At 42.0% G+C, this 144179-nt stretch overlaps 6 protein-coding genes and 1 pseudogene across 15 annotated transcripts; 3 read left to right on the top strand and 4 right to left on the bottom strand.

Moving 5' to 3' along the window:
• Positions 1–6688, bottom strand: part of LOC112224998 — a 20148-nt pseudogene extending 13460 nt beyond the window's left edge.
• Positions 6689–15447: 8759 nt separating this feature from the next.
• On the top strand, positions 15448–34152 carry LOC112225233 (calcium-binding mitochondrial carrier protein Aralar1). 2 transcript variants are annotated; one of them, XM_024388979.2, is made up of 18 exons: positions 15448–15547; positions 16099–16152; positions 18281–18423; positions 20607–20722; positions 21425–21564; positions 23081–23227; positions 23330–23468; positions 24161–24254; positions 24806–24890; positions 26013–26097; positions 27367–27525; positions 28414–28466; positions 28682–28762; positions 31357–31497; positions 32582–32720; positions 33006–33164; positions 33297–33387; positions 33490–34152. In XM_024388979.2, the coding sequence occupies exons 1-18, from the start codon at positions 15536–15538 to the stop codon at positions 33701–33703; spliced, it is 2052 nt and encodes a 683-aa protein (XP_024244747.1). In that variant the 5' UTR covers positions 15448–15535; the 3' UTR covers positions 33704–34152. The 2 variants fall into 2 exon arrangements, with proteins under 2 accessions (XP_024244747.1, XP_042162847.1); XM_042306913.1 differs by lacking the exons at positions 15448–15547; positions 16099–16152; positions 20607–20722 and having other exon boundaries at positions 18287–18423.
• On the bottom strand, positions 34094–56248 carry LOC112225234 (dynein, cytoplasmic 1, intermediate chain 2a). Of its 5 annotated transcripts, none has more exons than XM_024388980.2 (17): positions 56125–56248; positions 54329–54446; positions 53535–53649; positions 52593–52683; positions 51403–51462; positions 50905–51020; positions 44905–45006; positions 44532–44694; positions 44295–44394; positions 43078–43203; positions 41841–41987; positions 41559–41672; positions 41116–41249; positions 39580–39724; positions 36026–36166; positions 35677–35802; positions 34094–35109 (listed from the first exon to the last, which is right to left on the bottom strand). In XM_024388980.2, the coding sequence occupies exons 2-17, from the start codon at positions 54434–54436 to the stop codon at positions 34996–34998; spliced, it is 1902 nt and encodes a 633-aa protein (XP_024244748.2). In that variant the 5' UTR covers positions 54437–54446; positions 56125–56248; the 3' UTR covers positions 34094–34995. The 5 variants fall into 5 exon arrangements, with proteins under 5 accessions (XP_024244748.2, XP_024244750.2, XP_024244749.2 ...); XM_024388982.2 differs by having other exon boundaries at positions 44532–44696; positions 44910–45006; XM_024388981.2 differs by having other exon boundaries at positions 56093–56235.
• Positions 56249–63321: 7073 nt separating this feature from the next.
• LOC112225232 (plasma membrane ascorbate-dependent reductase CYBRD1) lies at positions 63322–66876 on the bottom strand. Its single transcript, XM_024388978.2, has 4 exons — positions 66628–66876; positions 65640–65848; positions 65213–65367; positions 63322–65102 (listed from the first exon to the last, which is right to left on the bottom strand). The coding sequence occupies exons 1-4, from the start codon at positions 66851–66853 to the stop codon at positions 64829–64831; spliced, it is 864 nt and encodes a 287-aa protein (XP_024244746.1). The 5' UTR covers positions 66854–66876; the 3' UTR covers positions 63322–64828.
• Positions 66877–78494: 11618 nt separating this feature from the next.
• On the top strand, positions 78495–90922 carry mettl8 (methyltransferase 8, methylcytidine). Of its 3 annotated transcripts, none has more exons than XM_024388975.2 (11): positions 78495–78697; positions 82009–82165; positions 82310–82401; positions 82500–82861; positions 83013–83062; positions 83266–83349; positions 84759–84819; positions 87993–88132; positions 89800–89906; positions 90114–90179; positions 90311–90922. In XM_024388975.2, exons 2-11 carry the CDS (start codon positions 82014–82016, stop codon positions 90466–90468), a joined length of 1272 nt encoding a protein of 423 aa, XP_024244743.1. In that variant the 5' UTR covers positions 78495–78697; positions 82009–82013; the 3' UTR covers positions 90469–90922. The 3 variants fall into 3 exon arrangements, with proteins under 3 accessions (XP_024244743.1, XP_024244745.1, XP_024244744.1); XM_024388976.1 differs by lacking the exon at positions 78495–78697 and adding an exon at positions 78704–78794; XM_024388977.2 differs by lacking the exon at positions 83266–83349 and having other exon boundaries at positions 78502–78697.
• A 5806-nt stretch (positions 90923–96728) lies between these two features.
• Positions 96729–125686, top strand: LOC112225228 (serine/threonine-protein kinase tousled-like 1-B). Of its 3 annotated transcripts, none has more exons than XM_024388973.2 (22): positions 96729–97051; positions 115337–115458; positions 116618–116689; positions 118145–118183; positions 118466–118541; positions 118628–118671; positions 118945–119040; positions 119256–119342; positions 119440–119532; positions 119828–119938; positions 120072–120208; positions 120451–120639; positions 120759–120825; positions 121199–121296; positions 121578–121659; positions 121753–121844; positions 122121–122210; positions 122306–122475; positions 122575–122710; positions 122820–122931; positions 123021–123128; positions 124660–125686. In XM_024388973.2, the coding sequence occupies exons 2-22, from the start codon at positions 115342–115344 to the stop codon at positions 124828–124830; spliced, it is 2187 nt and encodes a 728-aa protein (XP_024244741.1). In that variant the 5' UTR covers positions 96729–97051; positions 115337–115341; the 3' UTR covers positions 124831–125686. The 3 variants fall into 3 exon arrangements, with proteins under 3 accessions (XP_024244741.1, XP_024244740.1, XP_042162345.1); XM_024388972.2 differs by having other exon boundaries at positions 96729–97055; XM_042306411.1 differs by lacking the exons at positions 96729–97051; positions 115337–115458; positions 116618–116689; positions 118145–118183 and having other exon boundaries at positions 118838–119040.
• Positions 125687–126215: 529 nt separating this feature from the next.
• On the bottom strand, positions 126216–131311 carry LOC112225230 (Golgi reassembly-stacking protein 2). The gene is made up of 10 exons (XM_024388974.2): positions 131114–131311; positions 130609–130689; positions 130045–130248; positions 129803–129889; positions 129574–129704; positions 129351–129483; positions 129100–129223; positions 127467–127580; positions 127249–127365; positions 126216–127166 (listed from the first exon to the last, which is right to left on the bottom strand). The coding sequence occupies exons 1-10, from the start codon at positions 131174–131176 to the stop codon at positions 126898–126900; spliced, it is 1323 nt and encodes a 440-aa protein (XP_024244742.1). The 5' UTR covers positions 131177–131311; the 3' UTR covers positions 126216–126897.
• Positions 131312–144179: the final 12868 nt, after the last annotated feature.

Here is a 144179-nt window from a genome sequence, read left to right as displayed (position 1 = left end):
TAGAGTCACAAGCTTGATGTAGTCATTGCGTGCTATGAATATGGGACCAAATACTTCACTTTTAACTACTTTAGGTGAATTTGTCCCAATAGTTTTGGTCCACTAAAATGGGGGGGACTATGTACAAAAGTGCTGTAATTTCTAAACGGTTCACTCGATATGGATGAAAATGCCCTGAAATTAAAGCTGACAGTCTGCACTTTAACCTCATAGTCATTGTATAATTTCCAAAAATGTGTCACTGCCCCAATAGTTTTGGAGCTCACTGCAGGTGAGTTAGCGTTCACATAATTCAGTTCTCAACAGTTCACCGTCGTGCAACCAGCACACAGATTTAGGCCGCTTTCCAGAGTTTTGATTAGAGATCGACCGATTATGATTTTTCAAAGCCGATACCGATTATTGTAGGACCAAAAAAAGGCAGATACTGATTAATCGGCTGATTGTTTTATTTTAATTTGTAATAATGACAATTACAACAATACTGAATGAACACTTATTTTAACTTAATATAATACATCAATAAAATCAATTTAGCCTCAAATAAATAATGAAACATGTTCAATTTGGTTTAAATAATGCAAAAACAAAGTGTTGGAGAAGAAAGTAAAAGTGCAATATGTGTCATGTAAAAAAGCTAACGTTTAAGTTCCTTGCTCAGAACATGAGAACATATGAAAGCTGGTGGTTCCTTTTAACATGAGTCTTCAATATTCCCAGGTAAGAAGTTTTAGGTTGTAGTTATTATAGGACTATTTCTCTCTATACCATTTGGAATTCATATACCTTTGACTATTGGCTTGATTACCAACAACGACGAGACGGCCTACAGGGAGGAGGTGAGGGCCCTCGGAGTGTGGTGTCAGGAAAATAACCTCACACTCAACGTCAACAAAACTAAGGAGATGATTGTGGACTTCAGGAAACAGCAGAGGGAACACCCCCCCATCCACATCGATGGAACAGTAGTGGAGAGGGTAGCAAGTTTTAAGTTCCTCGGCATACACATCACAGACAAACTGAATTGGTCCACTCACACAGACAGCATCGTGAGGAAGGCGCAGCAGCGCCTCTTCAACCTCAGGAGGCTGAAGAAATTTGGCTTGTCACCAAAAGCACTCACAAACTTCTACAGATGCACAATCGAGAGCATCCTGGCGGGCTGTATCACCGCCTGGTATGGCAACTGCACCGCCCTCAACCGTAAGGCTCTCCAGAGGGTAGTGAGGTCTGCACAACGCATCACCGGGGGCAAACTACCTGCCCTCCAGGACACCTACACCACCCGATGCTACAGGAAGGCCATAAAGATCATCAAGGACATCAACCACCCGAGCCACTGCCTGTTCACCCCGCTGCCATCCAGAAGGCGAGGTCAGTACAGGTGCATCAAAGCTGGGACCGAGAGACTGAAAAACAGCTTCTATCTCAAGGCCATCAGACTGTTAAACAGCCACCACTAACATTGAGTGGCTACTGCCAACACACTGTCGATGACACTGACTCTACTCCAGCCACTTTAATCATGGGAATCGATGGGAAATGATGTAAATATATCACTAGCCACTTTAAACAATGCTACCTTATATAATGTTACTTACCCTACATTGTTCATCTCATATGCATACGTTGATACTGTACTCTATATCATCGACTGCATCCTTATGTAATACATGTATCACTAGCCACTTTAACTATGCCACTTGGTTTACATACTTATCTCATATGTATATACTGTACTCGATATCATCTACTGTATCTTGCCTATGCTGCTCTGTACCATCACTCATTCATATATCCTTATGTACATATTCTTTATCCCCTTACACTGTGTATGACAGTAGTTTTTTTTTGGAATTGTTAGTTAGATTACTTGCTCGTTATTACTGCATTGTCGGAACTAGAAGCACAAGCATTTCGCTACACTCGCATTAACATCTGCTAACCATGTGTATGTGACAATTTTTTTTTTTGATTTGATTTGATTTGATTTCTTATAGGCACTTTAGTATTGCCAGTGTAACAGTATAGCTTCCGTCCCTCTCCTCGCCCCTACCTGGCCTTGAAGCAGCGTTACCCATGCAGAGCAAGGGGAATAATTCCTCTCAGAGCGAGTGACGCTTGAAACGCTATTAGCGCACACCCCGCTAACTAGCTAGCCATTTCACATCGGTTACAACAACCTCATCTCGGGAGTTGATGGGCTTGAAGTCATAAACAGGGCTGTGCTTGAAGCACAGGGAAGAGCTGCTGGCTAAATGCACGAAAGTGCTGTTTGAATGACTGTTTACTGGTGCCTACCATCGCTCAGTCAGACTGCTCTATCAAATCATAGACTTAATTATAACATAATAACACACAGAAATACGAGCCTTAGGTCATTAATATGGTCGAATCCGGAAACTAATCATCTCGAAAACAAGACGTTTATTCTTTCAGTGAAATACGGAACTGTTCCATATTTTATCTAACGGGTGGCATCCATAAGTCTAAATATTCCTGTTACATTGCACAACCTTCAATGTTATGTCATAATTACGTAAAATTCTGGCAAATTAGGCGGGCCAAACTGTCGCATATACCCTGACTCTGCGTGCAATGAACGCAAGAGAAGTGACACAATTTCACCTGGTTAATATTGCCTGCTAACCTGGATTTCCTTTAGCTAAATATGCAGGTTTAAAAATATATACTTCTGTGTATTGATTTTAAGAAAGGCATTGATGTTTATGGTTAGGTACACATTGGAGCAAGGACAGTCCTTTTTCGCAAATATGCACCACATCGATTATATGCAACGCAGGACACGCTAGATAAACTAGTAATATCATCAACCATGTGTAGTTAACTAGTGATTATGATTGATTGTTTTTTATAAGATAAGTTTAATGCTAGCTAGCAACTTACCTTGGCTTACTGCATTCGAGTAACAGGCAGGCTCCTCGTGGAGTGCAATGAGAGGCAGGTGGTTAGCGCGTTGGTCTAGTTAGCATTCGGAATTTTGGATGAAAAGCATGCCCAAATTAAACGGCCTGCTACTCGGGCCCAGAAGATATGATATGGATATAACTGGTAGATGTGGATAGAAAACACAAAAGTTTCCAAAACTGTTAAAATAGTGTCTGTGAGTATAACAGAACGGATTTGGCAGGCGAAAACCTGAGAAAAACCCATTCAGGAAGTAGTTTTTTTTGTTGGTTTTATAGTTTTCTATTCAATGCCATTACAGTATCCATTGACTTAGGACTCAAATTGCAGTTCCTATACCTTCCACTAGATGTCAACAGTCTTTAGAAATTGTTTCAGGCTTGTATTCTGATAAATGAGGGAGTAAGACCAGTCTGAATGAGTGGACCCTACCGTGTCACAGAGCTTTTTCATGCGCAATCCCGAGAGAGTACCTTTCTTTGTTACCTTTTATATTGACGACGTTATTGTCCGGTTGAAATATTATAGATCATTTAGGCTAAAAACAACCTGAGGATTGAATATAAACATTGTTTGACATGTTTCTATGAACTTTACGGATACAATTTGGATTTTTTTTGTCTGCCTGTTTTGACTGCGTTTGAGCCTGTGGATTACTGAAGAAAATGCGAACAAAACTAAAGTTTTTGGATATAAAGAGACTTTATCGAACAAAAGGAACATTTATTGAGTAAATTAATGTCTTCTGAGTGCCACCATATGAAGATCATCAAAGGTAAGGGATTAATTTTAGCTCTATTTCTGACATGTGTACCCCCTCTACTTGGCTGGTTACTGTTTGCAATGATTTGTCTGCTGAGCTACATTCTCAAATAATCACAAGGTATGCTTTCGCCGTAAAGCATTTTAAAAAATCTGACACCGTGGTTGGATTCACAAGAAGTTCATCTTTGAACCTATGTTAAAAATAAAAAGTTTTCAGAATTTTTATAATGAGTATTTCTGTATTTCAATTCGGCACTCCGCAATCTCACTGGATATTGGCCAAATGGGAGGCTAGCGTCCCACATATCCTAGAGAGGTTTAATCGGCCATTCCGATTAATCGGTCGACCACTATTTTTGAAGTTGCTGACGCCTGACAGATCTTACAACGCCTGGATAGGTATTTTAAGTATTAGCTAACCATATATTGTACGTTACATCTATTTGTCAGTCAATGACGTGGCACACAACCATTGGTTGTTGCGTCGCCTCAGCTATGGAACGCGGCGGTAGAGTTCACATGGAGTTACTGTAATGAGATGCACAGATCTTACTGGCTGAATTAGGTTTGATACTCACTCATCACCATAAAGCTGGTGGCTGTACTCTGGATGGAATGTCGTGCTTTCATTATCCACCTCCTCTGCGAAACGGACTGAGAGAAATAATTGTATTTCATTATTTGAGTAAGAGGGTGTGGCAAATACTCAGTCAACATATCAAATATTGCACTATGTATATGAAACACTTAAAGCACCATTTACCAAACAACAAAATGCAGTGCAAGTAGCTACTATCTCCACATCCTAAAACAAAAGAGTTTACACACAAAGCTAAATAAGAAGATGCATGAGACAAACCTAGTTTTAAACAGATTGCTTCGTTGGTGTCACACTTATACTCTGCCAACTTCTTCTCCATTTCGTTCATCCCTGTGGAGCAAAACAAACAGCATTTCTAGCTTAATTGTTTGTTTATTTATTTGGATCCCCGTTCGTTTTTGCAGAAGCAGCCTCTGCTCTTCCTGTGGTCCACAAAAAAAAACATGACAAGTAACAAAACACTGATACACTAGGAAAAGTCACATTCAAAATACAAAAAAAAAAAATTGTACAAAAAAAAAAAGTTTAAATGTGTCTGTGTGCCCTCCTCACAGTACACATCATTCCATGAGTTGTTTTAAAGGTCATTTTCCTTTTAACTTGAGTAATGGGAGATGAAAGGGAGTTCCATGCTATAAAAACTAGAAGAGAAGCAGTTCAAATCTCTCAACAACCCTCAACTATGAAAGACTGGCAAGCATTTTGATGTTAGTTCTGTATGTGCAGTGAAGGGCAATGCATGCTGCTGTTTTGAGCCAGCTGCAGCTTTTCTAGGTCTTTCTTTGCTGCACTTGACCATATTACCGGACAGTAATCAAAATGGGACAAGACCAGAGCCTGACCATCTAGCAGTTGATTGTGCCCAAAAAAACACTGAACATATTTTTATAACAGACATACCCCATCTTACCAAAAACTCTGTCAAAATGACTTGACCATGATAATTGATCATCCAATGTTATACCTTAAGCTTCCTCAACTTGCCTAAACCTCCAGTTGAGGTTTTGGTCTTAGAGAAGGTTTTGAAAATGCTTTTAGTTTAAGATGTACTTAAGAGCAGTTTATTATTAAATCACCCATTCTGATACAGACTTACTCCTTATTTAGAATTTCAGTGAGCTCACTGGCTTTGGGTGATGACATGTAGAGTGTGGAATCAAAATAAAATAGTTACATGCGCCGATCACAACTGGTGCAGACTTTATAGTGAAATGCTGGCTTTACGACCCCTTCCCAATGATGCAAAATAAAATATTAACACAAGAGGAATAAAATACACAAGAATGGAGCTGTATACCAGTACCAGATCAATGTGCAGAGGTACCAGGACTTGAGGTACCAGTACATGAAGGCAGGGTAAAGTGACTAGGCATCCGGATAGATAACAATACGAGTAAAATAAAGAACAGTAGCAGCAGCAAATGTGTAACAGTTTGTGTGTGTGTGAGTGCATATGTATGTGTGTTTGTGTTGTCGGTATGCGTGTGTGTGTATTGTATGTGAATACGTGTGGGTTTTGTGAGTGTCAATGTAGTGTGTGTGAGTGTATATATGGTCTAGTGAGTGTGCGTAGGGTCAGTGCAACATAAGAGTCAGTGCAGATAGTTTGGGACAATAAATTGACAAGAAAAAGAAACAAATGATTTTTTTATGATATCCAATTGGTAGTCAGTCTTCTCCCAAGCCAGCCGGACCAATGTGTCGGAGGAAACACTGTACAGCTGGCGACCGAAGTCAACGTGCATGTACCTCAAGCACTGCCTTAGACCGCTGCGCCACTCGGGAGGCCACTATCTGGCAGTCTTATGACTTGGGGGTAGAAACTGTCTCAGTGCCCATTGGTCCAATAGCCGATGCTCTGGTACCGTTTGCCGGACGGTTGAAGAGTGAACAGTCTATGGCTTGCGTGGCTGGAGTTTGGCAATTTTTCAGGCCTTCCTCGGACTGCCTGATATAGAAGACCTGGATGGCAAGGAGTTTGGCCTCAGTGATGTACTGGGCTGTCCGCACCACCCTGTCTAGCGCTTTGCGGTCAAGGGCGGTGCATTTCCATACCAAGTGGTTACGCAGCCAGTCAAGATGCTCTCGATAGCACATGCCAAATCTTTTCAGCCTCCTGAGGGGGAAGAGTTGCTGCCGTGCCCTCTTCACAGCTGAAGGTGTGTGTGTGGACCATGTTAAGTACTTAGTGATGTGGTCCTTAGTGATGAAGGAACTTGAAGCTCTCAACCTGCTCAACAACAGCCATGTTGTTCACTTCTTTCACCTATAGTCCACGATATAAGCTCCTTGGTCTTACTGACGTTGAGATTGTTGTCCTGGCACCACACTGCAGTCTCTGACCTCCCTGTAGACTGACTCATCACCGTTGGTGATCAGGCCTAGCACCGTCATGTCGTCAACAAACTTGATGATGGTTTTGGAGTCGTGCGTGGCCACGCAGTCGTGGGTGAACAGGAAGTAAAGGAGGGGATTAAGAACACACCACTGAGGGTCCATCGTATTGAGGGTCAGTGATAGCATTGGAGGTGATGTTGCCTACCCTCACTACCCTGGGGGAAGCCTGTCAGGAAGGCTAGGATCCAGTTGCAGAGGGAGGGGTTCAGTCACAGGGTCCCTATCTTGGAAGGGACTATGGTGTTGAATGCTGAGCTGTAATCTATGAACAGCATTCTGAAATTGTTATTTTCCCTCTTGTCCAGGTGGGAGAAGGCAGTGTGAAGTGCAATTGAGATTGGATCATCTGTAGATCATCTGTGGATCTGTTGGGGCGGTATGCGAATTGGAGTGGGTCTGGGATGATGGTGTTGATGTGTGTCATGACCAGCCTTTCAAAGCACTTCATAATTACAGATGTGAGTGCTACAGGGCGATAGTAATTTAGATAGGTTACCTTGTTGCTCTTGGGAACAGGGACAATAGATTGGGATTATAGACTGGGACAAGTAAAGATTTAAAATGTCTGTGAAGACACTTGCCAGCCGGTCTGCACATGCTTTGAGAACGCGTCCTGGTATTCCGTCTGGCCTGGCAGCCTTGTGATTGTTAACCTGTTTAAACGTTTAGCTCAAAATCTGCCATGGAGAGCGAGATCATCCACATAGATAGTCGTTCTAGCTTTGTTTAAGACCATTGGCAAATAATATATAAAAACAGAGAAGACTTAACAGCCCAAGGCAACTGCCGAGGGACACCGCACTGTACATCTGATATTCGAGAGGCTTCTATTGAAGAACACTCTCTGGGTTCTATTGGATAAATAACTCTCCAACCATGGGATGGCAAGTTTTTTCAATAAAAATGTATGATAATAAGATCAAAGGCTCCAACTATGTTCTTATTATCCATTTATTTTAAGCAATCATTATTCATTGGCGTCAGTGCAGTACAAGTTGAGTGCCCTTCTCGATACGCATGCTGAAAGTCAGTAGTTAACTTGTTCTCTGAAAAATAGCATTGTATTTGGTCAAACACAATCCTCTCCATTAGTTAACTAAGAACAGGCGGAAAACCGATTGGGCGGATGTTAGAGCTAGCAAAGGGTGCTTTGCTAATTTTAGGTAGTGGAATTACTTTAGCTTCCTTCCACGCACACATTCCTTTAAAGTTTGGTTAAAGAAATGGCAAATTGGTTGCAGACTGTACTGCCGCTCCTTTCTCAATAGTTTATCAAGGTTGTCTATACCTGGACGCTTATCATTTTTTTATGGATAACAATTGTTTTCTACCTCTCCCATACTAACTTGAACAAATTCACAAACACAATCATTTTCTTTCATTATGAAATCCTCTATTAAAAAATATGACGGTTCACTGTTCAATGTTTTCATTTCAGTTTTTCCACTTCACTAATGAAATAGTCATTGAAATGACTGGCAATAACTAAAGGTTTTATTATAAATCGTACTCTACTTTATCTTTGTTTGGTAATATATTTGATTCTTGTTAAGTTTAGTCACAACATTTCTCAATTTAGAGTATAACAACTAATCAGCTGAGCAGACAACTTTTGCATCATTTCTTTCTTTGAACCATCATCAATCATGGGGTACATTGTCAACAGTTGGCATGACATTTTTTACAAATACTTCCAGTGCTGCACCTGAATTCACTTCCTCATAAACATCAGAACAACATACATTTTCAACAAAAGAATCGAGGAAACATTTTGTATGACCTCTTATAAATTACTTTAGGCCCAACCTTTGGCACTTACGCTTTCCTTGTTAATGCCACAATGTTATAATCACTACAGCCAATGGAAGCTGGTATTGCTTTGGAGCAAAGCTTTGCAGTATTAGTGAAGATATGATCAATACAAGTAGATGTAACAGAACCAACACTATTGGTATGCACTCTAGTTGGCTGAGTGAACCTGGATCATATTACAGGCATTAGTCAGAATGGAGAGCTAGTTGCTAACTAGTCAATCGTCAGGTCACCCAGAAAATAGACCTCTTAACAAAATCAATCAATATATGTGCATGTGATGTTGTGCTGAAGCTACTGACCCTGAGGCATGGCTATCTCATTCCTCACAAGGCTTTTGGGAGGGAGGGTGGACAATGAGCCTGTCGTAGTGGATGTAAGCAATGCTCCCATGCTCTCTGGCAGTTTTCATAGCTGGGATAAGTTCTTTCCGCCTCTGGCCGACAGCTTCTGTGAAGTCCTCGTTGAGGAAGATGTTGATTCCTCTCAAGTTCTTGGCTCTCTCCAGAACAGCCATCTTGTCCTTAAACCTCTAGAACTTGACCAGGAACTGTCACCTAGGCTGGTTACATGTTTTCCAGACCTGTGGGACGCTCCATCTCAATCTTCCATCTGCAGATTTTCAGTAGGGCTGTCCCAAACTAAAACAAATTTTGGTCAATAGAGAGTTGTCTTTTCTTCAAACAATCGATTGGTCGAAATGTTAAAACTTGTATTTTTCCACATATAGTTTTATTTATTTTTTTATTTTACCTTTATTTAACTAGGCAAGTCAGTTAAGAACTAATTCTTATTTTCAATGACGGCCTGTGTTACTGTATATGGAAAAATACAAGTTGTGTTTTAATAAAAATCAACTATATGTACTGAGATTGTCTGATGCTTCAAGCGTGCCATTTGATTAAATAATGAAGACATACAAATGACTCAAGAAGAAGCAGGAGATCAAGATATCCTAACCAGAGAAACTTAATATTTTATATTTAAAAAAAATATATGTTTATCTCATGCTAGCAAACTTGCAACATTGTATGAAATATTCTGGGCCCTCAGAGTTTCCTGCACCAGTGAGCTCAGGACAGACACAGCTGTAGGCTGTTTGTGCAAGGGATAATAAGTAATTAGGTATTTTATTTTAAAAAAACCGTAACCAACCGTAACCAACCAAACATTGTAGATCAGAAATTAGGGGAATTAACGGTAAATGTAGGCTACTACTGGTGGTATATGTAATGGGGAATTGATAGACGATAACAATCAAAGGGAAAACAATTCACACAATGAAGTTAAGAAACACTGAATGCACATGGCATGGTGGGAGAGAGCGCATTCTGGAGAGACACGTGCCTTGTGCATTTTACACACACTCCCCTTCTTGGACCATGGCATCCTCAATAGATTAGTCCACTGAACAGTGGTGTAAATTAGGGATGCACGATATATCGGTGAACATTTCGGAATCGGACGATATTAGCTAAAAATGCCAACATCGGTATCAGCCCGATGTCTAGTTTAACGCGTATGTGAAAAAACGATGTCAAAACTGACGTGCATACCTATATAACGTAGGTACATGACGTAATGACGGCACGTAAAGTTTTGCGCTACACGTGCATCACAGCATTCCTAACCTAGCCCACAATGTCTGCTGTGTGGATCGAGCAGTCAACAAGTCAAGCAGTCATTTGAAAGAGTAAGAACATTTCAGCGAGTCAACTCAAAGGCAAAATCCATTAAAAACGCCCAGATAATGGAATTCATTACCCTTGACAATCAACCGTTCTGTCGTGGGTGACGTTGGCTTTCGCGACTGTTCGAGCACCGGTACACACGAACGTTAACAAGGGCGCTACTGTTCAGATGCTGCCCTACCGGAGTTACACAGTAATAGCGTCACTGCTATTAGCTTCATGACATACTATGGAATGCCATTTGGGTCTTTGCGTGTCAAAAAAAGATACACCTCAAACAACACTATTCTACAATAACACTATTTGATGCGTTAAATACGCTTTTAATTTGACACATCAAATAACACAGTTCTATTATAGAATGTTGTGTGTTCTGAACTTGCACGTGCAAGCCAAGCGACACCACTACTATCAGTAGCACTGTCAAAGCTGTACTAAAAAAAAGTCTGCAAACAAGCAAACACTGGTCACGAACGATGTGTTTACAATACCGCGTTGGTAAAAAAGCATTATTTGTTTGGCCGCAACTTCTGGGGTAGCTAGCTAGCTTAAGCTTGGTACCTAAATAGCACCAATACAACCAGCCTGAAAACAATTACCTGTAGAAACTGCAGTCATTTTCACTATTCTTAGCAATGATTTAGGAAACCTTGTGAGTAAGTATTAGCAAGGTAGCCACTTGTTGTTCGCCTATTGAAATTGAACTTCAGTTCATGAAAATAAATAGGTAGCCAGCTACTTAACCCTGTTGCCCAAAGCTAGCGTTATAAGCAGCCTGCTGGCTTCATCTGGCTAGTGAGGCTCGACCTGACTGGGTTGTGTTGTGAAGCTGGCCACAATAAGGATTAGGCACAATAGTGGAATTTGCAGTTTGCCTTCAAAATAAAAGTACCTCTGAAAGTGATGCAGAAAGTTGATAGAATCATGCCATATTTAGACTAGATAATGTCAAACAAGGTTGGAATGTGAAGCAATTAAATGGGGTATCAGTCTACTCTGTGACACCCACAGAACACAACTGTGAAGAGTTTATGCAAATATTAGCGTTGTTGCTCTTATCACGGGACTGTGACTGTGTGAAATCACCTCCCCAGTCAGCCTATTGTGTGTATTGACATTCATATTGCACTGTACAGCTTTACCTAAGGATTGGGGATCAATGAAATGGGAAATGGGGTAACAGTCTACTCAATAACCAATATATTTTTTCCCAACGTCCTCCTCAGAGTTCAGACTCCAAAACATCCACGCAGTATTGTTTTTCCTCGGGAAAAGGGTGTTCTATACATAGGTTGACAATAAATGTGGCTCAATTCACAGTAGTTTCAGAGTCCTGCAATAAGAGCTACGATACTAATGTTCTCTGGGTGTCACTGAGTAGACTGATACCCCATGTCATTGATCCACAATTAATCCACAGTGAAATAAGTATGCCCCAATGCAATTCTAAAGTATAACACATCTGGTGTGATTTCAACAGATTGTCAAATTAACAAATTGTCTTTTGTTGATTTTATATAACATTCCAACATCGTTTAGCATGCTCTATTAAATTATACTATTTGTATTCATTTGCATCACTGTCAATGACATACTTTTATTTTGAAGGCTAACCGCAAAGTCCACCATTGTGGCTAATCCTTATTGTGGCTAGCTTCACATAGATGGGTCTGACCACCATTAAACAAATAAGAACTTTCTTATATTTTGGGGTTATTTTAGATGATGACACCTAGCAAATATAGTTAGCTAGCTAACTGAAACCGATTGGCATTTTGCTATGTTTTTGGGGAAGAACATTGTTTGCATCCATGAGCTGGCTATCTTTTTTTATGACCAGCAATGTAGATGCGCAAGACAACTTCACCAGCATCACAGCATACGTATCTATGAATCATTGTGACATCTGAAATACGAGTGATAGTGTAATGAATGTGTAATTACGTAAAATGTTTATGAACGCGTTCAATTATTATGTAACATGCAGTCATATTCAGGTCCTGACTGGTCAACAAGCTTATTTGACACGTCAAACAGTGCTATTTGACGTGTATCTTGTTTGACATGCAAAGACCCAAACGCTGTTCTACTTTGAAAGTCCTGCTTGAGAATGAAACGACTGAACAACAGCACAGCAAGTAAGTGAAAGAAATTGGTTTTGATAATGTTTTACTGGTAATGGGGACATACGTAAATGCCAACAAAATAACTTGTTGGTCAGTGTGGTGTGTGTTTGTAAACTTTATTTAACTAGGCAAGTCAGTTAAGAACAAATTCTTATTTACAATGACGGCCTACCCTGGCCAAACTCGGACGGCGCTAGGCCAATTGTGCTGCGCCCTATGGGAATCCCAATCACGACAGGATTCGAACCAGGGACTGAAGTGACACCTCTTGCACGAAGACGCAGTACCTTAGACCGCTGCGTCTGTGTGTGTGTTTTAACTATTTAACTGTACTAGAATCATTAAAAGGCCGCTTAAATTTTACATATCGATTACCGGTATAGTTTTTTTTTGGCAAGGAAAATAATTGGATATCGGTATTGGTCGAAAATTTAATATCAGTGAATCACTAGTGTAAAGTACTTAAGTAAAAATATTTTAAAGTAATACTTAAGTAATTTTTGTGTGTATCTGTACTTTACCATATTTATTTTTACAACTTTTACTCCACTACATTCCTAAAGAAAATAATGTAATTTTTACGCGATACAAAAGTACTCGTTACATTTTGAGTGCTTAGCATGATTCACAGAAAGTGCTGGTGTCATCTCGAGATTTGCAGTTTGTCGTCATCTTGCTGCAAGTTTCTTTCGGGACATCTGGAGAACTGCAAACTGTTCTAACGGTCCTGGGCCCGGTTGTATAAAACATTACCCCCTTATTTTCCTTACCTTTAAGTAAGTTTCACAAAACATTTTACGGTAAATTTTTTGGTGAAGCCAGCTATATTGTGGTATGGTTACCTTCCTTCGCCAACCACAAGAACGATGCACAACCAATACTCTGGCTCCCCATGTGTCCCAAAGCTAGTGGTCGCCTCGTCTTCCATCAACAACTCCTGTAACATGGAGATATGGCCTGTGTGGGAACACGAACCTTAATACTACCGCAAGCGATGCGTGTTAACTTTCAGATCGAGCGTCCGGCTCTTAAAAAAAAGAAAAAAGTAAAGAAGATACTATCGTCAATAGGCGCTAAAGCAGTTCGTGTCTATAAATGGGGTAGCTTGTCCCTAGCCACAACATCATCACTGATTCCCGATAACGTTATCAAGCTAGCTAGGGCTAGCTAGTGGGTTAGCAAGCTTGATGACAGCTCGATTGCCTGTGACAGTAACATACATACATCGCCCTCGAACACTCAAATAGGTGAGCACATCTATCATACAAATTGCAATACAAACCATAATACGGGGTTTGTGCACTTAAATATTGTATATATTCATGTGTTACTTACCCGTCATTTCTGTACACTGCTGCATCTCTGTTGTTGTCAAAAGCCCAAGGAAAATACGCACCGAAGACTTCCTGTTTGTCCACGTGTTTCCGCCGCATCTGATGTATGCGGAAGAAATCCATAACTTTTCTCATCGCTCGCTCGCTCTCCATCGATTTGTTTTGTCACCCTTCCAGTGTGTGCTACAGTTTAACCACGTACTATTGCGCATCACCAATCGATGGAAGAAAAAAAACTATTTTCCGCGCAAGTGTATCTCGTTATTTTTATACTGATGAGATGATTTGGTGCTGTGTCTGTGCTGATGTTTTATTATATTGTATTCTGAATTGTATTCTTATTATTTTTCTTTTCTGACATAGTCTACTGGAAGCCTAAAAATGGGAGTCCTTTGAAAATATAAAAACTAGATTTTTCCCCCACAATTTAACACTAACTATTAACTATTGTTATGTATTTGATTTCCACACAACCAACCTCATCACACGCACTCAAAGTTTAAATAAGATTAAACATTCCTCGCGTGAGTTGTTCTTCCCATAGTAATACCATAAAGAGAAAAAAACACAAAGTTACCGTCAAAAAATATAAAACTTACCTAAGCACTCTGTTGTAGTAAACAAAACGCACCCTTTAATTGTCTAATCACGACAGACCATGCTACCAATTAAGAATTTGAACCTTGAAAATTGTCTTTCAAAAAGTGGATTACAGTACAGTGATAGCTCGATAAAATAAATGGTCTCTCTGGGGGAGAGTGCAATGGCTGAACATTGAACTGTGGTAATGCTGTGCTATCATCCCTGGCATGGCAATTCTGTCCTCCAGAAGCACCAATGACTGACCCACACAGTCATGTTTAAGCCACTATTATTTTACCCCTACCTACTACTCTGACAGCACTAGATTATAACCCTTTCATGCATAGGCTACAACGCATTTTACTCTCTTGCTATGTGCTATGGTATAACAGTATGGAGGCAATACATGCAGCTTGATCTCTAACCTTTATGAAATATTTCTGTTGAAAGCAGAATTGTCTTTTCTAAACGTCTGTCAAGAATTTGTGCAATATGTCTGTGTCTGTTTTTGTATTTTATTGCCATTTGTGGTTTGACTGTGTCCCTCTCTTTAACCTTCGTACATGTTGTCTCCTTGTGGGAACATAACGCTATTATACAAAGGTTCTGCACACAGCAGATAATAAAGTATATTATTATGCAATATTTTTTTAAAGCACTGTTTGGTTTTATGAGAAAGAAAATAATGAAACCAAAGAGAAAACAAGCCCGACAGTTGCCTTTTCAATTTGATTTATTCATGACATTTCAGATTCCAAGTGCACAAAGTCCTTCATTAAAAAAAAAAAATGTATCCCCTTAGGTCGTGAATACTGGATGGACATGAATAGTAATGCAACATTTGACCTTCAGTGCACCTCACTCGAGCTCACATTTCATTAAGATGATGAAAAATGTATAATCATTTTGGACAGCATAATTTGTAAATAGGTTTTTACACAAAAGTCGCTTTACACTTTGCACAGCTAGCATAGCTTAGTCCTCTGATGATTTGTTTAAGTTGAGCATGCATGCTATAAAATATCTGCAGGTACATATAGACCACACAGCAGTGCATCATGTCCTTATATGAGCCACGTGCGCAGGAATTGTGCTAGACTCTGCTGACAGCTGGCAACACTCCCATTGCACTGTATCTCTTCAACAGGCAAACCACGACGCTACAGTACGGGGCTACAGTATTGCCTAAAATACATTGTCATTAGGGTCTTCCTCAATATTGTCATGCTGTCATATCCCAATCATAGGCTACAGTAGCCAAGCGCCTGCACCGCTAGTCAACGTGACGTCACACTCAGCATGGCGGTCAAGGTGACTCCGTCAATATTTCTTATCAGAAATGAATATTACCTGTATTTAAACTGTTTATTTCTATTGGATATGGACGCTATCTTACCGATGCGGACGCATATATTCTTTTTTCTTTTTTAAAGGAACAGAATGGTCATTTTTCAGCATGTTTTTGTGTGCACGTCGGCCTTGGAGAGAGAATTGAGTAATGTTTACCTTGTTACAGTTTATTTTGTATTGATCTAATGGAAGTTATTCCGCTACTTTTATTGTATAGCACGTGTATTGTGGCGAAGGTCGAGTAGGCGGTTCAGTAATTATATTGGCAAGGGCGACTATGTTGCTGGTGGCAGGGCTGATATTCAAATGTAGACTACGAGTCCTGTAGCCTACTACTGCTTTTTCAAACATCGAAACTTCAAAGACAAGCAACCGATTGCTGTCACCGCCGTAATTCTTTTATTCTATTATAGCCTATTCAGTGTCGTTGCGTCCTATGGAATTCTCATACTGTCACTGTATTACCACAATCATCAAGGTTTGGATGGAATGTCTCTAACTGTATGTTTTAGGTGGAAACAACCGCAAGAGGCGATTCCAATGAACTGAGGACTATATTTCTGAAGGTAAGACTGTCATTCAGAGGACCCAATATTTTTATGGCACTTAAATAGTCATTATTTATATTCTTGGATTCTTTAACTGCAGCCGTTCTTGGATGAATTAAAATAGCATGTATCTTTTAATGTATTGTCTTTAATAATATAAGGTTATAACCTTGATTGTATGACAAAGCTAGAGTATGGAAAAGCTACAGTTGAAAAAGTTTTACATTATATTATTGCCATCATTTAACTCTCTCTACCTCACACACACACACACACACACACACACACACACACACACACACACACACACACACACACACACACACACACACACACACACACACACACACACACACACACACACAGAGGAGAGAGATACACTGAGTGTGCTGCCTTTACTGTTCAATACTACAAGGAAAGGTCACACAAATACTTGGACTAATTCTGGATGCCCTTCACCAAGGAATTTCTCCTTGCTTAACTTATTTTAGGGTGTGACATATGCTTGGATCTTCAGATGTCTGGAAGATTCAAACATACGTTCTTGTGCTTTACAAAGCCACACATAGTAACAAGCAGAAGGCTGTTATGCCATTGTTTGGAGGGTAAACATGCTTCTTGCAACAGACAGCACCAGGGAGGGACTCCTTATTTGACCTAGTACTATTTTAGGACCTCCTTCTTTCTTCATACAAGACTGCACTGATTAATTCTGAAAGCACCACAATTAATATTAGGCATAGCTTTTTTAATATGCACCTCTAATTAATATTAGGCATAGCTGTTTTAATACACACCTGTAGTTAGTAATACACATATCACAGTAAAATAGCTGGTTAATTAATGGATGAAAGGGGGCCATTTTGTCCAACCTGCCTAATCTGATCAAGAAGCACTTGAGGCTTACTGTGAAGGCAAATTGATAGCAAATTATGTAGTGAATAAATGGGTTAATAAATTGGTTGGAATTAATACTTTCACTTAAAACATTAACTCAAGAGTGTGCAGTGAGATGTGGTCTCATGCATTCCTCGTAAAGGTCGCTTTCTCTCTCTTTCACTTTCTCACTCTTTCTTCCTTTCTTTTTCACTCTCGCTCTCTTTCACTACCCCCCTCCCTCCCTCCCTCCCTCCCTCCCTCTGTGCTTGGCTGTATACCCAGAGCCTGGCCTTTATGTTGCAAGTTCATGCAGTGCTTGTGTTTCCTGAGCTATCTCTGTTCCAGCTTGTAACCCAAACCTGACTCTAAAACTGACCTTTCATTTTTTAAGGCTAGAATAGAGGTCAGTTTTAGCACCACCAGTGCATGGGGTGCATGTTCTGCAGCAGCCGCAGCGTAGCAGCAACAAAACAAATGCTGTTGCTTTTTTCTTTCCAAGCAGTGTTCATGCATTCATTGCACGTTATGTGTAAAGTTATACATGGATTTGATTATCACTGTCTGTGTCTTAATTTAGAAATATATATTTCAGATGACTTGGCAGTCCCTTGCAATGCCACAGCTGAAGCCCTAATGTCACACATATCATTATACGCTGCTCCAGTACTTATCTGTTACATTGTACTTACAACATCCCATATTGTGTATGAAATATAGTGTACTGCATTGCACTTGTCTCCATACATGATTGTGACACTTAACATGGTAGTGGTTTGTGAAGCTTTGTTGCCTTTGATGACTTGATACGCTCCATCTTGTGCAGTGTCGTTGTGGGTAAAAAAATAAAAATAACGATTTCTATCTATGAAGGTAATAATACAGATTGATACTTTATTGAAGTGTTTTGATAGCAAGTAGCTGAAGTTCTCTATCTGTTTATTCACTGAACAACTCAAATACATTACTGGAACACAATGAATTGCAAGAAGTAGATTGTTTGGAACTAGGGTCTTTTTGCCTAGAAGCACATAATATGAATCAAAGTATAACCATGGAGACAAAATCAAGATAGAAACACAGACACGGTGCATCAGGCTGTCTGAACACATCATTATTGTCAGAAGTAAAGTTACTGTAAGTGTTGTCAGATACAGTAGGTGTTGAGGGAACAGTGATACAACACAAAGATAAAGTGAGTATGAATTTTATATTGATTTTTCTGAGCATTTGAGTTTTACACTCATCTGGGTCTTTTGTCTCCCTTCAGCATGCCAGTGTGGTTGAGGACGGGGAGCATTACATGTCCCCCAGGGACTTTGTGCAAAACTTCCTGGGTCTGCACAACCAGCCCGACCACAACCGCAAGACTGTACAGCTGATCGCTGGAGTAGCCGACACCAGCAAGGATGGGTAAGTCGACTTCCACGACGTCTGAGGTAGATCATTTTCATCATTAGTGACCCTGATATAGAATGGGTTAAGAGTTTCTACAAGACATCATACAGCGGAAATGGAATTGAGACTAACACTAGCATTTTTTGATGACAGTTTCACTATCTACAAGAATCCAATGTAACCCTGTGATACACACTGTGGTTCAAAATGTCATATGTACAGATATAGGATCTTAATTTGATCACCCTGTTGCAGGAGAACTTTCCTGCAATTCAGGAAGTGTAGTGTAGTTGAGGTTTAAAAAACCTTTTGAAGTTAATAACTTCCACTTTGAAATTTCAGACCTGATTTTCCCTTATCAAAAATGTATCAACAAAAATGTCCATGAATTATAATCCACTAGAGATGAAACTGTATGAAAATGTCATATCACAATTATAGTGACCAAATGATCACGGTTATTTTTACAACCAAGTCGATGTTGTTGTTGAAATGTTACCCCTTTTTCTCCCCAATTTCATGGTATCCAATTGTTTTTAGTAGCTACTATCTTGTCTCATCGCTACAACTCCCGTATGGGCTCGGGAGAGACGAAGGTTGAAAGTCATGCGTCCTCCAATACACAACCCAACCAAGCCGCACTGCTTCTCAACACAGCGCGCATCCAACCCGGAAGTCAGCCGCACCAATGTGTCGGAGGAAACACTGTGTACCTGGCAACCTTGGTTAGCGTGCACTGCGCCCGGCCCGCCACAGGAGTCGCTGGTGCGCGATGAGACAAGGATATCCCTACCGGCCAAGCCCTCCCTAACCCGGACGACGCTAGGCCAATTGTGCATCGCCCCACGGACCTCCCGGTCGCGGCCGGTTACGACAGAGCGCGAACCCAGAGTCTCTGATGGCACAGCTGGCACTGCAGTACAGCGCCCTTAAACACTGCGCCACCCGGGAGGCTTCTGCCGGATTTTAAATGAACAAAATATGTTGTTTGGGTAACTAAACTACATAACGTGTTATTGTGTGCAATGGGTGAATAGAGTCTGCAGACACACGACGCATACAGCAGCAGAACAACGTGTAGTTGTTTTACAAGAGTAGGTAACACTGAAAGCTTCAGTTTACGTTATTGACAAGCTATTAGCAAGTTAGACAGACTAACCATGACATTTTTCCCCAATCCGAAGTCCCCACATCATGCATTGAGCTAAAAGTTAACTTACCTTGCATTCGTTATAAAGTAGTGGGTGGTCGTCACGAAGATGACTCAAGAGATTTGAAGTGCTGCCCCCTTTCGCAGCAATTTATTTTTGCATGTTCTGCAGACCGGGTGACCATCTTCGATTAAGTTTCCCTCAGCACTCTTGTAAAACCCAGGATACGACCACACTTCAGATTTGGTCCTTTTCGAAGGCTGACAAACCTCCCGAGCCGATGTCACTGCCTTCCGCCATGTTTTCACACAAAACAAGACCCACATTGCACGCTGCGCCTGCGTCAGACTGTTGCTAACTTTGGTTGATGCTGGACAATATTTACCGTGCGCTTTTCAAACCCGTGGTAACCAAACACGGTGTTAATGATAATTCAAATTTGAAACGGTAATACTAATCGTCGTGAATTTCACCATTTCATCCCTATAATCCACATAATAATTCCCATTTCCTGTTACTGCAGGATTATCCTGCTGTAGCAAACTGTCTCAAATGATGATCCTACATCTGTATTGGCATAGACAAGGCCTGGTGAAGAGAAGTCAGTCACAAGGAGAAAGTGGTTAATGACTCATCACAAGGTTGTTCACATGGATAACATGTTTAGCACCCCTGTTTGTTTTATTGAATATCCACCTGATAAGATAAGTGGACATATTATTTGCATAATGTCAAAGACTGGAGATAGCATCTCGTTTAAATACCACTAAACAGCAAGTTCCTATCTACACCATAGACTGTAGAGCATGTAATAATCATGGGTGAAATACATTGTTATACAGCGCTTGAACTTTTCTTGAAAAGAAAATGCGCCAAAATCTAAAAGTGGTTGTTTTATCGACTGTTACTTTTGCTCTCGTGTATGTAAATGATACAGGTAGGCTGCAGTTATTTGTGTGCTCAAATTAAGGGTTCCCGGTGTACCTTTGGATTTGCAGAGAAATGTATTTTTTTTGAGATAGGACTCTTTCTTTCTTGTCCAAACAGACTGATCTCTTTCCAGGAGTTTCTGGCCTTTGAATCGGTTCTGTGTGTCCCGGATGCCCTTTTCATAGTTGCCTTTCAGTTGTTTGACAAGACTGGCACAGGGGACATCTCATTTGGTAGGTACACGGGGTTGTCCGGTGACCTGGTATGTGGGGATGTCCGTCCTGTTGCATCCCGTCTGTTTCATGTCATAACTAATGGGCACACTTTCCCATTGTGCAAGACCCATTTCTATGCAAGTAGTGGATCACATAAGAGTCATATATCTCATGTATAACTTAGGACCTTGTGCAAAAAAAAAGTAGCTGTTTAGCTGTTTTCAGTGTAGAAAATAAATCTAGGTCTCTCGTGTGTGCCTAGTGTGTATTCAGTTCGTGCGCTAATGTGTCTCTCTATACTGGGCTTCTGGAGACTGCGGCTTCTATTCTAGAGGTGTCTTCTAAGAGAAGAATAGTGTCAGCTCTGAGCGAGCTGTGGGTAATACCACCTCATAATAAGTCACATTTTACAGGGGGAGAAATCAATCCAGTGTGTCACAAAAACAGGGACAAAAGATTGGTTACAATGCTCATTGTGCAGCACGGGCCCCCATGAAGGCGATAGAAAATGAAGGCAGTGCTCAGAAACAGTGTCCTAGATATGCTTAGAACTCACACAATATGAAGGCGATGGGATTGTCAGCAAGGCCATATTCCCCCTCTGTGCATATTGATTGGATTTGTGGGTTCCCAGAAATGAGATGAGGACATAACACTGTATTTTTGTTGTTGTTTTTCGTTCAATCTCTTGATGTTACTCATCAGTCTTTCATTTGGCAGCCAATGTGCGGGACATCTTCAGCCAGACCACAGTGCACCACCACATCCCCTTCAACTGGGACTGTGAGTTCATCAGGCTCCACTTTGGCAGTGACAGAAAGAAGAATCTCAGCTACTTGGAGTTCACCCAGTTTCTGCAGGTACAGTATAGGCATGGACATTACCAGCCACCAACAGTACAAATACATGTTTTTTGTTGTTGTTGATAAGATACATGTTGGAGACAATTCTTCTATCACGGTTTAGGTAGAAACACACCATTATGTAACGTATTGAAGTTGTAACAAGTATATGTAATCCCCAAAACAGGGTGGGGTATGTATGTGAGTATTATATGAGCCATATAACCAGTAGTATGGCTGTGGACGTAGCTGGTTTGGAGGGAAGGTGTTTGTGGGCTCAGATGAAGCTGGGTGGTCTGGGAGTTGGAATGACTTGGCTGTGGTTCCACTACTCTACTGTGTGTAAAGCCTCATAGCAGTTTGCGGTGGATCATGGTTGACTAAGGGTTCCCACCAACCAATCAAGGACTATTGTTTGGGACCCTTTTCCTTCGAATCAACATTTGGTTTAGCTGTTATTTCGCTGCTAATGTTTTGCAACGTTGTTTCCAGCTTACACATTCTTGAATGTGATTCAGCTCAATCTAACGGAGTCATAAACAATACAACATTTTTCTTTAAACAGAATATGTCCTGCCATCTTGTGGAGGTTACATTGTTCCAGTCTAACTGCAATAAAACAAAAAGTAACTGTTTGTGTACATGGGAAATAAACGGTGCCTGCAATGTGGGTCTTATGTGCTACAGTATCCATCTGTAGTGCAGCATCTTAGTACTGTACAGATGTAGGATCTTAATGTGATCACTCTGTTGTTGCTGAGAATTTTCCTGCACAGCAGGAAATGCAAACCTGTAGTATACTTGAGGTTTAAAACGGCTTTCTAAAGTTTGTTATTTCCACTTTAAAGTGTCAGACTTGATTTGCCCTAACGAAAAGTGTATCAGCGCCTACAAAAAAAATGTCAATTTAGTATAATCCACATAATAATTCATATTTCCTGTTGCTGCAGGACTATTTTCCTGCGATAGCAAACTGTCTTGAATTAAGATCCTACATCTGTACTTGCATTTGGTTATTAAAGTAATCCCCAACTCTTACAAGATATGGAGTAAAAGTGTATGGTATAGAAAAAAAGTTAGCATTATGCACTGTATTCAGTTATGGCACAATTAGTTATGTATATAGATGAGAGGTATCCGCTACGAGTATGTGATCAGCTTTGACAGCAGTACTGACCCTGGGGCAGTGGCCCCCCTGCTTCCCCTCTGATTGCATGGCTGTCCTATTGAATCATCCCCGTGCTCCTCCTGACACACCTGCCTGCTCTCCTGCACAGGCCTGGGATCAGACTCCGGGGGGGACATGGTTTTTATTAGACTCCTGAGAGACAGCGATGATTACAAGAGCCAGGGTCTAACACTGTCACATCTAATGCTTCCACATGCTCCAAAACAGCACCCGACATCATCCAACATAATGTTGTGTTTTTTTCCCAATGTTCCATTTCATCCCAGGTAATCTGATGCGTCTTTGTCACAGGAGCCTGCTCTTTGGATATTTTGTTCAAACGTACACCCTTTCCTCTCATTGTAGGAGCTGCAGTTGGAGCATGCCCGCCAGGCCTTCGCCCAGAAGGATAAGAGCAAGAGCGGTACCATCTCTGCCATGGACTTCAGCGACATCATGGCCACCATCCGCCACCATATGCTCACCCCGTTTGTGGAGGAGAACCTGGTCTCAGTGAGTTAGAGACCGCTGTGGTCTCCCAGTTTCAACATGAGATGATTGTATGGGCACAGCATGCATGAGGAGACCTCACAGTGTCTGTTCCTCTCGCCATAGGCGGCTGGAGGCAGCACTTCCCACATGGTGAGCTTCTCCTACTTCAATGCCTTCAACGCCCTCCTTAACAACATGGAGCTGATCCGCAAGATCTACAGCACACTAGCTGGCACATACAAGGATACCCTCGTCACCAAAGGTACACATGTAGGATCTAAATTTGAGCAAGTTTGCTACTGCAGGAAATAATCCTGCAGCAACAGGAAATAATTGCGAATAATTGTGTGACTTGTAATTCATGGACATTTTTATAGGGGTTGGTAAATTGAAAGACAAATAAGTCTTACATTTGTAAGTGGAAATGTCAAACTTCAGAAGCCTTTTTAAACCTCAAAAACACTACAAGTTTTAAGTGTTCTGCTTTGCAGGGAGGTTCCCCTGCGACAGGTTTGATCGAGTTAAGATTCTACGTCTGTAGCCTACTCCTGCTCATGCCTAATTTGAGGAAATGTGATTTCTGACATGAACTGAGGCTGTGCAGTACAGTACCATCATGGGTGTTTCACCTCTCTTGACAGAATGGTGTCGGGAAACACAAGATCATTTCCCCCTTAGCTCTTAAGTAAATAAGGTAAATGAACACTGTAATATGATGTGTCATGAGTTTAGTCTGTTCCCTTAGATCTGTGGTATTGATAGTTGACCCTGTTCTGATAGTTATCTATGTTATATTTTGCCTTTCACCTTTGTCGTGTACTGCTGATGTGGTTGGATACCCTTGCAGCAGGTCTACCCACCCACTGTATCTCTACATCCCTGGTCTTAACAAGTGACCCCTTGCCTGGTTTCTCTTACATAACATGCCTTCCTCTGTTCCGTATTGTTCCACAGAAGAGTTTGTTAGTGCTGCCAACAAGTTTGGTCAGATCAATCCAATGGAGATTGACATCCTGTACCAACTCTCTGGCCTCCACGCTCATTCTGGGTAAGGCTTAAAACTCTCTCCAGTCTCAGTTACACATCACAGCTGCTTGGTACTTTTTACTCACACGCATACAACATGGCCTTTGCGCTGCCAAATATTGAATTACTGTCCTCCACATGAATTCAATATATTTATCACATTTATTTTTAAATAGCTTTTTTTCTGATGAATCTGTGAATGGAAAAAAAAGTTACATCTATATTTATTGGATGTAAATGTGTAAGTTATTGCCATTCAGTTTTACAACTGTGGCTCCACCAGTTGATTTACAAGAGAAACGTAAGCTTGGATACAGACTTTACGATGCGTTGGGCCAGTGGGGAATATCTGTGTATCGCTGGCATTAAGACAGCTTTATTTACTGCTTAAGTTGTGGGCATATATCCAGCTTTGTTTGTCTGTTGTGTATACAAACGCATATTAAAGCTGCAATAACCTCAAGTTATGAGGCCGTAAAATGTCTGTGGAAAATCTTGCATCACCTCCGGGTGAGGGACGCTGTGTTTTGTTTTCCTGGCGTAACGTTGTGATTCTCCCCTGCTGTTTTGAAGAAAGCTCAACTTGGCCGACATCGAGAGGATAGCACCGTTGGAGGAGGGCGCACTCCCATACCACCTGGCTGAGATCCAAAGACAGGTACCCTGCCCGACTGATTGTCCACACGGAGTCTACTTGCTTCCTTTTATCTACTGCATACCTTCTCCTCCCACTTCTCATTAGGGAGCAACGAAAGGGAGTGTTTGATGATGGAATTAGCTGAGTGCTGATGTTTTCTCTTTCTTTGTGAAGCCTGTTCCATTTTATTCCGTGTGGACATATACATCAGACGCTATCACATATCTGGGAAGCTTTTATCAGGATGGCTTTCCAGGGATTTGCTGGTGTATGAAGCCTCTGGCTAAGTCGGTTAAGAGTAGGAGGCTAGGAGCACAGTGAGAGTGCTGGAGAGATGTGGCTCCTGGAGGCGGGGAAAGTTCCTATCTTTCCGGACGACACAGTTCTGTAAATCAGACTGTGGTCAGGCCTTTGGTCCACTCACGCTCCGGGACTTCTGCTCAGAGGTCTGGAATGTGTTTTTTTTGGGGGGGGAAGGAAAAGACAAGAACATGTTGGCGTTCTCAGGTCTTGGCCCTTTGTGGAAGTAGGGTAGTTGCTTAAACCCTTTGATCAAGGCCTCGGTCTCATTAGCATGCGACCTTCAGTGAAAGCAGCTGGGGAGGTGGATGGTCCTGATCTGGGAGATGTTGCTCACTGCCCCAAGGAGGGCAGACACACTCCAACTGTTACTTAAAACGGTGTAATAATGAATGTAGATACGTATCTTTACACGGGAAGGGCTTGCGAGATTAACCCGTTACATGGCACCACAGAGAAAATAAGGGGGCTCCACTTTCAACATCAAGGACAAAACCAGAGGTCAGGCAGATAACGCAAAATCATGCTTAGTTGGAAAAAAAATCAACTGAGCATGAAGCATCCAACCTCTCACTAGATTCACCGTAATCAATGGCTAGTTCTGGAAAGTTCTCCTACACAGCCATGTACTGTATCCGTAGCCAGAGTGTCTATGCAGTGACATACAATACTGGCTTATGAATAAGACTTATACCACGACGAGATGTCTACATTCCATAGCTTCCCTCCTCTGTTGAGTGGTCCATAACATTTCGCCTTCCACATTGTATCTGGTTCACTACAGTTTAATAGAAGTCGATTCATTCCTGGTGTCCTGATCCCCCGTCTTTTCTCCCTCCACAGCAAGCTCACGGGGATCCACATCGGTCTGTCTTGCTCCAGGCTGCAGAGTCTGCTTACAGGTTCGGTCTGGGCGCACTCGCTGGAGGTGAGTGACATGTCTGCGGAAGAGCCCCCGGCCCACTGAGGGGTAACCCAAGCCGGTCAGACTGGCGCACTGAGTCCCTGGGGCCGGGTCAGCCCATTGTGCTGCAGGGAGAGGTGCTCTGATCTGAGGCTCCCGCATTGTGCTGCTGTGCCACTGGCGGCTCCAGGCTGTCTTTGGAGCCGGAGCTTTGGAATGACACAAATCTTCCGGAACCGCTCTGGAATCTCTGTCTAATTACACTGGGAGGAACTGATACAAGGAACCTCTGACATGACAGCCATTGAGATAGAGAGAGAGAGAGAGAGAGAGAGAGAGAGAGAGTGTGTGTGTGTGTGTGCAACCAACATGCAACTTCCTAAGACTCTATGTCTGTGTGGGCTGTGGGTCTCTGAACCAGCAGCCGAAGAAGGTGATCAGCTCTGAATGATCAATGGGCAGTTGAGGGAAAATGGTGCATCTCCATGGCGATGATGAGACCTTTCTCAACCTCTCCTGCTGACGAAGGGTGTCAGCTCTCTGCATGCTTGAGAGCCCGAGTCATTACAAGGCCTTTGATGTCAGAGACAAGACATGACAAGCCGCTGTGGCTAAGAGCTGCATTTAGGGCAACCTGCTGCATGGCTTCCTCCTCAGACAGTAGACACAATTTACACAACGGCTCTCCCACAGACTCCATAGTAAATACTCTGTCTGGGCCTAATGACTGTTTTTCTTGTTTATATGCCCACAGCAAAACAATAAAACACCAATCTTTAGCCATACTATACTAACCAATCTTTAGTACATAAAAACTGTCTGCTAAATAGTTAAAATAATGATACAGATATTTGCTGTGAATATATGAACATCATAGAACATTATCACCAATAAGAGTATGTTAATGGTGTGAATAGAGTATGTTGATGGTGTGAATATAGTATGTTAATGGTGTGAATACAGTATGTTGATGGTGTGAATACAGTATGTTGATGGTGTGAATACAGTATGTTGATGGTGTGAATACAGTATGTTGATGGTGTGAATACAGTTTGTTGATGGTGTGAATACAGTATGTTGATGGTGTGAATACAGTTTGTTGATGGTGTGAGTACAGTATGTTAATGGTGTGAATACAGTTTGTTGATGGTGTGAATACAGTATGTTGATGGTGTGAATATAGTATCTTGATGGTGTGAATACAATTTGTTGATGGTGTGAATACAGTTTGTTGGTGTGAATACAGTATGTTGATGGTGTGTATACAGTTTGTTGATGGTGTGTGATTTGCAGCCACGGGTGCGACGGCTGTGTACCCCATTGACCTGGTGAAGACCCGTATGCAGAACCAGCGCTCCACCAGCTCCTTCGTGGGAGAGCTCATGTACAAGAACAGCTTCGACTGTGCCAAGAAAGTGCTCCGATATGAGGGATTCTTTGGATTCTACAGAGGTATAAACTGAAGCCTGGTGAATGTGTTTCTATGATGTAATTCTAGATATAGTTATCGGGTCCTCCAAAACAAGTTATGTTGTTCTGCCAGTATCATCATCATCCGCATGGTTTGCATAACAGCAGAAACATTTGCCTTCATGTTCTAAATTCACCAATTCCAAAGACGGCCACATTGTCATTACCTAGCTAGCTGAAAATGTCCCAGAGGAAAAACGCAAACAGAATTCATGTAGTACTGTCAGATCCATGTTTTCCAGTGTAGTGATAACGGTGCTGAAGGTTTGTGAAATGTAACACTCCCACTGTGAGAGGGCTCTCAGACGAAGGAAGTCAAGACTGCCATCTACTGCTGCCTCCACCACTGCAGCTCTTTGTTCGTCCTCGCTGCTCTGTCCTCCTTCCTCCCTCTTTATCTTTCCACACTGATGAGAGGAGGATTGACCGAGAGACAGACACGCTTGACGGTTTTCTGGCTGCGTACCATGAGCAGTCACTCACTAGCTCCTTCAGAAGTTTTATCTGGCTCACTGAAGGACGGACGGTGAAACAGTATGGTGGTTATCAAGCGCCCCCCACCAACACCACCACCAGGGCCACACAGCTCTCTCTGTTCCATACCACACTGGGATCAGGCCACAACAATGCTTATCCCATACAACTGCCAGTGTCATATTTGATATTTTTGTCCATTTGAATGGGAGGCATTATCGTTTGCTGCATCAGATGCATCAGCCGTACCTGGAGATATTGATTGTTTATTTTACCCAGACAAGAACCATGCTGATGTCATTGTAGGGACTGCCAATGGAATTATTCATTTCCAGTCAGTGTCTTCCTCTGTCAGGTAATCTAAACGGACTCCATCCATGAATACTGTTTTTGCAGGTCTCGTACCACAGCTTATCGGTGTTGCCCCGGAGAAAGCGATCAAACTCACGGCAAGTCATTACAATCATTTCCCTTAGAGTGCCTTCACTTTCATTGCACAGTAAGGAAACGGGTGTCAATCATGAATACCATCGCACAAAAAATACCATACGTCTTGCAAAATCCAAGAGGTGACCAGATGTACTCATTGTCATTCTCCTTGTGGAGAATTTGTTTCTTCGTAAGTGCGCCTTGTGCTTTGTCTGATTCTCTTCTCGTCTTACAGATGAATGACTTTGTAAGAGACAAATTCACCACAGAGGATAACACCATTCCCCTGTTTGCAGAAGTCCTGGCTGGTGCCACTGTAAGTATTGGCGCGAGGATGTCTTCCTATAGACAGTCTGTCCATACAGAGTGAGGGCTGAAAATACTCTCGTGCTTCATGCAAAAGCGAAGGGAAAGCCTTGGCAGCGGCTTCATTGACTCGCATAAATCTAATTGACCTTGAATGTGGGGTAAGTGGAACAAGATTTTTGTTGAAACTCAAACATTCTGTAAGATGTTCTCTTTCAGTTTTATGAACATTTGCATCTCATGGGTGTACATTTTGAATTCCAGACATTGAGCCAAGAACAGGGGGAAATTGTTGTGGTTTTCAAACTCCCTTCAACTTCAAGGTTTAGCTTAATTCTTTCTGACTGATCTGAAGCTACAATTATAAGCTTTTCCTTCTCAATTTGAATGATGGATATTGAGTTATTGTATATAAATGTAATCTCTAATTCAAGCTTCCCGCCAGTGTATTGACATCCTAAATAAGCAGGGGGGACTGAATAGAAAGGTGCTCTTTGGTCTCTGAACCCTATAATTGGGCACAATTTGAGAAATGATGCCTGTGAATGGACTATTTTTACCTCAGCGTGCTAATTAGGCACACTAACGTTTGGTGAGCGCATTGGTTAAGAAGCGCGCAATTCCCTCGGCCTACCTCTCTGCTAAATGAGTCCAAGTGAAACGAAACAGACAGGGCGGGTAGGAGAGCCCGCAGGTTGCCTACGGAGGGCAGGGTCTGTGGGGTTATGACCCCTGTCAGCCTGTAATTGGAGGAAGAAGGGCTGGAGGGCCATGGGATGGAGCTGGTTCTACCTCACTGTGATTGAGTTTGACAGGACTGCACATACCTGAGGCCTGATCTGCCATGGACCCATAGGTCCACACACCATACAAGTACAACAACTAGCATAGCATGCACCCTATAGCTTTTTTTTGTCACAGGACTCCACCCTGCAATATTGTCTTCCCTAATGTATTATATAAGCATTGATATTCATGTTTGTGAGCTTTTCCCCATAGTATTAATCTCTTCGTCTGATGAACCTGGTCTTTATGTAAAGTGGTTTTGCGTTGTAGAGCTGGGGTCTTCAACCTTTTCTTGCCCTGGGACCCCACCATATGTTACCAAAAAAAGTAATCACATAGCTTGTCTTATCATTAGGTGAGTGATATTGGCAAGGAGAAGAATCAACATTTTAAAATGAATAGATTTGGTAGACAGTTTCATTATTTTGACCTCCCCACATTATAATTGGAAGAGGAAGTGTAAACTCTAACTCTAACATACTAGCTAGAAAGGTAACTCCAAATATATTTTTGGTAAAAGAGCATCTGTTTAGCTGGTTAGCCATGTGTTGGCAAAAAAATGAATGGCCAAGTCAAGAAAGCTTAGCAGTAGCCAGCAGCCAGCAACACTTGCCACACTAGTAGCCTATTTGTGAGTGCTTTTTCAAAGCCAATGTCAAATACTCCGGTGAGTGTAATTTGCTGAATATTAGGAGTAGAGAAAAAGTTCACATCATTACAAAGAATATCCTGCATTCTTCTCTTTTTTACTGTAGGCATGTAAAAAGAGAAAAAAATGTGTTCTGTTGTTGCTAGCGATATTCATAAATACATTCACTGACCCCCTGCAGTACTTAGTGGTCCCCGGACCCCTGGTTGAATAAACCTGTTGTAAAGGGGCAAATGTTCTGCTAGTTTTTTGAGATGGACTGTAATGTTATCCTGACTGACTGAAATAATAAGTGTAGAATATAAGGGAGATAGCGACAGAGGGATGAATGCATAAATCTTCAGAGTAGCGGATATTCCCCTTCCACTTTGAAAATGACTAAACGTGCCTGAGCGTTTTTTTTAGGACAGTGTTCGGATGTTTACAGATAGGAGCCCTGCCCTCTGTGTCACCAGGCTTCCAGGGGCCTGATTAGATTTGGAGAAGGTGATAAATGTGCTTGAGTCAGAGGGGCTGTGCCCTGGGGCGTCCCTGTCTTGGCCCTGAGCAGAGCAGGGTGAGTCAGCGCTCTCCCCTGGGAGTGGGGGTGAATTGGGGAAGTGTGCGGGGCGAGGCCCTCTACAGGAGGTGCCTGGGGGAAGAGGGAAGGGGCAGAGGGCTGGTGCCGGGGTCAGGGCCTTCCAGCCTTGAGCCGGGCGTCTCCTCACACCACGCCTGTCTTTCCCTTACCCCACCGTTTCCTCGCTCAATGCCTGCTTGTTTCCCCTGCTCCCATCAAGGCCACTTTCTGACAGCGCGACATTGGCTTTAGAAAAGAGTGTCTTTTGTGTTTAAGTTTACGAAGCTAATTTGAAAATGCTTACTGGGGTGAAATACTAAGGCACCATAACTCATTATCATCCTCACCATGGGCTGACCCCTTAATCATAGGACACAAGTAAAAAATAAATAAAAGGGTTGAATTACTATAAGTGAGTACTTTCATTTGACAATTTAAGTTTAGCATTGTAAATCTAGATTTATTTGTGAGATGGAAAGTGAGTAAGACGGAAATAGTGTATTCAAGTGGTTCGACGGATTAAGACCTAAGATCTTATAACATTGCTGTTATTGGTGCTCTGTGACATGTACTGTTGCTTCTCACCCTTAACCTGGGTTGTGTCCTGCAGGCCGGAGGCTCCCAGGTGATCTTCACCAACCCTCTGGAGATAGTCAAGATCCGTCTCCAGGTGGCCGGAGAGATCACCACATCCCGCAGGGTCGGTGCCCTGACCGTGGTCAGGGACCTGGGCCTCTTTGGCCTTTACAAGGTGGGTAAACACCTCTACATCGCAGCACCACTCACACGTCACCTCTTAAAACCTCTGTTACAGCCTAACTCAACCACCTCTGCATGATGTCACCCCAAAGGGCAGCTTATGCTGCTGGGATGTCGAACAATACAAACTGTATGACTGTGTAACCAATGCAGATATTGCATATTACACAAGTTATATGAGAGTTCTGGTGAGCAGGCACAGTATGCAGTAGGATGACTAGCTAGATTCCCTACTGACTATTACAATCATATTATGTCTTTCCAAAACAGTGTTTAACATGCAGAGACCACGGCTGCCAACAACCAACAGAAAATTAGGGGGGTTTATGCTTTGCCACTGTTCCTTTCCAAGTTCTTGTGGTTTTACTTACATCTCCAGTAATGTGTTCATGGTCCATATTTTAATGAGAAGCAGACAATATGGAGCTTGTTAAAAAGAGACCGACTTCCTCCCTGTGGATGGGCCCAGTAGACCACGGGTCCATGTTAATGCTGTCTCGGTGTGTGTCTGAGAGACTGTGTGCTGGGCCTGGGAGGGAGCTCCCTGGGGGGCCCCGGGGGAAACCACGGGGGAGCAGCGCTGCCTGGGGGCTTTCTGGCTTCTTCTGTGACCCACCGCACCGCCAGGCTCCTCTGTGGGTCGGCTGAGGCTCACAGCCAGCCAACAATAATCCACTGGAGCTCCCAGGCCAGATGATCCCGTAGCCACAGCGGCTGCCTCAACCACTGCAATTACCCTCGACACCACCAGGGTCAAACATGGGTCAAACATATTGGAAAATATGAATTACAGTAGAATATTCAGTACAGTAGTCTGAACCTGGACTAAAGAGACCAGATGTCGACACTACTTAACTCATTTGATGTTGATGATTCCACATTAACAGTGTGCAATATACTGTACTGTATTTTCAGTATAGAATCTCTTTCTAGAGCACTCAAAGCGTTATCGTGGGAAAATATCTTATAGAGATCCAGGCAGGTCTAAATGCATTTTACATTTCATGTAACATGAAAATGCGATGTTAGTTATTTTGGGATACAGGTAATAAATCCTTTGCGTTTGTGTGTCCTAGGGAGCAAAAGCCTGTTTTCTGCGTGACATCCCATTCTCTGCCATCTACTTCCCGGTGTACGCCCACACCAAGGCTGAGTTTGCAGACGAACAGGGCAGAATTGGGCCTTTGCAGCTGCTCACTGCTGGTGCCATAGCAGGTAGCTAGCGCTAACAGCCACAGCTACAAACCTCACCATCTCAACCTATAGACATAGCATCAACACTAGCCCCAAAGAAATGCTTCAAATCAATTAAGAATTTGTAATCATATACCGTATATTCAAAATGATTGTAATCTACTTTCTAGAACAGTAAATGACTGGGTATTCTGTTCCTTTTCTATTTTAAACCTGCCAATGTACTGCACTGCTTGCCGTCAGTGGTGATACTATTCCTGCATAGGGAGAGTGCCTCATTATGTGGGTTGTGCAACACCTCCTAAGGTATACCTGCTGCCTCCCTGGTGACCCCTGCCGATGTCGTCAAGACCAGGCTTCAGGTGGCAGCCCGCGCAGGCCAGACCACATACAACGGAGTCATAGACTGCTTTGGGAAGATCATTGCTGAGGAGGGCTTCAGGGCCCTGTGGAAGGGAGCAGGAGGTAGGGACAGACTCCTCAAATGAGCGGTTTTATGACTGGGAAATTAGGCACTCTGTGGCTCCCATAATTGCTCTCTTGAAGACAGAGAAAATGGGAAATCACACATTGTAATTTGAACCTCTCTCCCACCAGCCCGTGTCTGCAGGTCCTCGCCACAGTTTGGTGTAACCTTGGTGACTTATGAACTCTTGCAGAGATGGTTCTACATTGACTTCGGAGGACAGTGAGTATTTCTGCTTGGTTCACCTTTAGTGAAGTGAAGTACACATACAAGGATGTCTGGCATTGTATGTGAATTATCCTTCCCAAATCTTCTCCCCCCCAGTCGCCCCACCGGCTCTGAGCCAACTCCTAAGTCGAGGATCTCCGACCTTCCCCCTGTAAGTGCCGACCACGTAGGAGGCTACCGTCTGGCTGCTGCCACGTTCGCTGGCGTGGAGAATAAGTTTGGTCTACACCTGCCCAAGTTCAAGTCTTCTGGTGCGTTGTCTGTTAGCCAAGCCCCAGCAGTGCCCAAAAAGGAGCCTACAGCTTCGTAGGCTGTCTTTCCCTCTCAACACTTTACTGCTAAATGGCTGCAACTCTGAGTAGGGCGTCTTACATTTCTTTGTCCCATCATCCCTTCCGAAATGGTATGGTTAAAAAAAAATGTGGCACCTCTTCTTCATTCATGGGCATCTGAAACGCTCTCTTTGAATGCTGCATGAACAGTGCTTCCTTGGTTTGTCTTTGAATAGCTGTTCCTGTACATATTGTACATCTCAGCGGAGAGACATTATAGCATTGAAAAGGAGTGATGTTACCATGTTTCTTGAAGCGAGGCTTTGGTGAGGATGTCTCTGAAATGTGATTGACGAGACTTGAAAGGACATAGAAGTTTTTTTTCTCAAAAGTATTTATTTTAAAATCATGACCAGGGTCTTGGGAAATAATTGCAATGTATTTATTTTATTTTTGTTGAAATAAATCATCAACGGATTCATTTTAATTGTGTGAAAAGTACATTCTGAGATTCATGACACGATATGTGGAAGATGCTCTCTGGGTCACACAAAGGGAAGCCTTTCTTCGACACTACATACAGGCAGTATGGATACTGAATCCATACCGCAGATATCAAGCAAATTTCTAATACAGCATTATATCCTGAGGTATTCTACAGATTCTGGTTCTGATATCTTAAGTGTCACATTTTGTTGAAGACCAATAGTCATGTACAAAGACATTCAGAAGAAAGGTGGTAACATTTTGGGATATATTACAAAACAAGTGGACATTTGGCGCATCTAGGTTAAAGGAACATAGAAAAACACTGGCTAACAGTATAATGAAACCACTACATTCCTGTGAGCAGTCATGATGTGATAGATCTAGTCTACTACAGTTGAAGTGGATATGGGCATTGAAGCACAGAGTGAACAACAAATATCAGTCATGATGACAGCAACCATACTCAGGGTTGTGTAACCACAAACCACGAGTGGGCCAGTGAAACTGAACCTGCAGCTAAACCCACAACACTACCATATGAAGTTGACACGGTGCCTTTAAGGCATGATGGATCTAGAGTTCAACTGATTTGTATTGCAGAGTAAGACGATGGCTTTGTTTCTCGTCGTGTCTGAGGTTGATAGATAGCCCTGTTAGTTATCCCATCAGACTGGTGTGCTTAACCAGCCAAAAGTATGTGTATTAAATCGAAGTACATTTCCAAAGAAAGGATGTCCACATGCCTAAACACTGTTGATATTTGCGCCTTTTCCTCCAATCAACACGAGGCTGACATTATGAAGCCTGCCGCTGGTCCCTAGACTGGCGTTTTCATGGTCGATCAAGCAGAGAGGCGCTGAGCGGCAAGCTCCTCGGCGTCATCCCGGTTCTCGTTGATCTCCGCCAGGGTTCGGACAAAACGGGTCCACTCGTCGTTGCGTGGAACAGCGATTTGCTGGGGGGGATAAAAATATTGATATGGGTGAAAATACTAACACATATTGTTGACGCTGGGACACTCAGAGGGAAGGGGATCACTGGCAATCTTCCAACTGTCACAGAGACTTGACCAGTCAGTGGCAGAAATCAGGAGGGGGGCTGCTCTCTGTATCTGCAGCTCACCACTCACTGACCTGACTGACACAGAAACTCAGACCCTCAGGAGACGTCTCCGTTCAGATAGCTAGCCTCTGACAAGACAATGGCTTAATTGTTGTCCGAAGAAATGGAGCATAAAGTATTACCAGAACCCCTTCACCTCCACTAGAGAAAAAACAGGAATAACCCTGTTGAACCTCTCAAAGAAGTGCCTTTCTTTTTTCAATACTTTATTAATATTAAGTACTTATTTGTATTATTCTGCCTGAAATGGAGTACCTTTACAAACCTTTTTAGATTTAGCCTATATCTCAATTCTGGGTAAAATGTCTGAATGCAACACACCTAGAGCTTACCCTTACCAAAACATATGAAGAATGCCATGTATTTTAAATGGCACAGTAAAGGCTTTTAACCCACTCACCTCTCCAACATCATAGACCAGGATCTGTCCATCAGAGTCTCCCACGGCTATCTCTTTGCCAGAGTGGGCCCAGCGCACACGGTTCAGGGCTGGGTTCCCCTCCACTGTGGTACTGGCTGTAGGAACCTGCAAAACGAAAAAAAAACAACGTATTTGTCAACACCAATACTGATTCACTGACATCTGTGACGCTATGGGCCGGTTTACCAGACAAAGATCAAGCCTAGTCCTAGACTAAAAAACATTCTCAATGAAGAATCTGTGTCCGGGAACCCCCCTCTACAGATGCTGCAACACTTGTAAAAAAAAGAAGGGGGGTGGCATGTGAAAGAGTGCCAGGTAACGTTACCTCAGTGTCGTTGTTGAGGTTCCACAGATCAAGATGGCCCACTCCATCCACACACGCAAACAGAGCCGGGTGAGTGGGGGACCACATGACGTCATAGACGTAATCCGAGTTGTCCTCGAACGAGTACAGTGGCTTGTTGTTCTGGAAGAGAGAAAACGGAGGCGGCGCGTGAAAACACACATCCACTCTGACCTGACCCGGGCGCAATACGAATATCTGGATTAAAGCTAAAACAGAGACGCACACGGATCTTTGTGGGGCTAATGGAGTCCGAATTCAACCACATATGTACTGAGTGTACAAACAAAAATTAAGAACACCTTCCTAATATTGAGTTGCGCACCCCCCCCCCCTTTGCCTTCAGAACAGCCTCAATTCGTCAGGGAATGGACTCTACAAGGTGTCGAAAGCGTTCCACAGGGATGCTGGCCCATGTTGACTCCAATGCTTCCCACGGTTGTGGCGAATGTCTATTTCACCAGTCATGTTGGCTATAGTAAAATAAATGCTGCAGTAGCTGGTTCCAAGTATTTCTGCAGTTTTGTTTCAAAGCTGGTAAATTAATCGCACAAAGTCAAAGAACTACAAATCCTATATAGTCTATCACACCTCACCCTGCAACACTGCCTAGCTGGGGGGGCTGTGCTCACATGAAAGATTCATTTTTCGAAGGGTCGCGCACAGGCATAAAAGTTGGCCTAATTTAGTTGAAATGAAAGTCTACTGAAGTGAGACTGTCCTTGTGTTTATTGGCTATTTACATTGTTTTGTTCACAAGCTGGGTTGTTTTTCTATGTTTGAGTTTCAACTGCTAGGGAAGAGAACACAACGCTGCTACTAAGTCAGACTCAATCTTACAGGCACAAACATGACTAGAGTCGCATTACCACATAACCTCCCGCCCTTAAAGGGGCAGGTTTTTTGTCTGATCTTTGATATTTTGGTTAACTCCGGTCACAAAAAATGAAATGAAACAATATACCACATTACTTCTTACCAGAGTTGTAGACTCGAGTAAAAAATGTGATGACTTGAGACTCGACTTGATTGAAAAGCAAAATAACTTGACACTTGACTTGGACCCTCAAGACTTGGGCCTAGACTTTGACTTGAGACTGATGTCTGGCCAGGTTCAGTAATGTTTTGTCACTCATTTTGTGGAGTTACTCTACACGCAGCCCGAGACAGTATAACCGCAGCATTGACTGTGCAAAAAAAATAAAAAGCTGTAACAGATTGGCTAGTGAAAAGCACATGAGACACTCCGATTGGACCAGCAAACTGTCAATCAACACAGGTCGGTGAGCTAGCGAACAGATTGCTGATTTTCTGTACAGCTATAGGATCGGGTGCAGTGCAAACATCAAATTTTAGGGAGAGAATTGCCATATTAAATAAATGTGGAGCTCAAAAATATTAACTGTTTACTTTGCAAGCTCACCAGCAATAGGGCAACAATTACTAGCATCGGCCTGCTGTTTTAATGGTATGTAACAACTGCTTGAAATGCATCATTTAATTATAAAGCTTGCATTTGGAATGTTGTTGTTAAAATTAAGTATTACTGTGGCAAAGACACAACATATGAGTGGAGAGTGCTTTTTTTCTCCACTTGTTGAATTGTTTGTTGTTGCTTTCACACGTTTAAATGCAGGCCCTATGTGGCAAATCTATTCCATCTAATACAATAATTACTAGTGTTTCATCATTCCATCCCCATACCGTTTATTGCAACATGTAGACATTTCTGTTTCATGTTTGATAGGCCATCGATACATTTTCATTTTATAGCCAACCATTTCTTACTTCGCTCTGAGTGGGCGCAAAGTTTATAGTGCACATGAACGTTCGCAAGACTCATGAGGTAGAAGTTCTGTTTATTTAATTCAATGTCTGGTTTCCTTTGTTCATATTTGTCTTTCCTGAGTTCCGTGCGTCTGTTGCCGCATTCAAAACATCTGGGAACTTGGGGGGAAAAAACTAAATCGATTTGAACGGTCATCCAACTTGGAATTCCAAATCTGGAACTCGGAAAGTCTGAGCTCTGGAAAGGCCCAACCTGAAGATCACTGACGTGATGATTTGACCTTGTATATTTTCCTGAGTTCACAGTTTTTTGTTTTTTTTTTGAACGCGGCATAAGTCCTATGTCTCTGTCATTTTTGTTGTGCCTCACCTCAGTGAGCATTGAAATAGGCTACGTGGCCTGCGCTCCACGCTTCGGAGTCAGAACGTTGAATAAGAGAAAACGATTGTTCCAAGTTAAGCACGGTGTTGAAATATCATTAACAAATCATTAAAACGAATGTCCCAATGTAACAATAGATGTGGAAATTGCTTTTTACATTGTAGAACCAGTTTTATTGGTTGTAATTGCCAAAATTGGGTAATTGTATGGTCCTGGGGGCAGGCCTACCTGTTGAAGCTCCTGTTAGACAGTCCTTTTTGGTTTCTCAGGGGGAGGCTGTACAGTCTTGCCCTCTACCTGTGTCCATTCAGATAGGACAGGTCAAGCCTCATACAGAGGCTATTTCTTTTGGGCTGTTGTCTGTGTATATTTGGTCAATCTACTACGTATGTTTTGTATTATATGGCTCTTTCACCATTGGATCACCAAAACCTGTAAATATACTGTATGTACACTCTGGTCAAGTCAACCTGCCTTGCCTTCTGCTGCTTTCATGCCCTTATTTATGACTGCTACATGTCCCTATTTTACAATTGCATAGGCTACTAAAGATATGTTGTAGACAAAATAATGAAAAGGGCTGTCTGGTCGCGTCAATAAATAGACAAAGATTTGTCATCGAACAAGTAGTTGCATATATAGATCTTGTTTTTACTTGACTTGCTCTTAGAATGTATGACTTGGACTGGACTCAAGTCTTCTCCCGTTCTATTTGGGACTCCACTTGACCTTGGACCCTGTGACTCAAATAATAGTTACTTGATCCCACCTTTGCAGGGGACAAATATTTTGGCATGTAGAATTTTTTTTTTTTTTTTTTTAAATCTACCTGTCATAGTCGCTGATGGACCAAAAAGTACATTTTAGACCCTGGTGGTGAACAATTCATGATACACACGGGAAACTGTTGAGTGTGAAACACCCAGCAGCGTTGCAGTTCTTGACACACTCAAACCAGTGCGCCTGGCACCTACTACCATACCCCGTTCAAAGGCAATTAACCCTTTTGTCTTGCTCATTCAGAGGGTGAATGGGCAAGACAAAAGATTTCAGGGCCTTTGAATCCATGTCTCACGGCTTAAAAATCCTTCTTTAACCCGTCTCCTCCCCTTCATTGACACTCATTGAAGTGGATTTAACAAGTGACATCAATAAGGGATCATCGCTCTCCACTGGATTCACCTGGCCAGTCTGTCATGGAAAGAGCAAGGTGTTCTTAATGTTTTGTACACTCACCGTACATGTTCCTTCCTAAAGGGCACCCATAGGGCACTGGTCAAAAGTAGTGCACTACGTAGGGAATAGGGTGCCATGTGGGACGCACCACAGTAACCGCAGGTTTTCTAGTGGCGAGACGGTACAGTACCTTGGTGCTCCACAGCTTGACGGTCCAGTCAAAGGAGGAGGTGACAAACAGGTGGGAGAAGTCGACGGGCCCGGTCGCTGTGTGACAGTCTATCCCTGTGATAGGCCCGTGGTGGCCCTCAAACATCTCACTGATCCCTGCTTTACTGTGGACCAAACATACAACACATAGGGGATAAGAAAACAACAGAGCCGACACCAACACTGAGCCGACACCAACACTGAGCCGACACCAACACTGAGCCGACACCAACACTGAGCCGACACCAACACTGAGCCGACACCAACACTGAGCCGACACCAACACTGAGCCGACACAACACTGAGCCGACACCAACACTGAGCCGACACCAACACTGAGCCGACACCAACACTGAGCCGACACCAACACTGAGCCGACACCACGTTGCATTAATTTCCCCCTGATGAAACATTAGCATATATAATGTGATATCATTACCAAAATAATACACGAAATAGTCGAGCATATATTTCTGACTTTCATAGCAACACAAGGTTTGGTCAAGACCCCCCTTTTTGCCTCAATTTACGTCGGGAATAACATTTAAGTTGAAAGGACTCCCCTTTTAAATGTGCCACGGATGTAGATTCCCAGCTCAGTGGTGAGAGAGGGGCAGTCTTCATCTTAAGAGCCACATGTTGCAGAGCTGTTACTAGGCTGTGGCTCTGATAATTACCTCGAGAGATAAATACCCAGCATGAGAGATGCTTATGCGTTATTAACTGGGATGAGAGTATCATACCATTAGAGAATTAGGTGGAAAATTAGTCCCTCAATTACAGAGGTGATCGTGCAACGCAGAACCTAGCAACGGTCCCCCTCTCGGTGATCTCCGGGCATAACGCGGGACATAAGCGATAGCACCGTAGCGCAGAGATTTGCCTCTCCATCGCAGGCAGGAAGCACTCGAGTCAAGCCATGCTGCTCTGTCGCCTCACAAGTGGACACACTGACTGTTTGTTTGGGCCACCCTCTGTCTTCCTCGCTCTCAAACGAGAGCGTTGTGTAACGATCCTCAGATTTGAGTCTCTTTGGGACATCCGGCTTTAAACAAACTCCCTCACTCTGAAGGAGGACTCCTCCAGAAGAAATGATATCTTTCCTCTCTTTACAAACATTACTGACAGAAGCTAAGCAACACAGGATGACTGGGGTAGGAGTGAAAACCTCAAAACAGCAAGAGATCAAGTGTTGGATTCATGTTGCTTGGGGAAGTGAGGGGGGGGGGGTATTTATTTGACATATCAAATCAAAAGTATTTATAAAGCCTTTTTTGCCTCAGCAGATGTCACAAAGTGCTTATACAGAAACCCAGCCTAAAACCCCAGAGAGCAAGCAATGTAGAAGCACGGTGGCTAGGAAAAACTCCCTAGAAAGGCAGGAACCTATGACGAAACACTGTTTCAAACCGGGGACTAACAAGCCTCCTCACTTTCCTGGAGGTGTCTGCCTAGACGGAGGCAATGGGGACGCAGGTGGCTGGGTGGGTGGGGGTTCTGGTTAATATCGTTGTACCTTCCATGGCGACACGCCATGTAGACGGACCCGTCCTCGCTCCCCACCGCAAAGTTGTTGACATCTCCGAGGGGGAAAGACATGGAGGTGACAGCGACGGCCTTCGACTGCTTGAACACCAGCTCCAGGCTGTCCTGTAGAGTAGCGGGGGGGGTGTGTGTTAACACACACTGCATAATCGAAATTCATCTAGCAATTTAAATAAATGATTAACATTTGACGTGTGGGTTCGGCAGTGCTGTTGGATTGACAGCTAGCAGAGTTCATTTCCTTGATTTAAAAAGAAGAACAAAATTGAGCGCAAAAATACGTTTAGAGAGTGCTACCCCCCCCCAAAAAAAGTAGCGGCTGAAACAAATGGGTTTAGTGAGGTCCCGGTGTTATAAAAATGGACCGACGTGACGTGTGTGGAGAATAGGCGGAGCATGATGGGCGGTACCTACCTGCGGTTGAGACAGCATGTCCAGGCTCCAGGAACACATCTTGCCATCGGTAGAGATGCTAATGAGGTTGTGGGCATTCTGGGTGCCCACCACGTTCACACAGTACACTGGGTGCTGCACAGAGGGGGAGACAGGGGAACAAAGCCCCCCCGCGATCAGTCTCTTTACAACACACCGGCGTCACCATTGTTTCTGCACGTCTGACCGTGTGTTCAATGTAACTGTTGAGATAAAAATCATTTTGGTGATGGTTGATTGGCAGATGAGTGTGTCGTGTTATACCGTGTGAGCTGCTGCTGACAGAGGGGTCCTCTGCACGGGGGTCCTCTTGTTGCTCCTGTTGTCCCACAGAACGATCTGCCCCGAGTAGGTGCCCCCCACCACCAGGTTAGGGTGGAACCTGGCAAAGGCGGCCGACATCACTGCAGACTGGCGCGCACACAGAGAGAGAGAGAGAGTGTGCGTAAGAGACAGGGCCATGTCAACGTCTGCTGAGACCAACGAGCGCACGGTGAAACGTCGACAGCTCTCTGGTGATGTGCATCTATGTCACCTCCAATCAACCCCCCTCTCTATTTCAGACCCGCTCAAAATAATATACAGACCTGGGCCATTCAGGGTAGCGCAGCAGGATGCCAGTGTGCTGTACAGCCAGATGCTCATTTTCATTTACACTTCAACTATCCTGTGTTTTCCATGACTCCCACTTCACCCCTCATGGCAGAGCATCCTGCTGGAGGCTGCTCACGACAGGATATATCATGTATGTCTACATTATTCATGCTAGTATATTATGTGTGGTCTCTCTACTTGGTCTTTGGCTGCCTGGTCTGAGCCCTACCTTCCCTGTAGCCTGAAACACATCACCCGTAAACCCAACGCATCTAGCCATATGTAATCATTCATTCATTCATCCAAGTAGATTTTTTGTTTTCCAAAAAGGTAAGAGAAAAATGAGTTCACACTTCTGCTCAGTTTTATTTCGTCGAAGCAATGTGCCTGGGACGACATCCACTCTGGCGGCAGCAACATGTGGTTCTACTCAACCCGTCTTGGTCTGGGAACCTCAGGGCACGCAGGATAATAAGGAGTGGAGGAGCTGCTCTCTCTCTCTGCTGAACACAGGGCCCTTGTTTAGGTACACATGATAACCACTCCAGCCCTGCGCAGCACAGCACACGCAACACTACTGCTGCAGCCCCTTACACCCTGGCCAGCTATTGCACCACTGCTCTTCTCCGGCGCCTCACTAACATGTGAAGGAGGTCAACGCCAGCCCAGTGAAATCACAATGTGGATGAGAGAGAGAGAGAGGCAGAGAGAGAGGCAGAGAGAGAGAGGCAGAGAGAGAGAGAGGCAGAGAGAGAGAGAGAGAGAGAGGCATAGAGAGGCAGAGAGAGGTGGGAGGGATGGTTGGCGGTGTGCCACATCCGTCAGGGAGAGAGCCACCCATGAGGCAGAAGGAAGCGGAGGGAGTGGGCAGAGAGAGAGAGAGAGGGGCCCTGGGTGGCTTTAGTACCTGGCAGTGGAAGACGTATTCCGGCGTGTTCTTCTTGTACTTCATGTTCCAGACCAGGGCCACCCCGTCCGGCTCGTGGGGGGCTTCCTCGTTGTTGTTGTATGAGGCAACCAGCAGCTCAGGATACTGGTGACAGACAAATCAGCCCAAATTAATGTCAAGAGGAAGTAGACATGGCCTCCAGGCTTGGCTCCATGTGAACAAGCCTCCCCTGCCCTCAGCAGTGCCGGTGAATGCCGAGCAGAATGCGTAACCACCCCCTTCTCCAACAAGATTTATGGCCGGGAAACTTTTTACCCCAACAGCGCAGTCTGGTAAATAACATTCGGATGCTACGGCTTGGCATAATGTGAAAGGACTACGGGACTAGACTTCTGAGAGAGATGAGTGAACCACGGCAGTAAAGTTGGCCACTGCAAGTCGTTGGAGACCTTTGAAACACAAACCCCAGCGCACACTAAAACAAAAACGCAGGGAGAAACGGCCGAGGAAAGAAAGGCTCGAAAGACCTGCCCTCAAACACTTACCAGATGTAAACAAACCATTTAACCTCTGCCGCTTCTCATATTGGAACAACTGAAGTTTACAGTCGGCGAATACACAATTTAGCACAAGGGAATGGATATCCCTCTGAGCAAGCAACGCGGTGGCGAACAATCACTGTCAGAAGACATTGTAGAACTAGGATCAAATGAAGAGAGACATAAGGGGAAACAATTGATTACGGGCTCATACTAAGTGACAATTTGTGAACGACACGCTCCCGGGCTCCCGGGGGAACGTGGCTAAATGTCTAATATGAAAAACGAGTGCTGTGTTTATGGTACAGATTTAGGGCAGTGGTGAGGTAGCTAAAGACTGTCAACAATGTGTTAACGTACTTCATTCTTACAGCAAACCACTTGTGGTTGAATTCTGACACGCAACGACGCAGTGTGACATGATTCACAAAGACACAGGGGCCAGTGAAACCATGAACAACTACTGCTGGCGTTTTGACTCAGTGACTAAGTCAGTGAAAAGGTCGCGTCATGACGATGAGCCAATGGTGACTGATGGTGTTGTGTTTTACTGGTGTAGGGTGAAGTTCCACCCTAGATGCTGATCTTGGGTTAGTTTAGCATTTTCCCCATCAATGGTTAAGGTTAGGATTGGGTCAGGAGAAGCTGAGCCTAGATCTGCACTACGGACAAACTTCACCCGGGAGCGTGTTTTACCTGAGGGGACCAGTCCAGACAGGTGACCACGCGATGCTTAGACCAGCGCTCGTCCACAAACTGTCTGTTCAGAAACAGCTTGGCCCCAGCTTGGATCTCACTAGGGAACAGCATAGTCACAGTCATAATCATAACACCGCACTCCTTCCTATGACTAAAACAGTGACTGTATTCTGCCTTTACTATTCAAGTGATGCCAAAGGGAGAGAAGGGGAAAAAAAGGTCTTCTTTCTCTACCCTTCCTTCTCCTCCATCTCCCGGCCACTGTAGTCGAAGAAGACGTCCACGTGTTGGGACAGGGCCCTCTCCACGATGCGGGTGCTGTGGTCAAAGAAGGTTATGAACTCTGAGGAGTGGAGGATCTGCAGCTTCTCCTCCTCAGTCAGCTCTTGTGGAGGTGCTAGACAGGGACAGTAAAAGTTATGGACAAACAATACAGAACCATCTAACAGATTGGGGTCGTCTTATTCAAATTATATTTGAGAGAGAGAAAAAAAAAAAAAGGGCCATCATGGAAGTCAAAATCCCGGCAAAATGGTTGGTAGGACTCTTCAATGAAGATGACATCAAAGAAGTTCAATCGTTACTAGTTTCGCACCACAACTCCTACCTTCCTCCTCCTCCTCCTCTTTCTGGTCTGGTTTCTCCATTTGGATCTCAAGCACTGGTTGTGGTGGAGTGATCTCCTCCTCCTCCTCCTCCTCGTCTTCCTCTGTTGGGTAAAAAGGTGGATGATTTCAATTCAACACTACATAAGACAAAAATAGGAAAAAAGAAAAAAAACTAGCACCGCTTTACATTTCATGGTTTATACAAGATGCCAAATGCGACAGTGACTAATGAGAAACGTTAGAAACCGCGGACGATTTCAATGACAATGGTTTTAAAGTGACAATTGATCCTGCAATTCTGCGTCAATGTTTGGTTCATTCCTAATGTCTACAACTAGTCTCCATCTGCAACATAAGTTTCTCTTCAACAAGCACACTGAATGGTAAGCAGGCTAGCATGGGTATGGGAATGGAATCATTATGTGCCTCTGCCTCTCATTTGTTTGGTTTGCCAACTCAAATGTCACCTCTCTGAAAGGACCTGTGCCTCTAAAGCACTGGAGGTTGTCATTTGTGTGAAGGGGGGGGCCCTAGGACCAAACCCCCGCTGTGTCGCCCCCCTCGCTGATAATGAGACCCAGCTATTCAACAAGGGTTCTTTTTGCACTTCTCAGTGTAGCTATCTCCTCCATGTCCCAGTAACAAGTTGCCCCCTTCCATCCAGGCCAGGGTCCGGGGTCAGCGGGACAGAGGACGAGGAGCAGCTGCCCAGGCCCACTCCCATTGGTCCGACCAGCTGACAGGACGGGTGCTAGCCAGATGGCGCTGCTTTGATTGTCTTGTTGGCCTCAGAAAGGTGGCATGAGGATGGCACAGAGGTTTTCCGCCTGGCCGCCCCTAGACAAGTCTCTCTGAACGGCAAGTCCGTGCAATTACCGCCCCACCAGGGGGTCCACAGGCGTCTATTCAACCTCGGAGAACGTACGACAAAAATACAGCTCGTAGGCCGGGCCAGCTGGCAAAGCACACACTGGCTCAGACTTTCACACGCTAACTCTCCGATCTCAAACAAGCACCTCGCCGTCTCCTCTCCATACACGCCCATTCAACGCAGGAATAGATTGTTTAAAACAAACACATTCATGTGGATGAGAAAATGTACAGTCGTCTACCTTTTAGAGCTCTAGGTACAGTTAATATATGACGGCAGCAGTGTTGCACACAACTGTTCCATTTCCACTGAGATCATCTAAAATCAGGGGTGCCAAACACATTTTGCCCCGGGAGCCGCAGTCGGCCTTCAACAAGGTCTCAAGGGCCCCATTGAAAACTGGTTATATTTCCTCACCGTCAAATTTAGCTAAACATTTTTTTTTAAATGTCCTAAATCCATAATTTGGGGAATGTTCTATGCTCCCTGGCTGTCAATAGCTTTGATTTGGGTGATAATTAGTGATCTGGGCACAGTCAAGAAACGGTATGAATTGTCCATTATAATTTATACACAGTTTTGATCTGGTAAAATAACATTTTAAAAACTGTTGTTTTTTCAAACCACCCACAGGCTGGATGTTTGACACCTAACGACATCTGCCTATATAAAGTTATTCTCTTTCCCGTCTCCCATGGAGGTTGGGGGTGGGCATTGGGTGTTCTGATGAGTTTACAGAACTGGGTTGATGACAAGCCATTTCAATGGACGGCCATACCCTGGAACCCAAAGGAGAAGGTTAAAATCCTTCCTTTCAAGGGCCTCAATCAGGCTTAAAGGAAAACAGTAATCACTGTCTTTCAGCTGGGCCCGGCCGCGCTCGTCAGCCCTTTCCCCCGGCGAGGCAGGCAGAGCAATCAACCTGCCAGGCATTAGGAGAGGAAGGACAATCTGAAAATAAAGGGTATAATGCACCTGCCAGCCAAAACGGCCATTTGGAGAAAATCTAGTGATCCTGGTGACCCTGCTGGAGGGAGTGGGGTGGGGGGCAGAACCAGGGGAGGGGGCATTTAACAGAATTCACCCGGATCAACCATGTACTGCACACCGACACCTCCCCTCAAAGCAGGCTCAATTATGGCTTTTGTACCACTTTAAAAAAAGAAACACTTTTTTTTTGGGGGGGGGGTGTAATCACAGGTCTTTGTCAAGACACTATATTAATGCAAAAGCAAAGTGGGCCCAGTGTGTTGTTCAAGTACAAAACTAATGACACTCCCCACTGCAGGTGTGTTCGTCTCATCCACAGAACGGACAACACAAATCGGACTTCCACATGCCGGTTTACTAAAGGCTGTTGCACCAAAACCAGCATCCACTGTTGGTCTTTTCTAGCTACAGTAGAGGAGTGTGGAGAGTAGACCGCACACGGTCTGTCAGTACAGAGAGACCCTACTTAGTGTTAAACACAGAGGACACCATGGCTTCATTCGATTCACGGTTCGTTTTCAATCCGTAAATGAAAATGTACTTCCCTTCGAGTCTAAAGTGAACAGCATTACTCATAACTGCTCACAAATCGCATACGAGAACATTCCCTTTAATCATTTGCCAGCTAAAAAGAAAATAGCACACAAAAAAAGGCTAAAATAATAATACTCACAATGCTGCAAATGTATACGTATTTTGCAAGTACCATCAGAGTATCTTTACGTGCATAGCACAGGCCTACGTCACATTTTCACTAGTGTCAGACAGGGATTTACTGAAGGGACAACGACCCGTTGGCATAAAGGCCATGGTATGTTTTCTTTCTGTGTGAGGTAGCAGATGAAAATACATCAAGCCACCGCGACCCAACACAACCCGGGAGATTTCAGCAGTCGGTTCTGACGAGCAGGTTAATCAGGGTTCAGTCAGCTGTGAAATGGGAGGCTTTTGTTGAGTTTACACACTTGGAGCACTGGTTACCTCTCTCGCTCTCTCTGTGTATCTACCCCTCTCTCTCTCCCTCTCAACAGACAGAGGATTGAGACAAAAAGGGGAAAAAAATACCTTTCTATGGAGATGTGATAGGGATTCAGCAAATGTTTTTTACCCTATAAAATCTCTGGTTATTTTCTCACATTCGCATCTTTGAATAAACTCTACTATAATTGATAGGAGCATGCTGAAACTGTGGTTAAAATGGTAGCCTAGGCCTACATTTAATTCAACAAATACAGTCAGTTAAGGGGGACTAATCGACAAGTGCCAAGAGTACGAAAGGTGACTATGTTCAAAAAGAGTGCCACTTCAAACAAGAGGCTGTTGAGTTGAGTTCCTTTAGTGATTAAAAGTTATGACCTTCCCCCGAATCCAAGTGATTCAAACAAATCACATTTAATTACATTTCAAATTTACTCAAACGCTCTACTCTCTCTTGTATTGCCTGAAGCCTTTTTAAAACAGAGCTTCAGGCAGAACACTCGATGAATTCCCCCATATATTTTTTTCCATAATTACATCTAGCTAAGCAGCACTTACTGACGTCGCATAAAGTCCACTGCTGTAGCGTGAACACAGTGTTCTATATATAGGCTACCGCTAGATTTGATTTCTACACACTATCCTGATTCACTGCCTTTCCTTGCATGACCTGGAGTGGGAATTACAACCATCGAAGCAAAACAGCGAGTATTGCTTTTATAAATATTGGTGGAATTTACAATTTATGGGTAAACGTCTGCAACTAATAGATTCTTTCCCACCAGGTCACAAAATGTGCGTCTATACTGGACTCCTAGAAACCTAGTACAGGGTTCCTCAAACTTGGTCCTAGGGCCCTCCCTGGGTGCACGTTTTGGTTTTTGCCCTAGCACTACACAGCTGATTCAAATAACCAACTAAACATCAAGCTTTGATTATTTGAATTGGCTGTGTAGTGCTGGGGATAAAACCACACCGACCCTGTTCTCCAGGACTAGGGTTGGAGAGCTCTGTTCTCCATGACGGTAGTTCTCCAGGACCAGGGTTGGAGAGCCCTGTTCTACAGGACGGTAGCTCTCCAGGACCAGGGTTGGAGAGCCCTGTTCTACAGGACGGTAGCTCTCCAGGACCAGGGTTGGAGAGCCCTGTTCTAGAGGTACGGTAGCTCTCCAGGACCAGGGTTGGAGAGCCCTGTTCTAGAGGACGGTAGCTCTCCAGGACCAGGGTTGGAGAGCCCTGTTCTAGCTCTCCAGGACCAGGACGGTAGGGCTCTCCAGGACCAGGGTTGGAGAGCCCTGGACTCTCCAGGACCAGGGTTGGAGAGCCCTGTTCTAGAGGACCAGACCCTGGTAGCTCTCCAGGACCAGGGTTGGAGAGCCCTGTTCTAGAGGACGGTAGCTCTCCAGGACCAGGGTTGGAGAGCCCTATTCTAGAGGACGGTAGCTCTCCAGGACCAGGGTTGGAGAGCCCTATTCTAGAGGATGGTAGCTCTCCAGGACCAGGGTTGGAGAGCCCTGTTCTCCAGGACGGTAGCTGGAAGGACCAGGGTTGGAGAGCCCTGTTCTAGAGGATGGGAACTGGAAGGACCAGTCCCCCCCTACCCAAAATAAAAGAACACTAATCAGCTTGTAGTGCTTTTTTTTGGAGATGGTGAGTCATCTCTCTTCTTCGCTCTCTGTCAAGCTTGGCACGGCAGCACCTTCCTCCAATGCCACCGCCCGTTGACCTTGAGTTTACAGTGCCGTCGCCTCCTCTTGACAACATGATGAATCGCTCAATCAGTGCACGCGAGCAACACCACACCGAACATCAAATATGCGCAGATGGGTGTGAGCAGGCGAGGGGACGCCGCCTCACCAAGTGCCAGTAGTGATGACGCGAAAGCGCACAATGTCACTGAGTGTGTTTTGTTATGTGCCTATTGGGTGAAGGGAGAAGACAGGAAAGCGAGAGAGTTGATGAAATGATTACAGTGGCAGAGAGAGCGGAGGGTGGGGTGGGGGGGTCTAGTGTTGAACAGCCAACAGAAACCATCCTTGTTTAACACAGTGTTACAATGCCCTAAAGACATAGAGACTATGTCTCCCTCCACAGAACAGAACGAGCTTTGCTATTTATCCTTTACTCATTGGGTATGGGTATCCCAATTTGTTCACAGCCAGACCGCTTGCATTTCACATTCCTCAATGACAAATCACCAAGTCCTCTGGCTAGTTTCCACTGGAGATTGATCTGACTGGGATCTAACTGGGTTCTATGCTGTCTGAAGTGTGAAGGGGGAACTTAGAAGAGACAAGTAACCCGTGCAGGGAATTAATCTTTGTTCATCACCCCAAACCTCCGAACACAAACCATCAAGCATAACTAATGAATATCTTTAAACTCCCACACAGTGTAAATAACAAAACGACTAGACTACATAGCACTCTATAGCAGTCGCTGATATGTTTTGCTGATAAAGCAGTGTAAACAACAGATTTCAGCCTATGAGACACTCTGAACTACATCTTAGAAGGGGGGGAAAAAACTAGGGGTGTAATCACAATATTGCATATTGTGGCACATGTGCTCAACATGTGGACGTTATGGGTAAACATGCTTTTTTTGAAGATACGCATAGACGACCACATGAAAGCTGCTGTGCAGCAATTACATACATATTGACATGGTTCAGATGCATTAGCCGGGCATGAACGAGGTGCTTCATATTCAGCCCCAATCTACTGCCTTTCTTCCCAATTCACCCTGGCCCTCTCATCCTGCACATGCATTGTAGCAGGGCCCTATTGGTTTGAGGATGGGGGGTTTTGAGAGGAGTGAGTCTACGTGTGCGAATTTAATCTTTCCTTTGGCTTCTTATGTTTCCCGGGCCCCTGCAATTTCCCCCGGCTTTCATCTCAGTGCTCCGTAAGGTCGGATCAGTTCCACTTTGTGTTCACTTCCTGCTCCCACTCGTATGATCAGACAACCCAGCCAGCCGGCCGGACACAACACACATCAAAAAAAAAAAAAAAAAAAAAAAAAAAAGAGTAGCCTTCGGAAACCTTGATAGATCGACTGCACTGTTCTCTGACCTTGCAGTCAACGAGCCAGGCAGCTTTAGTTGTGCCGAAAATACAGAATCCTAAAAGTAACTATGTACTCGGTTCAGAGTTCTCACCTTCTTTCTGCTGGGTCGTCACAGGCGTCTGGGTCTCCTTGGTGTACGACACCGTCTCTTTTGGAGGGAAGTCAACATGGGTGATCTTGGCCATGCCCAGCTTCAGAGGTCCACGCCTAAAAGCAGAGCACACCTTCAGACTCACGGCAGGGCCACAGAGAGCTGAAACAATAACAAGAACCCGGGCGACCCAGGCACAACACGCAAGAGTACTACTATCACATTCCAGCCTTTTCATTGGCCCCTCAAAAGCCGAAGACGCCTTTAAGGCAGATGTGCGATTTTGTCTTCTGATAATCACTTATTTATGGAGAAGGAAAGGAAGGATAACAACGCGTCTGTAGGTCAAAGAAAGACGGCACCAAGAGACACATGGCCGGCATGACTTTTTTTCCTCCCCTGATCTAAAACCATGGCTTTCGAGAGGGTCAAGAGGAGCAACGAGGCTAGAGGTTGAGGGAGGGATGAAGTGAAAGGAGGAAGGTAGAGTTCCAGTACCCCAGCTCGGAGTCAGAGTGAAGCTGAAGAGTAGACGGGTCAGAGTCCCAGTGTAGAGTCCTGGTTAGTTGTCACAGCAACAAGGCAGCATTAGTGCAACAAAGCAGAGGCATAAACCAAGAGGGGAAACCAGTTAGAACGTAGAACATGCCCATACTGACAAATGCAGGTGACAAAACAAACTTGTATTCAATTCAGGACATTTCAGAAACACAGACGTTTTCGCAGAGGGTGGTAAAAACACAGTTACCACGAGAACCCTCTATTAGGCACTTGCATATAGAATCTAAAAATACATATTTTTTAAAACAAGGACAGTATCTGTTTAAAAATGCTTTGACACAGGTCCTGAGAGTGCGAAGACACTGGGTCTAATGAGGCAGCCTGAGGGGCTGGTCAGGCCTGAACTGTGTCACGCCAACGGCTCGGAATCCCATGTGAGGGAGCGCCCTGCGGGGGGGAAACATGACCTCCCATGTGTGGAGGAAATGGCCACGCTGCGGAGGGAAACGAGGCAACACGTAGAGCCTTGGGGGTGGAGGAAGAGCTCCCTGGCTCTGATGGGACACTGGGGGAGCTAGAGTTTCAGCAGGGGGACCGGGGCTCTAATTAGGGGTCCCCCAGGCCTCTCCACAGCCCTCTTGTTTTATAGCTCATTTAGGACCATCCTAATGCAACAGCACACAAACAAAATAAGCATGCACACCCCCGGCATAAGCCAGTCATCGTGATCTTCAAATGGTATTGTTGGTGGGCATTTGTGTGTTATCTGGAGAAGAACACTGGTACTGTGTTCTCAAAACTGGACATGTTTATAGGCATAGTTTATAAGGCAAATGGTTACATAAGCACCTGTGTGCGTCTAGTAAAACACATGCAAAGGTAGTTTAAATTTCATTGTAAGAACACTGGCAATATCTTATTAAAAACCTAGATATGGGATTGACTGTTCCAGATGTGACATGGATTTATAGAGAAGAAACCTGTTCAAACCTGTGAAACACAAATCCTTTAAAATGACACAGATATTAGGAGAGACAGTTCCCCATTCATTCCTGCAATAAAAGCCCCGGCATGCATCGCAACCTAAATTACAGCGGCGCTGCACTGTGCTTAGAGGATGAAGGCTTTTTGCAGAGAGATTTTAACGCATTTTGACATTAAAACGTTAGATTGGGGGGTGTTTGTACCTGGATCCCACGGCGCCGTCGCCCGAGTCTTGGCTCCCTGCCTCGCTTGGTGTGCCCACAGATTTGGAGGTCGGCGACATGGGAGGAGGGACTAGATAGTGAAACAGATAGTCTAGTGGTTAGAGTGTTGGACTAGTAACCGAAAGGTTGCAAGATCAAATCCACGAGCTGACAAGGTAAAAATCTGTCGTTCGGCCCCTGAGTAAGGCAGTTAACCCACTGTTCCTAGGCCGTCATTGAAAATAAGAATTTGTTCTTAACTGACTTGCCTATTTAAATAAAGGTAAAAAAAAAAAAAAAAGACAGGTATCCCCTGTTACTATGCGAAGAGGCTGGCATGTTCACAATAGTGCAAAGGTAGGTCAGTTTTGGGGTGCCAGAAGTGGTATAAAAAAACACAAATGCGGCATGCCAAAAATGTCTAAAATGGAGTGGATATGAACAGCAAAAAGGAGAAAAGACAAAGACAAATATTTTATATTTCACCCCATATACGATGAAAACACAAGTGAAAATTCAGTAAGACAAATACCAATAGTATTAGAAATAGCTAGTCACACATCAACATACCAAAAGTAAGTGGATGAGACATGTGGAGTGTGTCGTCAAATTCAAAAATACAAACAAGTAAATAATCATGTCAATGTCATTTAAATAATATGACCTTTTCTGATTCATAACATCAGTTCCCTACTTTTCTTTATCACACTGACAGACCAAGCCAGCCATAAGGCAATATAAATGAATCTACTATGGACCACTTCTGCCCCCTTCTGTTAGCTTGGTGACAATATCCTCACATAAATCTTGGTTTAGAAAAATGTACAGTCAATAGTAAGATGGCCTACACGACACTACACTAGAGAGACTCAATACTTGTAAAAAAGCTCATGTACAGAGATTTGTTAAAAAATCTAATACTGCTGGTAGATAGTTTCTTACCAACAGGGACATCAGCTGATGTGATGCCCATGCTCTGCAGAAGGGCATCTGTCTCACGTCTCTTTTTCTCCAAATCCGAGTCATCCAGTGGGGCGGCATCTTTCTTCAGGTCAGCCTGGAAGATAACCAGAGCCGGTACACTGGTTAGTATCCTGGCTGTAAGCATGATGAATAGAGGGTTTGATGGAGAGTTGTCTGAATTTGGTTAGTTTATAGTGCTGGGCGATTAACTGAAATGTTGGTTATTTTTGTTTTTTAAACAACTAATTGACCGATGTCTGTTCAATTACTTTAATTTTATTTGGTTTTTTTCCCTTCTTCTTCTTCTTCTGTGAGCTCAATACGCAGTAAATCAGATCAAGCCCGAATTAAGTCATCAAATAAAAAAATATACACAAGAACTGAAATATTTTATTAAAGTAAAGTAATCTGAATAAATAAAGGTTAATAAGAGATAAGCAGTAATGGGCAGTCACTACCATCACTACCAACTTGTGTTAATTGTTTATTCTGTGGTGCTACAGCATTCAACCACATAATGCATAACCTTTTTTGTAATTATTTTTTAATACTTGAACCAAAACCACCTCAAAAAGCAAGTCGCTCAGCACTTCTAGTTTAATAAAACAATTAACCTAGCCTTAGAATCTGTGCATGTTCCATGCAAATCGAAGCTACTGCTTCCTCTTTCCACTGATGTGAAATAGGCCTACTCAGATACTTTGAGCAGAATGCACATTGCCATTTTGTTCAGTCTAGTTCTGGCAGTATTTCAAGTCCCTATAAGCATGTACCTCTTTCTTTTTGCGCTCATCTTCCTTCCTTTTTTTCTCCTCCCTGATCTGGGCCAGGCGTTGCTTCTTCCGTTCAAGCTCCGCTTTCAGCTCGCTTTTGTCTGACATAATGCCAACACTGTAGGACACAAACACATTTCTGAACAAGATAGGTGACCTACAGCATTTTACAGCAGTCGGCAAATCTGAAAACTCCATCCTTTGTACAGGTGTTACTTTTGACTCAGAAAATAGCCCCAAGTAAGGCTACACATTGGAATATAGACTTGGGTATGGTCAGAAGCAATTTCGCCGACTGCATTTCATGAGCTGCTCTGAAAGTGTAATAAGATCACTCCTTTTTAACCTTTCAGATCAACGAGAATAGCACCTGCTCCTTTGCTCTGATCTGCCAGGTCAAACCATTTAACTAACAGGCCCACTGCTAGTTTTTGATCATGAATGTTCAGCAGGGCACAGATAAGGCTCAAGAGCACACTCTACTGTCCAGACAGAGAAAGGTTGGATGCTCTGCCATTAGCAGGGTCCTGACCACCTGGCCTGTAAAATCCTTTTCTGGTCCAAAGCCCCATTCAATGCGCTTTTGTCTACTCAACTCTAACCAACATCAGAGTGCGCTCTTAGAGAGATTAGGTTGATCATTTCAAGAGAGGCTTTACCATTCTGTATACAGCATTGATCAGCTTTCATATGATTCACAGCACCTGACCCTTTCAACACCCAACGGGGACCACTTTAAGACGTTTGACTTAATTGCACAACTTAAGACAATGAATGGAGGTCTCTGAGCTTTATAATGAATTAGGTTTCTAAGCCTTCCTTTTCAGATGGCCTAAAGCACATTACATGAAGTACATTAAATTTGATCAACCACCTTGAGATAACAATGTGGTTGATGCAACTTTTTTAAACGCATACATTGTCATTTTCATACAAAAACACCCAATAAATGAAGCTTGTCAAGTAGTGTTCATGTAAATGCAGACTTCTGCAACAGGAAATGTAAGCTAACACAAGGACTGTAGCTAGCTACCTCAAACATACAAAAAGGTATTTTATTGGTAAAAATATAAAATAAGAAAATAACGATTTTAAAAACAGAAGTAAAGAGGACATCATGAGCTCCAACATAAGTGATGCTGGCAAGAATCAAGCCGCGAAGTACAGTAACTGGTCTACTGTGCTGTGGCAAGCCATGAATGATAGCATTGAGCAGCATCATCAGCATCTTCTTGCCTCGCTATCACTTGAACCAGTGCGCTAGATAAATTACATAGCTAGTACGGTTTGTAGAGAGCCGGTAGAGAATGTTATCTTAACATTCAACACATCCGAAAAACACCATTGTTTTAGTAACTAACGATAGAAGACTGTCAGGTCTGTCGTTTATCGAACATAACTTTAGCAAGTTAGCTGCGGCCCCACCCAGCAACTGTGGGACTGACTAACCAAAATTGCTAGCCAGCGAACGTTGGCTAGAAGAATTGACTTTGTCTTGGCATCCGGACTGACCTCTTCAAGTTGAAAACATTGATTCGCTACCTGACTCTTACAACAACAAAAAATCGAACTACCAATCTTTAAACTATGTTACATGCAAGCCTAGTTGCAAAGTTTAGATTAGCTAGCTATCACAATTGGCCTGCAACAGGCTAACGTTAGCTGTTACTTAGTTAGCTAGCGGCTAGCCAACCATCTCGGAAAAAACGGGTGGCTGGCTGGCTGACCACTAAATCTCAACACACGTTTTCATTTACACGCTACCTCCACGTTTCACTTGTAGTTTGGTAACAAACCGTATTTCTCCTTGGCTTTCTAATCGCTTGAATCCAGGATCCTTTCCTGAAGCAACAACACAACGGTCATCACCAGTTACCACAGCCACGAAGTGAGAAGGCCCGCCTACTCAACCAATCAAAATGAGGGAGTGTGAAGACGCGTTGCTGGTTCAGAAGACCCGCCTACTCAACCAATCAAATGAGGGAGTGTGATGACGCGTATGCCGGCTCAGAAGGCCCACCTACTCAACCAATTAGATGAGGGAGTGTGGTGACGCGTATGCAATTCCGTGAGAAAGCCTCATTTTCGGGGACAATAATTAGCAACGTCACTAAAACATAACATTGAGAAATAACAAAAGTCTTGGGCAAAAGGGCAAGTTGTCCTATAATGAGCTAGCTAGCATAATGGATTCCATTCCAAGCACAGATGAGTTATCTGGAGCAGTGACAAGTCCTTCATCCTCTGGCAGTCCAACAGAAGAATCTGGATTTGGTGATGCCAGGAGACGCTACATCACCAATGCATAGTTCAAACTGTAACGTTTGGTGGAGGAGGAATAATGGTCTGGGGCTGTTTTTCATGGTTCAGGCTAGGCCCCTTAGTACCAGTGAAGGGACATCTTAATCTTAATGACATTCTACACGATTCTGTGCTTCCAACTTTGTGGCAACAGTTTGGGGAGGGACCTTTCCTGTTTCAGCATGACAATGCCCCTGTGCACAAAGCGTGGATCATACAGAAATGGTTTGTCGAGATTGGTGTGGAAAAACTTGACTGACCTGCACATGTAACCGATGTGAAATGGCTAACTAGTTAGCGGTGGTGCGCGCTAATAGGGTTTCAATCGGTGACATCACTCGCTCTGAGACCTGAAGTAGTTGAGTGAGTTTTAGCCAGCCAGCTAATTTTCAACAGCAGTCCCTGGGCAGGTTATTAAAAACAATTACAATATAGACAATCATTGAGCAGTGAGCACACACAGAGCAACATAGGACAAGCAAGACGTAGCATACAGACAGAGTAACATAGAACAAAAAACAGCAAGACAAAATTCATAAAAGCAACAAAGTGTTTCTACACCTCAAGCTACACATTACAAGCTACACATCACATTACAATTACACAAGGACCTTAAGGGACATACATATACTTACAATTCTAACAGCTTTTTTGATAGTAGAGCATTTAACCGTCTTAAAATAAAGTTCAATTTCTTTTTGTAGGGTAAGAAAATAAATAAACATGCCCCATTCAAGAAATTTAGAACCAGGAACAGATATAGCCCTTGGTTCTCCCCAGACCTGACTGCCCTTAACCAACACAAAAACATCCTATGGCGTTCTGCATTAGCATCGAACAGCCATCGAACAGAAGATAGGAAACACTGTCACCACTGATAAATCCACCATAATTGAGCATTTCAATAAGCATTTTTCTACGGCTGACCATGCTTTACACCTGGCTACTCCTACCCCGGTCAACAGCACTGCACCCCCAACAGCAACTCGCCCAAGCCTTCCCCATTTCTCCTTCTCCCAAATCCGTTCAGCTGATGTTCTGAAAGAGCTGCAAAATCTGGACCCCTACAAATCAGCCGGGCTAGACAATCTGGACCCTTTCTTTCTAAAATTATCTGCCAAAATTGTTGCCACCCCTATTACTAGCCTGTTCAACCTCTCTTTCGTGTCGTCTGAGATTCCCAAAGATTGGAAAGCAGCTGCGGTCATCCCCCTCTTCAAAGGGGGGACACTCTTGACCCAAACTGCTACAGACCTATATCTATCCTACCATGCCTTTCTAAGGTCTTCGAAAGCCAAGTCAACAAACAGATTACCGACCATTTCGAATCTCACCATACCTTCTCTGCTATGCAATCTGGTTTCAGAGCTGGTCATGGGTGCACCTCAGCCACGCTCAAGGTCCTAAACGATATCTTAACCGCCATCGATAAGAAACATTACTGTGCAGCCGTATTCATTGATCTGGCCAAGGCTTTCGACTCTGTCAATCACCACATCCTCATCGGCAGACTCGACAGCCTTGGTTTCTCAAATGATTGCCTCGCCTGGTTCACCAACTGCTTCTCTGATAGAGTTCAGTGTGTCAAATCGGAGGGTCTGCTGTCCGGACCTCTGGCAGTCTCTATGGGGGTGCCACAGGGTTCAATTCTTGGACCGACTCTCTCCTCTGTATACATCAATGAGGTCGCTCTTGCTGCTGGTGAGTCTCTGATCCACCTCTACGCAGACGACACCATTCTGTATACTTCTGGCCCTTCTTTGAACACTGTGTTAACAACCCTCCAGGCAAGCTTCAATGCCATACAACTCTCCTTCCGTGGCCTCCAATTGCTCTTAAATACAAGTAAAACTAAATGCATGCTCTTCAACCGATCGCTACCTGCACCTACCCGCCTGTCCAACATCACTACTCTGGGACGGCTCTGACTTAGAATACGTGGACAACTACAAATACTTAGGTGTCTGGTTAGACTGTAAACTCTCCTTCCAGACCCATATCAAACATCTCCAATCCAAAGTTAAATCTAGAATTGGCTTCCTATTTCGCAACAAAGCATCCTTCACTCATGCTGCCAAACATACCCTTGTAAAACTGACCATCCTACCAATCCTCGACTTTGGCGATGTCATTTACAAAATAGCCTCCAATACCCTACTCAACAAATTGGATGCAGTCTATCACAGTGCAATCCGTTTTGTCACCAAAGCCCCATATACTACCCACCATTGCGACCTGTACGCTCTCGTTGGCTGGCCCTCGCTTCATACTCGTCGCCAAACCCACTGGCTCCATGTCATCTACAAGACCCTGCTAGGTAAAGTCCCCCCTTATCTCAGCTCGCTGGTCACCATAGCATCTCCCACCTGTAGCACACGCTCCAGCAGGTATATCTCTCTAGTCACCCCCAAAACCAATTCTTTCTTTGGCCACCTCTCCTTCCAGTTCTCTGCTGCCAATGACTGGAACTAACTACAAAAATCTCTGAAACTGGAAACACTTATCTCCCTCACTAGCTTTAAGCACCAACTGTCAGAGCAGCTCACAGATTACTGCACCTGTACATAGCCCACCTATAATTTAGCCCAAACAACTACCTTTTTCCCAACTGTATTTAATTTATTTATTTATTTTGCTCCTTTGCATCCCATTATTTTTATTTCTACTTTGCACATTCTTCCATTGCAAAACTACCATTCCAGTGTTTTACTTGCTATATTGTATTTACTTTGCCACCATGGCCTTTTTTGCCTTTACCTCCCTTCTCACCTCATTTGCTCACATTGTATATAGACTTGTTTATACTGTATTATTGACTGTATGTTTGTTTTACTCCATGTGTAACTGTGTCGTTGTATCTGTCGAACTGCTTTGCTTTATCTTGGCCAGGTCGCAATTGTAAATGAGAACTTGTTCTCAACGTGCCTACCTGGTTAAATAAAGGTGAAATAAATAAATAAAAAAGGAAATGTGGTTTTCTGTTTGTAAACTTACATTTGTGGATATGAAATTTGGCCAAAAGAATAATGAAATGAATTACATAAAAATGTTTCAGCTTATTTCTATCGTGTGTTAAGAATCCAAACAGTACATCTCTCCACAATAGTGTAAAATCTTCATAAATGTGTTAAATTATGAACCTACTGATGTCTTGCCACAGTTTTCTTACATGCATACAATGCCAAAAAATATGCAACACTGTTTCTGGGTGGTCATTACAAAAGGAGCAATTTGAGTTGATGTTTTCCTTAAACTTCTTCATGTAGTGGTTGGCAGGATAATATTTATGAATAATTTTAAAGTAAACTTCCTTAATTTTGTTAACAAGTAGGTATGTGTGTGGCAACATCCAAACTTTTTTCCAACAGATATTATCAATAAATCCATTCCGATAAGGCATGACATAAGGTATAGATACAACATCCCGATTGAAACAAGGTTTGTATCGCTCTGTTGTTGAATGGACCAAAAGAGAAACAAATCTTTCCTACTGATGAGTCAACAGGGTCAATAGAAGGTAGGCTCTGAGGGCCAGGTCTTGACACATTCCTGAATAACATATCAACACCTGAGGGAATGGCATCTAAAACAATTGCAAAATCTTTAGGTGTTACAGGGACCTTGTAAAGTGATAAGAATTCCTTATAAGTGAGTAAAATACCCTCTGCATTTACCAGTTGGCTCACCAATAGGATATTATTTCGGAACCAATATTCTAAAAACAAATAAGTATTTTTATACAATATATCCCGATTATTCCATTTTAATATCTGTGTGGAGAAAAATTGTGTTGATAAATGAAGGACCATGATAAGAAAACCTGCCGATGATAAGCAGAAAGTTTCACTGGAACTTTGTCAATATTATAATTGCAAAACAACATGAGGTTAAGGCCACCAAAATTAGAGAAGACATGATGAGGAATGCGATTCCAGATAGAAGTGGGAATCTTAGGAATTGTTTTATCCAATTGATCTTAAAAGTATTATTTAACGTAGTAAAGTCCAGAACATTCAGTCCACCATTCTCATACGTGTTCATTACAACAGTTTTCCTAATGTAATGGGTACGGTTTCTCCAAAGAAAGTTGAAAAGCATCTGGTCTATCTCCTTGCTTATTTTACTGTCAGGATATAAAGATAGAGTGCCATATGTTAGTCTAGAGATACCTTCGGCCTTGGTTATTAGGATTCTACCTTTTAAAGATAAGTCCCTCTGTAGCCATTGATTTAGCTTCTTCTGGGGTTTTTTAATAAGAGGGTTAACATTTAGTAAGCCTCTAGACTTCTGATCCTTTGTAATGGTTATGCCTAAATATGTAAGTTCTTATTTTACTGGAATACCATAATATGAAGGTGTCACACAATCTTTGACGTATGAGTTCACATTTATTAATGTTAGGATATAGACCAGACGCTTTGGAAAAGGATTGTATCACATTGATCGATATGGGAATTTGGTTAGTGTCTTTCAGAAAAAGTGTAGTATCATCAGCCAGCTGGCTTATAATAATTTCTTTACCAACTATGGAAATACCTTGTACAGGACTATTATTTAAAGAATTTGCAAGAAGTTGGGTGATTAATAAAAACAGGTACGCAGAGATAGGACAACCTTGCCCAATTCCTCTCTTTTAACTCAAATCTAGGTGAGGTGCCATATTTCAATTTGATAGAGCTGTTACCATTTGCATAGAGAGTCTTACAGAAAAAATCCCCAAATCCAAGTCTCTCAAGGGAGTGGAAGATAACCTGATGCTCTACTGTGTCAAATGCTTTATAAAAATCTAAAAATAATATGAAGCTATCCTCAGTTATTAAGTCTGAGTAGTCAAGTATGTCTAAACTAGTCTGACATTGTTAGAACTATGTCTGTTCCTCATGAAGCCAGACTGTGTTTCATCAATGATTGCATCTAGGACTTCTTTAATTCTTTTTGCAAGTAGTAAGGCTAATATCTTATAGTCATTATTAAGAAGACAAATTGGACGCCAGTTATCGATAAGCAGCACTTTTTTTTAGGCTTAGGTATCATTGTTATTAACCCCTGACTCATTGTAGGAGGGAGAACATTGTTTTTAATACTCTCTAAAAAGACTTGTAAATGCATGGCTGTCCCTGCATGCCGGTCGGCAGACGCGTCACACTCCCTCATCTCATTGGTCGTTTCCCAAGAACCTTAAACCGGCAAACGCGTCATCACACTCCCTCGTCTGATTGGTTGACTATGTGGGCGTTCTGACTTTGTGGCTGTGGTAACTAGTGCCGACCCCCAACACAATGGCTAGAAAGGATCCAGCTTTTATCAAATTAACGTATTTTTTTGTTGCATGTTTAATTCATGCTACGTTAATTCAACTAACCTGCTAAGAGAAGTCAATACAACGTTAATTTGACAAAAACTGGATATTTTTTGTATCCATGACCCAACATAACGGATGTGTATTGCGGAATTACGTGTGCAGAAGAGCGATAGTCAAATGAATATCCGCAGCAGAGATTTGCTAGAAATCATCTTACTACGCCAGTAGGGAGCACTGTCTACTCAAAGTACTAAGATCGCAGTTGCGGCTAATGAAGATAAGTGTTACTGGAGAAATACATGTCCTTGTCCTGACAATTTTTCTGCATTTAATACTATGATTTGGATCCAAGGTGTGAAATTCCATTGACCCTACAGATAATATATACATACATACCGTTCAAAAGTTTGGGGTCACTTAGTCCTTGTTTTTGAAAGAAAATCTTTTTTTTTTTAAACCATTAAAATAACACCAAATTCATCAGAAATACAGTGTAGACTTTGTTAATGTTGTAAATGACTATTGTAGCTGGAAACGGCTGAATTAAAAAAACAATTATGGAAAATCTACATAGGTAGGCTCATTATCAGCAACCATCACTCCTGTGTTTCAATGGCACGTTGTGTTAGCTAATCCAAGTTTATCATTTTAAAGGCTAATTGATCATTAGAAAACCCATTTGCAGTTATGTTAGCACAGCTGAGAACTGTTGTTCTGATTTAAAGAAGCAATAAAACTGGCCTTCTTTAGACTAGTTGACTATCTGGAGCATCAACATTTGTGGGTTCGATTACAGGCTCAAAATGGCCAGAAACAAAGAACTAACTGTCTTCTGAAACTCGTCAGTCTATTCTTGTTCTGAGAAATGGCTATTCCATGTGAGAAATTGCCAAGAAACTGAAGATCTGGTACAACGCTGTGTACTACTCCCTTCACAGAACAGAGCAAACTGGCCCTAACCAGAATAGAAAGAATTGGAGGCCCTGATGCACAACTGAGCAAGAGGACAAGTACATTAGCGTGTCTAGTCTGAGAAACAGACACCTCACAAGTCCTCAACTGGCAGCTTCATTAAATAGTACCCGCAAAACACCAGTCTCAACGTCAACAGCGAAGAGGCGACTCTGGGATGCTGTCCTTCTAGGCAGAGTTGCAAAGAAAAAGACATATCTCATACTGGCCAATAAAAAGAAAAGTTTAAGATGAGCAAAAGAACACAGACACTGGACAGAGGAACTCTGCCTAGAAGGCCAACATCCCAGAGTCGCCTCTTCGCTGTTGACATTGAGACTGTTGTTTTGCGGTTAATGAAGCTGCCTGTGATCAAAATGCAACAAAAATGTATATAGACGTCATGTCTACAAACATGGTAATGTTATAATGTACTAAATCATTTGTAAAATATGCTTTAATACTATTAAGCAGCAATCATGAATTCCTCACTGATTTAAATCAATAGTATATTGAACAGAGTAATGATTAAATTTGTGTTTGTCTATATTGCCTTTAAGTAGACCTGTATGTAATAATACATATATATTTGGATTATAATGGATTCAACCCTCACACCTAAAGATGTGTTTGTTCTGTAAATCTTGCCTTAAATGAAAATAAAAACACTGAAGAATACAGTATGTAATCATTATAAAAGTTACACAAATGTAAGGAATATGTACACTGAACAAAAATATATACGCAACATTTCATGAGCTGAAATAAAAGGTCCTTGAAATGTTCCATGAACACAAAAAGCTAATTACACAGGTCACCTTGTGATGGGGACAATAAAAGGCCACTCTAAAATGTGCAGTTTTGTCACACAACGCCACAGATTTGAGGGAGCGTGCAATTGGCATGCTGACTGCAGGAATGTCCACCAGAGCCGTTGCCAGATAATTGCATGTTAATTTCTCTACCATAAGCGTTCTCCAATGTTGTTTTAGAGAAATTGGCAGTACGTCCAACCGGCTTCACAACCGCCGACCACATTCATGGCATCATGTGGGAAAGTGGTTTACTGATGTCAAAGTTGTGAACAAAGTGCCACATGGAGGCGGTGGGTTTATGGGCAGGTATAAGCTACGGACAACAAACACACTTTCATTTTATCGATGGCAATTTGAATGCACAGAGATTACGTGACAAGATCTTGAGGCCCATTGTCATGCCATTCATCCGCCGCCATCACTTCATGATAATGCACGGCCCCATGTCGCAAGGATCTGTACTACATTCCTGGAACCTGAAAATGTCCCAGTTCTTCCATAGCCTGCATACTCACCAGACATGTCACGCATTGAGCATGTTTGGGGATGCTCTGGATCGACGTGTACGACAGTGTGTTCCAGTTCCAACAACTTCGCACAGCCATTGAAGAGGAGTGGGACAACATTCTACAGGCCACAACCAACAGCCTGATCAATTATATGTGAAGGAGATTTCATACTGCATGAGACAAATGGTGGTCACACCAGATACTGTTTTTCTGATCCACGCCCCTACTAAAAAGGTATCTGTGACCAACAGATGCATATCTGTATTTCCAGTCATGTGAAATCCATAGATTAGGGCCTAATTTATTTAAATTGACTTACTTACTGTAACTCAGTAAAATCTTTGACATTGTTGCATTTATATTTTTGTTCAGTATATTTGATAATCTGTCTAATCTTCAATAGGCTAGTTCAATCCTTTTATCAAATCATTGTCCATTACATTCAATTATATCAAATAAAAAAACACTGTTTAAAGATCAACATTCTGGAACTGTTGGAAACAATTCCTCAAGGTGCTATTTGGAACAAAGGTTTACATTTGCTGAGGGAATGCCAGTAGATAAATGCAACTTTTTAAAGCATCAACAGACAGACAGAATCAGCAGTTGGATTTCATGTTACTCAGTTGACCTGTCCGGAGTCCTCCAATTTACCACTCCTTCTCCTGGCATCTCCATTGCCTTTGGGGTCAATCGGGTCAGTTTGTTGAGACACTTTGATGCCAACTGACCCACCCCCGTTAGTAGGCGGGGAGCGCAGGACCTGCTCACTGGGGCGTTTCCAAGAGGGGCGAGTAGCGATCCAGAGGATGATTCCTCCAAAAATAACTATAAGTACTCCCAGCACATTCACAAAGGTGGCCTCTGGGGGAGAGTCTTTGTAACTGGGATTTTTCCTGAGAGACAAAGAAGAGAGTTAGCTATAGCTGTAATATGTTTATAAAATGGGGTCTCTAAGTACCAAAGTTTAGTGTATGTCCCATATTTCCCATATTATAAAACTTACAGGCCAAAAATGAGCTTCTCTGTGATGCCCATAAGTGCAGTGGCTATGACACTGGTAAAGATGAACAGGCCACTGTAGATGTGCAGGGGCATAAACGCTGCTCTCAGGTATGTCGGGGTGATGGGTACCAGGTATATACACACTCCCAGGACAAGCTGCTCAGTAAAAGAAGGAAACATCAGGAAACTCTGTCAAGCATTGTAATGAAGAATGGAATATACCGGTCTTACTGTGCCATAAAATGTACTTCATAAACAGCCTACCCAAGCGTCCATGCATAGAGCTGTAGTTAAATAGTAAGAAAAAAATCTATTAAAATGATGCTTTATGACAAAGCTTTATAACAATATAATACATTATGAAGCATTCATTAAGGACACTTCTACAGCATCATAATAGGCTACACAAGATATTTTGGTGTACTTACCTGTAGTGAATATAGTATCACAGCTGCTAGCCCCACCCAGCTGTGCAGGCTGTACATGTTGGGGATGTTTTGTGAGTTGTGGAAATCAAATACTGCTACCAGAGATATGGCAGCGAAAATGAAGGCCAGCATGTTTAAGCCAGCATGAATAAACTTCATCATTAACTTGCTGCACTTCCAGGTCCATGGCAACCTATACACGATAATGGCTGAAACCGACAAAAATAGCCTACTTATTCAACTGATGTTTAATCATGAAAATGCATTCAATCCAAAGAGATTGAATGTGAATAATACTCTGAGACGAGCAATTCATGCTACAAGTACCAGATGTTGTAACATCCTGTTTCTTACATCACTATGAGGTAGGCCTACTTCTACACAATAAAATAAGGCCACCGCATTATATCGTTTTCATTTGGTTTAGTTTAAGCGGGTAGGCCAATAAAATAATTTTAAACGAATGTAATCCCAATCACATACAAATCAAAGTTACTGTGTAATTTAAGTTATTTAGGCTACACTCAAGGAAATAGCCTACTTCAAGTGGAAGAATGCACATGGTCTGGAATGTTGGTAGAAAATCTGAGTAGAACTCATTCAGTTAAACTGTGTAAAGAATCAAAGGGTCTTCTTTTACTCAGAAATGCATCAGTGCAACATTAGCATAGATCGTGATCTAACATATTTGTATACAACAAAACTGATGATAATAAAGCAAACAACCGAAACGGTTTAGAAAACAATGCATATTTCTTTCAATAATAGTACCCTGACAGTGAATAGATACAATCTAGCCCTTTCTTTGGGTTAACGTTACTTCGGAATCTTGGGAGAAAAATCTTCCAGATTCCAAATGGCTTGGTGAAATAACTTTCAGTTTCAAAATAACTTGTTAAACCGAAGACCGTGTCGGCCCAACTCAATCGCTTCAGATTTAGTTGAATTCTGTACTTGAGAGAGTAATAAACATATACAAACTTCTCACCAATTCCCTGCATAAAAATGAACCCGGTAACGATTAAAACCGGGTGCCAATTGAATTCGGCCAGTCCTCCATCCCATGCTAAACCTTCCTTGAAGTAGAATACCCATCTCAAAACAAAAATTATCGAGACAAAACCAACGGTAACGGCAGCGGTCAAAGCGAACAGGAACTGCTTGAAATTCTCCATTGCCATCTCTAACAGCGCGAACGCCAACACTGGATTCATGTAGGAAGTGATTTGAGGAATTTCAAGTGGGGAGTGGGAAGGGGGGTCATGAGTAATTATTTTCCAATAACAAATCTGAAAAAGTTTTGTAACCTCCGTTGTTACAAATGGGTCAGACAGAACAGACTGGTCTCATAGACAAGACGTAACATAGTAGTCGGTCAGTCCGGGACCATCAAATTAGTATGATATGTTACGTTTGGTACGGTTACATAGGACAGAAGGCAAAAATGAAAGGATGATGGTTGGTCTGGGTGGAACGGTGGGCGTATAACAAAAATATATAATAACTCCAAGGCTGCATGTTGGAATCTCATCAGACAATTTCAGCTAATTAGCAACTTTCAACTTCTTACTGCTTTTTAGCTACGAATTGTAATTTGTAACATATCATACGAAATGGATTATGGACATTCAAAAATGAATACATACAATACGAAATGTAACATATCATACTAAATGGAGAGTTACGTATTTAGGTAAAGAATGATACGAAATGCACCGAGACCAGGTTACACAGACACAGCAGATATAAAACAGATCACCAATGGGTCGTGCACAACATTAGCATGAGCAACAATAAAATAATCGGTGTTCGCTGTTCAAAATATCCCAATTGAAACGGATTCAAACAGATAAAAAATTGTGCAATAATGCCACAATTGAACAAGATAATGCTCATACAAAATCAACAAAAGAAAATTCTTAGTTAATTTGACAAAAAAATATATATATGTTGAATTTGAACTGTGGATGTATTTGAATTCAGAATTGCATTAGGGGCATTCTTATTTGCACTGTACAGCCTAACCTACTGTATGGATTGTGCACTCATGAAATGGCGTATCAGCCTACTCTGTGACACTCAAAGAACACAACTGTAAAGAGTTTACACAAATATTAGCGTCTTAGCTCTTATTGCAGGACTTTGATTGTGGGTCATCACTTTTCCAGTCAGTCTGTTGTGTGTTGGACATTCATATTGCACTGTACAGCCTAACATATGGATTGTGCACCTATGAAATGGGAAATCAGCCTACTCAGTGACACCCACAGAACACAACAGTAAAGAGTTTACACAATTATTAGCATCTCAGCTCTTATTGTGGGACTCTGAAACCACTGAAATGAACAACATTAAGCTCACCCGTATAAATATGTAAAAAATATTTTTTTAAATATACAGTACCAGTGAAGTTTGGACACACCTACTCATTCAAGGGTTTTCTTTATTTGTACTATTTTCTACATTGTAGAATAATATTGAAATCATCAAAACTATGAAATAACACATATGGAATCATGTATTAACCAAAACAGTGTTAAAGAAATCAAAATATATTTTAGATTCTAGAAAGTAGCCACCCTTTGCCTTGACAGCTTTGCACACTCTTGGCATTCTCTCAACCAGCTTAACCTGGAATGCTTTTCCAACAGTCTTGAAGGAGTTCCCACATATGCTGAGCACTTGTTGCCTGCTTTTCCTTCACTCTACGGTCCAACTCATCTCAAACCATCTCAATTGGGTTGAGGTCAGGTGATTGTGGAGGCCAGGTCATCTGATGCAGCACCCCATCACTCTCCTTCTTGGTCAAATAGCCCTTACACAGCCTGGAGGTGTGTTGGGTCATTGTCTTGTTGAAAAACAAATAATAGTCCCACTAAGCGCAAACCAGATAGGATGGCGTATTGCTGCAAAATGCTGTGGTTTAATTATTTATTTACTAAATACCTAACTAATCACACATAATTATATATACACAGAATGCAAATTATGTCATACAGAAAACGTCCCTGGTGACGGAGCCAACATAATGTCTTGTTACACAAAGGAAAGGGGGTTGGGTTTGAGTGAAAGAGCGAGAAGACTGAGGAACAAAGGGAGAAGCCATGCTATCGTAAATACAGTATCTTATGCATTCTAAATTACCGCCCATTTGGAAAAGGAAAATGCAATAAATATTTACTCGGAGCTGGGCTTCGGGTAGGTTGGTCGTAGATGCTGGCCGTGTTGGCCAACAGAGATCTTCCTGTACTCGAAAGAATGTCTATGGTGGTAAATTGAATACGTTGTAGTATCGTCGTTGTGTGTTAGACTGGATACGTCGTCCGTCCTTTCCAAGCCCACCTTTGCAGCGGCCGCTGCTAACTCAACGGCTAGGAGGTATCACTTCTGTAGTGAATAAGAGTTCAAAGTTCATACCATTCGCAACCAAAGCTCACGCTGAGGTTGGCTTAGTGTAGGACCGTCGTCCTCACATCCTCGGAACAGAAGATTACATTTTCGTCAAGGGCTTATATAGTGGAGGGAGAGAAGGGTGTGTTTCATAGTTTATAACCCATGTCTCTTCACAGGGGCGGTGTCATGACTCCCACCGAAGGTGGCTCCCCTGCCTGTTCGGGCGGCGCTCTGAGGTCATCGTCGCCGGTCTACTAGCCGCCACCGATCCCCTTTTCCTTTTCTGTTTGTTTGGTCTTATTGGTTGCACCTGTCTCTTATTTTGGTTTTTGATTCAGTCTATTTAAGTCTGTTAGGCCCGCCTGTTTTTGTGCAGGCTTGTTTTTCTGTTAGTCAGGTTGTGCGTGTTGTGTACCTGTCCGTTTGTGCCCTGTGTTGGGTTGGACAATTTTGTGTCGATTTTCGCCTGTTGATTCTGGCGTTCGCTTTGGAAACCTAATAAAGTCGGTTTCCCCAGTTCCTCTGCTCTCTGCATTTGACTCCGCACCCACCACTCCAGGCATTGTGACAGGCGGGCCACTGATTGAGCAGAGTTCTAACCTTATGAAAACCCAATTCTCTCATTTGGAAGCTAAAATTACATTTAATCTTTTCACAAATAGTTTCATATTCAAACATTTAAATTGCACAACAATTCCATGTGAATCTGATAACTAGAATGTGTAGACTTTCCCAGATACAGTTAATGTCGTCCTGTCATCAGTCATAATGTCTCAGATGACAACCGAACTGACATCATATTCATTAATTACCAACGCATATTTTCAACTGGTTCTATTACCGAAATATGGTTCCTTTCCCCCCACCTTTTGATGTTCCCAGACTCTCTATGTTTAACAAAGGCTATTCAAGAGTCCTTTAGTAGAGTCAAGAAAGAGGGGGAGAAAGGTATTTATGGGGGAGGGGGGTCATAAACCTTACCCACAGGCCAACGTCATGACTGTCAACATGATGGACTGTCATTTCTCTTGGCTTATTTGGGCTGTTCTTGCCATAATATGGACTTGGTCTTTTTACTATCTTCTGTATACCAACCCTACCTTGTCACAACACAACACAACTGATTGGCTCAAACACAGTAAGAAGGAAAGAATTTCCACAAATTTACTTTGAACAAGGCACACCTGTTAATTGAAATGCATTCCAGGTGACTACCTCATGAAGCTGGTTGAGAAAACGCCAAGAGTGTGCAAAGCTGTCATCAAGGCAAAAGGTGGCTAATTTGAAGAATCTCAAATATCAAATATATTTGGACTTTTCAACATTTTCATTTGGTTACTTAGTGCATGTAAACTTCTGACCCACTGGAATTATGATGCAGTGAAATAATCTGTCTGTAAACAATTGTTGGAAAAATTAATTGTGTCATGCACAAAGTAGATGTCCTAACCGACTTGCCAAAACTATAGTTGTAAACAAGACATTTGTGGAGTGGTTAAAAAACGAGTTTTAATGACTCCAACCTAAGTGTTTGTAAACTTCCGACTTCAACTGTAGATCATAGATACAACTTGTAGGCTACATAGGCCTACAAACATTTTGCAATAAATAGCAAAATCGCAATACTCAAAAGAATGGCTTCAGATCAAAGTCTACGTTGAGACTGAAGGGAGCAAGGGTCTTTAAATAAAAGATCCAGGTAGCCTCTCATTCTAACAATAAATTATCAAGCCAGACTACGGTTTGCAACTGAACATGGGGACAAAGATCATACTTTTTGGAGAAATGTCCGCTGGTCTGATGAAACAAAAATAGAACTGTTTGGCCATAATGACCATCGCTATGTTTGGAGGAAAAAGGGGGAGGCTTGCAAGCCGAAGAACACCATCCCAGCCGTGAAGCACGGGGGTGGCAGCATCATGTTGTGGGGATGCCTTGCTGCAGGAGGGACTGGTGCACTTCACAAAATAGATGGCTTCATGAGGAAGGAAAAATATGTGGTTATATTGAAGCAACATCTCAAGACATCAGTCAGGAAGTTAAAGCTTGGTCGCAAATGGGTCTTCCAAATGGACAATAACCCCAAGCATACTTCCAAAGTTGTGGCGAAATGGCATAAAGACATCAAAGTCAAGGTATTGGAGTGGCCATCACAAAGCCCTGACCTCAATCCCGGAGAAAATTTGTGGGCAGAACTGAAAAGCATGTGTGAGCAAGGAGGCCTACAAACCTGACTCAGTTACACCAGCTCTGTCAGGAGGAATGGGCCAAAATTCGCCCAACTTAGTGTGGGAAGCTTATGGAAGGCTACCTGAAACATTTGACCCAAGTTAAACAATTTAAAGGCAATGTTACCAAATACTAATTGAGTGTATGTAAACTTCTGACCCACTGGGAATGTGATGAAAGATATAAAAGCTGAAATAAATCATTCTCTCAACTATTTTTCTGACATTTCACATTCTTGAAATAAAGTGGTGATCCTAACTGACCTAAAACAGGGAATCTTTACTAGGATTAAATGTCAGGAATTATGAAAAACTGAGTTTAAATGTATTTAGCTAAGGTGTATGTAAACTTCCGACTTCAACTGTAATAAGACTTTAAATTTCCTGGGGTAACAATGTAAGAAATAATATATTAAAAAACTTAATACTGCATAGTTTCCTAAGGACCTGAAGCGAGGCGACCATCTCTGTCGGTGCCATACTGCATTGTAATCAGGAAATTTTTGAACGTATGGCACTCGGCTCTTGTGCTGCCACTCTTCATAAGTGCGAAGATAGTTGTGATCTTAACAATTATTGAACCATTCCAAGGCTTCCTTGTCTAGCTAAGATTCTTGAATCCTTGGTAAATGTACAACTTTGGTATTTTTTCATCTGAGAAATGTTTTTTGAATGTAAACCAATCAGGGTTTAGGCCTGGGCATAGCACTATTACAGCAACCACTTTAGTTGTTAATGATCTTGTCAATGCTTTAATTAGACACTAAAATGAAATGTGCTTCTTTGTTTGTGGTCCTGCCAAAAAAATTATAATAATTTTTTTGCCCTTTTTTCTCCCGTTTCGTGATATCCAACTGGTAGTTCCAGTTTTGTCCCATCGCTGCAACTCCCATACGACTCGGAAGAGGCGAACGTCGAGAGCCATGCATCCTCCGAAACACAACCCTGCCAAGCCGCATTGCTTCTTGACACACTGCTCGCTTAACCCGGAAGCCAGCCACACCAATGTGTCTGGGGAAACGCCATACATCTGGCGATTATAGTCAGTGTGCATGCGCCTGGTCCACCACAAGGAGTCACTAGAGCGCGATGGGTCAAGAACATCCCGGCCGGCCAAACCCTCACGACGCTGGGCCAATTGTGCACCGCCTCATGGGTCTCGCGGTCATGGCCGGGAAATCAAACCCGGGTCTGTACTGATGCCTCAAGCACTGCGATGCACTGCCTTAGACCGATGCGCCACTCGGGAGGCCCTGTTAAAAATGTTTGATACTGTTGATTATGCTATTTTATTGAATAAGGTGTCTTTTATAGGCCTGCACACTGACACCTGTTCAGGGTTAGCTTAGTGAGAGAACTTCGGTCATCGTGATTGATGGGGTTAAGTCTGAATTTCTTGAAGTGCATAAACAGGGGTCAATTTTGGGACCTGTTCTCTTCACTATTCATATAAACACCACTGATCAATCTGTAAAAAAAAATGTACTTCATATATATATATATGGTTGGTAATATTATGAATGCTATTGCCCTGACTGTTGATCCGGCTGTGTCAAAACTACAGTCAGGAATCCCTTGCTGATTTCAAAACTTTTGCTTAACACGGGCAATACTCTAGCAAGAATGAATCTACATGTTCATTCATTAGATGGTTCTCCAATTGAACATGTTCCCGCTCATAAATACTTCTGAATTGATATTAATTTGATGTATAAAAAACATGTAGATGAGCTGCCTCTACAAGATCGGTGTCCGCCCCGCGGGACGGTTGAGCTAACGTAGGCTAATGTGATTACCATCTGGTTGTAAGAAACTAAAATAAATCCCAGGACAGACATATCTGATATTGGCAGAAAGCTTAAATTCTTATTAATCTAACTGCACTGTCCAATTTACAGTAGCTGTTACAGTGCAAGAATATCATGCTATTATTTGAGGAGAGTGCACATTTATGAACTTGAAAATGTATGAATAAATAAGCTAAGATTTAAAGTTGGCTTTTTCTACAGAAACAGATCGTGCCTTTCTCTAAGCAGTAGGAAGTAGATTATTTCGTCAACCTTTTTATATGTTCTTGATTATGGTGATATTATTTATCAAAGTACAGCTGCCTAGATACCTAGATTGCAATATGACTTCCCTGGTAAAATAATAAAACTATAAAAATAAAAATATCCAGCAACTTCGCACATCCATTGAAGAGGAGCGGGACAACATACCACAGGCCACAATCAACAGCCTGATCAATTCTATGTGAAGGAGATGTATCACACTGCATGAGGCAAATGGTGGTCACACCAGATACTGACTGGCATTCTTATCCAAGGCCCTACTTTTAAAATAAATTTAATGTGAAATCCATAGATTAGGGCGTAATGAATTTATTTAAATTGACTGATTTCCTTATATGAACTGTCACCCTGTAAAATATTTTAAATTGTTGCGTGTTGTGTTTATGTTTTTGTTCAGAGTATAAATATGCCCCCAATACAATTGTGAATTCAAATACATCCACAGTGCGATTTCAACAGATTTTTCAAATGAACTAATTGTCTTTTGTTGAATTTTTATTAAAAGATTCCAACATTGTTTCGCATTATCTTGTCCAATTGTGGCATGATTCCACCATTTTATCCATTTGCATCACTTTCAATGGGGGACTTTTATTTTGAAGGTGAACTGCTGATCCCTCTGTTGTTGCTCACTCTAATGTTGTGCACAACACATGGGTGATCTTTTTCATAACTGCTATGTGTCTGTCTGGCCCTTTAGTAACAAAGGAGGTTACGCAACTTTGGTGTTTGAAAACATTTGCAGACCTGATTTGGAAAATCATGACTTATGACCCAAACCCCTGAGTAACCTCATGAAATTCCTCTAGTTTGAGACATCACCTCAAGTCACTTCCTCCGTTAATCCAGTGTTGGCGATGAAGAATTTCAAGCAGTTCCTGTTCGCTTTGTCTGCCACCGTGACCATTGGTTTTGTCTCAATAATGTTTGTTTTGAGATGGGTATTCTACTTCAAGGAAGGTTTAGCATGGGATGAAGGACAGGCCGAATTCAATTTGCACCCGGTTTTAACCGTTACCTACTCAGTGACACTCACAGAACACAACTATGTAGAGTTTACACAAATATTAGCACCTTAGCTCTTATTGTGGGACTTTGAAACCACTGAAATGATTTACCGAATAAACAGATCAGGACCTTAATTCACAGCTCTTCTTAAATTATAAAACTGTTTCAACACTGTTATTCAGTAAATTATGAAATTGAGACTTCCTTCATGTGTCCTCAAAATAAAATGGAGAAGTAGCCCAGTTAGGCAACAGGTTCGTTTCTAATAACAAAACATTAATGACAATTTCAAAAACTTTATTAGAGTACCAACATCTTGAAAAGAACAACAGGATGACAGCATGTAGTCATTATTGGCAAATAAATAAGTGTAAAAAAAACAAGTATTAAAACATATTCAACAGGGCTATTTTAGGAATATTTTTTGAATGATATCATTAGCAGTTGAAAGGAATGTCCCATGATTATCCCAGCTTCAAGTCATTTCACTCATCTGCTTGTCCACGACTGATTTTGTAGACATGGCATATAAGTTATTATTCTTCGTCTGTTCAATGTGAACAATCGTATCTCTGTCAAAGAACAGCTTGTAGCTGTGAGTCTGAAACAAGACAAGAGAATACATTTAATAAAAGTCATTTGAAAACGAGAGATTCACAAATTTTCCACCTTTACACTAGCCTTGTTCGACCATCCCGAGCTTACGTTCTGTTAAAACAAAACGAGAGTGCAGTGGTCAGGATGGTGGATCAGGCTATCTTTACACAATATAACATACAATATTATAAAGAACTCACCGCATCCCCATGACTCCACAAGCGGAACCCTCTTCAGTAACGCTCCAGTGTTGTTGTGTGGAGTCTGACTTGGGCCTAATCCTCATCCTCTCTGTGGGTCACCTCCACAACAGCCAGAAGGTCAAGCTCATTCTAATACTCCACCGTCTGGAATATCTTTGAAGTAGCATGTTGCAAGAGGCATCAACAAACACTCACCAGCAAAACCAATATGGCTGCATGGAATGCCACTGAATTGTCGTTAAAAGTAATTTAGTCAGGAGTCAGGTAAGGACAACAGCCCAACTTCTCATCAGAATACATAAGCGACTCACATTAATGGCAGTGAGGCAACTTTTGCAATGGAACTTTTCTTTAGAAATTGATTGGGCTGAAATTATACAGTTTCAACCTAATCCTTTAGAATTTACCTCTTGCTCTGGGTCATCATTCAGCTGATGAAATCGTCTCTTCACTATGCAGCCTGAGGAGGTGATCCCTGGCTGATAATGGCTGATCACTGGCCATTACCCCACTCTCCAAGGGTGTCTCAGGGGGAGCGGGATATGCAAAAATCACATTTCCATTTCACACCATGCACTTGTACAGGTTACACACTTGTACATACTGTATGTGAAACAGGACAAATATAAGCACCCCCTCCCTCTATTTTAGGTGACACTGATCTGGGAGGCAGCCTATGGAGGATAGAAGACAAGGGGTTTTATGAATCCAGCACAGCAGCAAGAAAGGCTCTTTTAACCCTTATATCTCTATGATGGAGAAAATATATCTCACATAAAATGTATTAAGACCAATGGATATATATGTGCCAAAACACTCTTTGCTTATTAATGTGTACAACATGGATGATTATTCCTGGTCATCAGGGTGGAGTATTCAGACTCCAGGATATTTTTTCCATTCTTTGGGTTATGACACCTACAAAGCCCATTGGACCTTTTCTCAAAGGGAATTTACTGTAATTATCTTGATCAGAGAATGTCAAATAAGTGTATGTATAATGATTTAGCAGAAGCTTTCATTCAAAGCAACTTAGCACCCAAAGTATTTGTAAACCATGCATAAATTGACTTCACAACAATGGTGCTGCCAGTGCCATGCTCCAACCAGCTGAGCCATCTAGACATCCTTTTATTGGGGATTATTTGTGTTTCTCAGTAATACATTTGTTGTGACAGTTAAAGACAATGCCTGTCAAAGACACCTGCATCTGAAACTGACATGCACAAAAGGCTTTGACACACTATAGCAGCAACATACTTAATGTGCTTAACGGTCCAACTCATACGTTCCTTTATCTGGGCAACAATTACTGTGGTTGTTTAAAAAAAAAGAAACAAACATAGTTTCTTAGCAAATAGCAATTTGTCAAGCAAGAATTGCTAGAACAACAATGCTAGGACAACACACTATGTTAACTCACATCATCTCGATGAGCTGTGATGGAAAACTCCTTCACTATATCGAACTGTGAATCACCCGCAAGTCCCTTCCTTATTATCCTTACCGCGTTAGAAGTCCGAAACAGCGAAAGAAAGTGTAGGAGCTATCAATGATAGAAATAATGACAGGCTAATAATGCATGTTTTCATGTTAATTCGAATGGGGGGATTAATAGCCTATCAGTCTAATCGAGGTGTAGGCTAAACAATAGTACATTATGCATTCAAGTGTTTGAACTTGTAACGCGGCTGCATGAACTTTAATGCGACTGCATGGGATTTGACGGATATAAAGTCAGGTGTGGTTTCGTTGCATCCAAAAGAAGTAAACCTACAGTGGTTCCTGGTGGTAGTCATGTAATGCAGCATAATAACAATGTCATATAATGTAGTTTGAAAATAAAATGTACACATTACCTACTGTAGCCCAAGATATACTCTTAATTACCATTACTCCTTCATTTTCAGAGGTAGACTGGCTCTGGCAGCCAAATACTCAATCTAAACGTGAATCAATTCTCAACTGCAATAAGGTTCTAGAAACATAAAGCCCTTTATTTTCATATCACATCAAAATAATTTCACAAACGCAAAAATACACACAATTGCATTTATCACAGTTGCAGCTGAGGATTTTTCAGTGACAACAAGTTTCTGACGGACTTCTTCTTACACACAGGTATTCGGAGCATGCTAGATAACTAATTATTAACACAGGTCTTCTGTAAACACGCCATAACATGGAAATATGGCCTTCTGGTTACACTAACCCTAACACTATAAAAGGTGTGTATTAATTTAATATTTTGTTTTTTGAAAAGTATTTATTGCTTATATGAAAGATAAGGTCCTTATTCTTCCAAAAACCGTGACGCAAGCGATGCGTGTTAATGTTCAGACCAAGCGTCAGGGCTCTTAACAAAACTCTCCCATACAGAATATGCCTTCTCCAATGATCATTATGTGTAATGTAATGGAACTATGAGTCATCATAGCAGCACTGACCATTTTCTAAATAAATCCTCCCACTTTCATAAGTCATTGTGGATTTTACAATCACATTTTATGTCACATGCTTCGTAACCTAACAGTAAAATGCTTACTTACGGGTCCTTTTTCAACAATGCAGAGTTAAAGATGAGATACATTTGAAAATATATATAAAGTCATACAATGAATAAATACACAGTGTATAACGAGTAAAAACAACACGGCTATATTCAGAGTTGATGTGCAGGGGTACAGGGTAATTGAGGTATTATACATATACACTTAAAGATATATTTGTTTTTAATTTAACAAGGCAAGTCAGTTAAGAACAAATTTCTATTTACAATGACAGCCTACCCCAGCCAAACCCTAACCCAGACGATGCTGGGCCAATTGTGTGCCACCCTATGGGACTCCCAATCACGGCCGGTTGTGATACAACCTGGAATTGAACCAATTGCCTTAGAACAATGCGCCACCCGGGAGGCTCATTATAGGTAGGGGTAAAGTGACTAGGCAACAGGATAGATAGACAGTAGCTGCAGCATATGTGATGAGCGTGAAAGTGTGTGTGTATGCGTGCATTATGGTGTCATTGTGACTATGTGGGTAGTCTGGTGTGTGTGCATAGAATTAGTCAGTGCAAGAGAGTTAGTGCAAAAAAAAGTCAATGAGGACTTGGTCCAGACTTTGGTTTTGTCTTTGCTGTCCTGGAGTTAACGAATAAAAGCCTCTAACAACAATCTTCAAGTTGAGTCTTGACAAAGTGTCAGCATAAAAAAATGGCTCTAAATCATAGGTCCAGATATGCAGCAAAATGGTTCCCTCTTAGCTGAGTCATCATTAGAGGGCGCTCAATGCACAGGGGCTTGTCCACTCCACCAAAAACAAGGCCTTCACTCCTTACCAGCACAGCCAAGTCATAATTATGTCTAAAACCCGCCTATTTCTACAATGTATCTTCTTAAACTCTGATTTTAAACCTAACCACAATGCTTTGCTAGCCCTATGCCTAATCTTGACCTTAAATGAACTCTAAAGTTTTTTTATATAGCCACATTTGACTTTGTGGCTGTGGTAACTAGTGACAACCCAAGAACACCAGTGTGGCCATAACAAAGCAAGGTAAGCGCAGTTCAATTGTTATCCACGCCGGTATTCGATACTCCGACCATTTCATTGGTTCATTTACGTCTACACAGACCTGGTCCTTTAGAGAATGGTAATTAAATGAGCATAACTAACAATCATGACTGCTAAAATGACGTGTCCTTAGCATCATCAGCTGACCACGGTGATGTTAGCCGTTCTTTTATAGCTAGCTCAATTATGTTAGCTAGCTAGCAGTATGTGTTGAACGAGACTATCAACTTCCTTCCTGATGAAGTTCATATCTAAGAAGCAAACAATCTTAGATTTTACACTCTGGGTCCAATATTAGTTAGAATTTAAGATTTTCCTGAACATCCAACTAGTTGGAAAAGCATTTCAAAGAAGTGTTGCAGTCGCGTGGGTTTCTTAAATGCACTGCAGCATGCTGGTATGTGCAGTTCTTGAGGGTACACTTCAAATTCGTGATAGAGGGATATGCCACTGATAAAGTAAACAACCTATGGCAATGTCCTTTCGTGTCTAATTAACAGTTTAATGTAATTGTATAGTTTAATTTGGGTTTCAATACTTGCTTTGATTACTTTCCCCTAATGTGTAGTTTCATCCTTTCCCAGCTACTTCCGTTTGTTATTATTTCTGAGTTTATGGTTCATCCAGAGAGGAAGTGGGAGTCTTTGTAGGAAAATCAATCTTTGATAACTCAAGAGACAGTAATTTCCATGTAAAAGGACCCATGAGCAACAAGATGTGAAGGTCATAGGAGCATGTCAATTTGGGTGTCAAAAGAAATCTGAGTCTACTTTTTATTAAGGCATACAGTGCATTTGGAATGTATTCAAACCCCTTGACATTTTCCACATTTTGTTACGTTACAGCTGTATTCTATGGATAAAATAGTCACCCCCCTCATCCATCTACACACAATACCCCATAGTGACAAAGCAACAACTGTTTTTTAGAAATGTTTGCAAATGTATAACCCCACACACACACACACACACACACACACACACACACACAAGTGTTCAGACCCTTTACTCAGTACTTTGTATAGTATAGTTCAGTTGAGTAAAGTGGAGAATAGTTCAGTACAGTACGCACAATAGAATAGAGTACAGTAAAGAAAAGTATATAGATCAGTACAGTACTGTAGAGTTCAGGACGGTTCACAGTACTAGTCGAGTACAATATAATCTACTGTACTAGGTTATACTTTACTATACTGTACTGAACTCTACTGTTCTGTATTGTACTGTACTCTACTGAGCTCTATGCTGTATTTTGATGTCCAAACATGTGAAACCTTGTCTATGATTGGTTCAGATTTGGTCCGGTCCAGACCAACCAAATTTGTTCTTATTTGGGGGCAGCTCTAGCTCATTAAAACAGCCAGTGTGTAGAATAGTACCAAAATATGCAATGGATGATATTACATATTTATACCTTTTTGTGTACCTTTTTAGGATACTTCACCATGAAGAGAATGCCATTTTATATCCATAATTATGCATTTCTGTGTAGTACAGATCAGGGACCCATAATTAAATTCTGTTACTGCAATGCCATTACCGGGTGTAAATTCACTTACTGTAGTTAATTAAATAGTCAATTTGCCATGTCATAGCTGACACCCCATTCTTTCTGCAGACATTGTTGAATTTGAATTTGGAGCAGATATTTAAGTTTTTGGGAAACGTGAACACAAAAAATGGAGGAAGATTTTACCGAAATTCTGTTACCAAATTTGCATCTGCACAGTTCTTCTGGTAAATGTGTTTTTGTCAAATTTTCAGTTTTTAAATTGTTAAAGTAGTCGTTGTGCATAGATGATTGTTAAACTTTGAAATCAATTGTTTTTGTTTGGCGTACATAAAAAAATAAATAATAATGTTTACCCCCTTTTTCTCCCCAATTTCGTGGTATCCAATTGCTGGTAGTTACTGTCTTGTCTCATCGCTACAACTCCCGCACGGACTCGGGACAGGCGAAGGTCGAGAGCCATGCGTCCTCCGAAACACAACCCAACCAAGCCGCACTGCTTCTTAACACAGCGCGCATCCAACCCGGAAGCCAGCCGCACCAATGTGTCGGAGGAAACATCGTACACCTAGCGACCTGGTCAGCGTGCACTGCGCCCGGCCCGCCACAGGAGTCACTAGTGCGCGATGAGACAAGGATTTCCCTGCCGGCCAAACCCTCCCTAACCCGGACGACGCTAGGCCAATTGTGCGCCGCCCCATGGGCCTCCCGGTCATGTCCGGCTGCGACAGAGCCTGGGCTCAAACCCAGAGTCTCTGGTGGCACAGCTAGCATTGCGATGCAGTGCCTTAGACCACTGTGCCACCCGGGAGGCCTTGTTTGGCGTACATTTTGAGTGAAAAATCTGAGTCTCAGCTCAATTCCGTTACTGTGGAATTGCCTAGACTTGTCATTATGATGAATCAGAATTTGATGGTACAATTTGGGTAGCTCTTAATAATCCAAGTGGGGTATACCTAGTTTACAGGCAGCCCCCCTTGAGTTCTCAGCTGATGGTACTGATCACAGCTGGCTGCCTCGTGAACTCCAATCCTGACGCTCTGTTTAACCCTGACGTTTTGTGTCTAAACGAAAATACGCCTCACTTGTGATATAGTTTTGGTTACCTTTGGAACTTAACTTTCAAATAAGCGAGAAAGAATCTTTCAAATGCAAAGATGCACCCGGCTGTTTTCACACATGGCCTCGGCTACAACACATCCTCTCACCTTGCGATTGCATTTCCATTGGACCATTCCATTGCACATTTCCTGTGTTTCTCAAAATACAGCCAGGTGCAACTTTCCTAAACTGCACACAATAAGTGTATATTTTGTATAAAAATAATTTCTCGCTTACACGAATTTGCGTTTAGACAGAACATTGTGGGGAGCATCGGCAAAATCTCTTCAGACGGCTTCGTGAATAGATGGTATAATTAAGCAATAAGGCATGACGGGGTGTGGTATATGGCCAATATACCACGGCTAAGGGCTGCTCTTAGGCACAACACATTGCGGAGTGCCTGGACACAGCCCTTAGCCATGGTATATTGGCCATATTCCACAAACCCCCGAGGAACCTTATTGCTATTATAAACTGGTTACCAACGTAATTAGAACAGTAAAGATACATGTTTTGTCATACCTGTGAAAAACAGTCTGATACAACACTGCTGTCAGCCAATCGGCTTTTAGGGCTGGAACCACCGATTTGTAATGTTTAATACCATTTACAGTCTATTTGAAGTATTCCATAATTAAAATGGATTGATTGGTTTCTTGCCTGGTTTTCCCAATCCATAGTCTAAATGAGAGGATTACGACACCTCTCCCTAGCCTCAGTGGCTATGGTTTTGGGCAGGGTTCCCTGCAGACTAAACAGCAGAGGGGGACAACCCCCCGCTCCTTTGGGAGCGAGGATTCTGACCAACCCTGAGGACGTCTTCCAGCATAACATGTGGTATGCGTTTTCACATCTATTATTTTGATTTAATGCAACTTTCAATGTGAAGTCTGAAGTTGATAATATGCTGTGTCAAAGGGCACAGCAGTGTATTTTGGATCAAGCATACAGTATGTTCATGTTGACATGATTGTGTTTTAGGGACCATGTGAAATGGTCTGAGGAAGAGAAAGAAAAAGCCAGACAAAAGGCAGACGATAATTCTAACTTCCGCATTCCATTAGAAGAGCAAGGTAGCCCTTCTCTAAACGTTCCTAGAAAATTATGTTCTTCATTTTGATTGTATGAAAACTAATATTCCTGTTGTTTTTGTTCTTCATCCCCCACTAAGGCAAATATGACATAGACGCCTGTAAATTCTGGGACAGCTTTTATGAGACGCACCAGGACAAGTTCTTTAAAGATCGCAAGTGGCTGTTCTTGGAGTTCCCAGAGCTTCTTCCTTTAGGGCTAGAGAGCAGTGCTACTGAGGAGAGACCATGTGGTCTGCGGGCCCCATGCCCAGAGCCTGGTGTGTCAGGCAGGGAGAAAGAGACAGGCCAGCAGCGGCAACATGCACCCAGTCACCAGCACATAGATCCACTGACTAGTGATTGCCAGCAGTCCTGTAATCAAGATGGGAGAGACACTGCAGGGGCTGCCAGGCAGACCAGCTCTTTCCCAGGCGAACATGCAACTTTCAGGATCTTCGAGGTATTTTCATCTTGCTTTTATTCCTCACCTCCCATATGTTCAAATATTATGTAGTTCAAATGCTGTGTGGTTAGAAGTTTGGTGTTGATTTCACTGGCTAGTAGTTGAGTCAAATGTCGTCTATTTTGACAGAATGTTATTTTTGTCATAGGTTGGATGTGGGGCTGGTAACAGTGTGTATCCTATTGTCAGCTCTATTAAGTAAGTATGACATCATTACATATATTTTATCTAGTTTGTCTTTTAAATGGTTATACACTCAGATAAAAAAAAAAATTGTTGATGCATGGCATCACAAACTGAACCTGTGGTGTTCAATGGCAGATTTAAAATAAAAAAAACTATTCTGGAATAACATTGTCTCTCTTGAAGGCAAATGTTTTGATATTTACTTTGTTATGCAGACAACCTGTGCCAAAGCATGATGTCATCTTGCATAGAACATTTTGTCCAGAGGACTTGGCAAGGCTAGGAGAGGAAAGTAACAAGTAGGAAGTGTTTAACCTTGGACTGCATGCATAACCCTACGAATGACTCTTCAATTAAATGGAAAGCATGTTATCTGATAGCCAATGTATTAGTCCCTCAGTCTCCCTGCTGGGTGGGTGATTAAGAGCTATTTTGTTCAGTAAATATTTACTGATTGCTACTGTACATCTTAAACAGTTAAGTCTACCTGTCATTATACACTTAACTTGTATCCTTACTCTACACCCCTTGACTTTTTCCACGTTTTGTTGTGTTACAGCCTGAATTTAAAATGGATTACATTTAGATTTTGTGTCACGGGCCAACACACAATAATACCCCATAATGTCAAAGTGGAATTTATATTTTTTTACATTTTTACAAATTAATTAAATGAAAAGCCTTGAGTCAATAAGTATTCAACCCCTTTGTTATGCGTGCACTGCGCCCGGCCCGCCACAAGAGTCGCTAGTGCGCGATGAGACAAGGATATCCCTGCCGGCCAAACCCTCACTAACCCGGACGACGCTGGGCCAATTGTGCGTCGCCCCATGGACCTCCAGGTCGCGGCCGGCTGCGACAGAGCCTGGGCTCAAACCCAAAGTCTCTGGTGGCACAGCTAGCATTGCGATGCAGTGCCTTAGACCACTGTGCCACCCGGGAGGCCTTCCCCACACATACAATTATCTGTAGGTCCCTCAGTCGAGCAGTGAATTTCAAACACAGATTCAACTACAAACACCAGGGTGGTTTTCAAATGCTTTGCAACGAAGGGCGCCTATTGGTAGATGAGTAAGAAAAAAAGCAGACATTGAATATCCCTTTGAACATGGTAAAGTTATTAATTACACTTTGGATGGTGTATCAATGCACCCAGTAACTACAAAGATACAGGCGTCCTTCCTTACTCAGTTTCTGGAGAGGAAGGAAACTCCTCTGGGATTTTACCATGAGGCCAATGGTGACTTTAAAACAGTTACAAAGTTGAATTTGTGACTTGAAAATGGCTGTTTTAGCAATGATCAACTTGACAAAGCTTGAAGAATTTAACAAGAATAATGTGAAAATTGTACAATCCAGTTGTGCAAAGCTCATAGAGACTCACAGCTGTAATCGCTGCCAAAGGTGATTCCCCATAGGTGAACACTATGGGGTGTGAATACTTATGTAAATGAGATATTTCTGTATTTCGTTTTCAATACATTTGCAAAAGCTATTTTTCGCTTTCATTAGTGGCATTGTGTAGATGGGTAAAGACCTATTTATTCCATTTTGAATTCAGCCTGAAACACAACGGAATGTGGAATAAGTCAAGGAGTATGAATACTTTCTGAAGGCACTGTATCTTTTTGTTTTGTATTGGTGTGTTTGTGGTGAAATGCTATGAATACAAGCTGACAAGTTCCCTATCTGTGTTGCTGTGTTATAGAGACACAGGGGCATTCTTATACTGCTGTGACTTTTCCCCCCGTGCTGTCCAGCTGGTCAAGGTAAGCTCTCTTTAAGATCTAGATACAATTTTCCAAACACGCAAGATTCTTACAAACAAAACATTGAAAACAGGTTGAAATCTGGGTGAAATAACATCATTACAAACAGGTAGAAATCTGGTCGAAATTGAATCATGATAAACAGGTTATTACGTCACGGTCAAGCTACTTGTTTGTCTTGTTTTTCACTTGTTTTTCCTTCTCTTCTACTCCGAATGTTAGGCATCTCACCTTGCTTGATTTGAGGCCTGGTGGACATTTGATGCTCTTGTAATTTACAGTCTTTTATCAAATGGCCATGGCCAGCAGTCCTTGACATTATTGCATAGAGTCCTTGAGATGCAGAGCATTTATCTTTAATCTGAGACTAGAGCAGTCTACTAGGAACAGACTGTGTGCCCTCATTAGAGGTTGTTACATTTATCCTTCTCTGTTGTCAGTTGCTTTGCGATTTATGGGTGCAATCCTTTCCAAGTCTATTTAAGAGCTTAATATGATGTTGCTCAATTAATGCTACGTATCTACTCATGAAACACTAGGAAAACACCTAGTTTGTTCACATTGCTAATACTATTGCTGGCTTGAAGTAACCACCTCATAATTTAAATTATGTAATTATTTTGAACTGTACTGTAAAGTACTGGTGTGTTTACGGGTTCCTTCAGTTATATGCACCTTTTAGTGGTGATTTAGTGTAAGGTCTTGCCACAACGGCTTATTTGTTTTAAGGGGGAGTGGTTCAGTTTCCAGGAGTATTATTCATCCCCTTTTAACCTGATAATGGTCATGTTTTTTCAGTAAATGTAAGAAAATAAGTGAATAATAGTTTTTAATTCAAAATTGCTTACATTAAACATGCCTTGTGATCTTTTTCTTCTAATTATGAAAGTAATTACATTCTCACATAATGCATAGTCGATGTCGGTTTGTCAAATAAAAAATACATTTAAAAAATGTCACATGTTTCTTAAACTTTCTTACAGGTACTTTTCCAACAATGCAGAGTTTAAGATAACAAAAATGTATAATAATGCCACGAGGAATACATAAACAGTGAATAACAAATAACAATGAGTAAAAATAACCTGGCTATATACAGGGATGATAGTAATTTAGGCAGGTTACCTTGGCGTTCTTGGGCACAGGCACTATGGTAGTCTGCTTGAAACAAGTTGGTATTACAGACTGGGTGAGGGATAGGTTGAAAATGTCAGTGAAGACACTTGCCAGCTGGTCAACACATGCTCTGAGTGCGCGTCCTGGTATTCCGTCTGGCCCTGTGGCCTTGCAATTGTTATCCTGTTTAAAGGTCTTACTCACATTGGCTACAGAGAGCGAGATCGTCCGGAACAGCTGGTGCACTCATGCATGGTTCAGTGTTCCTTGCCTGGAATAGAGCATAAAAGGCATTTAGCTCGTCTGGTAGGCTCGCGGCATAGGGCAGCTCGCGGCTGGGTTTCCCTTTGTAATTCGTGATAATATGCAAGCCCTGCCACATCCTTGAGCCTCAGAGCCAGCGTAGTAGAATTCAATCTTAGTCCTGTATTGATGCTTTGCCTGACGGCTCGTCGGAGGTTGTAGCAGGATTTCTTATAAACATCCGGATCAGTGTCCCGCTCCTTAAAAGCGGGAGCTCTAGCCTTCAGCTCAGTGTGGATATTGCCTGTAATCCATGGCTTCTGGTTCTGGTTATTAATGAAGCTGGTGGCTGATGTGGTAAACTCCTCAATGTTATTGGATTAATCCCGGAACATATTCCAGTCTGTGCTAGCAAAACAGTCCTGTTGCTTAGCATCTGCTTCATCATACCACTTCCGTATTGAACGCGTCACCGGTACTTCCTGTTTGAGTTTTTGCTTGTAAGCAGGAAGCAGGAGGATAGAGTTGTGGTCTAATTTGCCAAATGGAGGGCTTGGAGGGCCTTGTATGCATTTTTGTATGTGGAGTAAAAGTGATTTACAGTTTTGTCACTTCTAGTTGCACAGGTGACACTGGTAAAAAATGTAGTTAAAAGGATTTCAGTTTCCCTGCATTAAAATCACTGGCCATGAGAAACGCCGCCAGTGGATGTATTTTTATTTTATTTTTTACTTATGGCCCTATACAGCTTGGTCTTAGTGCCAGCATCGGACTGTGGTGGTAAATAGACAGCTACGGGAAAAAAACATTATATAAATTGATAAATAGTCTGGTCTGCAGCTTATCATGAGGTTTTCTAACTAAGGCGGGCAATAACTTGAGACTTCCTTAACATTAGAGATCGCGTACCAGTTGTTGTTAACAAAGAGACACACCCCTCCTCCCTTTGTCTTACCCGAGTCTGCCATCTGGTCTAGATGTATAGAAAAACCAGTGAGATGTATATTATCCCTGTCCTCATTCAGCCACAACTCTGAGAAACATAGAATATTATCGTTTTTCAGGTCCTTTTAATAGGATAGTCTCGAACGGAGCTCATCCAGTTTGTTCTCCAGTGATTGCATGTTCGCCAATAGAACAGAGGGCAATGACGGTATTTTTGCTCACAGACATAGTCTCGTCAGGATGCCGCCTCGCCTGCCTCTCTTTCGAAATCGAGGTTAGTGATCGCTGTTCTGATGTCCAGAATCTGTTTCCGGTCATAGGAAATGATGGCGGAGAAATAAGTAATACCATTTTTTTTTAAAGAGTTACGATCAGCGTTAAGCTCTCATAGCAGAATTGGTCAGGCGCCGTAAGACAGCTCCTATCCACTGCAGCGCCATATTGGTTTCGTAACTAACTGTAGAATTTGTTATGGCGGCAGATAGCCTTGTGGTTAGAGCGTTGGCCCAGTAACCGAAAGGTTGCTAGATCGAATCCCTGAGCTGACAAGGTAAAAATCTGTCATTCTGTCCCTGAACAAGGGGGCCGTCATTGTAAATAAGAACTGACTTGCCTAGTTAAATAAAAAAACTTTTTAGATTTTTTTTTTATGTCTTTGAGGAGCTTGTTAATACATTCAGGGCCATTTTTTGTGTGTGAATTAAGCAAGAATTTTAAGAAATCCAAATTGCCATCATAAGAGCTCGACAGTAGGTTTTAAGCTATCCACTACATTTAACCAATTAATGAGTTTAATTGTTAACATATTGATACCATTGTGCTATTTGGAATCAGAGGCCACTTATAGTCCCCTCTTTTTCCCCATGTAGGACCACCCAGACTATGACCAGTCTGTGTGTCACGCCTTTGTTCAGGACGTCTGTGACGAGGTGGGCTCCTTTCCGTTCCCTCCACTGAGCCTGGATGTTATTCTGCTGGTCTTCGTGCTGTCCTCCATTCACCCCGAGCGGTAGGTGATGTTTAGGAGACAAAGGCAGGAGCGCCAACTCTCATTTATCACCTCCCCATGCTTTGTCTGAATGTCATTACTAATCTAACCCTCTCCACCCTCCAAAAACAGGCCCTCTCTCACACTCTGAGGTTATGCTATTTTGTACTACCGTGTGTGTTTTGAATCAAGAACATTCTGGGTTTATTTATACAGATTCTATGCATTTGCTAATTGCAAATGTTTTGAATGATAAGGCAATTGCAAGTGAATAAGCAAAATACCCATTGAAGTAGCATGCTGACTGAGATCAGTTTAGAATGTAAGCTCTGGTGTGCTGTTCATGTAGCTAACCCCAACCCCTTTAAAAGTACCACAGAATAGGGGAGCCTGGCGGTTAGGAGTGTTGGGTTAGTAACCGAAAGGTTGCTGGATTGAATCCCCGAGCCGACAATGTAAAAATCTGTTGTTCTGCCCCTGAGCAAGGCAGTTAGAAGACGCATCAGTTGAATGCATTCAGTTGTACAACTGACGAGGTATCCCCCTTTCCCCTCATACAGTACTGTATGTGCCTATTTGCAGTCTATCTATGATTCACTTCAAAATGGCATGAAGTCTAACTGCAGATCCGTTTGCCCTGGGTACTTGGATGCTTGCTTTTTGTAACAAACAGTGACATTTCACTTCATACTGAGGCCCCTGAAGATTGCAGCTGATTAGAATTATGGATATGGGCTGGCTGCCAGCCAGCTCTCACAGCAAGCCGTAATAGATTTTCCTGTATTCCATCACTTTTCATTTTATATTTGATGTAGAGGTAAGTTGGTACTGTCCTGGGGTTTCATCTCAGTACCTCCTGCCATTTTCTTGCTGTGTAAAATCTCTAATGGTTCAGGTTGTTATTGAGCTCTAAGTGAGTATTGAGTGTAGTGCCAGGAGTATCATGGAGCATATTATCTCTACAATGGGCCATTGATTGCGGATTCTCTTCAGTCATTAGAAGCAGCTTGTTACTGTATTTATCAGTCACATAATAAGACAAAGTCAAAAGGCTTCTACTGCAGGCATTTTTTGTGGGTGTGTAACTGTGTGATTTTGAAATATGCTCTCTTTTAGCTCACTAACTTTCTGTCAGACATCACGTACAGTGCATTCGGAAAGTATTCAGACCTCTTCCCCTTTTCCAGATTTTGTTACGTTACAGCCTTATTAAAAAAAAAACAAAGATTGATTAAATCTACTCACAATACCCCATAATGACAAAGATGTAGATATATGAGCGGGGAAAAACAACGTAAAACATTTTAGAATACGGCTGAAACGTAACAAAATCTGGAAAAAGTCAAGAGGTCTGAATCATTTCTGAGTGCACTGTATGTTAGCTGAGATGCTACTGTACATTTGAACAGCTAACATATTGGGGAGGAGAGTACAGTCAAATTTTTACCCCTTTTCTCCCTTGCAAAAGCCTCACAGCTTGTACTGTACTGTATATGTTAATTTCCTGGGAAGCCTTGCTCTGGAATGATAAAATGAACATCTCTGAAAATGTGTCTAACTATCATTATCAAGTTTTGCGTCGACTGCCCAATTTTGTGTATCATACCTTTGCAAATTAAAACATTGTTTTGAGAAGGAAACGGATTAATTGATTGCTTGGTTTGTCTTTTGATTGATTTCTTTGACAGAGTCCAAGGAGTTGTGACCCGATTGTCTCAATTCCTGAAACCCGGAGGGATACTCCTCTTCCGGGATTATGGCAGATATGATCTATCACAACTACGGTTTAAAAAAGGTGCCATTCTAATCTTAACTTTAGATAAAGTGCATTTTCACAAAGTGTACACTTTACAGAGGAAATCAATCTAATTAAAAGGGGAAAAACAGCAGATCATAATCATTTGAAATAGGTAGGCAGATCATACTTAGTAGTGGATACATTTTATTGTCTAAAGTGGCTATTTGTTAATAATGGCAGTGAGATCTTTTCTCTGATCAACAGGTCGATGCTTGTCAGAGAATTTCTACTCAAGGGGAGATGGAACGTGTGTTTATTTCTTCACAAAAGGTCAATTGATTCAAAAGTCTCTGGGAATATTGTATCTCTGAATATTGTGTGTAGACATTATTTCAAATATAATCTCAAATAATCTAGTGGTGGTAATGTGTGACGGTAATATTATGTTACTCTTTCCACAGATGAAGTTCACAGTTTATTTTCCAATGCTGGTTTGGAAGAAATTCAGAATCTGGAGGATAGGCGACTACAGGTGAACAGAGGGAAGAAAGTTGTTATGCGCAGAGTGTGGATGCAAAGCAAGTTTAAAAAACCTCAACCACTAGCACCACCATTGTAGTCTACCACCACTGTCCCTGCTCGGACGAACATGTTGCCCCAGGTTGGCTTTAGCAAGGACTTGTCTATCCAAATCAGAGGTCAGAAGGAGGTCATAAGCATGTCTCAGTGCAGTGAGATGTGTTAGTGTGATGCGTTTACAGTACCACTGGGATGGTCCATTATCGGGCTGAGGGAGTGGTCAACTATCGTGCCAAGGAAGTACCTTCTGGTTGTTGTGTGCTTATTATGGGTTTCACATGCCATGTATGTAAAACTCACTTTTTGTAGGGAGACAAATGTCATTTATTTTGCTGGTTGAGTGTATGCATACATATACATATTTAATTAAACAGTTTTATATGTTGTATAAACCCATAAAATGAAAATCTGTGAATGGTACTGTCATAGAAATGACTTATTTGTACCTTTCTTAGTTGGACATTTAACAATACATTAAAATTGTACCTGCTATAGTTGTTGTAGTTGAGTGATTGATTTCCAATTATTTGCACACAACAGAATTATAACTCATAATAAGTTTTATGTTCTGTCTCTGATGAAATATATTGATTATATACATTAGACTTTTGATAATTATGTTAATGAATTGTGGTAATGCAAATTCTTGAATAATGCCAATGTATCCCATTTCTGGCACCTGGTATATGTGTTTTGTACCTATATGCTAAGCAACATGTCATATCTGATTGATATAAAATGGAAATGCAACTAATTTATTTGGTAATGCAGTGAACAAAATCAAAAGCACAAAAACTATTTACATGTTATTTCAATGAATACAGAGTAAATTCGTTTATGGGATAATATTCTGAAAGTCAATTATAAACCGGTTTATTTAATGTCCTATTTCAATTGGTATTTACCTAACATTGTTTTTAAACTCTGTGGCCTGAATGCCAAGTGTTTCATCTGGAGGAACCTGGCACCATCCCTACGGTGAAGCAGGCTGTGGGGATGTTTTTCAGCGGCAGGGACTGGGAGACTAGACAGGATCGAGGCAAAGATGAACGAATCAAAGTACAGCGAGATCCTTCCTTGATGAAAACCTGCTTGAGAGTATTCAGGACCTCAGACTGGGGCAAAGGTTCACCAACAACAGGACAAATCAAATTTTGTTGGTCACATGGTTAGCAAATGTTAATGCGAATGTAGCGAAATGCTTGTGCTTCTAGTTCCGACAGTGCAGTAATATCTAACATGTAATCTAACAAATTCACAATGACTACCTTACACACACAAATATAAGGTGATGGAAAAAGAATATGTACATATAAATATATGGATGCGCGATGGCCTAGGCAAGATGCAATATGTGGTATAAAATACAGTATATACATATGAGATGAGTAATGTAAGATATGTAAACATTATTCAAATGGCATTATTTAAAGTGACTCATGATACCTTTATTAAATCCATTTATTAAAGTGGCTAGTGATTTGAGTCTGTATGTTGGCAGCAGCCTCTCTATGTTAGTGATGGCTGTTTAGCAGTCTGATGGCCTGGAGATAGAAGCTGTTTTTCAGTCTCTCGGTCCCTGCTTTGATACACATGTACTGACCTCGCCTTCTGGATGATCGCGGGGTGAACCGGCAGTGGCTCGGATGTTTGTTGTTCTTGATGATCTTTTTGGCCTTCCTGTGACATCGGGTGCTGTAGGTGTCCTGGATAGCAGGTAGTTTACCCCCGGTGATGTGTTGTGCAGACCGCACTAACCTCTGGAGAGCCTTGCGGTTGAGGATCGGAGCAGTTGCCATATGAGGGGGTGATACAGCCCAACAGGATGCTCTTGATTGTGCATCTGTAAAAGTTTTTGAGGGTTTTAGGTGACAAGCCAAATTTCTTCAGCCTCCTGAGGTTGAAGAGGAGCTGTTGCGCCCTCTTCACCACGCTGCCTGTGTGGGTGGACCATTTCATTTTGTCCGTGATGTGTACGCCGAGGAACTTAAAACTTTTCACCTTCTCCACTACTGTCCCATCGATGTGGATAGGGGGGTGCTCCCTCTGCTGTTTCCTGAACATATCCCGAATGAGCCATGTTTCCGTGAAACAGAGAATGTTACAATCTCTGATGTCTCTCTGGAAGGCAACTCGTGCCCTAATTTCGTCCACCTTGTTGTATAAAGACTGGACTTTGGCGAGTAATATGCTCAGAAGCAGTGGATGGTGTGCTCGCCTTCTAAGTCTGACCAGGAGGCCACTCCATCTGCCTGTCCTGCGGCGACGACGTTGTTTTGGGTCGGCCTCTGGGATTAGATCCAATGTCCAGGGTGGAGGTCCGAACAAAGGATCCGCTTTGGGAAAGTCATATTCCTGGTCGTAATGTTGGTAAGTTGACGTCGATCTTATATCCAATAGTTCTTCCCGGCTGTATGTAATAACACTTAAGATTTTCTGGGCTAACAATGTAAGAAATAATACATTTAAAAAACTCATTACTGCATAGTTTCCTAAGGACTTGAAGCAAGGCTACCATCTCTGTTGGCGCCATCTTGCATCCATCTTGGCTGTGTGGGACAACGACCCACACAGCCAAGACAACGCAGGAGTGGCTTCAGGACAAGTCTCTGAATGTCCTTGAGTGGCCCAGCAAGAGCCCGGACTTGAACCTGATCGAACATCTCTGGAGAGACCTGAAAATAGCTGTGCAGCAACGCTCCCCATCCAACCTTACAGAGCTTGAGAGGATCTGTAGAGAGGAATGGGAGAAACTCCCCAAATACAGGTGTGCCAAGCTTGTAACATCATACCCAAGAAGGCGGCAGGGTAGCCTAGTGGTTAGAGCGTTGGACTAGTAACCGAAAGGTTGCAAGTTCGAATCCCCGAGCTGACAAGGTACAAATCTGTCGTTCTGCCCCTGAACAGGCAGTTAACCAGCTGTTCCTAGGCCGTCATTGAAAATAAGAATTTGTTCTTAACTGACTTGCCTAGTAAAATAAAGGTAAAAAATAAAATAAAATAAATATTTAAAAAAGACTTGAGGCTAATTGCTGTCAAAGGTGCTTCAACAGTACTGAGTAAAGGGTCTGAATACTTATGTAAATGTGATGTTTAGGCTTTTTATTTGTAATAAATTGGCGAAAATGTAAAAAACCTGTTTTTGCTTTGCCATTATGGGGTATTGTGTGTAGATGAGGGGGGAAATATTTTATACATTTTAGAATAAGGCTGTAATGTAACAACATGTGGAAAAGGTCAGGGGTCTGAATACTTTCCGAATGCATGTAGGTGCCATTTAGGATGCACACAAAGTCCGAAGTTGGAAATATATGCTGGCTGACTTTTTACAGAGAATAAGTTACATTAAACAAATACATCATACTGTATTTAATAAACTGTATTTTGGAAATAAATTCTAAAATAATAATAATTAAAAAATCCTTTTTTTGCCACCAAAATCTTTGTAGCCTTACCAATTCGTACACAAATCAAATCAAATGTATTTATATAGCCCTTCTTACATCAGCTGATATCTCAAAGTGCTGTACAGAAACACAGCCTAAAACCCCAAACAGCAAGCATTGCAGGTGTAGAAGCACAAAGCAATGCAGGTGTACCACAGGAGGTTGGTGGTACCTTAATTGACGAGAAGTGGCTATTGGTAATGACTGGAGCAGAATAAGTGTCATGGTATCAAATACATCAAACACATGGAAAACCATGTGTTTGATGCCATTCCTTTTGCTCCATTCCAGCCATTATTATGAGCCGTCCTCCCTCATCAGCCACCACTTTCGTACACCGCCTTCTTGGCTGAGGATGTTGGATTGAAAAAGTATGTTGGATTCCTTTGTAACTGACACTCGTTTGAATTATGAAATGATTTGCATGTCTTTGGTGGAAAGAGCATTCCAGTGTAATATTTTGTTCTGTTTTACTTGGAAATAAGGTGAAAATTCGGACACATAATATAATTCCATGTTGGAACCCTGATGTCATAATAGGACTATTTGTTTTGTTGACAGTCCTAACTGAAACAGAACCAAGGACATGCAACGTTTTTCAACAAAGAAACGTGCTAACTAATGTATTTTTAAAAATGTTTAATTTTATTATTTTTAAATGTTCAAATATATTTATATTATATCAATATATTTGAATAAGTATTATTCACTTGCTATTATTGTCATTTTATGTTTGCTTATTGTCTAACTCTAGGTCAAAAAACGTTGATGTAGTTCATAGTGCGGAATGACCTTGGAAGCTCATTTATTATTACAACAGATACTGATGGAAATAGTGGGTCATTTTTTCATTCAATTTTGACACCATAGAGCTAGCTAGAGTTGAATCAATAGGCCTATGCAATTGTTAAAATATTATCTGACTTGGATAAAATGCCATAAGCTCCATTTTACTCCAAATTTTCATGTGTGTGCATGTTTATGTTCTGCATTATCAATTTCTAAATTCATGTTTTGCGTGTGCGTGTGTGTCTGTGTGTGAGACAGCGAGATAGAGTTAGTTTGTGGTGATTTTGTTGATTGGAGAGTTTTGTTGATGTGAGTTGATGCCAGTTTGATAACATCTGGTTTACATAAGATTTAATTCATTAATTTAATTCAATCCATTAAAGGGGCAATCTGGGATTGGTACATCCATTCTTGGACATTTGAATTATTAATATATAGCCATTGATTCTTGTATAATATAACTTAGAAATGCCTCATGAGCAATGGTTAGAAGCTTGTTTTACTCCAATGTTTGAAGACAATGTAATTGTAAACAGCTTCATTAAATAGTACCCGCAAAACACCAGTCTCAACGTCAACAGTGAAGAGGCGACTCAGGGATGCTGTCCTTCTAGGCAGAGTTGCAAAGAAAAATCTCAGACTGGCCAATGAAAGATTAAGATGGGCAAAAGAACACAGACACTGGACAGAGGAACTCTGCCTAGAAGGCCAGCATCTTGGAGTTGCCTCTTCACTGTTGACGTTGAGACTGGTGTTTTGCGAGTACTATTTAATGAAGCTGCCGGTTGAGGACTTGTGAGGCATCTGTTTATCAAACTAGACACTCTAATGTACTTGTCCTCTTGCTCAGTTGTGCACCGGGGCCTCCCACTATTCTGGTTAGAGCCAGTTTGCACTGTACTGTGAAGGGAGTAGGACCATAGCGTTGTACCAGATCTTCAGTTTCTTGGCCATTTCTCACATGGAATAGCTTTCATTGCTCAGAAAATGAATAAACTGACAAGTTTCAGAAGACAGTTCTTTGTTTCTGGCCATTTTGAGCCTCTAATCGAACCCACAAATGCTGATACTCCAGATACTCAACTAGTCTAAAGAAGGCCAGTTTTATTTCTTCTTTAATTAGCACAACAGTTCTCAGCTGTGCTAACATAATTGCAAATGGTTTTCTAATGATCAATTAGCCTTTTAAAATGATAAACCTGAATTAGCTAACACAACGTACCATTGGAACACAGGAGTGATAGTTGCTGATAATGGGCCTCTATACGCCTATGTAGTTATTCCATAAAAAATCTGCCGTTTCCAGCTACAATAGTCATTTACAACATTAACAATGTCTACACTGTATTTCTGATCAATTTGATGTTATTTTAATGAACAGAAAATGTGCTTTTATTTCAAAAACAAGGACATTTCTAAGTGACCCCAAACTTTTGAACGGTAGTGTATAATTTTGTTCTCATGGATGGTCAGTCCTTGCATCCATATGTGAGGTCCTTGCGTCTATGTATTTGACAGTGGTTACCTTTCTCCTGGCCCTTTCCTCAGCTGTTAACCAAATGAAATTGTGGGGAAAATGCTTTGTTAATGTTTGAATCCCAGATTTCCTCTTTAAAAGGGGTCAAACTGCAGGACTATTCAATGATCCAAACTTACTATCTCATAATTAAGATGTACATATCTCATAATAATGACTTACTATTTCATAATTGACTTACAATCCCATAATGACTAACTATCTCATAAATATGACTTGCTATCTCATAACTATCACTTACTATCTCCCAATAATGACTTGTTATCTCATAAATATGACTTGTTATCTCATAAATATGACTTGTTATCTCATAAATATGACTTGCTATCTCATAATAATGACTTACTATAGCTTGATTATGACTTCTCATTACTGACTTAGTCATAACGGGAACTGGCCACTGACACTGTATGTCAGTTACGATGTTCTCTTTCACGCATATTTTTGATGGCTTTTCACCAGTGGCATTTTTCCTGGGTGCATGAACCTCGCGATAATGTTTGCACACGATGCGTGACGCTTGAAGTAAGGTACAACAGCACAGGGCACTTCCAGACGCACTGCAGAGGTGTGAGGAGGTTATGTCCAAAATGTTAAATTCCAACATTTTGTGAGGTTACCGGTGCAGCTGGGCTTGTGTCTAAACATTGCAAGGTTTCAAAAATCACGAGATTGTACTGCCACTGACAGCGGTGTTTGTTTGCTTTGTCGTTTCAAAAAGTAGCTTGATGAGTGTCCAAAGTAACATTGGAAGTTTGGAGGGGACGCCATCTTGGTCCTAGCTCTCCACGTCCCCGACAACACCGGGGTTGCTTTCTCAGCAACATATCACGGCAGTGGTGAAGGCCAAGGCAGGTACTGTAAAAATAATATTTTACGGAAAAGTATTTGTTACATGTTTTGTGAGTCGTTTCGTGGTTACGTGCTAAGAATCGTCTTGAAATTAATTGCGTCTTGAGTTACACCGAAGCCATGATGGGCAGCAGCCTGCTAACGTTAGCTAGCCACTACAGTAGTAGCTGGTGGTGTCTGACTGCAAATATGAGGCAAACTAGCTAATTGGTCAATGTTAAGCACAGTACTTTAAACTACCGGTACTTTGCTCGCAATATAAGTTCAATTATTGACATGCTGAAGTGGAGTAGCAAGCGTGCTAGCTACTTGCCTTACTGGCTAGCAAGTTTCCGATACAGAATTTGCTATCCAGTAAACGTTAGCTAGCTACTACTAACTGTCTCTACCGGCTACAAAGACCACGTTAACTATTACCCGTATCTATTGTTAAATGTTGCATTTGCCAGCCAACAAGCTAAGATGTGTGATTTTTAAAACAGGGACGTGACATGGATTGGACCCATGGATTCAGTATTGCGAGATTTATGGGTTTCTGTGGACAACATGAATATATATGTACATGTATACATTGGTTAACTAGAATGGTTTACTCCTTATCGATAATGATGCAATGGTGTCTGGCGACCCTCGCCTTTATAATTGTATTTTTTTTAAATTTTTTACATGAAGTTGAGATGGCATATTTTTATATTTCAGTAACCAGCTAAGTACACTTGTCGTGATAACCTACTGTGCAGTGGATCATATTAGATTCAGAAACTGGTGTTTGCAATCAATTGTTTTGCAATCATTGACAACTGTATAAGTGACTCAAGTATCCATGTGCTAATGAGGGTACAGGCTGCACATTCAATGGTTTGTGTGGACAGGACGGTGGCAATAGTTTCATAGGGCAGTGTATTACTTTAGACAAGTAATCAGCCTTAAATGTCCTACATGACAACTCAAGTCTTTGTGATGGTCTTTGCATGCCTTGTTATTTTTGTGATCTTTGTTGAGTGGGTATAATTTCTGGAACGTTCCAACAGGAATCTGTTCCAAAAACGTCGTAAATAACAAGGTTGCCAACAAACGCATACACGGTTGTAAAGCAGCAGAATAAGATAGATACCAGGTAGGGAGTGGGCTATTTAATGACGTTTTTCACTCACCACGTTTATTCTGAAAAATGTATCTCCTCACTCTGGTACCCAATGGACAAACATTAAGAATAAGCTACGTGCTGAGTTGATACCTATTCGGTTTCTAGTTAGCTAGGTGAATTGATCATGCTACTTTGTATGCGTTTGTTGGTTTCCTTGGTACTTTACAAAGTTTTGTGAACAGATTCCTGTTAGAACTTAACACATTATACCCACCCATCTTTGTTTCTACCAGGTAACTGTACATATTTAAAGCAAATGTTATGTTTCAGCAGTGATGCACAGATTTCTAGACATTGTGATGGTCACATTCCTAAAATATTTACATTTTCTGAGCAAAATAAAACATTTTTTTGTAAAAATACAATCTTGGACATGACTGTAAAGTCACTCAAATTATTTAAAACTAATTTTAATTTAGGAAATCTGATCCATGCATAAATAGAGGCATATTCAATAATATCCCAATGTTATCAAGGTTTGGAATTATTCTGTTTTTGTCATACTACATCTGTTTGGGATTCTTGCAGTCAATTTGCGATGTACAAATTATAACTATAACCAAGTTTTCATCCAACATTTATTTTAGTAAAGTACATGTCGTATAAAGGAAGGTGATCAGACTTCCGAAATGTTGAAAACAAAATATGCTAGACAAGGTGCGACGTTTTTGTCGGTAAAATGATTTAAGCCTTTTTGTGCACATTGATATAATAACCATGTAGGAGTAAAGTTGAAGTCGTGCAACAATATGGTGTGGTTCTCGACTACGACTCGGGGAAACCATGTAGTTTGTTAGGCTACAGACAGAATAAGGTATATGAACTTCACAAGGTGAAAGTGCACGTGGTGATTGATTGCTTTCTAATAAATATCCGGGGTTCTGGAGACATGATTGATTCTTGGCTGGCATTTGACAAATAACCATGGACAAAAGAGGGAGATTTTTATTTCCTGTAAGCCAGCCTAACCGCACTGTATCTGCAATCTCTGTTGGCTAGTGTGTACGTGCCAAGACCAGAGTGGTTACATTAGCCACGTAATGCAAATTTTGAACAGTAGAGTTGAAAATGTAATGGAAACCCATTTAATAACTTGTATTCTTTATTCAGTACGTAGGAATTTAACCTCAGTTATTTTCATGTGCACTTGGTCTTCATGAACAGCCTTTCATCTGCAACAGGTCAATTTGATGGGAAAATGCATATATATTGTTTTTATGTGGATGCATGTTTTGTTTTTCTCCTAACACTACGCAGCTGACTCGAATAACCAACTCATTATCAAGCTTTTATTATTTGAAACTTCTGTGTAGTGCTAGGGATAAAACCAAAACATGCACACCCGGCGGGGGCATGACAGAGTTTGGGTATCCCTGCTCTAGTCAGTCTAGGGCAACAGACTATATTCTGAACAAGGTGATAGGGTTGTCAAATTATTGTAACCCGGAAGACATTTTATATGGCAGTGTTTCTCAAGTTTTTTTTTTCCTGGGGAGGGGGGGCTATTTTCCTGCAATTCTGCACATTATGTCATGGAGCTGAGAGAGAAATTGCTGTTAATTTAAAGCTAATTTCCTGACAAATCTGCATATTCAATGGGTCCCCAATGGTTCAGAACTGTTTAAAAAGTGTTCTATAGCACCTGTCTGCTTCATTTCAATCCTAAAATCCATTCAGCAATCTGAAGTGGAAACTGATATTTGGCAGTGAGCATTATTAAGTTGAGTATTATTTACTCTGTTACATGACATTTCTCATGTTACTTCATGATGTACTGAAATATCTACTGGCAAGCTATAAAATTGCAGCACTCTACATCACAAATCCCCGAGCTGACAAGGTAAAAATGTCATTCTGCCCCTGAACAAGGTTCTTAACTGACTTGCTTAGTTAAATAAAAACATTTTTTTTTAAAGTTCCTCACTCGCTTTACACTCAAATCAAATGATCTTTGTCACACTTGCCAAATACAACAGATAGACCTTACTGTGAAATGCTTATGAGCCCATAAGCAACAATACAGAGTAAATATATATTTAAGTAAGAACAATTTGCTAAATAACCTAAAAGTAAAAAAAATAATAATAACAAACAAATGAGGCTATATACCAGGGATTTTCATGCGGGGTTAGGGTTAGTCAAGGTAATGTGTATATGTATGTAGGGGAACAGTGACTAGATAATAAACAGTCGCAGCAGCGTGTGTGTGAAGGAATGTGTTTGTGTGTGGCGTCAGTCAGGTTGCTCTCTGGTGCAGCTGTATAACTTTTTTTCCAGGATCTGAGGTCTCATGCCAAATCTTTTCAGCCTCCTGAGGGGGAACAGGCATTGTTGTGCCCTCTTCACGACTGTTGGTGTGTTTAGAACATGATCGGTCCTTAGTGATGTGGACACCAAGGTAACTGAGGGAGAGGTTTCCTCGCGCCACACTCTCTTGTTTTCGTTAGGTTGAATGTGGTAAATCATGGCTGGTTTTCCATTTTATGTTCTTTCAACTTTTCCACTTGATGAATGATGTTGTTGCCTTGCATAACTGCTGCTTATGATTACATTATCACTGAAAAATGCTAAATACCATAGTCTACATAATGCAATTTCCACTTGGGTAGCTGTTGCGTACAATTTATATAAAATCAAATGCATGTTTCTAACTGGAAATGCATAGCATTGTGTTGCACTGCGTCGTCCTGGGTTTGAACATAGATTCCCTAGGACCTCAGAGCACCACATTTTATTTCACCTCTACTCTACAAATGAGCTAAAGTGGCATCCATCTTGGGTGCCACAAAATCTGCTGTGGTACCTGATCCTTTGTGTCTCCTGGGTGTTGTCTCTTTTTTTTTCTTTTTCTTTTGCCTGTTTTGCTTTCCCTGCCAGTTAGACTACCTCCATCTGGTGTTGCAGCACCCACCAGATTATGCAGATGAACAGCAAGCTAATCTACAGTAGGCTAGTTGACATTAGGGATGTTAATCGGTTAGCTGCCAAAAATACATTTGACTAGTCATGCTTATTGGTCTATAGGGTAATTAGCTTAATTGTGTTGTATTAAATTGGCTCGTGTGTATTTTCGTTATGTCGTCATGCATCTTTTTTATCACACGCATACAGAGCCTAGTTTGAGGAGTGGAAAAGCCTACCACCTGTCAGACCGTGCAAGAGTGGCTCAAGTCTGTAGGCTACAGGAGTGAAACCTACTTTTGTAAGTCCAGTCTTTGGGCAACAAATAACCATTCTAAATGCAATCACGTATTAAACTTTGGTGGCCAAGATTTAAAAGGCGCTATTTTTATTTCTCAACTCGTAATTTAAGCGTGCCTCCCATTTGCCATTCAGATGTATAGGCTGTAGCCTGCCTACTGTTGACTATCAGCGAGTCACCCTCTGCTTTGCAATGTGAGCTTGAGGCAGTAAAACCTGCATGTTTTACTTCAAATAATGAGGCATGTCTTGCCTTGCGAAAATCCATCTGTAGAAACGTGGATGCAATTATTTTATAAAGACTTCCTCATGCCATTAATCAGCATTTCTCTCCTGTTCTATTGGTTTTCATATTAATTTTCTTTCGTTGTCCAGAAGCACAATCCTAGTCATATTAGCAACCCATCATGGTTGTTGCTATTAGATTCCCCCTCTTTCTACATTTCTAAAGGAGATTTTGATCTGTCACAACTGCTTGCATTAGGTTTAGAGCTGTGTTTTCCGCAAATAACATTTTGGCAAATGTTTGAAAATGGTGTTTTATTAGCTGCTTCATTATAGGAGTTGCGTGTTCAATAACAGGCTACAGCCTTTTGAACTGTAAGACGATAAGCTTGCTATTGTTGCATGTATCCACTGAACTCTTAATAAAAAATGTCCAGTCCTTGTATGCATCTGTAGTATCAGAGAGGCAGAGGCAAAGCAAGAGGTTTCGCTCTTGCCAAAATCTGTCAAATATGCTCAATTAGTTTCTGTGCTTATTTTGGGCCTATGCTTGTCGACTGCCTTCCCGCCTTGGGACGACTCGCATTGTTAGGGCGGAAACATAATATCTCATTATATGTAGGTCTCTGATAGTATTTTCTGTTGGTCACACAATAAAAAAAATCCAAACAGTAACCATTTGTTGACCAGTTAGACAAAAGCAAAATTGACAGAAATTTGCATCCCTAGTTGACATCATAGAATAGTGGTCTAAATGGGCTTTGAACTAGGCTATAGATTAGTTATTATTTTTTAATTAGCCTATTTTATGCCTTAGTATGGTTAATACACTGAACAAAAGTAGCCCTTTGTGAGGAAAAACATTAGTGAAAAACTCAGTCTGACCTGCTGGTCCTGGCTCTCTAGTGGGTGGACCCAGGCCCACCCATGGCTGCACCCCTGCACAGTCATGTGAAATCCATAGATTAGGGCCTAATGAATTAATTTAAATTGACTGATTTCCTTATGAACTGTAACTCAGTAAAATCTTTCATTGTTGCGGTAATATTTTTGTTCGTATAGTTTATCTTGATCTTGCTGATTAGGCTATCCCCTTGCAATAAGAAGGTGGCTGGCAAGCTTCTTTTTTTGCTGTGGACATTTTGGTAAAATGAGCTGGAGTGGTCAGTTTCTCGTGAAATTAGAATTTGTTTTCGCAGGACAGTAGATTTGAACGATGGGTAGTCAGATTGTTCTTGTGGATTATGTGATGCCGATACAGGGAACGAATGAAGACTGTAGCACTAATGTGTGATATCTGGTCTAATTTTTAGGCAGTCTAGCTCTTGCATACATTTTTTCAGAACAAACCTATGTTGTAGGCAAATTGCTAGGTTGATGTAAGGGTGTTGATTTTAAGAGGGAACTGCCAGAGAATAATTTGATATACATGTTTGTTCTCTGTTCCAGCTCTGATACTTTGGTGTTCTTTGTGAAAGCCAAGTAAAACAGCCAGACCCAGGTCCCTTCGGCCCACTGCGCTTGTGGGAATTGTCTTGGAGACAGGCCTGCATTGTTCTCCAGGCTCATGTTAGACAAGGTGGAGGAATTGTCTTGTCTGTGGGTGCTGTAAACCACGGGCTGGTGGGAAACCATCATGGGTCGTACTGGCCAGAGTAGAGTGGCTTGTAATGTTCTGGTACTGGACACAGGAAAGACAGGTCATTGGCTTTTATTTAGGCATTTCCTCCACTGGGTCTTCAACTTTACTGGATATCAGAACATTTATGGCAGTACCCGAGCACCCTTTTGAAAGTGAAATGTTGACCCACTTTTGACAAACATTGCCTCTGTATTAGAGGTCAGCCGATTAATCTGACTGGTCGATTAAATAGGGCCGATTTCAAGTTTTCATAACAATCAGAAATCGGTATTTTTGGACACATTTGGCCGATTTATAAAAAAAATAAAAAGTGTAATTTTTACACTTATTTATCTTGGCAAGTCAGTTTTAAGAACACGTTCTTATTTTCAATGACGGCCTAGGAATGGTGGGTTAACTGCCTTGTTCAGGGGCAGATTTTTACCTTGGGGATCCAATCAGGGATCCAATCTTGCAACCTTAGTTAACTAGTCCAAATGCTCTAACCACCTGCCTCTCATTGCACTCCACGAGGAGCCTACCTGTTATGCGAATGCAGTAAGAAGCCAAGGTAAGTTGCTAGCTAGCATTAAACTTATCTTATGAAAAAACAATCATAATCACTAGGTAACTACACATGGTTGATGATATTACTAGTTTATCTAGCGTGTCCTGCGTTGCATATAATCGATGCGGTGCGTATCATTGCTCCAATGTGTACCTAACCATAAACATCAATACACAGAAGTATATATTTTTAAACTTGCATATTTAGCTAAAATAAATCCAGGTGAAATTGTGTCCCTTCTCTTGGGTTCATTGCACGCAGTCAGGGTACATGCGATAATAATAAATGTGTTGTTTTCGAAATGATAGTTTCCGGATTCGACCATATTAATGAAGTCTATGATTTCATAGAGCAGTCTGACTGAGCGGTGGTAGGCAACAGCAGGCTCGTAAGCATTCATTCAAATAGCACTTTAGTGCGTTTTGCCAGCAGCTCTTCACTGTGCTTTAAGCACTGCGCTGTTTATGACTTCAAGCCTATCAACTCCCGAGATTAGGCTGGTCTAACCGATGTGAAATGTCTAGCTAGTTAGAGGGGTGCCCACTAATGGTGTTTCAAACGTCACTCACTTTGAGTAGTTGTTCCCCTTGCTCTGCATGGGTAATGCTGCTTCGAGGGTGGCTTTTGTAGATGTGTTCCTCGTTCGAGCCCAGGTAGGAGCGAGGAGAGGGACTGAAGCTATACTGTTACACTGGCCATACTAAAGTGCTTATAAGAACATCCAATAGTCAAAAGGTATATGGAATACAAATGATATAGAGAGAAATAGTCCTATAAATACTATATTAACTACAACCTAAAACCTCTTACCTGGGAATATTGAAGACTCATGTTAAAAGGAACCACCAGCTTTCATATGTTCTCATGTTCTGAGCAAGGAACTGAAACCTTAGCTTTCTTACATGGCACATATTGCACTTTTACTTTATTCGCCAACACTTTGTTTTTGCATTATTTAAACCAAATTGAACATGTTTCATTATTTACTTGAGGCTAAATTGATTTTTATTGATGTATTATATTAAGTTCAAATAAGTGTTCATTCAGTATTGTTGTAATTGTCATTATTACAAATAAACCAAAAATAATCGGCCGATTTAAAAATAAAAAAAATAAAAAAAATAATAATAATAATTAAACTTTTTTATTTATTTTTATAAATATGTATCGGCTTTTTCCTCCAATAATCTGTATTGGTGTTGAAAAATCATAATCGGTCGACCTCTTTGTAGTGCCCTGAACTTTTTTTTGCCTGATTCAGTTTTTTCCAAAATTCTGTTTAGTTTTCCCAGGTTTGATTTTCTCAGTTCAGGTTTTTGCTGGCAAAATCTCACTGTTAATAGAACATCACATTTGGTTGCTTTTCTTTAGTCCACAACAATGCTTACACCACATCAGGAAACCTCTTAAGGTCTGGGAGGGAAAAAAGTTAAAAATGTAATGTTTTGGGTGTAGTTGCCCTTTAATGCATGTGCGCACCATCAAGAGACATCGTTGGGTTAGTGACTTTTCTGTACCTCATGTGATTGCGGAGATGCCACTGGATTGATGAAAATAATCCTGACATCATTCTGGCTGGTAGGCAGTACTACAAAGTAGCCTTCGGGAAAGCCTTTTCATCTCTACCAGAAGATTGTTATCATTAGCATTATCGCTAATGGCTACACAAAGTGTAGACGTGCGTGCGCCGCACACACGACAAGGGCATTTTCAGAAAGTTGCAGGGAAAATACAACCACTGATACATTTTGTTCATGTCTTATGATTAACTTGGGCAAATTAATGTTCTAATAAGTTAAATACATTTTGAATTCCATTCTATTGTCTGGATTCAATGAGGTTTATTGAAAATCAGTGTCTCTCTGGCATTATCTATGGTCTGACTCTTGACAGTGGAAGTGGTGCGGCAGACATGATGCACTGACTGAACAGATCTTATGAGACCTCATAGCCGTTTGTAGATGCAAAATAGAGAGCATATTAGAGCAAGGCCATGTCAGTAAAGTAGACCCCCACGGAGTCTGCTCTGAGGCTGTAGCTTGGAGAATTCCCTTAGCTGAGCTGTCTCCCAGAGGCCCTCAGGTTTGAAGGAGATTGAGAAAAGGAAGAGGATTGGACTGTTTAGGATCCAGCCTAGTAGTTGAAATCCTGTTTTTGCGGCTGTAGGCCTAATGCTGTGTGCTTGCTTACATGTGACATAATGAAGATATTGCCTAGGCCATTTATTTCTTTATTTTTTATTTATTTTTTGGTACTCTGAGGCTTTCAACTTATTCTTGAGTGTTAATAGTAGAATGCATAAGGTGTAACTTTTGAAATTGGGTAAGGTATCAGCAGTTTTCCTTTTGTCATGTCAGTCATTGTAGACCTTAGAGCTACAGTTTAAGTCGGAAGTTTACATATACCTTAGCCAACTACATTTAAACTCAGTTTTTCACAATTCCTGACATTTAGTCCTAGTAAAAATTCACTGTCTTTGGTCAGTTAGGCTCACCACTTTATTTTAAGAATGTGAAATGTCAGAAAAATATTTGAGAATGATTTATTTCAGCTTTGATTTCTTTCATCACATTCCCAGTGGGTCAGAAGTTTACATGCACTCAATTAGTATTTGGTAGCATTGCCTTTAAATTGTTTAACTTGGGTCAAATGTTTCAGGTAGCCTTCCACAAGCTTCCCACATTAAGTTGGGTAAATTTTGGCCCAATCGTCCTGACAGAGCTGGTGTAACTGAGTCAGGTTTGTAGGCCTCCTTGCTCGCATACACTTTTTCAGTTCTGCCCACAATTTCTATAGGATTGAGGTTAGGGCTTTGTGATGGCCACTCCTTGACTTTGTTGTCCTTAAGACATTTTTGCACAACTTTGGAAGTATGTTTGGGGTCATTGTCCATTTGAAATACCCATTTGCGACCAAGCTTTAACTTCCTGACAGATGTCTTGAGATGTTGCTTCAATATATCCACATAATTTCCCTTCCTCATGATGCCATCTATTTTGTGAAGTGCACCAGTCCCTCCTGCAGCAAGCACCCCCACATGATGCTACCACCCCAGTGCTTCACGGTTGGGATGGTGTTCTTCGGCTTGCAAGCCTCTCCCTTTTTCCTCCAAACATAATGATGGTCATTATGGCCAAACAGTTCTATTTTTGTTTCATCAGACCAGAGGACATTTCTCCAAAGAGTACAATATTTGTCCCCATGTGCAGTTGCAACCCGTCTGGCTTTTTTTATGGCGGTTTTGGTGCAGTGGCTTCCTTGTACGGCAGCCTTTCAGGTCATGTCAATATAGGACTTGTTTTACTGTGGACATAGATACTTTTGTACCAGTTTTCTCCAGCATCTTCACAGGGTCATTTGCTGTTATTCTGGGATTGATTTGCACTTCGCACCGAAGTACGTTCATCTCTAGGAGACAGAATGTGTCTCCTTCCTGAGCGGTATGACGGCTGCATGTACCTGCGCACTATTGTTTGTACAGATGAACGTTGTACCTTCAGGCGTTTGGAAATTGATCCCAACGATGAACCCGACTTGTGGGGGTCTACAATTTCTTTTCTGAGGTCTTGGCTGATTTCTTTTGATTTTTCCCATGATGTCAAGCAATGAGGTCAATTAGCCTAACTCAGTGCATCATTTGAGTCAGAAGCTTCTAATGCCATGACATCATTGTCTGGAATTTTCCAAGCTGTTTAAAGGAACAGTCAACTTAGTGTATATAAACTTCTGACCCACTGGAATTATGATAGTGAAATAATATGTCTAAACAACAATTGTTGGAAAAATGACTTGTCATGCACGAAGTAGATGTCCTAACAGACTTACCGAAACTATAGTTTGTTAACAAGAAATTTGTGGAGTGGTTAAAAAACAAGTTTTAATGACTCCAACACAAGTGTATGTTAACTTCCTTATCAACTCCACTAAATGTAACTTTTATTTAATTAGGCATGTTGGTTAAGAACAAATTCTTATTTACACTGACAGCCAGACCCGGACAAAGCTGGGCCAATTTTGCGCCGCCCTATGGGATGGATTCGAGCCAGGGTGTTTGTAGTGATATGCAGTTCCTTTAGACCTCTGCGCAACTAGGGAGCCCCATATAGCTATAGAGCGCCATGTTTGGTTTACCTCTAACACTCATCAGGCAGAATGTTGTCAGGCATGTACCAGGATTATGCCATGTCAAATATTTCAGTGTTAATATGTTATCTTGAGGAGTATAAATGTAGGAAATGTCTCCCCTACTCTGTTCAGATGTGTAGTAATCAGACATTTAGCCTATTAAACGTTTCAGAAATTGCTTTCAGCTGTTCTTTTGTGTGTGACGAGGGAACAATCCTCATTCGTTTTGCTTTGTCACTCCCTTATTTTAGTTTGAGCTAAATGGATTGCTCTGTGGTAATGCCTTGTTTCAACAGATTATCTCTGCCGCCTTAGATAATCAGAGTATCCCCCAGGACTAATTATCAGGCTTATTCTGAAGGCCTTCAGGGTTCTAAGTCAATCGCATTATTACCTTGCAGTTAAGACTTTGTGCCAGGCAGAAGCTGACTTGCCTTGTTAAATTGGCTGTATACCTGATCTCAGTTTTTCTGGCCAGAGCTTCAGAGCAAATCTACTAAACTCAACAAATTAAGTAATTTTCAGATAATGGTGTATTTTTCAGTAGGTTCTCATTTTTGTCATGGGGGGAAAAAAAATACAAGGCAGACAAGTCTGGTTTTCCTTTTGTATAAAGGAATACAGTGGATAGACGCAAGTGTACTGACTAGTAGGCTGCATGAAGATAGAATTCAGCCTCGCTTACAGATTGTAACGTGACTTAACTAAAAATCTATAATTGTGTCCATTATACTGGGAGTTACAGGTTAGGTACTCTTTGGTGTAGCACATTTTTGACCCCCTTGGCGATTTTACTGTCGTCGTCCACGATTCATGGAAACAGGAGTCTCGTAAAATGTCCAGTTGCAGGGTGTCCGTTTCAATAACAATCAGAAATCTGTATTTTTGGGCGCCTATTTTTTTATATACCTTTTTTATTTAACTAGGCAAGTCACTTAAAACCTTGAGGATGGGGAGACGCTAGCGTCTCAACTGGCCAATTGCCTGGGGAAATGCAGAGCGCCAGATTCAAATAAAATGCTATAAAATTCAAACTTTCATTAAATCACACATGTAAGATATTCAATTAAAGCTACACTCGTTGTGAATCCAGCCAACATGTCAGATTTTTAAAATGCTTTTCGGCGAAAGCATAAGAAGCTATTATCTGATAGCATGCACCCACCTGAACCAGTAGTAAACAAAAGAGCTAGCGTAGCAGGCGCTACACAAAACGCTGAAATAAAATAAAATATGCATTTGACGAGCTTCTTTTGTTGGCACTCCAATATGTCCCATAAACATCACAATTGGTCCTTTTTCCCCCGATTTAATTCCATCCATGTATACCCAAAATGTCCATTTATAAAGCACGTTTGATCCAGAAAAAAACAGCTTACCAAAACACAACGTCCCTACAAAACATTTCAAAAGTTGCCTATAAACTTTGCCAAAATATTTCAAACTACTTTTGTAATACAACTTTAGGTATTTTTAAACGTTAATAATCGATCAAATTGTAGACGGGGCAATCTGTATTCAATACAGCAAGTAAACAAACCATGCTCCTTTTTTTGTCTTGCGCAACTCTCAACAGTGTAACCTTGTTCCAGGATGTGCTTCTTCTTCGTTGCACAAATGATTAACCTCAACCAAATTCCAAAGACTGGTAACATCCAGTGGAAGTCGTAGGGACCATTTTACAGTTCCTATCAAATATCCCTTGGCAAAGACATCAAAGGGAACGGTCAGAGGCAAAAAAACAAAAAAAAATCAGAACAGTTAGTCCTCGGGGTTTTGCCTGCTATTTAAGTTCTGTTATAGTCAGACATGATTGAAACAGTTTTAGAAACTTCAGTGTTTTCTATCCACACCTACTAATCATATGCATATCATATATTCCTGGCATGAGTAGCAGGAAGTTGAAATTGGGCACGCTATTTATCCAAAAGTGAAAATGCTGCCCCCTATACCTTAATAGGTTAAGAACACATTCTTATTTTCAACGACGGCCTAGGAACGGTGGTTTAACTGCCTCGTTCGGTGCAGAATGACAAGTTTTCACCTTGTCAGCTCGGGGGATTCAATTTTGCAACCTTACTGTTAACTTGTCCAACGCAATAACGACCTGCCTCTCTCTCGTTGCACTCCACAAGGAGACTACCTGTTACACGAATGCAGTAAGCCAAGGTAAGTTGCTAGCTAGGATTAAATTTATAAAAAACAATCATCACTAGTTAACTACTGGTTGATATTACTAGATATTATCTAGCGTGACATGCGTTGCATATAATCTGACTGAGCATACAAGTATCTGAATGAGCGGTGGTAGGCAGAAGCAGGCGCGTAAACATTCATTCAAACAGCACTTTCATGTGTTTTGCCAGCAGCTCTTCGTTGTGTGTCAAGCATTGTGCTGTTTATGACTTCACGCCTATCAACTCCCGAGATGAGGCTCGTGTAACCGAAGTGAAATGGCTAGCTAGTTAGCGCGCACTAATTGTCGTGTTGCTGGTTCGAGCCCAGGGAGGAGCGAGGAGAGGGACGGAAGCTATACTGTTACACTGGCAATACTAAAGTGCCTATAAGAACATCCAATAGTCAAAGGTTAATGAAATACAAATGGTATATTTGTATTTTATTTATTTATTATTATTTTTTTTAATTATTTTTTTCACCTTTATTTAACCAGGTAGGCCAGTTGAGAACAAGTTCTCATTTGCAACTGCGACCTGGCCAAGATAAAGCATAGCAGTGTGAGCAGACAACACAGAGTTACACATGGAATAAACAATTAACAAGTCAATAACACAGTAGAAAACAAAGGGGGGAGTCTATATACAATGTTTGCAAAAGGCATGAGGAGGTAGGCGAATAATTACAATTTTGCAGATTAACACTGGAGTGATAAATGATCAGATGGTCATGTACAGGTAGAGATATTGGTGTGCAAAAGAGCAAGTAAATAAATAAAAACAGTATGGGGATGAGGTAGGTGAAAATGGGTGGGCTATTTACCAATAGACTATGTACAGCAGCAGCGATCGGTTAGCTGCTCAGATAGCTGATGTTTGAAGTTGGTGAGGGAGATAAAAGTCTCCAACTTCAGCGATTTTTGCAATTCGTTCCAGTCACAGGCAGCAGAGTACTGGAAGGAAAGGCGGCCAAATGAGGTGTTGGCTTTAGGGATGATCAGTGAGATACACCTGCTGGAGCGCGTGCTACGGATGGGTGTTGCCATCGTGACCAGTGAACTGAGATAAGGCGGAGCTTTACCTAGCATGGACTTGTAGATGACCTGGAGCCAGTGGGTCTGGCGACGAATATGTAACGAGGGCCAGCCGACTAGAGCATACAGGTCGCAGTGGTGGGTGGTATAAGGTGCTTTAGTGACAAAACGGATGGCACTGTGATAGACTGCATCCAGTTTGCTGAGTAGAGTGTTGGAAGCCATTTTGTAGATGACATCGCCGAAGTCGAGGATCGGAAGGATAGTCAGTTTTACTAGGGTAAGCTTGGCGGCGTGAGTGAAGGAGGCTTTGTTGCGGAATAGAAAGCCGACTCTTGATTTGATTTTCGATTGGAGATGTTTGATATGAGTCTGGAAGGAGAGTTTGCAGTCTAGCCAGACACCTAGGTACTTATAGATGTCCACATATTCAAGGTCGGAACCATCCAGGGTGGTGATGCTAGTCGGGCATGCGGGTGCAGGCAGCGATCGGTTGAAAAGCATGTATTTGGTTTTACTAGCGTTTAAGAGCAGTTGGAGGCCACGGAAGGAGTGTTGTATGGCATTGAAGCTTGTTTGGAGGTTAGATAGCACAGTGTCCAATGACGGGCCGAAAGTATATAGAATGGTGTCGTCTGCGTAGAGGTGGATCAGGGAATCGCCCGCAGCAAGAGCAACATCATTGATATATACAGAGAAAAGAGTCGGCCCGAGAATTGAACCCTGTGGCACCCCCATAGAGACTGCCAGAGGACCGGACAGCATGCCCTCCGATTTGACACACTGAACTCTGTCTGCAAAGTAATTGGTGAACCAGGCAAGGCAGTCATCCGAAAAACCGAGGCTACTGAGTCTGCCGATAAGAATATGGTGATTGACAGAGTCGAAAGCTTTGGCAAGGTCAATGAAGACGGCTGCACAGTACTGTCTTTTATCGATGGCGGTTATGATATCGTTTAGTACCTTGAGTGTTGCTGAGGTGCACCCGTGACCGGCTCGGAAACCAGATTGCACGGCGGAGAAGGTACGGTGGGATTCGAGATGGTCAGTGGCCTGTTTGTTGACTTGGCTTTCGAAGACCTTAGATAGGTAGGGCAGGATGGATATAGGTCTGTAACAGTTTGGGTCCAGGGTGTCTCCCCCTTTGAAGAGGGGGATGACTGCGGCAGCTTTCCAATCCTTGGGGATCTCAGACGATATGAAAGAGAGGTTGAACAGGCTGGTAATAGGGGTTGCGACAATGGCGGCGGAAAGTTTCACAAATAGGGGGTCCAGATTGTCAAGCCCAGCTGATTTGTACGGGTCCAGGTTTTGCAGCTCTTTCAGAACATCTGCTATCTGGATTTGGGTAAAGGAGAACCTGGAGAGGCTTGGGCGAGGAGCTGCCGGGGGGGCAGAACTGTTGGCCGAGGTTGGAGTAGCCAGGCGGAAGGCATGGCCAGCCGTTGAGAAATGCTTATTGAAGTTTTCGATAATCATGGATTTATCGGTGGTGACCGTGTTACCTAGTCTCAGTGCAGTGGGCAGCTGGGAGGAGGTGCTCTTGTTCTCCATGGACTTCAGTGTCCCAGAACTTTTTGGAGTTGGAGCTACAGGATGCAAACTTCTGCCTGAAGAAGCTGGCCTTAGCTTTCCTGACTGACTGCGTGTATTGGTTCCGGACTTCCCTGAACAGTTGCATATCCCGGGGACTATTCGATGCTATTGCAGTCCGCCACAGGATGTTTTTGTGCTGGTCGAGGGCAGTCAGGTCTGGGGTGAACCAAGGACTGTATCTGTTCTTAGTTCTGCATTTTTTGAACGGAGCATGCTTATCTAAAATGGTGAGGAAGTTACTTTTAAAGAATGACCAGGCATCCTCAACCGACGGGATGAGGTCAATGTCCTTCCAGGATACCCGGGCCAGGTCGATTAGAAAGGCCTGCTCACAGAAGTGTTTTAGGGAGCGTTTGACAGTGATGAGGGGTGGTCGTTTGACTGCGGCTCCGTAGCGGATACAGGCAATGAGGCAGTGATCGCTGAGATCCTGGTTGAAGACAGCGGAGGTGTATTTGGAGGGCCAGTTGGTCAGGATGACGTCTATGAGGGTGCCCTTGTTTACAGAGTTAGGGTTGTACCTGGTGGGTTCCTTGATGATTTGTGTGAGATTGAGGGCATCTAGCTTAGATTGTAGGACTGGCGGGGTGTTAAGCATATCCCAGTTTAGGTCACCTAACAGAACAAACTCTGAGGCTAGATGGGGGGCGATCAATTCACAAATGGTGTCCAGGGCACAGCTGGGGGCTGAGGGGGGGCGGTAGCAGGCGGCAACAGTGAGAGACTTATTTCTGGAGAGAGTAATATTCAAAATTAGTAGTTCGAACTGTTTGGGTATGGACCTGGAAAGTATGACATTACTTTATATGCCATTTATATGTATAGCGGGAAATAGTCATATAATTCCTATAATAACTACAACCTAAAACTTCTTACCTGGGAATATTGAAGACTTATGTTAAAAGGAACCACCAGCTTTCATATGTTCTGAGCAAGGAACTTAAAAGTTTGCTTTCTTACATGGCACATATTACACTTTTACTTCTGCAACACTTTGATTTTGCATTATTTAAACCAAATTGAACATGTTTCATTATTTACTTGAGGCTAAATTGATTTTATTGATGTATTATATTAAGTTAAAATAAGTGTTCATTCAGTAATCGGTATCCGCTTTTTTGGTCCTCCAATAATCGGTATCGGCGTTGAAAAATCATAATCGGTCGACCTCTACTCCAAACAGTACCTACCCTGTAACTCCTAGTATAATGGATACCTATCTTTTTATTTATTTTGTTAAGTCCCGTTATCTGGTGTTCGACTGCAGGCTGAACTCTGCTACAGATTGTGTCAGGACTAAGCCCTTTCTCAGGGCATATATCACTCATGCCATGGAGAGGTGCCATGTTCCTCTGAGTCTTGTTGTACAGCTATGAATCTGAACTGACCTGGTTCAGAGGTGGGAGTGGTGGCGGCTTGGGGGACACAACTTGGTTCAAGCTGTAATGATGTCTGGAATGGGGGATCGTGATGCAGTCAGATCTCCTCTGCAGCGTTGGATGAGTTAATGTTGTCACGATACCAGAATTTTTACTTTGATGCCAGGTTTAGTATCACGATGCGCGATACCACCACAACAAAAAAGAAGTACCAGCCAAAGTCACATAATGGCACTTGATCCAGACAGAAACTCAGCTACTGCTCTGTTCAATCGTTTGCCATCTTGAGTTTAAAATCATTCCATTTGAACATTTGTACGTTTTTTTTTCGTGTTTAAGAGCCATGTATGTGTTAATGACTAAATTATACAATCAATTTGACTTCGTTTTTACCAGTCTAACTACAAAACATGGTTATCATTTATTTGAATGGTAAATCTCCAGTTTTAGATCTAATCACAATACAGGTGAATGCATATTATTCAATAGGAGTGTGTGCATGCGTTGAGTTATTGAGCTTGTTAGCTGATTTCATAGGGCTACAGATGACAAACAATACCTTCCATTTAGGAATTATTTAATTGGCAACTGCTAGGAGAACATTATTTTATTGTACTGATCAACAACATTTGCATAAAAGAAGCAACCTCTTATTCTAGAAGTGTGCGCTGTCTCTAAGTAATGAAGTCATTCACAGGCAGTTCAGCTAGGTGGCAAGCGAGACTAAGTAAATGAATTATGTTTTTGATGTCAGTCAGCTTTGAAATCAGCAGATTTAGCATTATGGTTTGCATATCACAAACGTCTAGAGTAGTGAATTAATTCAGCTGGAAGCTAGCAGGGTAAGTTGGCCTACAATTTAAAGCTGGAAGCTACCGGTATCATCTTCATTGTAGAAGTGTTCTAGCCTGTTTTGCGAACAGTAATGAACAGTTTCAACCTCTACATGAGTGGGGAGCAGCTCGGGTAGCTCTAGCAAATGAATAAGTGGAGCAGGATCATTGCTCTTCACCCTATAAAGGGCATACGCTGATGGACTTGATTCTCTCAATCACGTGAGACACTTGACAGAAGTACCGAACATAAAACAAAAAACGTTACTCTAATTTTTATCACAGAAGTACAGACAGTTCGGTATACCATGCAACACGAGTAGGGAATAAGTGGTTTACATGATAGTGTGCAGGTTCTGAGGTATTGCTCCTCTCTTCCAGGCACCATGGAGGAGCTGCACAGCCTGGACCCCCGGAGACAAGAGCTGCTGGAGGCTCGATTCATGGGTGGGGTCAGTGGTAGCACTGGGGGCAGCACTGGCAGCACCAGCGGGGGAACCAAAGTGAGTGAGCGTGCGTCAAACCCCCCCCCGGTCCTCATACACTTTCCCCTATATTAATTTAGCAGCCGTGGCCCGCTGTTGCCGCCACGCCAAAAAATATGATTCCACTTTTTATATATACATATTGAACAAAAATATAAATGCAGCCATTTCAAACATTTTAGTGAGTTACAGTTCATATAAGGAAATTAGTTAATTGAAATAAATTCATTAGGCCCTAATCTATGGATTTCACATAGATAGGGTAGGGTCGTGGAACAGAACCAGTGTGTTTGGTGTGACCACGATTTGCCTCATGCAGTGCGACACATCTCCTTTTGCATATAGTTGATTTTATTTAACTAGGCAAGTCAGTTTAGATCAAATTCTTAATCCGGCCAAACCCTAATGACGCTGGGCCAATTGTGCCTCGCCCTATGGGACTCCCAATCACGGCCGGTTGTGATGCAGCCTGGAATTGAACCAGGGTCTGTAGTGATGCCTCTAGCATAGGGACCTTTTCAGCTTCTAGGATTAATGTGCGACATGGGGCTGTGCATTATCATGCTGAAACATGAGGTGATGGCAGAGGATGAATGGCACGACAACGGGCCTCAGGATCTCATCGCTGTATGTCTGTGCATTCAAATTGCCATTGATTTTAAATGAAATTGTGTTCGTTGTCCGTAGCTTATGCCTGACCATACCATAACCCCACTGCCACCATGGGGCACTCTGTTCACAACGTTGACATCCGTAAATCACTCACTCACACTGTCTGCCGTCTGCCCGGTACAGTTGAAATTGCCGTTCATCCGTAAAGAGCACACTTTTCCAGCGTGCCAGGGTCATCTAAGGTGAGCAATTGCCCACTGATGTCGGTTACGATGCCGAACTGCAGTCAGGTTAAGTCTCCGGTGAGGACGACGAGCACGCAAATGAGCTTCCCTGAGGCGGTTTCTGGCAGTTTGTGCAGAAATGATTCGCTTGTGCAAACCCACAGTTTAACCAGCTGCCCGGGTGGCTGGTGTCAGACGATCCCGCTGGTGAAGAAGCTAGATGTGGAGGTCCTGGGCTGGCGTGGTTACACGTGATATGTGGTTATAAGGCCGGTTGGGCGTACCGCTGTATTCTCTTAAATGAAATGGAATATTCTAATGAACTTCTGTTTTGATTTCAGGCCTTGACAAACAATGAATGTTCAAATCAAAGTTTTGGAAGCCTGGGGTCCTCCAGTGACAAGGAGTCAGAGGTATGTTTATTAACATGGTGTTCTTAAAGTTTTTTGTGAAAAATGGATGTGAATGTGCATTTTGTTTGGAACAGGCTGTCAGACAGTATAACTGGTGTCCACGGTTTTTCTGGATTTGTTTCTTTTAGTCTTTGACATTCCATCTTGTTTGGCTCAGACCTATGTTTTGATTGGAAGTGGGCTGGTTGATGTGAGCAGCGAGATCACACGGAGAGGAGCTGGGCCCTGTTATCCTCCTTGGCGCTGGTGAGAAAGTCAGATGCAACCGAAGATGGCGCTAGAGAGAACAAAAATGTGTGGAATCTTGCTGTAATTAAACTGTGTTCTTGTGACGCATAATGCCACGCGCTCTCACATCTCTGGACAAACACAGTTTGTGCCAGACTCTGCCAGGGCAGCCTGATCACGGGCATCATCATCCTGCATGCTGAGCCTCCTCCATGCTGTTCTCCTGTGTTTTGGCAGCACAGCTCGCTAATGAAGGAAAAACACAAATGGCCTCCAATTTGGAGGGGCAGCAGTGTCACAAGTCTTGTGTGGGGTGGAGGACTCCCAACATCGCTGACTGTAGGGTTAACCTAAGAAGCCTGAACCTCTGCAATGTGGAGTCTGCACGTATATTAGCAACCTGACTGCGGGTGATTGTCTGCTCCCCTCCCGTCTAGTTCATCGGGTGGTGTAATAAGTCACTGATGGAGGCCTGTGTGCGAGCATGATCGAGGAGGAGGCAGAATAAAACCTCTGGCCTTTTCTGCCGCAGACATGATGAATCTGCACAGATATCACCCAAACAGATGCCCCCCGGCCCCCATACGTCACACCCTCCATAATGATGCACTGGTGAAACTGTCAGACCACCGCCTGTCAGCAGATTCCCTGTACAAGGCTCTGTCCTGGTTTTGGGACCTGTAAATCTTTTGTAAAAATATCACAAGGATTCTTGTGCCCTGTTGAAATGGGCTCCTCATGTTAGACTTTGATTTGGTTAGTGTTTTTGCAGTTTAACCATTGTAATGCTTGCTTTTATTTATTTAAAAAAAAATTAGGTCCAGAAATAATCCTCATCCTCTATCTCGTTGATTCAATGAAAATGGTTGATTTTAGCTGATTCCTTGCTTTGTTGGGCGATTTACCTTGTTTTCTTATGTTTAGCTCATAAACTGATTTGAATCAGACATTACAAAAGGCTAGTTAGTCTGTGCTACAGTTTAGTTACCTGCTGTAGTCGCTTTTCCTCACAGCCTGTGGCCCAAAACTGCCAACGGGGGGCTACATCGGTCATAAATAAGCGTCCTCTCCCCACTGGAAGTTCTCGCACAACTACCTCATTAAAGCTTTCCATTACAATTGATCTCTTTTCAGAATAGGCTAATTATGAGCTTGATTAATTATGCATTTTGTTTTTTACGTTGAACTCATTCTCTGTACCCCTCGTGCCTTTTTTCCTGTTTGCAGAGCTCAGACGTGAAAAGGGGGAGCTCTCCTGCATACTCGGTAGGTACTCATTGTATTCGGAATACTAGGCTATGTTCCCCATCCTTTTTCAGCTACTGGGCGGCAGGCAGCATTGGTCGGTCAGTTCACCTACATTCAGGAATCCTTAGCAGGCTGTAGACTTGGGATTGATGTGTTGCTACTACGGTGTATTCACTATGCTTTTGTTTTTCAAACACCGACATTTTAAATCCTAATCTGGACATTTCAAGGAATCAAAATGACCGTACTTGTACAACCGACCAGATAGTGGTCATTGGTAAAACAGATTGTCCTTTACAGACTCCTGAAAAGAAACACTCTGAATCGTCCAGAGGAAGAAAGAGGAAACCCGACACCCAGTCAGAGAACAGCCAAGGTAACTTCCCTCAAGCTGTTTCTGTTGCTCCAGATACAATCATCGATGTCTGAAAGTCAATGCTAATTGTATTTTCTCTCTCACAGGGAAGTCTATTGTGCGAGGACCCAAAATTAGTGATTATTTTGATGTAAGTTATTCTTTTTGGGGGGGTTTGAAAATTGAAATGATACTCTTATCGTGAGTGTCCCGGGCTAAGTCCCTGTGTGGTGGAGCAACACATTTGATGTTCAGCAGAGAGGTTTTCTGTTTTTAGAGAATATCAATGAAGCCGTGATGTGATCCATTTCACACAGGCCACCTCTGAAATGAACAAAACCGGACATAAAGGAGGCTTTCTGTGCCAATGTTGTTGCCAAGTGGCTGGCAATGTCACTCACACTGGTGGTCTCTCTCTCTCCAGTTCCATGGAGGGAACGGGTCCAGTCCTGTGAGAGGTCTCCCCTCTGTGATCCGCTCACCTCAGAACTCACATTCCCACTCTGTGCAGGGTTCCAGTGTAAGTAACCCCATATCCACTTCAATTCCTTTATCGCTTGTTGGCTTTATAAACGTATTTAGAAAGCATAGTAGCCTTGTCCAAGCCAGAATGGCCCATTTTTTTAAAAAAAATAAAAAAATAACATGTAAAATGTTTTTTTAAACAGTCAATGTTTAGAAGAAATTGACAGTACCATTTAGATACGCTAACAATTGTTGTCCCTTGGGTTTCAGATTAGGCAAAACAGCTCATCCCCTACGAGTCTGTCTTTTGGGGAACATATGATGCATCCAAAGCAGTTGGCAATCAAATGTGTGCAGGTGAGAATGACCACCGCTATAGTATGTGTGTTCAGCACTTTGGATTATGTGTCGCGACTAAATTCTAAACTCATTGTTCATTTGTTTTTAATTGCAGACTGACCTGACGGGGCTCAAATTGGCTGCCCTGGAGATGAACAAGAACCTGGACCTTGAGAAAAAAGAAGGCAGAATTGATGATTTGCTTAGAGTAAGGGAAATATGGCTAATGGACAGAACAACTCAATGAGGGAGTTAGGAATGTTTTGCTGATGTGAAGTATCAGTGATGTATTACTGTGACACCACTGAACACACGGATCAATTAAAAAGGCTTGCTGTGCTGCATGTAGACTTAAAGTGCATACAAAAAATGTTATTCAATGCTAGGCTGACATGCTTGGGAATTTAGCTGCAACGTTCTTATTTCTACGGTAGGAGTGTGTAGAGGGCTTTGGTTTTACTAGGGTTGTAATATGATGAACCTGATTTGTTTCTTCTCCATAGGCGAACTGCGATCTCAGGAGACAGATAGACGAACAACAGAAATTACTTGAAAAGTACAAAGAACGCTTAAATAAATGCATCACCATGAGCAAGAAGTTGCTCATAGAAAAGGTACTTCCCTTTCAAGGACGGAATGTCTGAGGCTAGCATTTAAAAAAAAAAGTTTTACATTGTGACAAGTCTGTATGAGTGCAGTGGTATGAGTTCTCAGTCAGTGACGTCTGTCATTGTTTGTGTTGCCTAGAGCACCCAGGAGAAGCAGGCGTGCCGGGAAAAGAGTATGCAGGACAGACTACGGTTAGGCCATTTTACCACTGTGCGACATGGAGCCTCTTTCACAGAGCAGTGGACTGATGGCTTTGCCTTCCAGAACCTAGTCAAGTTGAGTATCTTGGTCTCCGTGTCAAAGTTGTCTCAAGTCAACTTAACCATATCACAGTTGAGAAATTTATCGAGCTACACGTCTTTCTCTTTCAACAAAGTTCAGTCTGTTCAGGTATCGAAGAAACGTTTGTAGAATTTGTACTGGAGTGTCATTTTCCTCTTATTCCAAAGGCTTATCCAGGGAAAAATGCAGGCTTGGCAGAAATGGTATTGATTGCATATAACATCTTTATCTGCAGACAGCAAGAGTGGATAAACCAACAGAGGGAGGATATCGAGAAGCAGAGAAAACTCCTAGCCAAAAGGAAACCCCCATCGTCCAGCAACTCCCAAGCACCAACCACAAACTCTGAGCCAAAGCAACGCAAAACCAAGGCAGTGAACGGGGCGGAGAATGATCCCTTTCTGAAGCCCAGCCTACCTCAGCTGTGAGTGCCCTTGTCCTCCCTACCTTTGGCTAAGCACACCAAGACGCTCTATCTATGAACAAATATGCTTGATCCTGTTGCTTTCATTTCTCATTATCTTTTGTTGGTTCATTCCAAAGGTTGACTCTAGCTGAGTATCACGAGCAGGAAGAGATCTACAAACTACGACTCGGGCATCTCAAAAAGGTCAGTGTGCCAACCTGGCAGATCTAGGCAACACGAGCTGAGCTTTTTTGTTTGTTGTGTCGCATTGTTCAAGTCGATTCAATCGTGATTAGACATCCTGACACTGTTCACTGATGTAGAACCACTAACAGTTCCACTCTGCTTAGATTCTGTGGACATTTTCCCTGAAAATTTCCCCTTAACCTATAGTTAATTCAATTGTTTCCCCTGTGAATAAGCATCAAGAGGGTTTGCCCTAGAGACAGACTTGCTACCAAGTCAACCGTTAATATTTAATACAAGGCTAGTCAGCCGAGTTTTGATGAGCTCCCCTCTCCTTGTAGTGAGTCCTCTGATGTTCCTATGTATGTTTGTGTGTGTGAATCATTTATAGGAAGAAGCAGAAATCCAGGTGGAGCTGGAGCGTCTGGAGAGAGTGCGGAACCTTCACATTCGGGAACTTAAGAGAATAAATAACGAGGACAGTTCACAGTGAGTCTGATCACTGGCATCTCTGACGTCAGAGAGTACGCACAGGGGCTCCTGCTGACAGAGATTGTTCAGTTAGACACTGGAGAGGCAGTCATGGTGCTTGTCACAAGTCATTTTCAATGTCTGTGTTTTTCATTCAGCCACTCGATGTAAGATGAGCCTGTTCCCCCCCCCGACTAGCATTTCAGTAACACGGTTCCTCTTTCTCTGCATTAGTTGTTTTTGAGTTGGTGAAAGTCCTACCATCGCGTTAATTCCTAATGAGATTCTGGCCGTGTTAGATTCAAAGACCATCCGACTTTGAACGAGCGATATCTGCTGTTACATCTTCTGGGAAGAGGAGGCTTTAGTGAAGTTTACAAGGTGAGTTTATATTTGACCTGTGTGTTCATGTTGTCAGTTTGCATCTTACAAGTCTTTGTTTGAGTGGACCAGTCCAGAACCTTTCTGTTGTAGGCGTTTGACTTGATTGAGCAACGCTATGCTGCTGTGAAAATTCATCAGCTGAACAAGAACTGGCGAGAGGAGAAAAAGGAGAATTATCACAAGTATGTTCCACATTAAAACATTGCCATTTTTCTGTTCTTATTCTTCAACACTGTGTGGCAGAATCGAGTCAGTTTTATGAATCACAGTAACAATGGACAGTTTAAAAAAATAAATATTTAAAAAATGTATTTACTTATGCACTGGCTTTAAGCTTATTGTTCTACTCCATCCGCTTAATATCTGGGTTATTCAGTCATACCTCCACTCCGCTGTGCTCCTACTGCCTGGTGTCATTCAGTTGGTTGCCCATGGTAACACTGCTCACCTTGTTGCAGACACGCCTGTCGGGAGTACAGAATACACAAGCAGCTGGACCACCCCAGAATCGTCAGGCTGTATGACTACTTCTCACTGGACACAGACACGTAGGTTAACCTTATTGTACTGACTAATATATATATATATATATATATCTCGTCACTGCCTTTTACACATTGCTCATTTTATGATGCCCCCAAAGGTTTTGCACAGTTTTGGAATACTGTGAAGGCAATGACCTGGACTTCTACTTGAAGCAGCACAAGCTGATGTCGGAGAAGGAGGCCCGCTCCATCGTCATGCAGATTGTGAATGCGCTCCGATACCTGAACGAAATCAAGCCCCCCATCATTCACTATGACCTCAAGCCGGGTGAACAAACGCTTGCACACACTGGAATGATATCCCATACTGGGAGGGCTCCAATTATTTCTGATGCAATGTACTCATTTGTTCTGTTCCGATTTCAAGGTAACATCCTGCTTGTTGATGGCACAGCGTGTGGGGAAATCAAAATCACAGACTTCGGTTTGTCCAAAATCATGGACGACGACAGCTACGGTGCAGATGGCATGGACCTGACATCACAAGGAGCAGGGACCTACTGGTAGGAAGTGCCACCGCATACACACCTGTGTCATGGGACCAGCACATGATTTGGGTGATATGATGCTTGACATGTGGGCAGATATCATTTAGTTTTTGTTTTCTCAAAGGTACTTGCCTCCGGAGTGTTTTGTTGTTGGCAAAGAACCTCCAAAGATTTCCAACAAGGTGGACGTGTGGTCTGTGGGTGTAATCTTTTTCCAGTGTTTGTATGGAAGAAAAGTACGTTTTTAAAGAGAACTGGTTTTTATTGATTTACCAAAATGAGTGTCTCGTAGATAAGTTGACGCTGAGCCTTATTTCTCTTTCAGCCGTTCGGCCACAATCAGTCTCAGCAGGATATCCTGCAGGAGAACACAATACTTAATGCAACCGAAGTTCAGTTTCCTGTCAAGCCTGTTGCCAGTAATGAAGCAAAGGTGAGGGATCTTTTGTGGTCTGAATATTACCATCTGACTGCAATTGTCACTTCTTCATCGTCTTTATAATAGTTTTGCATTGTTTTATGATCAATTCCTGTATTTGCCGTTGCTTTTGTCGAGACCTTTAGTGTTCATAGTAAGGTACAGACATCACAAGCCCCTTTTGAGATGCATTTCTGTCCAGCCATTGCAGTTATGATCACCAGCATACTCAACATATTGTGCTGTTTAATCATTTTAATTGGTTCTCAGTAGAGGTCGGCCGATTTATGAATTTTCAACGCCGATAGCGATTTATTGGAGGACCAAAAAAGCCGATAGCGATTTAAAATTGTATTTATAATAATGACAATTACAACACTGAATGAACACTTATTTTAACTTAATATAATCCATCAATAAAATCAATTTAGCCTCAAATAAATAATGAAACATGTTCAATTTGTTTTAAATAATGCAAAAACAAAGTGTTGGAGAAAAGTAAAAGTGCAATATGTGCCATGTAAGAAAGCTAAGGTTTCAGTTCCTTGCTCAGAACATGAGAACATATGAAAGCTGGTGGTTCCTTTTAACATGAGTCTTCAATATTCCCAGGTAAGAAGTTTTAGGTTGTAGTTATTATAGGAATTATAGGACTATTTCCCTCTATACCATTTGTATTTCATTAACCTTTGACTATTGGATGTTCTTATAGGCACTTTAGTATTGCCAGTGTAACAGTATAGCTTCCGTCCCTCTCCTCGCTCGAACCAGCAACACAACGACAACCACCACCATCGAAGCAGTGTTACCCATGCAGAGCAAAGGAAACAACCACAGGCTCAGAGCGAGTGACATTTGAAACGCTATTAGAGCGCGCTAACTAGCTAGCCATTTCACTTCGGTTACACCAGCCTCATCTCGGGAGTTGATAGGCTTGAACTCATAAACAGCGCAATGCTTGACCCACAATGAAGAGCTGCTGGCAAAACACATGAAAGTGCTGTTTGAATGAATGTTTACGCTTCTGCCTACCACCGCTCAGTCAGATACTTGTATGCTCAGTCAGATTATATGCAACGCAGGACACGCTAGATAATATCTAGTAATATCATCAACCATGTGTAGTTAAACAATCATAATCGCTAGTTTTTATAAGATAAGTTTAATGCTAGCTAGCAACTTACCTTGGCTTACTGCATTCGTGTAACAGGTAGTCTCCTTGTGGAGTGCAACGAGAGAGGCAGGTCGTTATTGCGTTGGACTAGTTAACTGTGAGGTTGCCAGATAGAATCCCCCGAGCTGACAAGGTGAAAATCTGTCTTTCTGCCCCTGAACGAGGCAGTTAACCCACTGTTCCTAGGCCGTCATTGAAAATAAGAATGAGTTCTTAACTGACTTTCCTTGTTAAATAAAGGTATAAAAAAATCGGCGCCCAAAAATACAAATTTCCGATTGTTATGAAAACTTGAAATTGGCCCTAATTAATCGGTCGACCTCTAGTTCTCAGTGCCTGTGTTTTAAACGATGTTGCCTTTTATTCCCCAAGGCCTTTATAAGGCGCTGCCTGGCATACAGGAAGGAGGACCGGTTTGATGTTCACCAGCTGGGAAGGGATTCCTACCTGCTTCCTCACATGAGGAGGTCCAACTCTTCAGGGAACCTGCAGATGGGTGCCGGTGGCTCAGGACCTGCCGCCTCCAGCATCATTTCGTACTGAGGGCTGGTCCTGGACTGACTGAATAACTGCCTGGCTACCCCACGCCTGCAGACCCTCCCCCGTGTGTGGGGTAGCGGAGCTACATGCCAACTAGTGGTGTACGGGGGGACGAGGGGGTCCGTTGGCCATAGACACTGCAAACTGAACGATGTGGAGTTTGGCCTTCGCTGAGTTTCAAATGGGTGTTTTGTAAAGACTAATGAAAGGATGTTTAAAGAACATAAGTGAATGACCTTGTAAAGGTTGAATGGAGCACTGCTACAGACAAAGTAACTTGAAGAAATGTGACTGGACACTTGAGTTTGTTTTGCTGGTGGAAGCCTTATAGGACCTTAGGGATAACTGGCAGCCTGCCGTTTTTAGAATCGTTAACATCCTCTTGCAAGGGTGCAAATGCTTTAGCTGCGAAGAGTTTCCCTTTTCACCATCAATTTGGCTGTTTTTGTTTTTTGTTTTCAGCAAAAGTTTTAGGTTTTAATTTGAGTTGTACAATTAGCTATGAGAATGTAATTTTAGCATACAAGTGGTATTGTCATTTAGGCCCAGGCAGCATACTAATGTTGAATGCACAAAATAACCAAATGTAGACAAATGGCAATGTACAGAATAATATGCAGGATGATTTTAAATAATTCCTTCAAGAGTAAATGTATATTTGCTGTACAGAAGATTTTCAGATTTGGAATTGCAGCTGTACCATGGTTTAACTATTTCCCTTGTACATTTGTCATTCATTTTGCTGCTTTTGATGTTACTTTTTAAAGGGCTGTATGATCCACTTTGGGTAACAATTGTACAGTTCTATAAAAAGAATAAATGATGACTATGATAATAAATACCAGGAAATCACACAGCATGCCATACGAGTGACTTCTTTTGGAGACGGTGGGAGAAGCACTCTGCTGTTCCCTTGATGGATAATGGCTTCATTATTGAAACTGAGGGGAAGATCAAAGTAGGATGAGTACTCCTTGTCGCTGCAGTCAGGCGTCTGAGACCAGGGTGACCTTCAGGTTATTTGCAGGTACACTGCCCAACAAAACAGGCATGCTTTGGGTCTAATAGCAACCAGTATTCTTGATAAGCTGTTGCACTGACCATCTTAAAACAAAATGCTGAAGGGCTCAATGGACCATATTACGTGCATTAGGCCTACAGGGTGACGAATCATGCAGATTTACATGTAACTGTTTGTTTGGATCTACAGCTATTTGCATCCATAAAGAATATTTTTGTCCCAACATGTACTCTTCGAACTTGGTAAGTGCACAATGAACAATCCCATTGTTCACTCAAGTAGATTCCTTTGCAATGTCACATTTCATTGGTCCTACACTGACACCCTGTGGTATTCAAAAGTAAAGACCCATTTTCACACCCAGACAGACAAAATACATAATTTAATCCAGGGATAGTTCAATTACACTCTTAAGTGTTTTAGTACAAGATGAAGCGTTAGATTCCGCAATTAGAATTTGAACAATATGGCTCATGAGCTGAGTTCAACTATCCAGAACCCAAACTATAAGCTTGTTTTACTCCAATGTTTGTAAACACATTTTTGCATCATAGCTCTGTCTATGAATTTGAGTGGTAACATATCCCTCAGCGTTTTACCAAAACAGGCAGGGAGCATGCTTTGTTTCTTGCTGATTGCTGCTTTGAGCTCACATATGCAGTCTCCACTAAAGCAGGAACATTGAAATTTAAAGGCAATCAAACTGTAAAGCCGAACTTCTGCGACACGGATTGAATAGAGCCCTTGGCTTGTAATGCAGTATCAATTTACTAAAGTGGGTCTCAATTCTCCCATCCTTCTGAGGACCCTTGCTGTTTCAACAGCCATGGCTACATCCTGATTCTCCACCCTTTTTCCAGAGTGCACACTTCCCATGATGGATTTAAGGGGGGAGAGAGAAACACTCCCCAATGATTACACCGATCCAGAGCTTGTAAATCCATGACAGGAAGTATACACACTTTTGGAACAAACTAGAGAATTAGGGGTATAACAAGTGTTTCCAGATTGAGTTTTAAAGATAGAGCTTGTTGGTAGATGGTCCTCTGTTAGGACTCAGAGGTCGCTTCTGTTGGTTCAAAGGAGGCCACTGGTGTAGGGAGGAATGTTTCTGTCAATTTGTCAATGACCACTGAGGCGCTGGAGGATTTTGTGTCTGGGATGAGGGCAGGTCTCTGCTCATAGGAGATTTTGACATTTGCAGAGACAGGTGGAAGCGTGAACTCAGATGGAGGCAGAGTTACCCCTTGGACCAGGGGCAGTTGGGAGTTGAGCATGGATAGATTTAGGGGAGGAAGAGGGGCCAATGGAGGGAAACCTAAGGAACACAGGTGGAATGTTTCAGCAATACAGAAATATTACTGAAAGTAGTATTAAAAAATCTTAAACATTGACATTACCTGCTGGTGGCATCCCTCCGATACCTGGTAACGATACAGTGCCGAAGTCTGGCAAAGTGAAATTCAAATTTTGCAGGTTGGGAAGGGGAGGTAGTCCTCCGGGTAACGACATTAGACCTATGCAGGAAATGTGAATATAATGAAATACACAAAGCCACATGCAAGTTACACATGCAGCATAATATTGTAACCAAACTAGAACCGTGTCTAGCGAGTACCTGGTAACGTGGTAGCAGGGAGGATTGGAGGTAACGTGGTAGCAGGGAGGATTGGCGGTACGGTGCTTAGCAGCGGGCTGACTTGGCTAGGCAACAGTGGCATAGTAGTCACTCCTTGGACAAAGACGATCCATTGTAATAAAATCAAATTATTTGTCACATGCGCCGAATAACAACAGGTGTAGTAGACCTTACCATGAAATGCTTACTTACAAGCCCTTAACTCAATTTCTCAAACTGCATTGTTGGTTAAGGAAATAAGTCAAAAGTAACACAGAATAACAATAACTACCGTAATTGCTGGACTATTAAGCGCACCTGAATATAAACCGCACCCACTGAATTATTAAAAAATGTATTTTGTACATAAATAAGCCGCACATGTCTATAAGCCGCAGGTGCCTACCAGTACATTGAAACAAATTAACTTTACACAGCCTTTAAACGAAACACGGCTTGTAACAAAAATAAATAGGCTTTAACGAAACACGGCTTGTAACAAAAATTAAAACAGTAGCCTACCAAGAAAGTCATTGGTCACTATCTTCCTCCTCCTGTGCACTGAAACCACTGAAGTCATCTCCTTCGGTGTCGGAGTTGAATAGCCTCAGAATTGCTTCATCCGATGTTGGATCGTTTTCATTGTCGCTCTCGTCACTTTCATCCGGAGGCAAATACCCCGCTGAGCTGATGCTGCCCCTTCAACACGCAGCAGTCCAGCCTTTCCAAACCCGTTGATGATAGTGGATTTTTTGACAATGCTCCACGCTGTCAGGACCCACTGGCAGACTTGACCATAAGATGCTCTTCGCATGCGGCCCGTTTTAGTGAAGGATTTCTCCCCACTTGTCATCCAAGCCTCCCACTGAACAAGGAGCGCCACCTTAAATGCACGATTTACACTGATGTTGAGTGGCTGCAAATACTTTGGGCTATCTGCTTTTCTTCCCTCTGAAAGCTTTTGTTGTCTTTTTGCACTGAGTCAGTTCCTCACGCTGCTGTTTCCAACGTCTTATCATCGACTCATTAAGGCCAAGCTCCCATGCAGCAGCTCTATTTCCTTTTCCAACAGCCAGATCGATCGCCTTCAACTTGAAAGCTGCATCATATGCATTTCTCCGTGTCTTTGCCATGATGAGGGTGACAAAATTACTACCGTAATCAGAATGATGGGAAGTTTGAGCGCGCTTGATTTACGTCACATAATGTGACGGTGCTCAGTTTTTTGGCGGCATGAATCTTGTGAAAGCGGGAAAAATCCATAAATTAGCCGCGTCATTGTATAAACCGCGAGGTTCAAAGTGTGGGAATAAAGTAGTCGGGAAATTACGGTAGGCTATATACAGGGGGTACCGGTACCGAGTCAATGTGCAGGGGTACAGGTTAGTCGTAATTTGTAGGTAGGGGTAAAGTGTCTATGCATAGATAATAAACAGTGATTAGCAGCAGTGTAAAAACAAAGGATGGTGGTGTCAATATAATTAGTCCGGGTGGCCATTTGACTTGGGGGACTGGAGTCTGACCATTTTTTGGGCCTTCCTCTGACACCACCTAGAATACTAATCTCTTACATGGTGATATCAAGTCAGTAAGCAATATGCATCTAAATTAAGAGTAATGATACCTAGCATACCTGTTTGTAGAGCGTTCGGTACAGTGAGAGGAGCTGAGCTGATTGACAGGTCAGAGAGATTTTGTTTCAACCCAGTAGGAGCAGAAGGCACTGCAGGTTGAGGACTGACAGCAGAGAGCTGAACCTGAGGAACAAATTAAAACTGGGATCAACACCTAGTGCTGTAGAATATTCTCATAGTACATAAATTCCCTCGTGACTGGCAGGTATTAGGAGTGAAAAGAAGTCGGTAATTTACAAAAATGTCTTACCTCTGTGAAGCCATCCTTGAGTGGGGAAACCGGCTCACTTGGAATCTGTCCGGGGAAACTGATCTTCTTACCCTCTTCAAATGGCTGTGTGGGTATCCTGTGCAGATAGCCATAGCCAATCCCACAACCTAGGCTGAAGAAGGGCAGAGAGAGTAACTGTGCAACCTGCCAGCCTATAGGCACATCAGCTAAATGAATTAATAACAAATGTCAATGCCATTACCTGCCCTCTCCACCCCATTCAGAGTTTGGAGTGATGACCACCTCCCGACAGTTGTCCGTGTCAGTGTTATACACATACAACTTAAGCCCTTTCCCTTCATGAGTTTCAATGAGGGAGAAGAGATCTTCAGACTGCGGGGAAGACAAAGTCAAACACTATATCAATCATCATCCGTTTAGTGTAGGGAGAACATCATTGAATTGCCACTAAAGAAAGGCATTCCACACACCTCGTTCATGACAGTGTCTGCACCTATGATGTAGTCAGTGAGTGGTCTTAAACCAGCCAGGGCTGCAGGAGAATTTGGCTCTACTTCCTGAGGACAAGAAATAGAATACAGATCGAAATTGTAAATATATGCACTCCGGTTACTGAAAGTCCTCACATCATGATTAAGCTACACAATCATGGCGTTTCCAGTTTTACATTCATTCATGTCTGCAGCTCTAAACTGCAATGCGATTCGCTCACCAAAACATGCCACACATTCTCATTGGCTCCTTCGAAGCTGCAGAATCGGATGCTGACACCCAGCAGCCCCTGGCCTCCCCACATGTTGCTGGGTGTGACTGTTGTCTCCCTCAGCTCAAGTGTCTTGCTGCTGTATACCAGCATCTTGATGGGTTTCTCCACGTTCACCTTCAGCAAGTCTTTTAATGTGTCATTATCTTTGTTCTGACAAGAGTGAAGACGTTAGCAGATTTTAAAGGGTTTTGACTAGGTGGTATAAAGCTATGACCATTTGTGACTTCTTCGTAGCAGGTTAGGAGAACTTACACAGCAGGTTAGGAGAATGAATGTAGCAGGATCAGGATTATTAGGTTAGGAAAAGGGTTAGGTAAAATGCTCTTCTAACCTGCTACGAAAAGTAACTTCTGGTTGTAACTGTCTAGTCACAACCATGTTAAAGTACATCACCTGTAAACAAAGTTAGTCCACCTATTGGTTGTCTTGTATCCCTGGCTTTGAAAACATTTGAGCTGCAAGGGATCTGACAGATACAGGAGGTAGATCATTTGAAAAATGGCAGCTTACCAATCTTGTGTCACTGATGGAAATAATAAAGTCAAAGAATGGTTCCAATCCTGCAAGATGACCAGGGGAGTTCTCTTGCACCTGCAAATTGAGACATGAAGTTTGCACATGGCTTATTCATATTATTGCCTTGAAACATTCAACGAAACAACAAATGTGTTCTGGATTGAAAGGACATCACACCCCGACCGGTTCCTCAAGTCAAGTGGTGGCCTAGCTTCATGGCTGGCTTGCAATCTAGCTAACTAGCCAAATCAGCTAGCAAGTTGTCAGACATTGCTCTGTTTACTTGGTTAGACTACACATAGTTTGTTTTCTGAACAGCAAACATGTTGTGAATTGCTCATAGGAAGCCCCTAAAATACACACTAACAGGCTACAGCAATCAGAAGGCCGCAACATCATTCAGTCTGTTGTCAAGCATTTCTGTGTTGTTCCCATTATCAGCTATTCCAGTTACAGCATGGTTTAGCATATGACCCCGTGTGCTAGCAAATATCCATACTCTGAGGACGTGATAACCTTCGGATCCTCCTCCAGGTATTTCGATGCTCTGTGCTCCCCCCATGTCTCCTCAAACCCTGGATATTTTTGTGTTGAAACTGCGATTGGCTGGCTAGCCACAGTAGCTTTTATTTCCCTGTTTCCGGAATGATGCGAAAGATAGGCGAAATTGCCTTACATAGCAACACTTCCGGTACACTGCAAGAGAGAGTTTCTAAACCTAGAGACCCAACATCGTGAGCCTTCCGGGAACGCTTGCCAAGCAGACCAGGCCGGGGGCTGGGGTTTGAGAGGTCAATAAACATAAGTAAAACATTGTTCCTGAATTCGAAATTGAAATCTAAAAGCATAACTTAGATTCGAACCAATCTTAAGTAGTTGAACATGTTATTACTCCAACCTCGTGAAATTGACAAACTGACATGTTTTCATTTTTGTCAAAAACAACTTTATATTGGAGGGGCTTTGATTTGAATGTTTGCACATGCGCATTTTGGCGCGAGATACCCGTTGACGTGTTTCTACGCATGCGCTAAACTAGCCAACGTCGCCATGACATCGCATACAAGCGTGATCGAGGATTTCTTTTGGATAAGCAGTTTCTGCTTATCTTTATACTGTACTGTCTTTGGTTTCTGGCATCGTCAAAAATACAAAGCGCTACAACTTTGTGAATGATTTTTTGTGTGTTCAATGTGTTTTTTAAAATACTTTTTTTTATCCAGTTAATCAAACGAATGTGTGTATTATGAAAAGTTTCAAAGAAAACAAAAAAGTTTCTCAGCAGTTTAGTAGGCTATGCATTTATACAAATGTTGATGCTCTTATTTAAAGTTGATGCTCTTATGTAAATAAACGATGTAAATAAATAAACGACTACCGCCCCGTAGCACTCACATCTGTCATCATGAAGTGCTTTGAGAGACTAGTCAAGGACCATATCACCTCCACCCTACCTGACACCCTTGACCCACTCCAATTTGCTTACCGCCCAAATAGGTCCACAGACGATGCAATCTCAACCACACTGCACACTGCCCTAACCCATCTGGACAAGAGGAATACCTATGTGAGAATGCTGTTCATCGACTACAGCTCGGCATTCAACACCATAGTACCCTCCAAGCTCGTCATCAAGCTCGAGACCCTGGGTCTCGACCCCGCCCTGTGCAACTGGGTACTGGACTTCCTGACGGGCCGCCCCCAGGTGGTGAGGGTAGGCAACAACATCTCCTCCCCGCTGATCCTCAACACTGGGGCCCCACAAGGGTGCGTTCTGAGCCCTCTCCTGTACTCCCTGTTCACCCACGACTGCGTGGCCATGCACGCCTCCAACTCAATCATCAAGTTTGCGGACGACACAACAGTGGTAGGCTTGATTACCAACAACGACGAGACGGCCTACAGGGAGGAGGTGAGGGCCCTCGGAGTGTGGTGTCAGGAAAATAACCTCACACTCAACGTCAACAAAACTAAGGAGATGATTGTGGACTTCAGGAAACAGCAGAGGGAACATCCCCCATCCACATCGATGGAACAGTAGTGGAGAGGGTAGCAAGTTTTAAGTTCCTCGGCATACACATCACAGACAAACTGAATTGGTCCACTCACACAGACAGCATCGTGAGGAAGGCGCAGCAGCGCCTCTTCAACCTCAGGAGGCTGAAGAAATTCGGCTTGTCACCAAAAGCACTCACAAACTTCTACAGATGCACAATCGAGAGCATCCTGGCGGGCTGTATCACCGCCTGGTATGGCAACTGCACCGCCCTCAACCGTAAGGCTCTCCAGAGGGTAGTGAGGTCTGCACAACGCATCACCGGGGGCAAACTACCTGCCCTCCAGGACACCTACACCACCCGATGCTACAGGAAGGCCATAAAGATCATCAAGGACATCAACCACCCGAGCCACTGCCTGTTCACCCCGCTGCCATCCAGAAGGCGAGGTCAGTACAGGTGCATCAAAGCTGGGACCGAGAGACTGAAAAACAGCTTCTATCTCAAGGCCATCAGACTGTTAAACAGCCACCACTAACATTGAGTGGCTACTGCCAACACACTGTCAATGACACTGACTCTACTCCAGCCACTTTAATCATGGGAATCGATGGGAAATGATGTAAATATATCACTAGCCACTTTAAACAATGCTACCTTATATAATGTTACTTACCCTACATTGTTCATCTCATATGCATACGTTGATACTGTACTCTATATCATCGACTGCATCCTTATGTAATACATGTATCACTAGCCACTTTAACTATGCCACTTGGTTTACATACTTATCTCATATGTATATACTGTACTCGATATCATCTACTGTATCTTGCCTATGCTGCTCTGTACCATCACTCATTCATATATCCTTATGTACATATTCTTTATCCCCTTACACTGTGTATGACAGTAGTTTTTTTTGGAATTGTTAGTTAGATTACTTGCTCGTTATTACTGCATTGTCGGAACTAGAAGCACAAGCATTTCGCTACACTCGCATTAACATCTGCTAACCATGTGTATGTGACAAATAAAATTTGATTTGATTTGATTTGATTTATTTGATGGCTATTTAAGGTCACTCTAAAGAAAAAAAATGTAATGTGAAGGGTGTATAATGTTAAATCACCTTCCATTGGCTATTTTCCATGTTTTAGAATGGGACAGTATAGCTATAGAAAGCAGTGTATGCTATTGTGTCTACAGTGCCTTCAGAAACTATTCACACCCATTGACTTTTTACACAGCCAGAATTTAAAATGTATTCAAATTAGCTTTGATGTCACTGGCCCACACACAATACTCCATAATGTCAAAGTGGAATTTTGACAAATGAATTAAAAATGAAAAGCTGAAATGTCTTGAGTCAATAAGTATTCAACCCCTTTGTTATGGCAAGCCTAAATACATTCAGGAGTAAATAGCTTAACAAGTGACGTAATAAGTTGCATGGACTCACTCTGTGTGCAATAATGGTGTTTATCATGATTTTTGAATGACTACCCAATCTCTGTACCCTACACATACAGATAATTGTAAGGTCCCTCAGTTGAGCAGTGAATTTCAAATGCAGAATCAACCACAAAGACCAGGATGGTTTTCCAGTATCTTGCAAAAAAAGGGTACCTATTGGTACAGTTGAAGTCGGAACTTTACATACACCTTAGCCAAATATATTTAAACTCAGTTTTTCACAATTCCTGAAATTTATTCTAGTAAAAATTCCCTGTTTTAGGTCAGTTAGGATCACCACTTTATTTTAAGAATGTGAAATGTCTTTAAGCTTTTATTTCTTTCATCACATTCCCAGTGGGTCAGAAATACACATACACTCAATTAGTATTTGGTAGCATTACCTTTGAAATAGTTTAAATTGGGTCAAATGTTTCGGGTAGCCTTCCACAAGCTTACCACAATAAGTTGGGTGAATTTTGGCCCATTCGTCCTGACAGAGCTGGTGTAACTGAGTCAGGTTTGTAGCACTCGTAGCACGCGCTCCAGCAGGTATATCTCACTGGTCACCCCCAAAGCCAATTCCTCCTTTGGTTGTCTTTCCTTCCAGTTCTCTGCTGCCCATGACTGGAACGAATTGCAAAAATCTCTGAAGCTGGAGACTCACATCTCCCTCACTAGCTTTAAGCACCAGCTGTCAGAGCAGTTTACAGATCACTGCACCTGTAAACAGCCCAACTATCTACCTACCTCATCCCCATACTGGTATTTATTTTTTATTTTTTATTCTCCTTTGCACCCCAGTATCTCTACCTGCACATTCATCTTCTGCCGATCTACCATTCCAGTGTTTAATTGCTATATTGTAATTACTTCGCCACCATGGCCTATTTATTTCCTTAACTTACCTCATTTGCACTCACTGTATATAGACTTTTTGTTTTCTTTTGTTCTATTGTATTATTGACTGTATGTTTGTTTATTCCATGTGTAACTCTGTGTTGTTGTGTGTCGAATTGCTACGCTTTATCTTGGCCAGGTCGCAGTTGCAAATGAGAACTTGTTCTCAACTAGCCTACCTGGTTAAATAATGGTGAAATAAATAAATAAATTAATTAATTAATAAAGTAGGCCTCCTTGCTTGCACATGCTTTTTCAGTTCTGCCCACAAATGTTCTAAAGGATTGAGGTCGGGCTTGGTGATGGCCACTCCAATACCTTGACTTTGTTGTCCTTAAACCATTTTGCCACAACTTTGGAAGTATGCTTGGGGTTATTGTCCATTTGGAAGACCCATTTGCGACCAAGCTTTAACTTCCTGACTGATGTCTTGAGATGTTGCTTCAATATAACCACATATTTTCCTTCCTCATGAAGCCATCTATTTTGTGAAGTGCACCAGTCCCTCCTGCAGCAAGCACCCCCACAACATGATGCTGCCACCCTGTGCTTCACGACTGGGATGGTGTTCTTCGGCTTGCAAGCCTCCCCTTTTTTCCTCCAAACATAACAATGGGCATTATGGCCAAACAGTTCTATTTTTGTTTCATCAGACCAGAGGACATTTCTCCAAAAAGTACAATCTTTGTCCCCATGTGCAGTTGCAAACTTCCGACTTTTTTATGGCGGTTTTGGAGCAGTGGCTTCTTCCTTGCTGAGTGGCCTTTCAGGTTATGTCGATATAGGACTCGTTTTACTGTGGATATAGATACTTTTGTACCAGTTTCCTCCAGCATCTTCACAAGGTCTTTTGCTGTTGTTCCGGGATCGATTTGCACTTTTCACACCAAAGTACGTTCATCTCTAGGAGACAGAACGTGTCTCCTTCCTGAGTGGTATGACGTCTACGTGGTCCCATGGTGTTTATACTTGCGTACTATTGTTTGTACAGATGTACCTTCAGGTGTTTGGAAATTGTTCCCAAGGATGAACCAGACTTGTGGAGGTCTACAATTTTTTTCTGAGGTCTTGGCTGATTTCTTTTGATTTTCCCATGAAGTCAAGCAAAGAGGCACTGAGTTTGAAGGTAGGCCTTGAAATACATCCACAGGCACACCTTCAATTGACTCAAATGATGTCAATTAGCCTATCAGAAGCTTCTAAAAGGCATGACATCATTTTCTGGAATTTGCTAAGCTGTTTAAAGGCACAGTCAACTTAGTGTATGTAAACTTCACCGGAATTGTGATTCAGTGAATTATAAATGAAATAATCTGTCTGTAAACAATTGTTGGAAAAATTACTTGTGTCATGCACAAAGTAGATGTCCTAACCGACTTGCCAAACTATAGTTTGTTAACAAGAAATGTGTGGCGTGGTTCAAAAACTGTTTTAATGACTCCAACCTAAGTGTATGTAAACTTCCGACTTCAACTGTAGATGGGTAAAAATATCCCTTTGAGCATGGTGAAGTTATTAATTACACTTTGGATGATGTATCAATACACCCAGTCACTACAAAGATACTCAGTTGCCGGAGAGGAAGGAAACCGCACAGGGATTTCACCATGAGGCTAATGCTAACTTTGAAACAGTTACAGAGTTTAACGGCTTTGATAGGAGAAAACTGAGGATGGTTACTCCACAATACTAGAAAATAAAAAAGAGCCCCACACTCTAGGAGCTCAGATGCAAAAATTGAATTACCAACGTTTCGACAGCCAAGCTATCTTCATCAGGGTATAATCACAAACACTGCGGGATGACTCGTTTATATAGTATAATCAAATATAATCAAATATTAAAATGTCATACATATAACAGCATACAAACAACAAATGGATAGCATACGATCATAGATTAATTTGACTACACAAGCTTACAAACAATTACAATGGCAAAGTCACAATAATCACAAGAATGGCTTCAGATCAAAGTCTACGTTGAGACCGAAGGGCGCAAGGGTCTTTAAATTAAAGATCCGGGCAGGCTCTCGTTTTAACAATAAATTATCAAGGTCACCCCCTCTCCTAGGGAGGGTGACATGTTCGATGACATGTTCGATGCCAATATAACGCAGAGACGAAATCAAGTGGCCTGCCTCCAAGACATGGGCGCAACTGGATAAGTAAAGTTTTTACACCTAATACTCCACAATACTAGTCTAAGTGACAGAGTGAAAAGAAAGAAGCCTGTACATAATACAAATATTCCAAAACATGCATCCTGTTTGCAATAAGGCACTAAAGTAAAACGTTATGTCCTGAATAGAAAGCATTGTGTTGTGTTGGATTTGCCCCAAACATATCACTGAGTACCACAATTTATATTTTCAAGAATGGTGGTGGCTGCATCATGTTATGTGTATGCTTGTCATCGACAAGGACTAGGGAGTTTTTTTTAGGATATAAAGAAAAGAAATAGAGCTAAGCAGAGGCAAATTCCTAGAGGAGAACCTGGTTCATTCTGCTTTCCAACAGACACTGGGAGACAAATCCACCTTTCAGCAGGACAATAACCTAAAACACAAGGTCAAATACAGACTGTAATTGCTTACCAAGACCACATTGAAGGTTCCTGAAGAGCCCAGTTACAGTTTTGACTTAAATCGTCTTGAAAATCTATGGTAAGACTTGAAAATAGTTGTCTAGTTTTGATCATCAACCAACATGACAGAGTTTGAAGAATTTAAAAAAAGAATAATGTGCAAATATTGTACAATAAGTGCAAAGCTCTTAGAGAGACTTACCCAGAAAAACTCACAGCCATAATCGCTACCAAAGGTGTTTCTAACATGTATTGGTTTGGGGGTGTGAGTAGTTATGTAAATGAGATATTTCTGTATTTCATTTTCAATACATTTGCAAATTATGTCTAAAAACACATTTTTACTTTTCATTATGGGGTGGTTATTGTGTGTAGATGGGTGACCATTTAAAAAATATATTTGATCAATTTTGAATTCAGGCTGTAACACAACAAAATGTGGAACAAGTCAAGTGGTAGGAATAATTTCTGAAGGCACTGTATCTCATGATTGGGGAATCATCACAAAACAGGCATACCAAGTGGAACCTTATCAACGCGTCTCATGATGTTCCATCATGTTCCAAGTCTTTCTTTGGAATGAGAAAGGAATTTCATGTTGAACAGTTGGATAATAGACAACCTGACATAAATATAATGTTTTCCTCAGCAAACTGTATCAGCGCCTTTATCCATCGTGGCGGCACCCAAACACTGTAAATGAAAACACCAACGTGGTTGTTGATTCCATAGGTGCTGGATGGTGCTGTCCAGTACCATCAGTGGGAGGAGCCATGCATATGGTTATCACTGACTCTGATAACAAACTGATAACAAACTGTAAGAATGAAAGAATGCTTAACCTGCATTCCTGGACTGAAATTAATACAATATGTGTGCCTTTATGAATTCAGTACTATGGTAATACTATTTTATTTATATGACTTATATATTGTGCAAACATATTAGATTTGTGACATTACAGTTTTGTCCCTAATACTTTTAAGCAGTGAACAATCTAGTGTCTACAATGACACTATCCTCCTAGAAGTAAATAAATAAACTCAGTATTTCACTAGCAGCTTGCTGACGCCTTAAGTCCCTGCAATCATCACTCCTCTCAGGGCCGCTCTATGTGGCTGTCACAGATTTATATCCATTCAGTCCTCCAAGTAATTTACACTGCAAGTCTGGACCAAGGAAATATAGTATTCTTAGTGTACCTGAAAATCTATTCTTACAGTACAGTAAAATATACTCTGCAACCTCTGGGGAGTTTTCAGGACACAGACCTGGATGTTTTGAAAGAGTCAACATTTCAGTGGTGTATATTACTGAAGAAAGACCCAAAAAGTTTGGGAATGTCAACACTAGCAAATGCTAAACACAGAAGCCCGTAAAATAAATGAGTATATTTTACTTATGAACTGGCAACAAACTGGGCATGAAAATGTGTGTGTAGATCAGATGACCAATATTTTACGTTAACAGTAAGGGTTACAATGCTCTTTAAAGCAGAGCAAAAAACATTACCTCTCTGGGTTAAATGTGGCAGTCAACATGTTTGATCCTTCAGCGTGCACCGCGTGGCAAAGAGCTGTCTCTTCTCTGGGCTGCCCACACCAACCGCCTGGCCTGTCATGATGGGATCCTCCAGAACTGTGGTTGCCTGCCATGATCTCCTTCCTGTCTGGCTTTAGCTCTCTGCTTGTGGTCCAGTAGCGAAGCTAATGAGAGCCTTCCAAACGCATTCTGACAGAGCTTAGTGACTGCAGGCATAATCAGACCCAGTGTAAAAAATAAAATAAAAAAGACTTGAATTGTGCATTGCAGCGGGTTTGTATTTGAATGAATCCTCTGTACCCCTGGGAAGAGGAGACTGTCAAAATAAAGGGGAGACTGTGGTTCGAGGAGCTGTATCTCACAGACTGGGGAGGCAGAGATAAAAGTATTTCTCAGAGAGAGGAAGAAAAGCCTGTGTTTGTTTAGCTGACAGGTCAGAACAGGTATATATGCCGGTGAAATGTTTATCACACAGTTATCACTGTTTATTGTTTTCATCTCAACCACTGACACCGTGCTCCCTGCCAGGCCAGGTCATGGCTCACAGTGAGTACCCTGGCAGTGTCAGCCCTCCTCATGTTAGAAACACTGAACCGCGTTGGAGTGAGGCTGAGCACTGCATCACGGTCCTCTTGTTCCTCTAAACTACATGGTGGTAATCAGCATACAGGCTGCCTGGCTGCAGTGTAATTGCTCTCGGCAAATGTTAATTGCCTTTAGAAACTGTCCAAGAGAGACATTTACTTGCGTACTTTCAACTTTAACAAGAGCCCCATTAGGTGTTCAGACACGATAGCGAAAGGAACACGTTGCTGTCGATGCACTATTCATCTTGCACTCATACATTTGCTTTCTGCCAAGACAAATCAAGCCTTGCGCTGGGAGTGAACCGCGAGGTCAATAACAGGCACAAGTCCCATAGGGCGGCGCACAATTGGCCCAGCATCGTCCGGGTTATTAGGGCAGGGTTTGGCCAAGGTAGGCCGTCATTGCAAAATACGTTTTTTTTCTTTTCTTAACTGACTTGCCTAGTTAAATACTTTGGTTTTTTAGTTGATCATAATAAACATGTTTAGCAACATTTAAGAAGATATGGTCTATTATTAAAAGGCTATTTTGGAGTGTGTGTGTTTGTGTGCGTGTGTATGTGTGTGCGTGAAAGAGGGAGAGTGCAAAAATGGGGTGGCGTTGCAATGAGCCCCCGTGAATATCATCATCACCATTTCATTAGACCAGCCGCGCACAACGGGCATGTCAGTATCTATCAGGGGCATAATGAAGCAGTGATTCCCCAGGGTGGGAGATGGAGCTGGCGCATCAGGAACCCAATGACTAGACTGATGGATAGATATGAGAGGAGAGCTCTACATCTGAGAGGGGATAGGGGGAGAACCCCATGGTGTGCAGAACGTCTGGGACCTCAGTGACCACATGAGGGCGCTGAAGGTGCAGAGATACGGCTGAGAGAGTACTCCCAGTGCTGTGGTTAGGAAGAAGAGGCTGCATCTTAGACCGCTCTTAAAGCACAAATCATCATAAATATCAATATCCCACAAAAATCGATGGAAAGATTGTATAACAAGCAGATGAAACCAATACCATATCTGGACACATTCTGACAAACTACCAGTAAATCATTTATAGCATAATTAAAAACCAGAGGTTCAGCTAGATGAATTGAGATTGAACCTGAGATTTGTTTCCTTTTCAACTGGACAAGGAAACTAAAGCCTCTTTAGGACAACCATCTCCTCATGGGCAGTGTGTTGGGGACAGAGAAGTTGTAATTGTGGTGTGAAATGGAGGGTGGCCATCCTAGTGGCCGGTCAGACAGCAGGCGTTTCACAGTCTGGTGTTCATAGACCGTCTACCTCGAGAGACTGAGAATATAGAGAGGAAAGCAACCATGCTTGTTATTTTCAAAGGCCTGCTTTGGACGTGATCAAAGTTTAATAATGCGTGTAATTGGAATTGATGGGCTTACAGATTGTTGGTTAAGGTGATGGAGCAATATGAAAAACAATTCAATAGGACTTTTATGCTCCATATCAGAGAGCTGTCCCAAAGCGTTTCTGATTGGTTAACATTGAAAAGAAAAATGAATGAGAGTGCAAAGGCTGTGATTCCAAGACAATGCAAATTAGAACATTTATTCCCCTTACATGTTTCAGTCAAAATGGACATTTCCTTCAAACAATCTTGGTGATGCTAATATAGCTCTGGAGATGATACATTTTGCATCGTGTGGAAGTCCATGGACTAATGTTTATGCTCCAGTGTAGGTTGAGAATGTAACTTCCTGTGGGAAGCCATTCGTCTCTGCTGAGTCGCTGGACTGTGACGACTAAAGGAGCCAATTATTGGGTGATACAAATGCTGGTTCAGTTAATACAGCGCCGTCGTTTTCGTTAACCTTCAATTATTTCAAGAGCCTCAGACACCTGCTTCCAAATGAGCTCTGTAATTATGCATCAGTTCAATTAAGCCCAGACAATCTTATCACCGTTACTGATGCAAACAACCTAACCACTTTATTTATCCCACTTTGACTCAAAGAAAAGAACAGTTTATGATTTCAATTAACCACTTAGGAAATGTGATTCTTCCCAATCCTGTGTTTTGTGTTGATTTACGAAACATTCAATGGCATCATGTCCATAAGGATCACGGCAGTGACCGGTGAAACCGAGAGGAGTGTCTCGCAGGGGGAGTGGTGGTTGTAGCTCACCTTGCACCACTGAAAACACTCGGCTCCCGTATGACTGGATTCAAATAAAATGCACCCAGGCAGAGCCTTGAAATGGGCTTCTCTGAGAGATAAAAAACAAGAGGTAAAGGGAGCACAGTGTGATGCTTTTTATGATGAATATCTTCAAAGTGTGATTAATGAGAGGAGTGGAGTACACGGCGGGGCCTCGTGAAAGCTCAGCTGTGAGATGATCAGCCAATAAACCTCCCCTCCAGGGGGATTCATTTGAGGAATGGAGAATGGCAATCACATACTCTTTGGAGAATTTGGACAAGGCACTGGAAATACACACACATTTCTTCATAACAGATATTTGGCCTTGGGGAGTGGGCTGATCATTTCACTGGCCATGGATGAAAAGATCGATACAGGAATTGTTCATTTTTACTGCCCATACTGGATTTTGGTACTGTGGAATTGCAACTTCCATTTTTTGGTTAATCAGAAATATTCATACTTTGTAAATGTGGAGTATTTGAGATATCTCAATGGTGCTCAATGGTTAACTGCATTCAATTGGCCTCTGATGACGGATGGATGGTGGGTGGCAAAGGCCGAGTGTCTAAGTTCAATCAGCTCCAAGTTGCTCTCACATCATTGCTGTTCCCCATGGCTGACCTGAGTCCATAAAGGCAGGTCGGTCACCTAAAGGCTTTTCTTATTTCAGCCACCGAAAAACCAAGACCCCAGAGGGAACTATAGTAAGACCACAGTAGGGTATGAAAAACAGCAGTCGAGCAGACTCACAGCCACAGATTTATTTCAACAGTGCGGATGCGTAACAGATGATCATTGGACCTCATTAACAAAGAACAGCCAAAAACATGCCCCCACTGTTTTAATTTTTTTTTTTTTAAAGCTGAGATTTTTGTTTCTGCTGTAAATAGGACTGCAATGCGCCGCACATGGTATGAGGTTAAAGTTCCTACCTCGACGGGGGACATCCATCCCACTGAGGAATGTATTCAACGTATCTCATCACGGAAACAACAGAATCATCATCATAACTGTGCATTTGTTTGGTTTAAATCAACATCTCAAGGACAAACAATTGGTCTTTTACAACACGGCGATGCTCACAGGATAAAACTGTGCACATGTGGATCAGGTAAAGACCCCCAGAACATCCATGACATAGTTTATGGATTTGAAAGGTAAGATACATTTCATCAAAATGGCCCCCTTCATGAAGTGAAATACTTCAAAACAGAGTAAACGCTCTACAATGTGCAACAAACAATCCTTTGTCCCTAGGATAAAATATTTCCCCAGATAGTTTAGCATTCTGCTTCTCACTAAATAAAGCACCAGCAAATCTGCTGACGGAGCTCAGCTTCCCTCCCACAGCTAGTCGTGTGACGTTATAACATTCAGTCAGTGTGATTCACAAAGACATATTACATTTACACAACATAGATTGCACTAAGGTTAAGGGTGGTGACTGAGTTACATATTACTATACAAATATCTTAATCCATCTATTGGTTATATTAAGGGCTGCATTTATATACACTGCTCAAAAAAAATAAAGGGACACTTAAACAACACAATGTAACTCCAAGTCAATCACACTTCTGTCAAATCAAACTGTCCACTTAGGAAGCAACACTGATTGATAATACATTTCACATGCTGTTGTGCAAATGGAATAGACAACAGGTGGAAATTATAGGCAATTAGCAAGACACCCCCAATAAAGGAGTGGTTCTGCAGGTGGTGACCACAGACCACTTCTCAGTTCCTATGCTTCCTGGCTGATGTTGTGGTCACTTTTGAATGCTGGCGGTGCTTTCACTCTAGTGGTAGCAAGAGACGGAGTCTACAACCCACACAAGTGGCTCAGGTAGTGCAGCTCATCCAGGATGACACATCAATGCGAGCTGTGGCAAGAAGGTTTGCTGTGTCTGTCAGTGTAGTGTCCAGAGCATGGAGGCGCTACCAGAAGACAGGCCAGTACATCAGGAGACGTGGAGGAGGCCGTAGGAGGGCAACAACCCAGCAGCAGGACCGCTACCTCCGCCTTTGTGCAAGGAGGAGCAGGAGGAGCATTGTCAGAGCCCTGCAAAATGACCTCCAGCAGGCCACAAATGTGCTTGTGTCTGCTCAAACGGTCAGAAACAGACTCCATGAGGGTGGTATGAGGGCCCGACGTCCACAGATGGGGGTTGTGCTTACAGCCCAACACCGTGCAGGACGTTTGGCATTTGCCAGAGAACACCAAGATTGGCAAATTCGCCACTGGCGCCCTGTGCTCTTCACAGATGAAAGCAGGTTCACACTGAGCACATGTGACAGATGTGACAGAGTCTGGAGACGCCATGGAGAACGTTCTG

Source organism: Oncorhynchus tshawytscha, linkage group LG26 (genome assembly GCF_018296145.1).
Source record: "Oncorhynchus tshawytscha isolate Ot180627B linkage group LG26, Otsh_v2.0, whole genome shotgun sequence".
Lineage (NCBI taxonomy): Eukaryota > Metazoa > Chordata > Actinopteri > Salmoniformes > Salmonidae > Oncorhynchus > Oncorhynchus tshawytscha.
The sequence above is the reverse complement of the archived record's forward strand: the minus strand, read 5'-3'. Positions and strand labels throughout refer to the sequence as shown.

What these genes read in the sequence shown, in the direction of transcription:
- LOC112225233 (XM_024388979.2), top strand. An exon ending in GCCGACACCAGCAAGGATGG is followed by an intron (nt 18,424 to 20,606) that starts GTAAGTCGACTT and finishes TTGTCCAAACAG; the next exon opens with ACTGATCTCTTTCCAGGAGT. An exon ending in TACATTGACTTCGGAGGACA is followed by an intron (nt 33,388 to 33,489) that starts GTGAGTATTTCT and finishes TCTCCCCCCCAG; the next exon opens with TCGCCCCACCGGCTCTGAGC.
- LOC112225234 (XM_024388980.2), bottom strand. Translation starts at nt 54,436, where the DNA reads ATGTCAGACAAAAGCGAGCTGAAAGCGGAGCTTGAACGGAAGAAGCAA. An exon ending in GAGATGGAGGAGAAGGAAGG is followed by an intron (nt 44,395 to 44,531) that starts GTAGAGAAAGAA and finishes GCTGTTCCCTAG; the next exon opens with TGAGATCCAAGCTGGGGCCA. An exon ending in TGTCAGCAGCAGCTCACACG is followed by an intron (nt 41,673 to 41,840) that starts GTATAACACGAC and finishes CCCTCTGTGCAG; the next exon opens with CACCCAGTGTACTGTGTGAA.
- LOC112225232 (XM_024388978.2), bottom strand. Translation starts at nt 66,853, where the DNA reads ATGAATCCAGTGTTGGCGTTCGCGCTGTTAGAGATGGCAATGGAGAAT. An exon ending in TGATACTATATTCACTACAG is followed by an intron (nt 65,368 to 65,639) that starts GTAAGTACACCA and finishes TTTACTGAGCAG; the next exon opens with CTTGTCCTGGGAGTGTGTAT. An exon ending in GAGAAGCTCATTTTTGGCCT is followed by an intron (nt 65,103 to 65,212) that starts GTAAGTTTTATA and finishes TTTGTCTCTCAG; the next exon opens with GAAAAATCCCAGTTACAAAG.
- mettl8 (XM_024388975.2), top strand. Translation starts at nt 82,014, where the DNA reads ATGAGAGGATTACGACACCTCTCCCTAGCCTCAGTGGCTATGGTTTTG. An exon ending in CATTCCATTAGAAGAGCAAG is followed by an intron (nt 82,402 to 82,499) that starts GTAGCCCTTCTC and finishes TCCCCCACTAAG; the next exon opens with GCAAATATGACATAGACGCC. An exon ending in GTGCTGTCCAGCTGGTCAAG is followed by an intron (nt 84,820 to 87,992) that starts GTAAGCTCTCTT and finishes TTCCCCATGTAG; the next exon opens with GACCACCCAGACTATGACCA.
- LOC112225228 (XM_024388973.2), top strand. Translation starts at nt 115,342, where the DNA reads ATGGAGGAGCTGCACAGCCTGGACCCCCGGAGACAAGAGCTGCTGGAG. An exon ending in AGAAGTTGCTCATAGAAAAG is followed by an intron (nt 119,939 to 120,071) that starts GTACTTCCCTTT and finishes TGTGTTGCCTAG; the next exon opens with AGCACCCAGGAGAAGCAGGC. An exon ending in AAGCCCAGCCTACCTCAGCT is followed by an intron (nt 120,640 to 120,758) that starts GTGAGTGCCCTT and finishes TTCATTCCAAAG; the next exon opens with GTTGACTCTAGCTGAGTATC.
- LOC112225230 (XM_024388974.2), bottom strand. Translation starts at nt 131,176, where the DNA reads ATGGGGGGAGCACAGAGCATCGAAATACCTGGAGGAGGATCCGAAGGT. An exon ending in AAGGTTATCACGTCCTCAGA is followed by an intron (nt 130,690 to 131,113) that starts GTATGGATATTT and finishes CTCAATTTGCAG; the next exon opens with GTGCAAGAGAACTCCCCTGG. An exon ending in ACCGAACGCTCTACAAACAG is followed by an intron (nt 127,581 to 129,099) that starts GTATGCTAGGTA and finishes TCTTTGTCCAAG; the next exon opens with GAGTGACTACTATGCCACTG.